General features: G+C 51.3%; 1 protein-coding gene and 1 pseudogene across 1 annotated transcript; one reads left to right on the plus strand and one right to left on the minus strand.

Moving 5' to 3' along the window:
• Positions 1 to 8,690: 8,690 nt before the first annotated feature.
• Positions 8,691 to 101,163, plus strand: CPNE5 (copine 5). Its single transcript, XM_061195116.1, has 22 exons — positions 8,691 to 8,847; positions 22,362 to 22,402; positions 24,194 to 24,240; positions 50,751 to 50,854; positions 52,326 to 52,365; positions 52,580 to 52,656; positions 54,430 to 54,489; positions 56,620 to 56,670; positions 56,956 to 57,019; positions 68,441 to 68,544; positions 73,328 to 73,432; positions 81,053 to 81,094; positions 83,145 to 83,220; positions 86,824 to 86,877; positions 90,146 to 90,207; positions 93,699 to 93,745; positions 95,368 to 95,549; positions 96,459 to 96,586; positions 96,828 to 96,930; positions 97,695 to 97,752; positions 98,182 to 98,255; positions 99,474 to 101,163. Exons 1-22 carry the CDS (start codon positions 8,753 to 8,755, stop codon positions 99,690 to 99,692), a joined length of 1,833 nt encoding a protein of 610 aa, XP_061051099.1. The 5' UTR covers positions 8,691 to 8,752; the 3' UTR covers positions 99,693 to 101,163.
• Positions 101,164 to 103,047: 1,884 nt separating this feature from the next.
• Positions 103,048 to 104,936, minus strand: LOC133095710 (pyroglutamylated RF-amide peptide receptor-like; annotated as a pseudogene).
• Positions 104,937 to 108,540: the final 3,604 nt, after the last annotated feature.

A 108,540-nucleotide genomic window follows, 5' to 3' on the forward strand; every position in this document is an offset into this window, starting at 1 on the left:
CCTCCCCTTTTTGTAAGCATTTGTGATACTTTAAGAGAAAACAAGAGAAGGGAAGAAACTCATGTTTGGGGAACATACCACATGCCAGGTGCTTTACATGTATTATTCCATTTAATCCTCTGAAGGCCCGTAAACAAGACATCATAATATCCGTTTCATAGATGAATCCATTTCATGGATGAAGCTCCATGTCAGATGGCTGGGTCTTGGCAGAGCTGAGCTTCAGGCTTGGGGTCTGCTGTCTCCCTTGGTCATACCCGAAACTCCCACAGGAATGGTTTCCATACCATTCTCTGCCGCCTCCTCCCTCCAGCTCAGAAAATATGGAAGCTGGTTTTCGAGCCAGGTCATTGTGTAACCTTGGCAACTTCCTTGAGCCATAGTTCTTCCATCTATGGAATGAGAGGGCCAGACTTGGTTTCTCTGGTCTAAACCTGGGCAATTTTATGATGGTATTTTCTTGCAGCACATTCTCATCTAATTGGACTCTCATACTAATTTGGAGGGGATGGGCGTATGGGTATCATCATCCCCATTTTTTAAGCTAGGGGAACCTGAGAAGCAGAGATAGAATGAGGGGTTCAAGGTCATAACATGAATGGTTGGGATGGAGACAACCCAGCACTGCCTCTTGCCCCCAGGCAGGCGGGCAGGCGGCCTCTGAGAGGCTGTCAGCAGCAGCTCCCAAAGCCTGACACCTGAGCCTCACCCTGGCTCCTGATAGAATTATCAGAGAACTGGGGAACACATACTTCCTGTAATCAGGGCAACTTTTCTTAGCCAGGGGTGGACGAGGCAAGATGTGAAGTGTGTCTGATGAGCTCCTCTCTCAGTGCAGGGCCCAGAGTTAATAAAACTCAGGGAAATCACATCAGGCAGCTGGAGATGCAAGCAGACGGGTTCCAGGGGCAGGGCCACTGGGACTTCAGCTTCCACACAAAGCCAGGCTCGTGGCATTTTGTGCACGTTTCAGTTTTCTTCAGCAGCCAGGCAGGCAGATAGAAGCAGCTTGGCATGAAAATGAATTTAGAGCTTGGGAAAAAAAAAAAAGAATGTTTCACCCTTGGTGGCTTTTCAGACTGCCCAGTGCAGGTACAGCCAGGGGACATGCTAAGGAGCAGCAGTGTAGGGAAAATCTGAGGGCGGGGCGGGGTGAAATAGCCCCCCTCCCGACCCCATCAGCCTGAGGTGGGGAGGGGCACAGAGTCCTGAGGCCTAGGCAGACCCTCAAGCAACTGTGGCAGGGGAGCAATGGGAGGGATTTGGGGGAATAGACTCGATCAAGCCTTTCCAGTTGAAAGTCCAGCTGTTTCATCCCTCACCCAGGCCAATCAGGAAATCATCAAGTGTGTTGGTGGGAGGCTGGGACTTCAGGGAGGGACATAGGCTGCTTTTAAGCTTCTGAAGATTCAAATGCGAGGATTCATTCTCTAGTTCCCAAGATGCGCAAATAAGAGGAAATGGACTGATATCAAGTGGAGAGAGAGTTCAGGAGGCCCAAGAGCAGACTGGCTGACTGGGGGGTAATATATTCAAATGTAATTAAATCCAGCAAAAAGGAAGAGAGGGAGGCTGAGGCCTGGGAAAGGCTAGGCTGTGGAGGACCAAGATCCAAGACCAAGGCCTTCAGGGCACACCCCCTGCTAGGCAGGAGAAGAGAGAGGTATCTACCCAAGAGAAGTGTTTTGGAGGTTCAATGGAAGGAGAAACCTGGTGACCTTGGGTGAATCCAGGCCAGCTTCCTGGAAGAGATTGTACCTGAAAGAAGGGTAGAATGTGGGCCTGGTGGAGAGGAGATGGCAGGAAGAAGGCCGGGGCAACCATGTGGCTGGTCCTAGTTGGGTGTAAAAGGCTGATGGTGGGGGTGGGGAGATGGAGGTTCACATTGGCCCTTATCGCAAAAGGCCCAGAGATGGCACACTTGCATTTATAAATGAAGTCAAGGGGACCCATCCCTTCTTGAAGGAGCTGAGGTGAGAAAAGAAAAGATCTAGGAGTTGATTCTAATCTGAACTCCTGTTAGTTTTTACCTCCAGTTGCTTCTTATTGGCAAAACAACCTTGGGCCAATTTCTTTCTCTCTCTAGGACTCAGTCTTCAGATTTGTAAAATCGAAGGGAGTTGCATTATCTTAAAAGTCCTTTGTAGCACTAAGGTTTCCAATACCGCAACTAACAATACTGAGCTAAATACTGGGTTAAATGTGTGTGTGTGGCGGGGGGAGGGCGCATAGTGACACGCTGTGATGTCTATGCTGGACAGGGTAAAAAGTGGAAGGGACAAGGCTCTGAGCACAGATCACATGGTGCTGGACTAGGCCCCATGGACATGCGAGGGGCTGTGTTGCACTGAGTCACCTAGACAAGCCCTGAGTGAAGACTGGAACAAGAGAGCCTGGTGTCAAGCGAAGACAGGGGCTTTGGTCTCACACAGTCCTGGGTTTGCATCCTGTCTCTGCCACTTATCCGTGTGAGCTTGGGCAAGTTAAGGCCCATATTCTACAGATTCCTACAGCGTAACTCAAAACGAGTGCTCCAACTCCACTGGACAGAGCTTCTGAGGAGACTGGGTCTCCCTCATCTCTCTGCCCCTGGCAGTGAACTAGCCCAGCTCACTGCACAGAGGAGTAAAGTTTCATCAAACGAGACAATAGCATCATAGAGTTATTGTGAGGATTCAGTGTGTGATGGATGTTAAATTCTTATTGCTAAGCTTATTACATGGTAGGTTCTCAGTAAACAAAATAAATAGATAAGAATCCCTTCCCTTCTCCGTGCTACTGGTCAGGGATCGCAGAGATTCTCAATCTGATAGTTGTCAATTCAACAACTGAATTCGTAATAGATGCTCAATAAATGCTTGCTCAATAAATGGAAGGCTAGATGTGAGATGTATGTGGTAGTGAAGACTTGGGCCATGTTTGGGACTGCTAGGTGGAAGCCAGGGGTCCTCATGAAGGAGTCAGTGTTTCAGAGGGGAGAGATGAACTTTTCATGTAGTCATATGATCAGCTGAGCACCTATTATGTGCTAGGCACTGTCTTTGGAGCTGGGAGTGTAACCATGAACAAGGCAAAGTTCTTGCTTGCATAAAACTTGTATTCTAGTGGGGGAAACAGACAAGGATACTGCTCTGAGGAAAAAGAAAGGAGGGTCAGGGGGCTGAGAGTAACAAGGTACTGTGTTAGGCAGTGTGGCCAAGGAAAGCCCCCTGCAGGGGGGGCATTTGGGCAGAGACCTGGGGGACCCGGGACAAGTGTTCTAGGCTGAAGGAACAGCAGGTACAAAGGCCCTGAGACAGGGGCCTGCAGGGCCAATAAGGAGGCCAGTGTGGCTGGAGTGAGGGCTGTGAGTGGGAGAGAAAGATGAGATGAAGTCAGAGAGGTCACAGGCCTTTATGGTCACAGAGCCCATGGCCCATCAAGTCCTTTTACCACAGAGAGAGATGGAAGCCAGGGCAGGGTCTGAAGCAGAGGAGTGACACAACCCGACTCTGGTTTCAAGTGGATCCCCTGTATGGTGTGAAGATTCTAGTAGCTAGACTGTAAAGGCAGGGAGGCCTCCCTCACTTGGAAAAGCAGGAGAGGCTGGAAGGAGGAGCACAAGAGAAGTGAGAGAGGAAGCCCAGGGGTGGGAGTGGGGGGTGCAGGTGGGATCCTAGGGGCAGGAAAGGCTGCTGCACCAGCAGCTGGAAGGCCCTGGGGCTTCCCTTTGCCCAGATGACTGATCTAGCCATGCTGTGATGTGGGGAGAGGCAGAAAGGAGGGGCAGGATGGGGTTCCAGTTGGGATGGTGGGACATCTCCAGGAGGAATGGGGGCTGGAGGCGTGGAGAGCCCTGTGGCCAGCTGGTGCCTCTTCCTCCACCCCAACAGAACATGGCTGCTCCCCAGACCTTCTCAGGCAGGTCCGCACTGCACTTGGGTGCCTGACCTTGCTGTTATTAGTGGAGTTTCTTATCGAGGGAAGAGTCAGGTGACCTTGAGTCCTTTACTCCCCCTCTCTAAACTTTTTAGTGAAAGAAGGGGTTTAACCTAGATGGTCTCCAACCAAGCCCCTTCTAGCATTTCTATTAATGGATGGAATCAGACACTGCATCTCCCCTACCTCTCTACTGCCATGGTGGTTTCAGGTTCCTGTCATGCCCTCTGTCTTTCCATCTCCCCAGGGCTCCCACGTACAGTGGTGCAGGGCATTCACCTCACAAGGGCACCCAGCCAAGGGAGTAAGTGGAGGCTCAAATCAAGCCCATAGTCTGCTCCACAAGCCATGTGCCCTGGCTGGCTCAGGGTTGCATTTACCCAAAGTAAAGAAGGTCTTTTCCCAGCTTGTTCTGAGGTGCAGTATGGACAGCCCCCACTCCCCGGTCCCATGCTCACTCCATCTTCTGCTCCTCTGTGTTCCTTTTGTCTTACCATCCCCAGCCTCAAACAGGGCAGATCTGAGGGGAGCATTTACACGACAGGCCTGGGGGAGGGCGGAAGGCAGCAGCTGCCTCATCTGTGAGCTCTGCCTCCCAAGCCCTGTGGTGCTTTTCCTCTCCTTATCAATGCTGCGGGTTGCCTCTCGAAATTGCTCTGCCGTCATTAACACCGCGGATTAGGTCAGATGAGAGTGTGTTTGCAGTCTTGGATGGCAAAGGCAAAACGCTGATGCTGATTATTCCAGATCTTCTGGACATGGCCCATTCTGTGCTCACAGTTTGTAATCAGAGGGACAAGCATTGGTTACATGGTGCGGTGGGCAGAGCTGTGGTTGGCTCTAATCTGGCTGCCAGGCCCAGACAACACGTCTGCAGCACCTGATGGCCTGCTGGCTGGCTTGCCTGAATATCACAGGTGACCTCAGTTACTTGACACTATCATATCCCTCAAAGAAGAAATGACCTCTCCAGTGTCAACACCCATAGACTGCTTTTGAACCATCAGCAATTCATTTGCGCGAGGACTGTGAGCATTTTGCTCTGGGCCTGATCAGCAAGTTTTGTGTTCTGCGGTCACTGGTTAGCTATGTAGCTATGGGGTGTCTTTCAGACCACCCCTCCTTCAGTGTCCCCTTCTGAAAAGCCTCTGTGCCCAGAGGAGGCCAAGGCCCATGGCCCCTCACCTTCTGGCCTCATATTCTATCTCTGCCACTTTCATCCTGTGCTCCAGCCACACTAGGGTCCCCAAACACAGCTCTCTGGCCCTTAATCATGCTGGTCCCCTGCCAGGAGCACCTGTTCAGCCTTGTCTTCCAGGCAGAAGTTAGTTCATCATCCGTAGCAGCCACTGTCCTGTCTGTACCCTCACCTTTACCACTTCAGTGCACTCCAGCCCCACATCCAACTGTCAGCACCTGTACTTCTTTGCCTGATGCTTTCTCTGGCTTCTGGAACCTGCATTGCCACTTTGTGCTGGTCAGGCCAGAAGTGCCAGGGAATTAAAGCCCTCCAGAAGCGGCCCTCAGCCACTGAGCCAGTGACTGATGAAAGTTGGTGTATACATACCCCTGCTCCCTCACCCCTCTGGTGGGCTAAGTGTGAGGTGTGTTTTGTACGATCTCGTAGAGATCCTCAGTGGGAATGAGCCTTAGTTGCCCACAGTGATAACTGGTTTGATAAACCACCCTTATAGGCTGCCTTCCTTACCTCACCTCCACACTCCCCGCATAGCATTTCCTTAATCTCCCAAATAAACTGCTCACATTTAAATCTTTCTCTCGGGGTCTGCTTCTGAGGGAACCAAACAGACATCATCCATGTCCATCTCAGTGTCACCTCCTTTTTGCAGTTGCTCCTGACCCTCCCTTGTGCCCATTCCTGGGGTAGAGCTGTTGGTCACTCTTCTCTACTCTCTGGGCCCTTTATACCTACCTCAACAGCACTCCTCATGCTGCACTGTCATTTATTTTCTGCGTGTCCTGGGGTCCCCACTGGCCTGGAACTCTTTGGGGACAGATACTATGTCCTTTTCACCTCTTTATTCTCTGAGCCTAACACAGCACCTGGCACAGAGACGGTGCCCAATATAATTTTTTTTCCCCAAAGAGCCAGCAATGGAAATGCAATGACTAAGAGGGAATGGAGAGAAACAGACAAGTTCCAGAATTTTTCTAGAAAGAGAATCAGGGGCTGCTATGCCAGATGCTGTCACATTACAAGGTTACGTGGTAGAACTTCAGTCTCACCACTCACCTGCTTAATAACCTACAATGGTTCCCACTTGTTGTCCTCCTCAACTGGGCCTAATTTCATGGATGACTTTAAAGACCCTCCATCATCTGGCCCCATCCTAAGAGGCAGTCAAGACTTGTTCAGTCAGGCTTTGGTCTCAATGGCTGGGGTTCAAATTCTTACTCTGCCAGTTCCCAGCTGGGTGATCATGGGCAAGTTACTTAGCTTCCCTGGGATAATAATACCTCATGCCTGTACTTATTTGGAGAATTTATAATCATGCATAGTCCTTGTGAATATATTTGAAACCACTGAATTGTATACAAAGTGGTGGAATTTTGTAGTACGCAGATAATATCTTAACAAAAAAAAAATTAAGCATGGTGTCTGGCCCAGGATAGTCTCTTTGAAAACAGAATGGTGGTTATCACTGTTACCAAGGAAGTTTTCCAAGGGGCCCTAGCACCTGGCCAGGCACAGGCAGGTACTCTGTAAATACTGGTAGAATGAATGGATAACATATTCCACAAGTATGTCTGGAACATGTCTAGGACAGGTATGGGGTGGGGGGAGGGAACAGAGTCCAAGCCCAGTTTTGCATCCCTCAGAAAAGGAGGCCCAACTTATTATCCTGCAGAGAGGGTCTTAAGCCCAAACCAGAGAGTGGAGCCTTCCGACCCAGCAGGCCCCCACTCCGCTGGGCATCCAGTGCCTTTGTTCTTGTTGTCAGGTCCCAGGTTTTAGAACACAGTGCAGTCAATCCTGAGCCATGGGTAAAAGGAAAACACTTAACCCAGGCCGATGAATGTGTTCTTATTTATCTTTGACTCTGGCTGTATCTGATGTTCTGGGAATTGACTTCAAACAGAATCTCGAGGCGCCTGTTAAGGTCCAGCTGCCAGAGCCAGCCCCGCGGGGCGTGGCTTTTCCGGGGCCAGCCTCAGGCTCTAGGCCTCGCCAGGACCCCTCCCCGGGGCACAGAGGCGCGTCGCGTCCAAACGCCGGGCGGTGGGCGCGGAAGAGGTTTCAGCTCCGCAAGGGTGAGACTGAGGCTGAGGAGGGGTCGTGGGAGATTTCCTGGAGACGACCCTCTGTGCCAAGCCCTGGAGAGACGCCACAGTGCAGCAAACCCAGAAGGGCGAAACTGGGGCAGGGTGGGGCTGCAACGGGCCTGGCTGGGAGGGGGCCGCCTGAGAGGTGCCTCAACTCTCTCCTCGCTCCCACGGCTGGGATCAGAGCCCTGCACACAGCAGGCGCCTACTTGGTGCAGGTTGCAGAGAACCCCGGGGATCTCGGGCCACCCTCTATCTGGCTGGAGGAAGCTTCTAGACCTGGGGGCTGGTTAAGCCGTGTGGTCACGACGGGCCGGGGATGGGGAGGGCGCTGTCGCGTGGCTTAGGTGGCTGACTCCGCGTGGCCAGGCCCGGCGGGAACCAGAGGCGGTTGGGGGAGCGCCCATGCACCTACTCTGCCTAGGCCTAAGGACCCTCACTGGGAAACCGAGGCGGCCCCTCTGGGCACTGGGGTCGGCCCCACACGCTTCCCCAGGAGATGTGTAAGCTGTTTCTGGACTGAGACCTGCCCTCCGTTGGGGCGCACCCTCAGCAGAGATCCCCCCCCACCAAACCTCTGGTGGGGGGTTGCTGTCTCTTTTGCACAGGTCCCTCCCCACCCCCGCTCCGCATAGACCCTTCTCATACAGATGCCCCTTGGTTCACACATCCCTTTCCCTCCCCGGAGATGGAGACCCCTCAGGGAGGTGGGGAGCGGAGGGCGGGCGCAGACGGAGACGCGCACGGCCGAGACCATCTCTAGCTGTCACTCCCCAGGCTCCCAGCATCTGGAGCCGCGTCTCCACGCCCGCCACACGCACAGAGACTCACAGGCTCGCAAGGACACGCTCACACTAGCGCGCAGACCCCGCCCGCGGCCCCGCCCCGGCCCCTGCGGGCGCCCCCTCCGGCGCTCGCGGACCCGGCGCGCAGCCCGCCCCGGGTGGCGGGAGGCGGCGGCTTCGGGCAGATTTGATTTTCCCGCAGCCCGGGAGCCCCGGAGCCAGAGCCCGAGCCGAGGAGGTGGCGCTCGCAGCCGCGTCCCCAACCCCGCCGCGGAGACCCAGCGAGAGGCGCCGCAGCCCCTGCGCTCCGCGCTGCCTGAGTCCGGCCACCCCCGCAGCTCGCGCCCCATCCGGCCCCCCACACCCCTCTCCCTCTCCTGCACCCTTTCTGTCCCCGCCCCAAGCTCCCCACCCCTCTCCCGGTGCCCCCTCCACGACTCCGCGCGTCCCTCCCGGTGCCCTCTCCCCGCGCCCCTCCGCCTCTCCCGGCTGCGCCTCAGCTCCCTGTGCCCTTTGCGCCTCTCCGCTGGGCCCCCAGCCTCCTCGTCGCGTCACCCGCGCCCCCTCCTGTATCCTCGGCCCCCGCTCCCTCCGCCCCGCTTCCCTCTCTCACTTCCCACGCCCCCTCTTCGCTCTCCTCTCTCCTCCCTTTGCCGCCCAGCCCCGGCTCCGGAGTTGGGGGAGAGCCCAGGGTTTCGGTTGCTCCGGAGGAGGCGTGAATCGCGCAGGGATTTACTAATTTGGGGTGGGGGGCGCGGTGGGCTATGGAGCAGCCCGAGGACATGGCGTCGCTGAGCGAGTTCGACTCCTTGGCGGGCAGCATCCCGGCCACCAAGGTGGAGATCACCGTGTCCTGCAGGTGAGCCGCCCGCTGGTACCGGCCCCCCGCCCCGCCCCTGGCCCCGGAGCCCCTGCGCCCCTTTGGCTCCGACCGTCCACCTCCGTGCGCCCCCTTCCAGAGTGTCCTCTTCTCCAGGACGCCCCTTTGCCTGTCCGGCAAAAGCCCCTGCCCAGCCACGGGTGGCGACCGCGGATTGGGAAGCCAGGCTTAGGGTCGTATCCCAGAAAGTTTGCACTCTGGGCCGTTGTTGCGAGGAGAGAAGAAGACACAGGAACGGGGGTCCAGACGCCCGTGTGGGGAGAGGGATGTAGTGAAAGGACATAGCAGGGTCTTCACAGCAGTCTATTTCTGATCATCCCCTCCCCAAATCCAGAAGAGAGTGATTTGCCTCATCCCTCTCAGGCGTGCCCAACCTCTGCCTTCTGTGCCCTCCTTCCCTCTCTTCTCCCCCCTCCTTTGCCCCAACCAACACCCTCATCCTCTCCTCCCTTACCCACCCACCATTCTAGACCCCAGGATTTGAAAGCCTTTCTTCACCTCCAACGACAAAACTGACTCTCAGGAAAGGATCAGATTGACTCATTCATACTGAGATGTGGATAATTGATAACAACTTAAAGTTGCACCATTAAAAAAACAATAACTGGGGTACAAAATCTTAAGCCAAAGGACTAGAACAATGAGTGTGGAATTTTAAAGTCCAGCAGGGGAGGGGGAGGAGAGTTTTTGTGGGCTACCACCCCCAAATCCTCAGTCGTGTCACACAGGCTTTGGGAGTCACTTCTCCATCTAAGCTGGGTCTCCCCCAGGTTCTCCTATCTGAGAGGAAGGCTGCCCCAGGCAGTAAGGGATACAAGTGGGGAAGGGGGAATTTATCCCTAGTGCAGTCACCCTGTGGCTGGCCTAGGGTCACTGCCTTGCTGGGATTGTGAGGGGGCACTGTGGCCTACGCAGAGCCCACCTCTTGAGTTTCTGCTGGAAATGCCATTCCCCTGCCCCAAGTGACCAACAGCATTTCCGGGGTCCCGGGTGTGCACTTGTTCCAAATCGCCCAGGCCTCTCTTTGGTCAGACCTTTCACCCACCCTCATGGCACCCCAACCCTGTGTTCCCAAGTTGTGGCATTGGGGAGGTGTAGATGGAGCCAGGGGAACTGGGCTGGGATGTGAAAGAGGGAAGGACTTGGGGGGGGGGGCTGCGGTTTAGGGTGAGTGGGAGTGAGGGCTGATGAAGTTGAACATAGCTGGCCCCTGCATCAGGCCCTTCTGGGGGCTCCTGTGATAACCCCACATGTCTCCCCTATGGTCCAACACACGGTTTTGTCAGAATTATCTCCCAAGGCCATTTGCATCTTGCCATTACTCTGCTGGGAGATTCCTGACTGCCCATTAGCTCCGATCTCACCTCCTCAGCCATCCACAGCTGCCCCAGCCTGTCCTCCCTTCCCTGCTGGTGCACAGCCCTGCGCCTGATGCTGCTTCCCAGCCTTCAATCATGTCTGTGTCGGAGCTGTCTCGGGAGGCTTTTCACCTCAGAGCCTCTGAACAGCACATTCTCCATCCATATCTCACTCTGCCTTCATCTCTGCTAGTTCGTGTCACCCCATCCTGAAAAGCCTGGCCTCGTGCTCCCCACTTCCAGCCATCCTTCTCACCCTTGAGACACACGCAGCCCAAATCACTGCCTTCTGTGTTCCCCGGGTCCTGAGCACTCAGCCTGGGCCACCGGGTCTCTCACATACTGAGCACAAAACCTCTGAAGACATCTCAGGTGTGTAGACTTCATTCCCCTTCCCCCAAAGCAACTTTGTAAGCATTTGAGGGCAGGGATCCCCACCCTGACTCAGACCCACGAACCCAGAGGAGGCAGAGGGCACAGGGCATTGTGGCTTTGGAATCAGACACTTTAAAATGGAATCTGCTCCACCACTTGGGGCAAACTTTTAGCCTCGCTTTCCCCCATTTGTCAAGTGTAAACAGCAAACTTGTTATTCATGGAGAAACCTTATTCACAGAGGTAGCCCTCATGCTTGGAAGCATGGCTGGCATGTAGCAGGTCCTCACGGAATACTGTTGGAGGAATTAATTTACAGGAGTAGAGGATCATGAAGCATCCAGCACGCTGCTTTGCACTTGCTTTGCACACAGTAGGTGCTCAATAAATAACTACAATGATTACTGTAAGGCAGTAGCACTTGGCCCCTCCTGTTTGCTCTCTGGAAGCAGAGGTGTCCAAAGACTCAAACCTTTTGCCTAGGGGTGCAGTTGAGTTCCTGGGGGATGTGGTTCTGGAATCAACCCTAGTGTTTATTCCCTTTCATGGGACATCAACCTGAGGAGGGCATGACCCAGGCTCTGCTCCTGCCCTCCCAAAAGCCAGAGGGTGGGGAATAATGAGTTTTGGTAGGAAGGGGTGAGGAGGGAGGAGTCACCTGGAACAGAAGGGAGGCAAGAAAACAATGTGGGTAAACTTGAAATTGTAAATCCATCTCTTTGCCTCAACCAGGTCTAACTATCCAGTTTCTAGAACAGATCGAGAGAGGGAGAGAGAGAAAAGGAAAAGGAGGCAAGGAGGAGGAGGATGGGGAGGAGGGAGAGCTGCACAGAATGGCTTTCTCCAGCATATTCTATACTCCATGGCCACCAGTTAATGAGAGCCAAGGCCTCCTCCCCTGCATCTCATGGTCAGCATTGACTGAGCCCAGGGGAGGAGGCTACAGGGTGCCCCTGCCCTGAGCATCTAGGTGACACCTGCTGGTGGGCAGGGAATAGTAGGGCAGGCAGAGGGGTTGGTGGACTGAGAGCTCCAGGGGGCTTCAGAATGGGCAGCTGGGGATGAGGGGGCCAGTGTTTCAAAGAAACTGGAAACTAGCATTCCTGGGAGCTAGTTCCCTTCCCTTCTGCTCCTTAGGAAGGTCCCTGCTATCCCCTGCAGCCCTAGGAGGTCTCTGCTTTTGCCTAGGGGAGGACCTGACCCCCACCATGCCTATCCTAGGACACTCCTAGCTGAGTAAAGCTGCCTGGCACAGGGGCATGTCTGAGCCCCAGCACAGGACCACAGCAGAGGCCCATCCAAGCCTCTGCTGAAGGCAGGTGACACTGTGGGATGGACATGTTTGGGCCCCTGCTTCTTTGTGTTGGGTATCTCCTGGGCTAATCTATAGTCTACTCCCAAACAATTGTTTTCACTGATTTTGGTAAACTCGGGCCAAAGATTTTAAAGCCTCTGGTTGTCTGGCTCAATGCTTGTAAGAACATGAGTCTATGGGGTCTGTCTACCTGGGTTCAGATCCCTGTGATTTTGGGTAAAGCACTTGACTTGGGCCGTGGTTTCCTCACCTGTAAAGTAAGTGTAATAATCCTTATCACAGTAGAAGGATTAAATGAATTAAGCCATGAATAGTAATTTATGTTGCCTATTATTTGACACCTGAAAGTAAATAAAAATCTGTCTCTATAGCTGGTTTGTGTGGGTCCTGGAGATCTGATCCATCTAGAAAGTTCTATTTCCCCCCACCCCCAGCTTTATTGACATATATTTGACATACTGTGTACATTTAGAGATTCTGAGGGGTTGTTTTGGGAGTAAGGTAGATGGTTTGTGAAACCAGATTCCAGCAGACATCGTAGAAAGTGTGAGCCACGAGCTTCTCTTTCCTCTGATGGTCTGTTCCAGACCTTTCCTGACTTTATTAGCCTCCCTGCAGACCCAGTCAAAACTCACCTGTCCAGTGTCCCGTTCCCAAGGGCCCCACTATTTCTCTATGCCTCATCTGATGCAGGGATCCAGACCAGCGTGTTGGTTAGAAAGAGCAATTTGCATTTTTTACGTAACAAGAAACCTGTGCACTTCCGCGGGGTCTTGCTGGCAGAACCACTACACGGTTCTACATGGCGGGGCTCCCGAAACCCACAGGGAAGGCAAGGAAGGGAGAGTCCAGAGACAGGTGGTGGCTTAGCCCTGCTGGGATCTCTCAAGCAGCTGCCCTCTCCCCTCCAGCTGACATGGGGCTGGTGGGCAGCTGTGCCTCTGCCCCAGAGATGTTGTTTTCTGCTGTCTGTTCAGGTTGGCATTTTGGAGAGGCAGCCTAGCTCAAGAGCTGTGCCCTCAGCCTCTCAGAAGGGTTGTGAATGGGCTCAGGACACTGTCTTCTGACAGGCAGGGGGAGGGTGGCTTTGGGGGAAGGAGGAGCCTGGGGGCAGTGTGGCAGCTGTTAGAGCCATTGCTAGGAAAAAGAGGTCCATTCAGCCACTGACTACATTAAGGTACTGTTTAGTGGAGCCAGAGGAATAAAAACAGTGGGATTTATTGAGTGCTTACTACATGCCAGGCACTTAACATCTGTACTAGGCTGAACCATATGCAATTGCCTGTACTCAGCTGTTTTTAACCTACTCAAATAGCAATTTGGTACAAACTCAGACTATTATATTAGTTTTCAATTGCTGCATAACAAATCACCACAGTCCTAGAGCTTAAAACAACAGCCATTTATTATCTCACAGTTTCTGTAGGTCAGAAGCCCAGGCACAGCGCAGCTGACTTGTCTGCTCTGGGTCTCTCCAGGCTGAAATCAAGGTGCCTGCAGGGGCTATGATCTCATCTGAGGCTTGGGGTCTAAGCCAAGCTCATTTAGGTTGCTGGCAGAGTTTAATTCCTTGCAGCTGTAAGATTAAAGTCCTGTGTTCTTTTTGGTTGTTAGTTTGGGGCTCTTAGCTCCTACAGGCCGCCCTCAGGTCCAGCCATGTGGGCCTCTCACAACATGGCAGCTTCCCTCTTCAAAGCCAGCGGGATAATCTTTCCAGAGTCTGCTACTTGATATAAAGTAACAGAAGTGAGTATCCTATCATATTCCCAGGTCCCACTCACACTCAAGGGGAAGGGATTGTGCAGGCTTGTACACCAGGGGGCGGGAATCTCAGGGACCATCTTAGATTTCTGCCTACCACAATTACTGCATCTTTTTTAACCTTACAACAATCCTATGAACTAGAAAAATACGAGTAGTATTTTTCCCTTTTTGCTGATTAGGAAATCAGGACTCAGGTTAAGGAACCGGCCCAAGGCTGTACAGTTAGTGTGTTTTGGAGAGGGGGATCCAAATCCAGTTTCCTCAGACTTCAAAACCTTGAGAGCCTCTTGAGTTTGAGGATTGGGGTCTCCAAGGATGAGAATCACGGTAGCGCCTGGGTACCAAACATGGTAGATGTAGCCAAGAAGTAGGTACTCTATCTCCAGGGATGAGAGAGGCCTTCCTTGCTCAGGGATGCCAGGCAAACCCAGAACCAGAGGAATCCCTAGGGAGCAGAGACCAGAGAGGGTCATGGGATGGCAGCTGGCCTTCCCTGGCATCTAGACCATATGGTAGTAGCTTACCATCTGTCCTGTCCCAGCCCACAGGTCTCCCTGCTCAGACCTAAGGCCATTGCTGGAGATGACCTACCATTGGGAAGAGAGGGTGGGGAGGAGGTGAGGGGAATAAGGCTGGAACAAGCTTTGGGGCACAGAGGAATCAGATTCAGTTAGGAATGCTTTGGCTGTAGGTAACAGAAAATCTGATAGTAGGTCAAACCCAAAATACATTTATTTTTCTCAGATCACAGTGAGTCTGTACGTAGGTTATCTCAGTTCTGGTTTGTCAGCTCACTTTGCCATCAAGGATGCAGCTATCTTTCTATTCTGCCATCATCCAAATGGTGGGCCTCATTGTTACAAAATGACTGCCTCTTTTCTAGGGATCACGACCACATCCAAAGACAGGAAGCAAGACATTGGACCAAAGGCCTCTCTCTGAAAATTTCTTTTTATCTAGAAAGCACAGTCCCTCCCAAAGTCTCTCAGCAGACTTCCCCTTCTATTTCAGGCCAAAGGCAGGTCTCATGTCCACCCCAGGCCAGTATATTAGTCAGTTTGGCTGGCAAAACAAAATACCATAGACTGGGTGACTTAAACAAGAGAAAGAAGAATTTATTTCTCAGTTTTCAAGGATGGAAGTCCAAGATGAGGGTGTCACATTCTGGTGAGCACTCTTTCCTGGCCTCAGATGGCCACCTTCTCACTGTTCTCGCATGGCAGAGAGAGAAGGTGAGAGCAGAGAGCAAGCTCTTCTTATAAGGGCACTAATTCCATCGTGAAGGACCCACCCTCATGACCTCAAATAACCCTAGTTACCTCCCACAGACCTCATCTCCAATACCAGCACATTGGGGGTTAGTGTTTCAATGTATAAATTTGGGGGGTTACACAATCAGTCAACAGCAACAGAGGACAGGAGCCTACCTTCTCTGACTTCAGGCCATCTGCATCAGATACCTGAACCAGCGTGGATTCTATTAGGAAGGGAGTGAGGAATGCTTGCTGGGTGGACAGCCATGGCCTCCGCCACAAGGAGGCTTTCCAGGTGACCCACAGACTACCTGAGATCCCTGGGGCTACAAGGGGCCTCGAGTTTGGTGTCTTTGAGGACTGACTCCTCAGATTTTCCTGCAGTCAGTGGACAGCCAGTGTTAAGTGACTGGGGACTGATTTTCCAAGCACAGCTTGGCTGGACCCCTGACAACCTCTTTTCCTGCTAGTTTCCTGGTCAAGAAAAAAAGACTTAGTGTGATTCCAAAACATTGCAAGGTGCCTCTGTCTCCTAATGTCACTCGCCTCTGCTGGCCTAGCATAGTGCCTGAAGGTCCCAGTAGGAGAAATTTTAAGACTTGATGAATGGGATGAGGGGGTGGGCATGAGGGAGAGAAAAATCGAGCACACTTCCTACATTTCTGTTGTAAGCTATTGGCTTCACAACTGTACAAGGTAGGTATGTGACTACGTGCACAGATGAGGAAACTGAGGTTAAGTAGCTGGTGCAGGGTCACAGAATTACCATGTGGCTGTGTGGAGATTCCAGTTTGAATGGATCTGAGGCCAGAGCTCAGGTTCTTTTCCCTCGGTCACGTAGCTTAAGAGGGACAGTTATTACAATAATTAATAATAACAAAAATGCAAATAGCTCCAGGAAGGAGAGCTCTTTAAGCCACGTGAAAATTGCCTTTTAGACCTTGGTGAGGTTGACTGGCAGGGAGACAGTGCACGGGGGTGAGGAACAGGATTTGAAAGGGGAAATGGGCGAGTGCCAGGGGCTGGATGCCAAGGTCCCTCTCCTCCCTGGCTCCCTCCTCACCTTTCCTGGGATTACTTCTGCCTGTTAGGACAGGGAGCAGGGCAGGGAGAGATGGGAAGTCCGCCAGTCCTCTTCAGCTGTTCCTTTGCGAGCACCCTGATGAAGCTGGGGGTAGGAAACGGGGGAGTGAGGATGTGAGGGGCACTGCTGGTGGGGATTTGGGAGACCCTGGATTTTGGTAATGCAGGCGCCTCTGAATGGTCTCCGGCTTCAGAGTTCAGTCTCGGTGCTCCTGGCAAACTGGGTGACACTGGCACACGTCAGCCCCAGCTGTCTTGCCTGTACAATGAGGCAATGTCTACCTCCCAGCATTGATACGTAGGGTGAACAGGGTGTCATAGGTTAAGTACACAACAAAGGATTTGGTGCCAATTATATCCACGGTTAATGTGGCCCCCTCCCACCCTCTTTGCCTGCTTGGGGTTAACCAGATGTTTGGTGTTGAATTGCTCCATGGAGAAATAGGGTGCATCTGGAGGGCCCCTCAAGCTCTGGGGTCTCTCCAGCCTCTTCAGGATTCCTGTTTCTCCCTGATAGTGGCTCACCTGTCCCCAGTCTGCTCTCCTCAATGAAGGCTGTACAACAGCCAGGTGGACCCTGATGGGCGAGGACCTGCAGGTGCTCCAGGTCCTGATCAAGCCCAGCAGTAGGGAGCAGGGAGAGGAGAACATGGGGATTCCCTAGAAGCCACCTTATTCTCCACAGGGCTTTTGTGAGCATTTATTGTATGCCAGGCACTTAAATGCAAGTTAGTATGTGCCAGACACTGTTCTGTTTTGCATATATGAACTCCATTAATTCTCAGAAAACCTGTAGGAGAGAAGGACTATTATTACTCCCACTTTACAGATGGGGATACTGATGCATAGAGAGGCTAAGTGAGGTCATACAGCTAAGGGATAGAGCTGGGTTTTGGACCCAGCATTGAAGATCCAAGCTATGTGCTCATCACCACCAACTTTTTGCCAGAGGTTGGAGGGATGCTTAGGGAGGCTTGTTGGAAAGAAGTTAAACCATATTTTCAGGGACTTCCCTGGTGGTCCAGTGGTTGAGAATCCACCTTCCAATGCAGGGGACGCGGGTTCCATCCCTGGTCAGAGAACTAAGATCCCACGTGCCGCGGGGCAACTAATCCTTTGCGCCACAACTACTGAGCCCGCACACCACAACTAGAGAGCCCGCGCATCGCAACAAAGAGCCCTCACGCTCTGAGTCTGTGCACCACAACTAGAGAGAAGCCCATGCGCTGCAACTAAGACCCGACGCAGACAAAAATAAATAAATTAATTAAATACATTAAAAAAAAAAACCCAAAACAAACAAAAAAACCTCCCATATTTCCTTAGCCTTTGAACCTCAAGAACCTCTTTGGGAATATGATGAAAATTCTGCAAAAAAGTATGCATCCATATGGACCAATATGCCACATTTTGCTTATAGTTTCAGGGGGGTCCGTGGACCTCTATTAGGGACCGCCAGTCCAGGAAAAGCTGAGATTGAGTGTTCTTGGTGTGTTTCCTTTTATTCTATAGCCAGAGTCATTTGCTAGTAAATCCACGGAGCATGTATGGGCCTCGCTTAGAGACAACCTGAATGTGTGATAATCAGTTCACTGAGCAATTTAGCACAGGAGGGACTGTGTCTCCCCCCTCGGACTTCCTGAGGCACAGCTGTGTCTCTTCTCAGACTGGGGCTCCCTGAGGGCAGGGCCGTGTCTCCCCTCAGACCAGGGCACCCCGAGGGCGGGGCTTTGCCTCCCCTCAGACTGGGGCTTCCTGAGGGCGGGGCTGTGTCTCCTCTCAGACTTTTGCTCCCTGAAGTGAGGGCTGTTATTTCCCCTCAGAGTAGGCCTCCTAAAGGCAAAGCTGTTTTCTCCCTCTCAGACTGAGGCTCCCTGAGGGTAGGATTGTTTCCACAGGCTGGGGCTCCGTAAGGGTCTGGCTGTGTCTCCCCTCAAAGTGGGGCTCCCTGAGGCAGGACTGTGTCTCCCCTCAGACCGGGACTCCCTGAGGACAAGGCTGGGTCTCCCCTCAGGCTGCAGCTCCCTGATGGCATTGCTGTTTTTCCTCCGACAAGACTCCCTGAGCGGAGGGCTGCATCTCTTCCTCTTTCTGACTGGAGAGCCCCAGCTTCTATTATGACTCTTTTAAGCTTCTCATTGCGAAGGTGTCACCCTCAGGCCCTGTCCTTTAGCACCAGGCAGGAGTTCTCATGTCAGCCTTTCCAGTGCTTTCTGTCTTTGCTGGGGTCTTCTCAACGCCCAGTGCGTGGTCATTCTTCCTGCAACTGTTTTTGAAATGATTTTTGGGGGGAGAGCAGTGAGGAAAAGAGCATTTTGCTCTGCTCCCTGATCTTGATTTAAGGAACAAAAGAAGCCAAGCTTTAGGCTGTCACTTGGACATCTGAAGAACTTTATGCTTTTTTTGGGGGAAAAGTACATTTGCCTGTTGGAAAAAAAGTCTCTTTGAGCTCTCCAAAGAAAGATAGTGGAGAAAAGCACTTATGGGCTGGTCTCTCTGTGTCCTTGCGGTTTGAGCCCTGCTTCGCGTTGGAAGACCTGGTTTTTTACCCCTTGGTTTCTTACTGGCTCTGTGCCTGTGGGCAAGTCACTCACCATCTCTGAGCCTTGGAGTCCTCAGTGGATCAACCCCAACAGGGCACTGGGAGTGTATGTGATGGGATGGGCTTCCTGGGACCTGTAAGTAGAAGTGGCTTGTGTCGCCCATCCCGTCTCTCCTTTGTCACCAAGAGAGCCTGAGCACCCACCAGGAGAATGACTGCTCCGCTCAGCACCAGGCCGATGATGATGACTAACCTGTCTGATGAGCCTCACTCTGTCCAAATGCTCCACAGCAGTCCTAAGGGAGGAACTGTTTTTTAACTCCACTTTACAGGTGGGGAAACTGAGGCACAAGGAAGGCAAGTAACTTGTCCAGAGGTGGGATGTGAACCCAGCCTGTCTGACTGCAGTCCATATACTTAACCATTAGGCTCTACAGCTGAGAGGAAGTATAGGGGCCGGCCCTGAGCATGCCCATGTTGGGAGACAAGAGCCTTGCTCACCCATTGGCCATTCCTTTTGGTTTTCCTTCATCCATCCAATTTGCCAGGACCCTGCTCTGAGTCAGGTGCTGGGCCGGCCTGGAGCAGAGTTGGGGTCCCTGCCCCGTGTGAGAGACAGAGGCACCCCTGATTTTGCAGTCCAGGGTGTGCTGAGTATGGTAATGGGTCCCATAAGTCAGAGGATGGCCCAGTACAGGCCAGAGAGAGCTCAGAGGAAATGGTTGTTGGTCAGTGTCTGTCCAAGGAAGGCAGAATTGAGGAGAATGACAGGAATGGTTCTGGAAGGATGGTAAGGATAATCTCAGCAGGGTAGGGGGAAGAGGGTTTGCATTATCTTCAGGTGCCATGGCCAGGATGACCCATGCCACAGGGCTCAGTGAGAGTCCCGAGGTCACTGGGCAGGGAGCCACCGAAGCTAGGTGGCTGGGTTCTATTTCTTAGTCCAGCTGTGTACCTCTCACCCAGGCAGGTCCCATCTGCTTCTCTTTGAAGATAAGACCCCATATCTGTATCTCTCTTTCTGTCAATCTCTCCCTCTCTCTTTCCCTTTCTCTCTCTCTCTCTCACACACACACACACACACACACACGGTCTCACTCTCTTTCTCACTAGCTTCGACATGACTGAACCTGAGTTCCAGAACTAAACTTGGAGGAGGCACAGACCTTGGAGAAGTCAATTGCCTTCTCTCTGAGTCTCACATTCCTGATTTATAAAGGAATTAGAAAAGGTGACCTCTGAGGTCCCTTCCAGATTGAACATTCTAGAATTTTATGTAATTATAGAATTTCATTACAGAATTCAAAGATAAACCTCAGCACTTGCTTTAGTAGGAGTCCCCCTCACCCCACCCCCTCTTCCCCCATCCCCCAACCCTCTTTATTACTTTCCAGCTCCTCACCGCATCTCAGGTTCCACCACTGTACAGTCATCTTTGGAATTTAGGCATTTTGTCCTTTGTTTAAATCAAGACAGACACTCCTGCCCCGAATCCTAGCACACTACAGGAGGGGAGGGTCAGCCCAGGTCCAGGTCAGCCCACCTCGGTGTGGATGAGCATATATCAAATTGGTATCTTACCTGTAGCTCCTGCTGCCTACTTTTCAGAGCTGCCTGTGTATCATTTCATCTGATGCTCACTGCAGTGGGCTGGGAGGTTTATCAGATGGTTTCCAAAGGGACAGCTGCTGGGAGCAGGTCTGGGAGAGGGGTGATGGAGGCCAGCAGAAGGGTCCTGTGCCTTTGGTCATGGAGGGCTAGCAGGGTAGCTGCCTTTGGGGAGTGGGCCCTGAATGAAGAGACTGGAGCAGAGGACGGGAATCTGGTCGGGGACCAGAGCTGGTATGATTGATGAGCACCATCTGGGACCTCCCCGGGTAGCAGAGGATGCCGTATCCTGGCACCAGGCTGCTGTTGCATCTGTCTGTCTGTTGGTTGGTCTTTGGCTCCCACCTCAGAGTGGGGAGCATGGGTGGTGGGGTTGACTGTGGGTCAAGTTGTCCAGACAGGCTGTCACTGCTGATGGCTTCAGTGATGGTGACTTAGGGTGAGGTCTCCTTCTAGACCTTTCTGGCTCTGCCACTGCTTGTGCAGCATGGCCATTCCCTGCCCCTCCCTGGGCCTCAGTCTCCCCCTCCTCAAGGAGAAGGTGGAACAGATGATCCTGAGGGGCCCATCCAGCTCTGATATTTGGAGTTGGCTGGCAGGAAGCCACATAGCCTAGTGTTTCTCCTCTCTGGGGAAAGGGTGCAAGTGACATCGGGGCCCGTGGGAGAGTAGAGGAGTGGAGGCGGGGATGAGAAGACCCCCGGGGACATCTGGGAGGGAAGTGGGACATGGGTAAGATGGTTGGCAAGGGCAGAGCTTGACTTTAGGGCAGTGTAGGAAGGAGTCAGTAGCTCCAACAGGTGGGAGGGCTCACAGGACGCCCCTTCAGCAATAAAGCCCTTGCCCGAGTCAACAAGGGTCTTCAATGAGCAGGTCTCCCGGTGGGCGCCTCTGGGAGGCTGTGTGAAGCACAGCTCAGAGCTGTCCCGGGGGGAGTCAGGAGGCCGGGCATTTATCCTCCAACTCCTGCCCATCATTGGTTGCCGTGGGGAGTGTAAACTTCCTGGTATTTGCAGCCCTGCCTCCCCGAGAAAGCCCTCAGAAGAGAAGTAGGAGGAAACTGGGGGTGTGTACAGGAACTAGGAGGGCTGAAGGGGTAGGGCCGCGCATCAGCAACCTTCAGAGCTGGCACTCTTCTCTCTATTGTACAGATGAGGAAACAGACTCAGAGAGGTTGAGTCACTTCCCAGCCAGAGACCAAGTTTTCTTCGAGCCATGTTGCTTCCTGACAGCAGCGGGTCACTGTGGAGTGAGGGACACCAGATGTGCAGGACATGCCCTTGCCTGATCTCCCTGTGATCTCCCATCTGTAAGATGGGATAATGCCTACCCAATACTGATCTTGCAGGACAGCGTGAGAGTTGGGAGCTAATATTTGCAGAACGCTTAGCGCAGTGCCTGGGGTTCAGTGAGTAGGAGCCGTGATTGCACAGAGGCAGGGGAGGAGGGGCTCCGCTCCTGTTGTGAGACCTCTCTGCCCCCAAACATTGTGTCCATCATTTTTTGTTGGTTTGTTTTTTTTGGCCACGCTGTGCGGCTTGCGAAATCTTAGTTCCTCAACCAGGGATTGAACCTGGGACCCTGGGAATGAGAGCGCGGAGCCCTAACCACTGGACCACCAGGGAATTCCCAGTCATCTTGCTGCATGAGTTCAAGTCTAATTGTTAGGACCATGTGTTAGCTCTGGCCTTGACCACAGAAGGACCCTGTTCAAATGAGTCTGCATCCCCTGGGAGGTATCGTTAATTAATCCACCGGCACAGGTGAGATGATTGAATAAACCGGCTGTAAGTAGAGCCCTGAGAGAATGGGACATTGATGGCTTGATTTCACTTTATTTTTTCAGAGACAGAGAAGTGGTAAAAGGAGAATTTCTAGAACAATTTCTACAACATTGGGCAGATTGGGTTTCGGCCCAAGAGCAAGGGGCTGTGGGATCCAGGGCATCAGGGTCCACAGGAGTGTGTGTTGGTGGCGGGGGTGAGAGGCAGGAAGCACCACACACCCTAGGAGCTGAGCTGAGGAACCTCTGGGGCCCAGCCAGCTCCAATGAGCCCTAATAAACTGTGTGAAGGAGCCTCCTGCTTCCCGTTTGCCTGAAGCCAGGCCCGAGGCAGCCTCCGGGTCTCAGTAACAGCCTGAATCCCCTGAGATCCTTGGGCTGTGCTAACTCCTGCTCTCTCCCCCTCTTTCAGGAACCTTTTGGACAAAGACATGTTCTCCAAGTCTGACCCATGTAAGTCCTGCACTGACAGTAATAACAGTAACAACAACAGCAATGGCATTATGTTTTATTTTTGTCTTTTCCATGATAGTTTATTCCAAGATATTGAATATACTTCCCTGCTATACAGTAGGACCTTGTTGTTTAACTATTCTATATATAGTATTAATCCCAAACTTCTAATTTTTCCCTCCCCCCTACCTTTCCCCTTTGGTAACCATAAGTTTTTTTTCTATATCTGTGAGTCTATTTCTGCTTTGTAAATAAGTTCATTTGTATCACTTTTTAGATTCCACACATAAATGATATCATATGATAGTTTTCTTTCTCTGTCTGACTTACTTCACTTAGTATGATAATCTCTAGGTCCATCCATGTTGCTGCAAATGGCATTATTTCATTCTTTTTGTGGCTGAGTAATATTCTACCATATATATGTACCACATCTTCTTTATCCATTCATCTGTCCCTGGACATTTAGGTTGCTTCCATGTCTTGGCTATTGTAACTAGTGCTGCAGTGAACATTGGGGTGCATATATCTTTTCAAATTAGAGTTTTCTCCAGATATATGCCCAGGAGTGGGATTGCTGGATCATATGGTAGCTCTATTTTTAGTTTTTTAAGGAACCTCCATACTGTTTTCCATATCGGCTGCACCAATTTACATTCCCACTAACAGTGTAGGAGGATTCCCTTTCCTCCACACCCTCTCCAGCATTTCTTCTTTGTAGACTTTTTGATGATGGCCATTCTGACTGGTGTGAGGTGATACCTCATTGTAGTTTTTCATTTGCATTTCTCTAATAATTAGCGATGTTGAGCATCTTTTCATGTGTCTATTGGCCATCTCTATGTCTTCTCTGGAGAAATGTCTATTTAGGTCTTCTGCCCATTTTTTGATTGGGTTGTTTGCTTTTTCTGTTATTGAGCTGTATGAGCTGTTTGTATATTTGGAAATTAAGCCCTGTTGGTCACATCATCTGCAAATATTTTCTCCCAGTCTGTACGTAGGCTGTCTTTTTGTTTTGTTTATTGTTTCCTTTGCTACAACGGCATTATGACTACTACAGTAGCCAACACAGGAGCCTGTACTGAGTGCTCACTATGTACTAGGCATCGTTCCCAGTACATCAAGGCTGTCTAATGTTTCACCGATACTGTCTGGAGAAAGAGAACTTGGAGGTCTGACCCTTCCCAGCCCCCGTACTTGTGAAGCCTCAACACAACCAAGTGGGTAGGGAGGGCTCAGAAGACCTCAGTCCCAGGGAAACCAGTGCATTTAAGAGCCCCAAATGTCTGTGGCCTAGGGGGATGAGCACTGATTTTGGAGCCCAGGGTTCTAGCCCTAAGCAATGCCGCTCAAGTATATGACCTCAGACAACTCATTGGCCTCCTCTGATCCTCAGTTTCCCCATCAGGGAAGTGGGGCTGATGATAGTAATAGGCCCCATGAGGCCACCTTGGGCTCTAAAGGGACAAGCGGGTTTCAGATGCTCTCTCCTGCCACACCTCTGCCACTCAGTCCTCCATCATGCACACCTGTCTACCTGCCTCACACTTTACACTTGCTCTAGCCTAGATGTGAGTGACCCCGACCCTCCTCCCAAAGGATGCCCCTCCCAGACACACCTATGTTCTGGACCCCCTCCTCCAAGCCGACCCCACCCCCACCCAGACCCAACACTGCTACCCAGGCCGTAGTGTCCTGAGGCGCCTGACCCTCCAGGGCCCTCCGCATCTGGGACCCACACCTTCCTCTTGGCCTGGGGTGTTAACCCTTTTTTCTCTCCTCTCCTCACAGTATGCGTCATGTATACTCAAGGGATGGAGAACAAGCAGTGGCGGGAGGTAGGTACAGCCCTTCTCCCCCCGTGGAAACATCAGCCTATTCCTGATTGTCTGTCTGTCTGTTCATCTAACTCTGCCGTCATCCCACCTGATGTGTTTCCAACTTCAGCATCTAAACCCCCGTGAAGGATAGTGAGGCGTGCAGAGTCTTGTCCTTGCTGATGCAAGAAGAGACTGAAGGTGGAGAGAAAGTTCCTGTCCTCAGGGAGCCCCAGTCTGAGGGGGGAGACAGGGAGTCCAGGCCCACCAAGATCATGTCCTGAGACATGGGTACAGCATCTAGCACCATGTCTCAGCCAGAGCAGCCTTCCCATGGTTTTTGACTAATGTGAGTGAGTGTGGCTTTAGTTAAGTGATTCCCCTGCTCAGAAACCTTTCGTGACTCCCTTCTTCTTTGAATCAAGTCTCAGCTGCTTAGTCTGACTTCCAAGCTCTGCCATAACTCAGGATGGCCCGCTTTTCCAGCCTTGTCTCAATTCCATTGTCCCCACCCGAGGCCTTTTGCCCCTTGTGATAGGGTGTTTAAGGAGAGGGCAGACTTGAAGGGCTCGCTCTTAAGAATCACAGACACTTTTAGTGGGTGGCTGCTAGATACCTTCAGTCTATTCCCCACCCAGAAGCCAGAGGAATCCTATTAAAACCCAAGTCAAATTCTGTCCCTCCTCTGTTCAGAACTGTCTGGTAGCTCCCATCTTGCAAAACTAAAGTCTCTGTGGTGGCCCAACAGTCCCTACAGGGTCTAACTTCCTTTACCTGACTGAGCCATTCCCTACTGCTCATCCCCTCCATCACTCCACTCCAGCCACACCTGCCTCTTCCTGCCTCAGGACCTTTGTACTTGCTGTTCCTTCTTCCTGGAATGCTCTTTCCCCAGATGTTCACGTGGCCCCTCCACAGTTCCCTCAGGTCTTGACTCAGACATCACCCTATCAAGGCCTTCCCTTGGCTACCCCATCTAACATTTCAGCCTCTCCACCCTTTCCTGCTTAATTTTGCCTCCTTATCACTTTTCACCATAAGCCATAAACGATACTCTGGTTTACTTATTTATCTTGTTTGTCATGTGTCAGCTCCATGAGGGCAAGGATTTTCATCTGTTTCATTAACTCTTACATTTTGAGCACCTGGAATCATGCCCAGCACACAGTAGGTGTTAATAAATGGCTGTTGAAGGAATGACTGGATTAGGAAAAGGAGCCAGGTGACAGAGGCTGGCAAGGATGTGGCAGCTGTTGTCTCGTTCCTGTCTCTGCTTCCTTTTTCCCTTAGACCTTCTGTGCCAGCTGGTTTTCAGGTGCAGAGAATAAAAGGGGGAGCTGGTCAAGGGGGAGGGTCCTTGCAGCCCCTGGCTCCTGTCTGAACAAAGAAGGAGCAGACCTCCTTACTCTTGGAGAAGAAGATCTGGCCAAGCAAGGATGAGGTCAAAGTCTGGGAGGTGAAGAACGTTTTCTTCCAGGGTTGAGGAGGTGGGGGTGAATTTACTGGACTCAGAGCTGAAGGGGGTTTCCCGTGACCTTCATAGCTGTGCTCACTCATTCTGGTGATCAGAAGAGGCCCAAGGATGGGACGAGAGGGAATTTGACCTTGGCAGCCCGACCCATGCCCTTCTCTACCCAGACCTGGGAGGGAGGCCCAGGGGCTCCGGATAGAGACTCAGCTTGGTGTCTCCACTGAGAGAGGGAAGTACCAATGGCTAATGGAACAGAGGCAGCTCCAAAGAGCAGAAGGACGCAGGTCCAGACCCCAGGGCCTGCGGAAAGGGAAGGAAGAGGAGTGGTGCACGAGATGACCAAAGCCAAGAGCCCACAGGGGCGGTGGTCCCAGGTGACTTGATGAGAATGAGAACGGCCAGTAAAGCTTCAGTAATTCAGACTTCAGAAACGAACCTCCCCTTCCTCGTTGGTGGACTGACTGGAGCGTCACCTGCCCTGCTCCCTGATCTGCCCTCCCTCAGGCTTGGCAGAAGCAAGCGGCCAAAGGGAATGAATTTTATCCATAAAATGTGTGGGAAATATTTCCGCAGGGGCTGGGCTAAAGTTGACTTTTTCTCCCTCTCCAGTACTCTAAGCCAATTAAAGCGTAAACCAGATTGCTGGGGAAATGTTTAGCTTAAAGGAACTAATTACTTTTGAGACCTTTTGGCCGAGCTTCATAGAGAACAGTAGTGTCCTAACGTCTCGGTGATTCATTCAGGAAAGTCTGGAAGGGCCTCTTCAGAAGGGTGCTGCTCCATGAACCCTTAATTACATCCTGTAATGAGACTTGTCTCATTTGGGTCAGGGCCCACCTTGCATCTTTTTTTTTTTTTTGGCTGCGCCTTGCGGCATGCGGGATCTAAGTTCCCCAACCAGAGATTGAACCCATGCCCACTGCAGTGGAAGTGCAGAGTCTTAACCCGTGGACCGCCAGGGAAGTCCCCATGTTGCATCTGGTTATCACACACACTGCAGGGTGGAGCAGAGGAATGGTGACAGGCCTTGGAATCAGATACACCTGTGCTTTCACTTCTGGCTCCAGCCCTTTCTGGAACAAGTTGCTATTTTTTAAAATTAATTTATTTTTTTCCCATTAATTTATTTATTTTTGGCTGTGTTGGGTCTTCACTGCTGCGCGCGGGCTTTCTCTAGTTGCGGTGAGCGGGGGCTGCTCTTTGTTGCGGTGCGTGGGCTTCTCATTGCGGTGGCTTCTCTTGTTGTGGAGCATGGGCTCTAGGCACGTGGGCTTCAGTAGTTGTGGCACGCGGGCTCAGTAGTTGTGGTGCGTGGGCTTAGTTGCTCCACATCATGTGGGATCTTCCTGGACCAGGGCTTGAACTGGTGTCCCCTGCATTGGCAGGCGGATTCTTAACCACTGCGCCACCAGGGGAATCCCTTTTTTTTTTTTTTTAATCACAGTGTTTATTTATTTTTCTTTATTTCTTTAATTTTTGGCTGCATAGGGTCTTAGTTGTGGCACGCGGGATCTTCGTTGAGACATGCAGGATCTTTTGTTGCGGTGCGTGGGTTCCTCGCTGTGGCGTGTGGGCTCCAGAGCAAGTGGGCTCTGTAGTTTGCGGCACGTGGGCTCTCTCGTTGAGGTGCGCGAGCTCAGTAGTTGTGGTGTGCGGGCTTAGTTGCCCTGGGGCATGTGGGAGCTTCCTTCCCAGACCAGGGCTCGAACCCGCGTCCTCTGCATTGGAAGGCGGATTCTTTATCACTGGACCACTGGGGAAGTCCCCTGGAACAAGTTGCTTTTAACCTCTGTGTTTCCACATATGTAATACAGGGATAACACCTACCTTGTAGGCCTGTAGTGAGGGCAAAACAAGATGATGGATATAACATACCTGCTGTGTAGTCATTGTCTGGTAAATATCATTGTACAGCATCATCCAGAGTGTTCGGGCCTTACTGGTCCCTCCCCCATTTCAGTCAATATTTACAACAGTAAGCATTCTTTTTTTTTTTTTTTTTTTTTTTAAACATCTTTATTGAAGTATAATTGCTTTACAATGGTGTGCTAGCTTCTGCTTTACAACAAAGTGAATCAGTTACACATATACATATGTTGCCATATCTCTTCCCTCTTGCATCTCCCTCCCTCCCACCCTCCCTATCCCACCCCTCTAGGTGGTCACAAAGCACCGAGCTGATCTCCCTGTGCTATGCGGCTGCTTCCCACTAGTTATCTATTTTACATTTGGTAGTGTATATATGTCCATGACACTCTCTCACCCTGTCACATCTCACCCCTCCCCCTCCTCATATCCTCAAGTCCATTCTCTAGTAGGTCTGTGTCTTTATTCCCATCTTGCCACTAGGTTCTTCATGACCTCTTTTTTTTTTTTTTTTTCCTTAGATTCCATATATATGTGTTAGCATACTGTATTTGTTTTTCTCTTTCTGACTTACTTCACTCTGTATGACAGACTCTAACTCCATCCACCTCATTACAAACACCTCCATTTCATTTCTTTTTATGGCTGAGTAATATTCCATTGTATATATGTGCCACATCTTCTTTATCCATTCATCCGATGATGGACACCTAGGTTGCTTCCATGTCCTGGCTATTGTAAACAGAGCTGCAATGAATATTTTGGTACATGACTCTTTCTGAATTATGGTTTTCTCAGGGTATATGCCCAGTAGTGGGATTGCTGGGTCATATGGTAGTTCTATTTTTAGTTTTTTAAGGAACCTCCATACTATTCTCCATAGTGGCTGTATCAATTTACATTCCCACCAACAGTGCAAGAGTGTTCCCTTTTCTCCACACCCTCTCCAGCATTTATTGTTTCTAGATTTTTTGATGATGGCCATTCTGACCGGTGTGAGATGATACCTCATTGTAGTTTTGATTTGCATTTCTCTAATGATTAATGATGTTGAGCATTCTTTCATGTGTCTGTTGGCAATCTGTATCTCTTCTTTGGAGAAATGTCTATTTAGGTCTTCTGCCCATTTTTGGATTGGGTTGTTTGTTTTTTTGTTATTGAGCTGCATGAGCTGCTTGTAAATCTTGGAGATTAATCCTTTGTCCGTTGCTTCATTTGCAAATATTTTCTCCCATTCTGAGGGTTGTCTTTTGGTCTTGTTTATGGTTTCCTTTGCTGTGCAAAAGCTTTTAAGTTTCATTAGGTCCCATTTGTTTATTTGTGTTTTTATTTCCATTTCTCTAGGACCTGGGTCAAAAAGGATCTTGCTGTGACTTATGTCATACAGTGTTCTGCCTATGTTTTCCTCTAAGAGTTTGATAGTGTCTGGCCTTACACTTAGGTCTTTAATCCATTTTGAGTTTATTTTTGTGTATGGTGTTAGGGAGTGTTCTAATTTCATACTTTTACATGTACCTGTCCAATTTTCCCAGCACCACTTATTGAAGAGGCTGTCTTTTCTCCACTGTATATGCTTGCCTCCTTTATCAAAGATAAGGTGACCATATGTGCGTGGGCTTATCTCTGGGCTTTCTATCCTGTTCCATTGATCTATATTTCTGTTTTTGTGCCAGTACCAAACTGTCTTGATTACTGTAGCTTTGTAATATAGTCTGAAGTCAGGGAGCCTGATTCCTCCAGCTCCATTTTTCGTTCTCAAGATTGCTTTGGCTATTCGGGGTCTTTTGTGTTTCCATACAAATTGTGAAATTTTTTGTTCTAGTTCTGTGAAAAATGCCAGTGGTAGTTTGATAGGGATTGCATTGAATCTGTAGATTGCTTTGGGTAGCAGAGTCATTTTCACAATGTTTATTCTTCCAATCCAAGAACATGGTATATCTCTCCATCTATTTGTATCATCTTTAATTTCTTTCATCAGTGTCCTATAATTTTCTGCATACAGGTCTTTTGTCTCCTTAGGTAGGTTTATTCCTAGGTATTTTATTCTTTTTGTTGCAATGGTAAACGGGAGTGTTTTCTTAATTTCACTTTCAGATTTTTCATCATTAGTATACAGGAATGCAAGAGATTTCTGTGCATTAATTTTGTATCCTGCTACTTTACCAAATTCATTGATTAGCTCTAGTAGTTTTCTGGTAGCATCTTTTGGATTCTCTATGTATAGTATCATGTCATCTGCAAACAGTGACAGCTTTACTTCTTCTTTTCCGATTTGGATTCCTTTTATTTCTTTTTCGTCTCTGATTGCTGTGGCTAACACTTCCAAAACTATGTTGAATAATAGTGGTGAGAGTAAGCATTCTTGAGATTGGGGGTGGGGGGGAAGAGGGAGATAGGCCGAAAGAAAAGTGTTTCACCGAAAGCGCAAGATGGAACTAGGGAGTTTGCAGCCTAGAAGGGGAGATTCCCATGCATGAATAATGCTAACAGAGGATGTGATGAGAGGTATTGATGAGAATAGAATGGGAGTTCAGAGGAGAGAAAATTACAGCCAGAATGTCATTTGGATTTTTCAGTGGAATTTGAACCTCAACACCAGCCATCTGGCTAAGGGCTGCATGATGTGGAGCAGAGGAGAATGTGGGTTGGAAGGAACTTCAGGGCTCAGCTGGTTCACCCTCCTCATCCTATAGAGGAGCAGGATTGGCCTCAGGTGTTGGCATCAGGGTGCTTGACCCCAGTGCAGTGGCAGCGTCCACTTGGAAGAGCTGAGTCGATCTGGGTTTCAGTGAAGCCGGGGGGCATACACAAGGGCCCAGCATCAAAGATGGTGGTGAGGGCTTCCCTGGTGGTGCAGTGGTTAAGAATCCACCTGCCAATGCAGGGGACATGGGTTCGAGCCCTGGTCCAGGAAGATTCCCACATGCCGTGAAGCAACTAAGCCCGTGTGCCACAACTACTGAGCTTGCGCTCTAGAGCCCGCAAGCCACAACTACTGAGCCCACGTGCCATAACTACTGAAGCCCGTGTGCCTAGAACCTGTGCTCCGCAACAAGAGAAGCCACCGCAATGCGAAGCCTGCGCACCGCAGCGAAGAGTAGCCCCCGCTCGCCACAACTAGAGAAAGCCCGCACACAGCAACGAAGACCCAACGCAGCCTAAAAAAATAAATAAATAAATTTGTAAAAAAAAAAGATGGTGGTGAAAGCAAAGGCATGGAGGTGGCTGGAGTAAGCAGGCCAGTCCAGGTCCTGCAGAGTTGGGAGATATAATAAAGGGCTAATTATAAAGGAGTGGGCGGGGTTCAGGGAAACCAATGTGGGCTGGTGAATCACAGGGGCTGGGGACAGTGGGACTACTCCAGGCCTGAGGAGGTAAGGGGCAGGGGTGGTTCCTGGAACCCTAAGGGAGCTTGTCTACAGGAGCAGGGGCCCTCAGTGGAGGGACATGGTCAGCCTGGGCAACCTCACTCTCTCCCCACCCTCTGCTCTCCTGGCTTCACCTCCCATTGGTGGAACCCCACTGGAAGACTTAGAGCGGGGGGCGGCTGTTGATCCAGTCCACACAGGTCGGCCTCCCGGGCACAGAGCAGGGTGGGGAAGGGCTGGAAGTAGATCCAGAGGGCAAACGGAGACCATCCAAAACAGAGGGTGAGCAGATGAGTGAGGCTGGTGTTCAGGGTGTGAGGCTGGTAAGATACAGGGAGAGGCAGCTGAAGGGAGCTCATGACTCTCAGGCTGAGGACTGCTGGGGTCATAGGGTCAGAATGTCAGAGAGGAGACTGAACCCATTTACAAGAGACCATCAGCACCATGCCCAGCCTTCAGGGGTGACGGTGGCAGAGCTCTGTTGCATGGGCTACCCCTGGGACACAGGCTTCAAGCTATTTCTGTAGAAGGAAAGATACCCTCAAACATATCAAGGCCCTACTTCTTTGCCTGATTCTTTGTGTGACCTGCAGAGGAAAGTATCAGGAAGGGAGAGTTTAAAGAATAATCCAGATCCATCTCTATGGAACTGTCCCTGGGATGGAAGCCTGTTTTTCCCAGTAAACATGAACCCATTCCCATGGCTCCACCTGCTAGTTCATTGCAAAAAGTCTCTCTGTTAGTGGAATCTTGGCCAAGAGATACTCATTCCATGGCCAGAGGGAGTCAAGTGCAAGCACAGCAGTTTCTCCAGGTAGGGTCTCCCATGTTTGCATAAGGCCACAGAAGGATAAAAGCTGCTCTCACAGCCCCTGGCTGCCAGGTTTCAGCTGATTTTAACTGTTTGGGTCATTTTAATGCCTTCAGAGAAAGCTCCGTCTTCCCATCACCTAAATCTGTCACTGCACTTTGTGAAAATTGACTCAAGATGTAATTTTAGCCCAGGAAATCGACCACTATTTGCATCAAGGCTTACTAAGCCCTTCTGCATGTCCTGGGAAAGGCAGGATGGCCAGGTAGGAGGAGTCCCAGAAACTCTCTCACTAGGAAGAGGGAGCTGTGCTTGGTTCCCCATTTGAAAAGTGTAGGGGTGCAGCCAAAATAATAATAATAATAATAATAATGAATTTCACATTGGGAATTCCATGGCAGTCCAGTGGTTAGGACTCCATGATTTCACTGCCGAGGGTGAGGGTTCAATCCCCGGTCGGGGAAATAAGATCCCGCAAGCCCCACAGCCAAAAAAAAGAAAAAAAAAAAGAAAAGTGTAGGGGTGATCCCTGCCCCTCCCTTGCCAGGTGGCTATCCAGGCTGAGGGCCCTTCAGAAAGGAGGAGAGGGGTATCATGGAATCTTAGGGTGTCCCACTGATCAACCCACACCACCTGCAGAGCATGTGGCCCCAGCCGCCACGCCCACGTGTCTCTGCCTAAGCGCTCAGTCATTTTTGAGCAACCTCAGCCCGCTGAACATCTTAACACCAGCTGGGAATGACAGTTCATCTCTGAATATTCGGGATGATCTTCCTCGGAGCATCTTGACATGAGCCTCCACATAACTTTGACTCAACTTACTGTGTGCTGGGAGATGAATGCTGGGGACACAAAGGGTGACCAGACACTGTCTACAGCCAGAGCTCACTTTCAATTCAGGGAGGTAACAAAAACAACAATAACTGCAATAGTAATGCTAATAGCAAACACATATCTAACAGTGATGTACCAGGCACTGTTCTAAAAAGCATTTACTGTAGTAACTCATTTAATCCTCACAACAACCCTGTGAAGGAGGTGGCAGCAGCATTATTATTGTTATTATTATTATTATTATTGACCCCATTTAGCAAAACAGGAAACTGAAGCACAGAGTGGTTAATGTGAAAGTAGTTTCTAGAACATGACATCAGAACTATAATAGAGTTATACATAAAGGGCAAAATTCCACTTGTTCCTAATTCCACACTCTTTAGATGTGCAAGTAAGTTGATTTTCTCTTCCACATATTCTTTATTTTTTTTTTGAATTTATTTATTTAATTTATTTATTTTTGGCTGTGTTGGGTCTTTGTTGCTGTGCGTGGGCTTTCTCTAATTGCAGCAAGCGGGGGCTACTCTTCATTGCAGTGCACGGGCTTCTCATTGCAGCAGTTTCTCTTGTTGTGGAGCACAGGCTCTAGGTGCGCGGGCTTCAGTAGTTGTGGCATGCGGGCTCAGTAGTTGTGGCTCGCGGGCTCTAGAGCGCAGGCTCAGTAGTTGTGGCGCACGGGCTTAGTTGCTCTGCGACATGTGGGATCTTCCCAAACCAGGGCCAGACCAGGGCTCGAACCCATGTCCCCTGCATTGGCAGGCAGATTCTTAACCACTGTGCCACCAGGGAAGTCCCCCACATATTCTTTCAATGTTTGAGGACAGCTCACATGGCCCTGTTAGTACGCTTCGGGGCAGACCTAGAATGTGACCATTTCTATCAAGAGTTCCTCTTTATATAATTGTCTCTTGTCCCTTTGCCAATCTGGGCACACTCCTTGGAACACACGTCCATTTGTCAATGTTCTTCCCAAAGTGTGTGTCCTGCACCATTCCCTTCTCCAGCTCAGAGCAGCATGGGCTGTCTCCCTCCTCACAGGGGCTTGGACTAGACAATCATGCATTCTGTGTGTTTGTTTCCAAGGGTTATATATCTATCGACATTACCTAGAATTCCACTGGCCTTTTTGGCAGGTGTCTTCGACTTACTTCATATTGCATTTGGGGGCTCCTGTATCCTCCTCAAACAAGCTGCTATCCAAACAGAATTCCTCCAGCTCAGATTTGGCAATTGAGTTTTTGAATCTAGCTGTGAAATTTTACATTTATCTCTGTTACATGTCATTTGGCAGATTCAGTCTGTTGTTATGGTCTGTGAAGATCATGTTGAATTATGACTGTGCATTCAGCATCTTGGTTCTGCCTCCTGGTCCTGGGTCAGCTGCAGTCATTGTCCGCACGAGTGATAGGGTTTGAATGGGATGGAGTGCTGTGGTCCTCCACTAGAGACCTTTTCCCAGACTGATCTCAGTTATCTAGTTGACCTTTGGGGAGTGCTGTTCAGCCACCTAGGATCTACATAACTTTGTTATAACCCATCTCGTATTTCTGCATCTGGTCCCTAAGGACGTCATGAATAACAGTCAAATACCTTGTCAGATGATGCCCTGAACTTGATGCCCATCCCAGCTCTGAGATTTACCACGTGACCTGGGTGAGGTATTTATCTTCTCCAAGTCTCATCTTACTCATCTGTAAAATGGGGTTAGGAGAGCTTCTTGGAAGGACTAACTAAGATAATGCTTGTGAAATGCCTGGAAATATCAACTGCAGTGTGCCATTGCCCAGCTCGGGCACCCTCCTCAGCCTGGGGCTGTAGGACCTGATTCGCTCCAAGGAGTGAGGGCTTCCAGGGGGAGAGGGGCTTGAAGGGAAGCATCCCAACCCTGTGTGTGAGGAGTCCCTCATCAGGAGGGGCTCTTTCAGGAAAGGCCGGACACAGGGATGTCATCCCTGTGTCGTGCCCAGAGCATTGTAGCATGGCATACCAGCCACCAGGATGGTGGCCGCGGATGGTGCAGGAGCCCCGCTTCCAGCCTCTGTGGCGCCTTTGTCCCCTGCTGGTGTTTATCCTGGGTATCTCCTCTCAGTCTGCCCACGAAACCCTGCCTCTCTGGTGGTGGCCTGTCTGCCTCCTGCCCCCTATCAGACCCCGACCATCCTCCCTGGCTCTGGCCCCAAAGGTCACCCCCAGGCTCATCCCCAAAGTCGCCTTTTTAGCTCCTCCTGAACAGAACAGGGCTTTTTCCTGTGGCTCTCCAAATCACAGCTCAGGAATTCACCCATTTCCCAAGGCTCTAAGACAAAACATCAACTTCTTAGCCTGGTGTTAGAGCCTCTCCCACTTGGACTACCCTAAACACGGCCATAAGACAGGAACTACCATGGATTCAGCACTTGCTCTGTGCTCTGCTGGTGCATCCCTAATGCTGCAGCCAACTGTGAGGAGATGTGATTGGCCCAGATCAGAGGTAGCAACTGAGACAGGGAAAGCTGAAGCGGCTTGTGCAAGGCCGTGCAGTTCATCAGTGTGGGGCTGGGACTCAATCTGTTATGAAGCCACCTAACCCTGGTTGGCTGTCCACAGCTGCCAGGCCTTTGGGACAGAGACCTGCAGCCTCCCACAGTCAGGAGTGGGTGCAGGCACATCTCTGCTTCCGTTCAACCTCGACGCCAGGGCCTACACAACCGTGAAAGCAGGTCTCAGGCTGATTTCTGCCGCACGCACCTGTGAGTTAGATTGAACCGTATGAATCTGCAAATTGAAAACTTTGGCAATTTCATATGGTCTAACAGTTAAGGTTAGACTCTAACCTAATATTAGTAAGTGGCCCCTAGTCACACACCTGTCCTTACAAGCTCAGAGAGGTCCCTGGGCCTGCCTCTTGCCTGAAAGGCTTCTGGAAGCCGGCCGAGGGATGATGTTCCAGGGTTGGTAAGGATCAGGCCACAGCAGCCTCCATCTGTGGGAGAAGCCAGGGGTATCAGAAGCCCAGGCCCACTCCCAAGGCGTGAGGTCACTGGTCTCTGCAGATTCTCACTCCCTGCTTGTGCAAGTGCTTAAGTGCTTGTACAGCACTCCTAACCATCCAGATGTCTCTCTACACCTTCCTGTTGGTTGTGAAAAATCATTGCTAACATCCCTCTGTTAATAGGGCTCTCCAGTACCCAGGAGATAACGTATTAAAGGTGAGGCCTCCTAATTAGGGTCTTTCAAATGTAACTCCCACTCATAAGATGGATGAAACTCATTAAAAAATAATTTAAAATAATGTGTTACAGACAGTAGAACAAAACCCAAGCTGTTTGACTCCAGGCTTTTGCCTCCCTACCTCAGGGCCTGTTACCTGCTATCTTAGGGAAGAAGCTCTTCTTAGCTCTGTCCCTCTCCCTGCATCCAAACACTCATAGCCCCCAGTCTGGCGTACTGCCCACCCTCACTCTATTCCTCCAGAGGAAATTCTCCACCATGCCCTTTCCTTTATCCAGCTCTGATCCACCTTAAGCTCTCTCTGAGCTCCCCAGACACCTCTGTCCCAGCAGCCAAGATTGCTCCCTGATAACTCTGATTATTTAAGTTACTCAAAGAATCAACCAAGATGTATGGAAAATCTGTGTAACAACAGGCATCCTTTACTGAGTGCCTTCCATGTGTCCAGCATCTCATACTCATCATCCCTAATCCTTATAACAACTTTGCAGGCAGGTACAGATTATGCCCAGACCATGGAGGAGGGGTGGGGTCCTGGGCAGTTTTAAGAGTCAGACAAACCTGGGTTTGTTTCAGGACCCTGGTACTTAGAGCTGTGTGGCCTAGACACTTATCCCCTCTGAGCCTCAGATTCCTCACATGTAATATGGACAACTAACAATACTTACCTTCTGGATTGTCTAAGGATTTGAGATAACATAGGATAAGTTGGAGGAGCCAAGTAGGCACTTGGTAAAAGATAGCTCTTGTTAATAGATCACTGTTGGTGCTGGGCAATGTACCAGGCAGTTTATATACTTTATCCCAGGTAGCCCATTCTATAAATAGCAGTGTGGAGGCCAAGAGAAGGGAAGTAACTTAGGTAAGACACTGTGGTATCCTCCAGGGTGCAAAGCTGTAGCAGGGAGGTCCCTGCCCTCAGAGACCTTACAGGGAGCTGGGGAGAACAGACACATATATAGAAGGATTCATTTATTTATTTTTTAAAATTTGTTTTATTTATTTTTATTTTTTGGCTGTGTTGAGTCTTCGTTGCTGCACGCAGGCTTTCTCTAGTTGTGGTGAGTGGTGGCTTCTCTTGTTGCGGACCATGGGCTCTAGGCACGCGGGCTTCAGTAGTTGCAGTGTGTGGGCTCGGTAGCTGTGGCTCATGGGCTCTAGAGCGCAGGCTCAGTAGTTGTGGCGCATGGGATTAGTTGCTCCGCGGCATGTGGGATCTTCCTGGACCAGGGCTCGAACCCGTGTCCCCTGCATTGGCAGGCAGATTCTTAACCACTGCGCCACAAGGGAAGCCCTATAGAAGGATTTAAAAGCCTCATTTATTCATCTTGTTGAGGGTGTTGGAACAGATCCTCTCTGAGACCCCAAGTTCCAGACCACAACTAGTCCAAGAGCCTCCCAAGTAGTTTAGACATGAATTCTCAGCACTTCACAGCAGGGAGAAATCAAGAGGGCTAAGGAGGCTTCCAGGGGGAGACAGCACCATACTTGGGACTTGAAGGATGGTGGGAGGAGGAAAAGGCATTCCAGGAATGGGACCCGACATGAGCAAAACTTGGGGGTGGGAATGGCCTGCGTGTCCATGAGCTAGCTGGCTGTGACTCAGTCCAACTGCAGCCCAGGGTGTGCTGGAGGGAGGTTAGAGATCAGCTCCAGAGGGGAGGGCGGCACCCCCCTGAGAGCCCTGTTGGGAGTATGTGGTCTTAGATTTTATCACAGTTTCCAGAATCAGGAGTCAAGGAACAGGCATTTATTGAGCACTTACTATATGCCATACGCTGATCCAGGCATACAGTGGAGAACAAGACAGGCAGAGTCCCTGCTCCAGAGAGGCTTAGTGTAGTCAGCAAAGAAATTGGATAATTTCAGGTACTGTTTGATCAGTGCCGTGAAAAAGATAAGACAGTGTGATGAAATAGAGACTGACCTGGGAGAAGGGAGCTGCTTTAGTTAAAGGGGCATCAGGGGAGGCCCTGCTGAGGGGCTGGTGATGCGAGTTGAGCCCCAAGTGGTGCCATGCATTAGTCTGGGGGTGGGGAGGTTCCAGGCAGAGGGAACAGCAAGTGCAGAAGCCCCAAGGTGGGAACAAGCTCTTTTTGTCAAAGGACCAAAAGAAAGACTGGTACAGTTTGAGTGGTGTGAATAATAAAGACAGTGGGCCGTATGGTCACAGAGGTTGCACGGGCAGATCCTGCAGGGCTTTGTAGGCCACGTAGGAGTTCAGACACTGCTCTAAGTGTGATGAGAAGCTATTTGAGGGTTTTGAGCAGGGGAGTGATGTAGCCTTGTTTATGTTTCAGAAAGATAACTCTGTCCCCTGTGTGCAGAGCAGATTGCAGGGGAAAGGGCAGACGCAGGAAGACAATTTGCAGTGTTTGTGGAGCTCCTGGGATGAGATGGGGTGGGTAAGGGCAGTGGGGATCCGCTTGATCCAATGGCCGAGAGTTTAAATGTGAAATGAAATGACCTTCCGCCCACTAGGCTGTGAGCCCAATTGGGATCCCTGATGACCAGCACAGGACCTGGCCCCCGTCATAAAATGTAGACCTTTATCAAAAGATTTAAAGTAATGAATGGACTGTTATTGTTGCTAAAGCCCAAAGCAGGAGGCAAGCCTCACTAGCAGGTGGATTCCCAGGCCAGCATGGGGTTGGCTTTCCAGACTCTCCCCTTTTTGCAGAGAGGAGTCTGCCTCTGCAAAGAAAGGTCCCTCTTGAGCCTTGGGTCCCTTGGGCAGCCTTTAGTGGTTTTTGCTCTTGTCATACAGCTGAATTTCCAGGGCCTTGACTCCCTGTCATCAGGAGCAGGCAGTCTAGGACCAAGGCCTTACTTCAGGGACCAGGTGAGTCCACAGGTACCTGTTCCCAGTTTTAAGGTTAGGGCTTTAGAACCTGCTTACAATGTCCCTTCAAATCCTGACTTTTCCACTTCCCTTAACCTCTCTCAGTCCTAGTTTTTTTCATCAGCAAAATGGGACCCTGGGACCCTGATGCCTGCTCATTGGGCTGTGATGGGACGTAATGACAGAATCACCTCAGTGCCTTGTTGTGCTCAATACTTTAAATATTATTATTATGCAATACAGTCAGACAAAGCTATGAGGCGGCTCTGTCCCCGGTCCTGCTGATCCTCAATAGGAGGATGACTGACATTCCTACTACCCATGCAGTCTCCACATCAGCAGCACCGTGTGATCTGCCTTGGCCCTCACCACATCCCAGATGAGGAAGCAGTTGGATGGAGGGGTCCTCGCTTCGCCCAGCGACTGCTAGCAAGTGGCAGAGCTGGGGTGTGATGTGGTCTTCTGAGTCTGAGTCCGGGCTCCTCTCATCTGCCCAGGCCACTGACTTTCAAAATGGGCTTTTCTAGCTCCAGGGTTTGGAGTGGTGCCTCAGGGGCCAACTGTGAATTTGTGTGTGGCTCCTGCCACCCCTTCCCCCATTCAGCCAGAGGTGTTTGTTAGTTCTGTGTGATACATTGGACAGGAGCCTAAGATTCCCTTTAAAGAAAGGAGTCTGCCTTTCTAGTAAACCCCGAGGATCTAGGCCAGGTCCCTTGGTAGCTGATAAATCTATTTACTCTTTGGCGTTAGTGTCCAGGCACACTTCATAGCTGCAGCTGAACTGTTGAGAGTGTGGGCTCTGAAGTCAAGGTAACTGGGTCCAAATCCAGGCCACCACCTTCCCAGCTGGGGCGCTTAGGCAAATGCTTAGGCTCACAAGCCTGCTGTGAGGATTAAAGGAGTTAATTCATGTAAAGGGCCTGGCACATAGAGAATGCTCAATAATGGCTCTTCCTATAAGAAGCCCTTAAGTGAGAAACCACCGATGCTATCATTTCACTGATGGTGTATAAGGAAGAAACCACTGATGCTATCATTTCAGACGTCTTGATGCCATTTGATAGGAACCATAGACATTTTGGGGTGTGCTGGGGGACAGGTGCTATTGTGGCAGGCTTTCTCAGGCTCCCCCATTCCCCCAGAAGTGCTGCAGCCAGACCCAAGGCTCAGCCGCTCAGGCAGGACAAGAAGGACAAGCCAGTGGAGAGTGTTTTGCCAGCAGGTTGGCAGCCAGGCTTATTGGTAAAAGGGCCACTCCCCCAGGAGCTGGGACAATTTAACAGATTATCTGGAACAATGGCTAATTAGGAACTAAGCTTTTTGGCAGGAAGTTTTTTATTATAAAGCTTGATAAAATTTCACAGGCCACTGCTGGTGTCTGGGGCCAGAACTGGAACCTTCTCTGTCCAGGCCTGAGCACTGCGAAGGCCGTTGGAGCCTCAGGTCCCCCATCTCCACCTCTGCCCTTCCTCACCTAGAGGCCTGGACAAAACAGGAAATGGTCTGGGAGGCCACCAGGCCACAGAAGTCATGGTTCGCTCTGTGTGCCTTTAGGTAAGCCCCATGCTTTCTCTGGGCCTCGTTTTCTTTACTCTCCAAGGAAGAGATGACCACAGAATCCTGGACCCCTCCCATGAGAGAACCTGAGAGAAATTTCCAGACTCAAGATGGTGGTGGACCTGGCATGGGACTTCTGTGCCCCTCCCCACAACCCATGCCCTCCTGCCTGAAGCCCAGACCTCTGGCCATTCTCCCCAGCCCTGGACACCCACCCAGTCCCCTATTCCCAGAGCCAAGCAGATTCCCTTGTCCTATTTGTATTTGAGTCAGATAGATTTCTGGCCTCTAATTTTAATCCCGGTGAACATGATTCATGAGGGTTCAGGGGCTGGGCTCTGCAGCGAGACGTTAGAATCTGCCATTAAGGAGCCATCAGTAATATATGAAAATTATAGGGGAGCTCCCGCTGGGGAAAGGTGGGCAGCTTGGAGGTAGAGAGCTGTCTGTCAGCTCTGGCCTCCTTCTGTCCTGGCCAGCACAGTCACTGGGGGCTTCGCAGCTTGGGGGGAGTTCTCTGAAGCTTCATCTAGCTGTAATTTGTAAAAAGGCAAGAGCTGCTTAAATCAGGGGCCGTTAAGATCGTTCAGGCTTGCAGAGCCACCCACTAACTACTGAGGCAGGGGATCGCGGTGAACACCGCGATCCTGTCACTCCTGGGAGCCCTGGCCCTCCCTCCCAGCCTCCTGGAGCTGTTTCTTCATCTGTAAAATGGGGATGATAATAAAATCATCTCCTTGGGGGTCAGTGGGGGGTTAAACGAGATCATGAATGTGTGGAAGTGTTGTGAAGATGAGAAGTCACGATACAAAGCGGAAGGAGGAGGAGGATTTGATGGAAGGGAGAAACCTGGAAGAGGGGGGCATAGACAGGCTTCTGGGACAAGAGGGCACTGCTCAGAGCCAGAGCCCCGCCTGGCCTGGGCTCTTGTCACCGCCCGTTTCCTAATCAGCTATGTGACCTCTGTCAGAGCACCCCATCCCTGCTTCCCTGCCTCTCTTTTCTCATTGGTTGAGAGGATCTGGTTCCTTCTGGCCCTAAAACCTTCAGTTCTGAGTCAACTTGTTAATCAATGAATGTTTACGGAAATCATAGGAAGGACCAGGACTGTGGGGTGTGTGTGTGTGTGTGTGTGTGTGTGTGTGTGTGTGTGTGTGTAGGGGTTAGAGGTGGGGTGGGGGTTGAGCAGAGGAATAGATCAGGGGCGCTCACCTGTGCCACCTGACCTGTAGAACCACCCAGCCCCACAGGAAGAATTAACCAGGTGGAAGGGACAGTCAGCACTGAAGAAGTTCAGAGGTTGGGCTGGGGTAAAGACTGATAGGACACAGTCCCAGCCTCATTCACAGTATTAACCTCTTATTGGTGAGTGACTCGATCAACTCCTAATTGATTAGGAGCCAGAATGCCTGAGTTTGAATCCTGTTCCTTCCACCCATTAGCTGTGTGACCTTGGGCAAGTCACTCAGTCTCTCTGAGCCTTATCTTAGTTTACTTTTCTGTAAAATGAAGATGATAATAGTACTGCCTCATAAGGTTATTATGAATATTAAATGAGTTAATATATGGAAAACACTTAGCACCTGGCACCTGGTAGGGCTTGGTGACAGTTGTTATCACTGTATTGAGGACCAACTGTGCAGCAGATGCTCGGTGCAGCCTTTCATGCACATTTCCCTCTAGCTTTCCCCTGAAGAAGGAAGGATGTTCTGTTTTAGCGATGGGGAAATGCACCTTCCGAGGGGTTGCCCAGGTGGTCTCACATAGATAATAAGTAACAGAACCCTGGCCAGTGGGTCTCCTGGGCCACTGGCCTGGCTACCTCTCTGCACCTCCCTGGCTCCAGCCCCCAGTGCCTACCCCACCAGCCATGGGCATCTGTGGGGAGTTGACCGACATGTTGGGAGACATCCCTGAGCTGCTTTCTGTCACTGCCCCCAGCAAGTGGATTGTGAGGAAGAAGAAGAGGACCAGATTTTAGAAATCTGGAAGCAACAGAGAGAGCCTCTTCCCAGGCTGCCTTTGTTCTGCATCTCTAGTGTCTTGAGCTGGGGATGAGTGGGCCAAGGGCACCCCTCCCCCCATTCTCACTAGCAGCCTCCTTGCCCAAGGGCTCCTCCTACCTTCCCTTTCCTGCAGTGGCCAGAGTGAATTTTCTTCTCTAGGCCTGGGTGGCTAAGCAAAATTTACACATTCTACTGCCTTTTTTCTAACTGAGGCCTGGGGCATTGCTAGGTGTTGCGGGGAGCCCACAGGGAGGGCAGAGCCTTGATCTTAATGGAGCAGCTGGTTTGTAAGAGCAAAGGGCCAGCCCTGAATTTTCCCCTCAGCCTCACCCTGTATGTGGAAGTTATGTGGAGAGAAACCACACAGAACTGGGACCTCCAGGGGACTTAAGCACAGAGGACCCCTTTAGATGGAGCATAGAAACCTTCTCAGGCATGGAAGGTGGGTAGGAAATGTTAGCGGTTAGGGCCAGGAGCATCTCAGAGTTCAGAGACTTGGGAGATATATACTTCCTGGGTGGCTGGGCCAGGATTTGGGATTTATAAAGAACCAGAGTGTGGAATCACAAATTTACAGAGCATGTTTTATGTCCCAGGCTCTCTTCTAAGTATATTACATACACTAAATCAATTAAGCCTCCAACAACTCTATAAAGTATGGATAAATGGTCATTTCCATTTTATGGAAGAGGAAATTAAGGCAGAGAGGTGAAGGTGTTGCAGGAAGGGGGACCCCTTCCAAGGCCCAAGGGTGGGCTCTTGTCTAACACTCGGAAATTAATTTTCTGAGGAGACACACACGCTGACAAAGCAAAAAACTTTATTGGGAAGGGGCGCCCGGGTGGAGAGCAGCAGGGTAAGGGAACCCAGGAGAACTGCTCTGCCACGTGGAGCACAGTCTCAGGTTTTATGGTAATGGGGTTAGTTTCCGGGTTGTCTCTGGCCAATCATCTTGCTTGGCCCATATTTGGTCTGACTCAGGATCCTTCCTAATGGTGCGTGCATCTCTCAGCCAAGATGGATTCCAGCGAAAGGATTCTGGGAGGTTAGTAGGACATATTATGGGCTGGCGTCTCCTCCTTCCTTTTGGCCCCTCCCAAATTCTTCCAGTTAGTTTTCAGCAGCAGCACCATGTTCCTTATCAGGACCTCCTGTTGTGAGAAACTTATGCAAGTGGTTATCATGGTGCCTGGCCAAGGTGGGCAGTTTCGGTCAACGGTTCCCTAACAAAGGGATTTAGCCAAGGTCACACAGCCAGTGAATAGCAGAGCCAGGATTTGAAACCAGGAAGCCTGGCCTCAGACTGCTCTATTAACTACTTCACTTTACTACCTTATGTGGGAACCCCTAAGATCTGCCTTCCAAAGCTAGAATTAGTGGTTCTTAAAGCTTTCTGAAGACATGCTTCCCTTTGAGAAATTGATGAAAACCATGGCTTCTCTCCCCAGAAAATGAGGATGTGTACAGATATTTGCATTCAATTTCAGGGTGTCACAGCCCACTCAGAGCTGGTTCTAATCTAGCAGTTGCCCTTCCCTGCTGGGCTCTCTGGCATCTGTGTGGGTGGGGCTGGGATGACTACTTTCTACAAAGCAGAGGCTGTGGTGAGAGTCCCCACCAAGGCCCACAGGTAGGATGGCTGGGCTGGGACCCTGCATCCCAGAGGGCTGTCACAGACCTTGGGTACCTAGGCTGCATGGGCAGGAGTCACACACTTTACTGGTGACATGAATGTTACCGTGTCTAAGAAGAATGGGGTAGGGGTGGGGACCGTTCTTGGTTTGTGTTCAGGTGAGTTGGAAATGGTATGAGTGTGTGAATGTGTTTGTGAGAGAGAAAATATATCAGTCAGGGTCCCAGCAGGAAAGAGAATTCTACTCAGTTGTTTTCACTGAAGAGATTTAATGGATTTCTTTCAAAGGTACAGGTGAGGTTGAGGACACCCACAAGGGACAGTGCAGCACCCAGGGCCTGGCAACAACAGGGAGCTGTTTCCACCCAGGCTTGCAGGGGCAGTGGGAGGAGACAATGTTATTGTGTGTGAGTGAGAGGTGAGCGTGGTGGTGGGTGTGGGGGGAGCAGCCCCTCCCAGAACCATGGTGCTGAGACTGGGCCAGAGACGGAGGAAATAGCCCACATTCTCTCATCTCCCGTCTCCCATCTGCCATCTGCCATCTGCCAGTGCCTCCCACTGGCCAAACCCAACTGGAACCCACAGAGCAGGGGAACCAGGTGATGGAGTTTGACGGGAAACAATCTCCTGGAATGTAGAGCAGGACGGAGAAGGAGCTGGACAGGGTGGGGCGGCAGCAGGAGACTCTCCGGCATGGAGAACAAGCCTCCAAATCAGTCTAGGACTAACTGCCAGCCCAGTGCCCCCTGCAGGTCAGGAGGCCCATGTCTTGACACAGGCTTGCCCCTTCCCGGCCTTGTAGTTGGATGTGGGAAGGGAAGACCTTACTGCCTGACCTGGGTTCTCAATCCCAGCCCTGCACTGGCCCTTGTCCCAGGGCAGTTTGGCGGGACAGCTGCCCACCTGCCCCCATAAATCTCGACTTCTATGTGTAGCACAGCCCCTGGGAGCCACTTAATTTAGTCCTCAAAGAAGTTTCAAGTCTGCCTCCCCTTTGAGGGTCTCGCTCAAACTGATGATATGTAATTAATGCTGCTTAACTGATATTCTTGGGACTTAGTCATAGGGGTTTTAGGAACCCTTGGGAGCATCTTTTGTGACATGTCAGGAGCTTTTCCCACTGGGTTTTGTTGCCAGGGACAAGAAGTAAGCTTTTCAGATGGTAAATACCCTAATTTCCAGGCTTATTTCTCATGTGTACTTTCTCCTCTCTGGGAGGCTGTCCCAGCCCCTGGGGTCAAAGTTCCCTCACCTCCCCGACTGCTCAGCCCCTTCCCCAATTTCACACCACAGCCTCCCCAGTCCACACTTGCCACCTACCTAACAATTCTCTAGGGTTCTCTGTATCAGAATCACTTGGTAAAACAAAGCAGATTTGGGGCTTCCCTGCAGCTTTGTTAATCAGAGAACTCCTGTGCCTACCAGTGTTTGGTGGTCTGTGCCCCAGACTTGAGCAGTGTCAGGCCCCCTCCCATCCTTAGAGACCAAGTGTGGACAAAGGGCTTCAGAATGGAATGGAGGGAGGGACAGGCCCTTCCCGGGACCTAGAAGGGCGTTCAGGGCTGGCTTGGCTCAGGATTGCGAGTGGTGAGGGGTTAACCTACCTTCCCCTCCTCCCCAAGCCCCCTTAGCAGAGTCAGATCTCGTGCCTTTGCGTGCCTCCCACTGCTAAAACCTCATCTCTCCAAGTCCCTTCTGGCTTGAAATCTCTAATTCTCTATGTAGAACGAAATACAACCAAATTAATTTTTTTTTTTTTTTTTTTTTAAAACATCAGTTCAGCTGTGTTCTGACCGTCATTAATAGGGGTATAAGTTGGGTCTGACACGGACCCAGTGGCTTCTTGGATTTTTAAAATCCAAGTTTTCACGTTTTGTTTCCTTTGTTATTAGCCCAAGTAATGAAGGCTATAAAACATCTTTAGTAAGTCCCTGGGTTTAAGATTTCATTCGCAGTAGTTTAGGATGTGCATATATGTTGATTACCCCTGGTCCTGGTAATTTATCACCGCCCAGCCAGGCTCACTTGTCCCCTTTCCTGCTCTAGGAGATATTGGGTGCCCTTGGAGTCCCCCTCCGTGTCCTGTTTCCAGGGGAACTCCATTTTCTTCTCCAGCAGAGATCGATCTCTAGGGAATTCCCCCCTACTGAGCTTCAAGTGCCATTTTAAAAGCAGCGCTGTCATCTTCCCTAATGGGTGTTTTCCTTGGAGTCTCTGCCGGGAGTGGAGGGAGATGGAAGGCTGCACAAAGGAATACTTGCCCCTTCTGGGCTGGAGTTTATATAAAATCCTGCCGGAGGGATTTTTTTATTGTGTTTGAGAGAGGAAGGCAGTGCATTGAGGAGGAGGTAGGTCCCTTTCTTAAGAGAGGATTCTCTCGAACCTGGGTGTTTTCCTGGAATAGTCTACATTCTAGAAAGCTATTAGGAGAAATTTTCTTAGCATCTGAAGACACGTGGTATTAAGAATTAGAAAGGGCAGGAGAGGAAAATGCAGGAACTCTTTTGCAACCAGGGTTATAAGATCGTTATGGAATTTGTGGGGTGGGGCAGGAACCCAGTCTTATTCAACTCAATGTCCTTCCCATGGCCTTGCACACAGGGAGGCTTCTATAAATGCTTGTGAAGTAAACCTCATCTTTATTTGGCTTTCATAATGCTTGAGGACTCTTGGCAGTTAGATGTAGTAAAAATATAATGAGCCTTGGGGAGTATCTCTGTGCTTCCTAGATGAGATGCTGCCTGATTCGTGAATCATTTAATAAAGCCAATTAGATCTTCAAATTATATATATATATATATATATATATATATATATATATATATATATATATATATATATATATATAAAATATAAAATGAGCTTTGGAGTTAGACATTCTTAGGTTTAGATCCCAGCTGTGCCTAGCTGTGTGAGCTTGGGCAAGTCACTTAACCTCTCTGGTTTTCAGTTTCCTCACTTGTAAAATGGGTAAATGGTCACAGGGTTTTTGTGAGAATTGAATGAGATAATTCAATGATCCACTTGACCTACTAAGCATTCAGTAAGGGGCTCAGTAAATGTTAGTTTTCTTCCTTCCTCCTACCGTGTTCCTACTGAGAATCTGTGGTTCTCAACTCCATCTGCATCTTAGAATCATGTAGGAAACTTTTTAAAAATACAGTTGTTCAGGCCCCACCCATTGAGATTTGGATTTAATTGGCCTGTGGTAGGGCTTGAGCATGGATGGGGTTTTTTTTTGTTTTTTTTTTTTTGCCGCGCCTCATGGCTCGTGGGATTTTAGTTCCCCTACCAGGGATTGAACCCTCACCCTCGGCAGTGAAAGCGCGGAGTCCTAACCACTGGACCTCCAGGGAATTCTAAGCATGGATATTTTAAAAAATCTCCTGTTAAAGGATACTTTTTTTAAAGGTAAAATCACGATTCCCATAGAAATATAAAATGAACACACGGTAAAGATTTATTCAACTTATTAATCAATGAGGGACCCAGAAAGATGTTATAACTGGTTCAAATAATTCCAACAACACACACATATATGAAATCAGGAATGCTGAAATGAATTTACAAATAGCTGCAAAATTGGTCTGTATCCACAGGGTAATAATCAAATAATCAATTGCATTCCACTGAGGAAAATCCATTTGCATTTCTATGGATAAAACCATCTGCATTACTCTATGCTTTCTGTAATTTACCGAGTTGTAAAGTAGCTCAGAGATGATGAACGATGCAGACCTCTATGAAATCAGATACCTGGACTAGTATGCGAAACAGGACGCCCAGTGATCTGCTTTTCTGTACATTTTAGTAACTTTCACACTTCCCCAGCCAGGGGGGAGCACCCTGCCTTAGACCTTTGTATATAGTTCTGTTAACAGTGTTATCACACTGTATCGTAGTTATTTGTGTTTGAGTTGTCCCACCTATGATAGAGAAGTCCTTAAGTACAGGATTCGTGTTCTATTTATGTTTGTAACCCAGCACCCACCACATTGCCTGGCCTACTTTATAAGTGCTTAAAAACTGTTGACTTCATAATTGAATTGAATTGGATAACTCTAAGAAGCAAGCAGAACGAGTATTATTCTCCATCTTCTGATGAGGAAACTGAGGCTTTGAAAGTCTCCGATCAAGTCACACAATCAGCTTGTGATGAAGTTGGGACTCAAACCCTCTCATCGATTTCCTCATTCAACCTTACTTCATTCAACAATGAGTACCTACTGTATACCAGTCACTGGGAGCAGTGGGCTTCTGCTATCCTTGCCCTCAGAACCTTATATGTAGGGCAACATGGCTTAGAGAACGTGAGCCAGAATGCCTGGGTTGTGCCTTGAAGTCAGCAATTATTAGCCATGTGACCCTGGACAAATTACTTGGCTTTTTGGTGCTTTCATTTTCTCATCCATAAAATAGGGAAGCCTACCAAAAAAGGATTAAATAAGGTAATACGGTGTGAAGTGTTTACTGCAGCTGCTGGTGCTATAATCATGTGGGACTGTGAGCCTGTGACTCTGTTAAACACTGTGTCAGGTCCTGAGCTGCAAAGATGAGGAAAACTTGGATCCCGCCATTGCTTGAGAAGCTCAGTCTAGTGGGATGGAAAGAGTAGATCATTATTAGGTCTTGTGATGAGTGCAGCCATAGGGATATGAGGAGGATTATGGGAGTGCAAGGGAAGGGGTGGGAGTTAGAGAGCTGGACTTTCGGGGAACTGAGTCCTTAAGCATTAGCGATTGGCCTACCTGGGGTACCTGCCAGGAGGTGGCTATTGCAGTGACTGAGGTGAGAAAATGAAGAGTCCTGACCAAGGCCACGGCAGAGGAGGCAGGGAGAGGGGAGAGATTTAGCTGATGGAATTGACAGGAATGAGAGATTGATTCGTTGTGGGCCTGAGGGCAGGAAGGTGCCAAATCTAGTGCTCCCAGGATGACCCCACACTGCCTTGGGTAGGAGGTTCTCTTTGCAGGTTTATAACTTACTTCAGGGGAGAAGGGGACACCTAGCTATGTCCCAGATAACTGGAGACATGTTAAGAATGATTGACAACCTATTTAAAATATTTTTATTTTGTCTGCCTATCTTGTTTACTTTGGGGAATATCATGCCCTACCATCATGGAGTGTACAGTGCTTTTACACTTTATCTTTTAGACCCATGTCCTTTTTTAAAAATAAAATCTCACCAAAAATATCTAGTGGATTGAAGACGTAAAAGAGCTGCTTTGATGGAACTGGTAGCCCGGAACGGTGCCCACACTGCCCCCCCCTCCATGACATGGGAAGGCTCCTGGGAGCTCCCAGCCCTGTGGACCACAGTCTAGCCCAGTGGTTCTCCAAGGGAGGTCCCTGCACCAGCAGCATCAGTGTCACCTGAATTTTTAGAAGTACAGATTCTTAGCCCTCATCCTAAACCCACTGAATCAGAACCTACAATCTATGTTTTAACAAACCCTTTAAGTAATTCTCATGCCCAGAAATGGGGAGTGACTTGCTTTAAGTCATTCAGGGAATTTAATGGGATTTAATTATTGAGTGTCCAGTGTGTGCCAAACTCTAGTGTATATGTTGCAGGGGTTACCAAGAAAGTTAAGTCTCTGAATTAGTTATGCATTGCTGAGTAACAGATTAGCCCACAGCTTAGCCACTTAAACAACAGGGTCATGGATCTGGGTGTAGCTCTGTGGAATCCTTTACATCAGGGTCTCTCACAAGGCTGTAGTCAAGGTGTTGGCCAGGGCCTCAGTCTTCTCAAGGTTCAGCTGGGGCAGGATCCACTTCTAAGTTCACTCAGTGGTCTTTGGTAAGATTTAGATTCTCAGGGGTGGGTTGGCTGATAGCCTTGGTTCTTTGCCACATGGGCCTCTCCATAAGGCAGATCACATCATGGCATGTGGCTTCATCAAAGTGAGCAAGCGGGCTTCCCTGGTGGCGCAGTGGTAAAGAATCTGCCTGCCAATGCAGGGGACACGGGTTCGAGCCCTGGTCTGGGAAGATCCCACATGCCACGGAGCAACTAAGCCCCTGAGCCACAACAACTGAGCCTGCGCGTCTGGAGCCTGTGCTCTGCAGCAAGAGAGGCCGCGACGGTGAGAGGCCTGCGCACCGCGATGAAGAGTGGCCCCCGCTCGCCGCAACTGGAGAAAGCCCTTGCATAGAAACCAAGACCCAACACAGCCAAAAATAAATAAATAAATTAATTAATTAATTAAAAAAAAAAAAAAGTGAGCACGCAAGAGAGAGAGGGCGCCCAAGACGGAAGCCATAGTCGTTTATAACATAACCTTGGAAGTGACTTGTCACTAGCTCCAGCCCACATTCAAGGGGAGGGGATTACACAAGGGCATGAATACCAAGAGATGGGACCTTAAAAGATCCCACAGTCCCTGTCTCTGCCTTGCATTTACAATTGGGGCATCAAATCAATACACACCTAATGCGGAATCAGTCAGAGAAGGAAGGTGGTCATAGAGGTGGCACAAGTTCAGTGGTGGCTCAGAGAGAAGTAATTCTCTGGTTGGAGGAATCAGGAAGGTTTCCTGGAGGAGGCGGCATTAACAACGGACCTTGAAGGAGTGGAGGATGTGCCATTGGCTGAGAAGGGGAGGCCAGGTGGAGGACACAGCCTAGGTAAAGGCAGTGAGGTGAGCAAGTGAAGGGCCTGCTCAGGTATCCAGGTATCAAAACCATCTCACTTGAGTGGAGCCTATATAGAGAAAGGGAAAATAAAGTGACACTGGAGATTGGAGCCATAGGTGGACGGCTTCCACTGTTAGATGTGGGAGCTCTCCCCTTGATGGGGGGTGGGGGCAGGAGCTAGGAGAGGCGTGGCTTCCATCATTACGGGGTTCAGGACTGAGGGGCTCCAAGCCCAGTGCTCCCCTGTTCCACCAGCCTGGCCGTGCGATCCATGCCCCATCTCCTCTTGTAGTTCGGACGCACTGAAGTCATCGACAACACACTCAATCCCGACTTTGTGCGCAAATTCATCGTGGATTACTTCTTCGAGGAGAAGCAGAACCTCCGTTTTGACCTGTAAGTAGAAGATCGTGCTGAGGATGGAGCTGGGGAAGGAACCATGGATGGGAGGTGGGGCTACCGGACCTGTGGTGGGGCGGGAGTTTCCTCACTAGGGAAGGTAGGGGGGAGCTGCGATAGTAGAGGAACCCAGGGTTGGCCTGGGATAAAAGTGACAATTAGCTGAATCCAGCCCCACCTTCATCAGGAGGTGGAAAGGAGGTGGGGAGGGGGAACAAAGGCACCCCCCCCCATTTATCTCAGTGTGGGAGGGTGCTGGGAAAGCTACCTGATTCGGGGGGGTGTTGAGGAAAGATCTTGGGGGCAACCCAGCTCTAATTCTGGGGAGCCCTTTTCCCCCCAGCTCCCCATTGACCTCTCCCTCTGTCAAAGTTTGTTCTGGGAGAGGGTCCCCTCCAGTTTCTCCTCCTGCAGAGGTAACTTGGCTGATGGGGCTCAAAGCATCTGTGTGTTTATCACAAAGATGCAGAGTGCCCCTCTCCTGAGGTTAAGGATGATGGTGGGATTTTAGTCTGATGAGCAGGTGGAGGAGTGGTGTTTTGTTGTTTTTTCGGGGTCTAGGGTGATTAGAAAGGACTGTGCCCTAGAGAATTGTGGACTGAGTGGGGAAGAAAAGAGGGGTTGGCACCTGAGAGAGCAAAGGAAAAAAATGCAGTGAAAGGAAATGACTTTGGAGGCAGCAATAGGAGGACTTGAGGCCCAGAGCAGTCAATGCAGCCCATTGTAGGGAAGTCACCTGGTGACACTTTGGAGAGAGGAAGTGCTCAGGGAAGGGGACTGGCACAATGACGACTGCCCCTCAGCAGGAGTTGTCTGTACCTAGAATGACTGTTTGGCTACACAGATGGCCAGTGTGAGTAGAGGCGGGATGCGGGAGGGAAGGGCTGCAGGTGAGGCTGTGGGTGAGCCGGCCCCAGGTGAAGGGAGGTGCCCAGCTGCAGGATCAGCTGCCTGTGGCAGGCTGAGGTACAGGTATTCATGCCTCCCTCTTTCTTGAGTGCCCAGGCCTGAGGGCAGGTTGGGCAGGCCTGGGCAAAAGGAACAATCAGGGAAGGTCAAAGGCAAGGTACTGAAGTCCAAGGGCAGCTGAGCCTTAGCTGGGAAGATGGGAGAACAGTCAGTGAAGGGCAGGGTGGCTCGGGTACCTGTGAACCAGCCAGGGTGGCAGAGCAAGTTTATTTTATTTTTTCAATTTTTAACAAGGTATAACTTATATATAGTGAAGTGCCCAAATCTTAATAGCGCTACCCCAATGATGCATTTTGATATCCATTTACCACCCAGATCAAGAGACAGACTAGCACCTTAGAAGGTTCCCATTTGCATCTCCCTGCTATTACTCCCAGAAATATCCACTGTGTTGGTGCCTGGTTTTGGGGGAGCAGGGGTCCTGGCTCAGCTCAAGAAGCCAGGCAATTTGGGGCAGGATGCCCCAGCTGCCTTCACCATCTCTCTGTGTTCCCTGCAGATATGACGTTGACTCCAAGAGTCCTGATTTATCCAAACACGTGAGTTCTGCCAGTGCCTGCCCAGCAATTCTGAAAGTCTCTTAAATGCCAAACTCTGAGTTGGCCTTGGGCTTCACTGTGACACAGAGTGTGTCTGATGCTGCATCCTGTCATTTCAGAGCCCTCATACTTCCAGGGGTGGGGTGATGGGGGAGGTGGGATGGCTGTGAGCAGAGTGGGTGACAGTGGTCTTTTCTGTACCCTGGATGTGCAGGATTTTCTGGGCCAGGCCTTCTGCACCCTTGGAGAGATTGTGGGGTCCCCTGGGAGCCGCCTGGAGAAGTCCCTCACGTAAGTGTTTAGGGGAGTGGGACGTGTCTGGTTTGCTTCCTCAGTGACGGGCCAACTTCCTGTTCATCCTTGCTGAGGGCTGGCTCAGGGGAGGGGCAAAGCAGTCAGCCAGTCATAACAGACAGTCAGAAATAAGGAGACCTCGTGGGCCTTGCCCTTGCAGGGCTTTTAACCCAGTTATCTTCAAGGGACCCTGGCTCAGTTATTAGAACCCCATGTTCCTTAGCATGGCCCGAGATACTATCTACCCCACTCCCACACCCCACCCCATCATTGTACAGGGGAAGAAACTGAAGCCCAGAGAGGGAAATTGATTTGCCCAAGGCCACACAGCTAGGAAGTAGAAGAGCTGGGATTTGAACCCAGGGATCTACTCACAAAGAGTATTCCTCAGGTTGTTCATACCTTGTTGAGGCCAGAGCTGGGCATGGTGAGGCCCTCCCTATCCCACCCTGCCCCTGCATCATAGGGTTTTAAGTGCTTTTAGGGGAAGACTATTACACTGAGCAGGCTCTGGGATGTGGAGTCCCAAGGCTTCTCACAGTGGAGCCTGAGGGTGGCTGCGGGGACCAGCCAGGTTGGCCAGGTGATGGGGTGACCTCTCTTGTCCCTGTTTCAGGAAGCCCCAGGAGTAGGGCCCAGGCAAGAGAGGCCTGCACACTAGGACAAGTGTCCAGGTCATAAGGCAGGGTGGGCAGAAAAGCCCCCCACTTGCTTCTGCCAAGTTCACACTGGATGCTGTCCCCTCACCGTGATCAATAACTGCAGAATGTGTTATTGTGTGTGTGGGGGGGTGGTCTCTCTCCCAGGCCCTTGTCTCTGACCCCCAGTAACTGTGTGGTAACTTCAGGGTCCCCAGAAAGGCCTCACTGTCCCCCCAAAGGTCTCCTCCTCTGGGTTCACAGAAAATAGTGATAAATAGCTATCATTTATTGAGAACAGGGAGTAAACTTATGTTTGGGGGCTCTGAAGTTTATAGAGTTTGGGGTCCCAGGAGTGAGTTTGTGTCTGCCCCTCTCAGCTCCCCACTGCCTGGATCAAATGCACATGAGTTATTTGGGTCTGTGCTGTCCCCTGGCCCACCTTTGGTGGAGGGACACACCTTCAGGAGGGATCAAGGAAGACTTGGGGTAGGGGATGGCTAGTGGCAAGAGCCTTAAAGGGTAAGCAGAATCTAAAATGTCGAGATGCTGGGTGTTGGTGAAGGAGGGGGATCTACTCTCCCCACTGAAGACACATGAAGTTTTCATGTGTCTAAGTCTAGTTGTCTCCCAGGCTAGACCTGTGGATGGCTCCCTTTCATTGGGCATCTATTCTGAACCTGACAGTCTTTTGTCTCCATGGCCTCATGTGATTAGCTCAGCAATCTCCCCATTTCACAGCCCGAACACTGAGGCTCAAAGAGGTAGAGCAGAGGTTCTCAAACTGTAGCAGGCATCAGCATCACCTGGAGGGCTTGTTTAGTACAGACTACTGGGCTCCAACCCCAGGTCTGGGCAAGGGCCTGAGAATTTACATTTCTAACACATTTCTAGGGGCTGTGATGTTGCTTGCCTGGGGACCACACTTTGAGAACCCGTGGGGTGGAGCTGCCCAGGGCTTCACAACAAGGTTTGGGAAGAAGACCTCTCCTTCCTCTGGCCTGTGGCTCTTGGTCCTGTTTTGATGTTTGACCCAGAACAGAAACCCGTCTCCAAGAATCTAGATGCCAAGTGCTCTGGCCTCTCAGGATGGGGATACTCAGCTCGTGACCTGCTCTCTCTCTCTCCACAGAATAGGAGCATTCAGCCTGAATTCCAGGACAGGCAAACCCATGCCAGCTGTATCCAACGGGTAGGCCACCAGACATCTCTGGCCCTGGAGTCCTCAGACATTCAGCCAGCTCTGCAGAGAGGGCCTCAGAGCCCTGGCCCAGTCCCTGCTCCTACCACTGTGCCTTCAACCCTGGTCAGGGACACAGAGAGGGTCCTGGGTCCCTCCTAAAGTGGCACTTTGGGCCACTCCGCAGCTGGACCTCCCCCCGTCCAGGCTAGAGCTCCAGCATCCCCAACCCCAGTGGCTCATAGGACTTCAGGGAGCAGGGTGGGGCTTAGAGGTAGGGGCTGTTTCTGGGAATCAGCAGGGGCTGGGCACTCTTCCTTCCCTTCCTCTCCCCCGGCCAGTTTTCTTCCACCTCCCACCTCCTCTAACCCTTCCCCTCTCTTCTCTTCATCTCCTCCCTGTCTTCTCCGTTGCTTCCACTGCTGGATGTCAGCCTGCTCACAGAGTAGGTTCCGCTAAATCCTTACTCTCTGCATTTGCTTACCAGCTGCGGTGGGCTGGCCTTGTTCCCCCACCCCCCACCCTGAACATCTGCTTTTGGCTGGCCTCACGCAGATATGGCAACGAAGACCCTCCCACTCTTTCCCTTTCCTCTCCTGGTTGGAGAAAGGGTCCTCACCTGGCAGGGGTGGGGGAGCCAGGATAGGGAGCATCTGCTTGGGGGACCAGCCTGGAGGTGCCTCTGGAGACGAGCATTTTGGCTGAGTAAGCAAAGCTCCACTGGCCTTTGCAGAGGGCTCCTAGAAGTTGGGGTCCCAGCAGCTGGATTGGCCACCAGACTAGCGGGATGTGGGAAAGAGGCCTTCAGGGGACCCAGGGATGCTCACAGCCCAGGAAGTATATGGATGCTAATTTATAAGAAGAGTAGAGAAGCAGCAATTGGAGAGGAAGCAGGAGTCAGAGAGAGAAACAGAAAGGGAGAGCAAGAAAGACCAGAGGGAGGGAGGGAGAGAGAGAGAGAGAGAGAGGCCGAGCGAGCGGGTGGGAGCAGATTGGGGCTTGAGAGCGTGGAAGGAAAGATTGGAAATAGAAGAGGGGCTAAGAGGCAAAGAGAGGAGCAGATGGAGAACCATTGGACAGAGGAGGCTGGTGTGAGGATTCTATCTCCCTGGTCAAACAAATCAATCTTTACTAGCAAGGAGGGCCAGATTGGGGGGCGGGGGAGGTAAGGAGGGGCTTTGGGTTACTCAGCTCAGCTGCCCAAGTCTAGGGGGACAAGCTGTCAGGCACCGCCACCTGCCTATGGCAGGGGAACCTCGAGATGCAGCCCCTGCTCTGCTCACCTGATTTGGAGAGATTTGGGCTGTCTCATCAGCCCTCAGGGCCGGCTCCCATGCCTCCCCTGTTTGAGAACCTCTCCCTTTAAGAGCTGGCACGGGGGAGAGCTCCATCAGTGGTTCTCAAAATGTGATCCACAGTCAACATGCTGGTGGCCCTGAGCCTGGCCCAAGTGTGGGGCTGGATTTTATCAGCTTTGCACAATTGTAAAGGAAACTGGGCAGGGAGAGAAATGGTGCTCTTGAGGGCCTTCTCTGTGCCAGGCACTGTGTGTGTGCATACTAGTTAGTAAAATGGATGCTACAATTACACCCATTTTATGGGCCAGGAAACTGAGACTCAAGAGAGGTGTAGTAGTGAGCCCAAAGTCACACAGCTACTGGACAACATGCCGTTTTCTTCTCCCTCCCAGTGGCCCCTGGCTGCACTGGGACCCCCCTGGGTTAGTCCTGAACATCGGAGTGGGATGGGCTGGTGCCTGGGGGAGGGGTCCCTCCTGATCAAAGGAAGAGGTAGTGCAGATCCCCTGGGTAGAGCCCCACCCTGGGAATTGCCCTCCTAGAGGGGATTCTCTGGGTGGGCTGACTTCATGTCCTGGTTGCCTCCCTCACAGAGGACGCACATGGTTGGCCGGGATCTCTCTCCCCCAGAGAGACCCCAGCCAAGAAGTTTAAGGGGAGGGAGCCATGGGAGAGGGCCCGGCAAGCTGCCACCAAGAGTATACCAGTCCTCCTGCTTTACCCCCTCTTATTGCTCTCCCACCTATGATGAATCAGAGTGGCTCAGAGCTGGAATGTTCCGGGACTCTGGGGATCAGCTGGGTGCAGGGTGGGGTGGCTAGCCCACGAGGTCTTTTGCCCACAGAAGTGGTCTTTGGATGGAAAGTTTGAGGACCACTGGTCTGGAAGCCTCCGGGTGAGTCTGGATGCTTTTCCAATTCTAGGACTTTCACTGCAGACCGTACCCTTCTTGGCGGGCTCTTGGGGAGCAGGGGGTGGGGCAGCTCCAGGCCTGGGGGCCTGGCCCAGGAAGCAGTGCCCTAAGCCACAGGAGACTCTGTCTTCTTAGGGGCTTTGGGGCAGATTTGTTGGATGGTTGGGGGGAGCGGGAGGAGGATGAAGAGGGCTGATTCAGGGAGAGTTCAGGCTTGTGTCTCCGTCTTTGTCTGACTTTCCATTCTTTCATCTTCTCCTCTCCCAGTGGTGTCCCAGGGAAGAAATGTGGCACCATCATCCTGTCTGCTGAGGAGCTCAGCAACTGCAGGGTGAGTGGCAGAGGGACTCCAGGACAGGACCTGGTGGGGGTGGGGATGAAGCAGTGACAGAGAGCAAGCTGGCCTCTCTGTGACCCTGGGATCACAGGGTCGTTGTGTGTCGTTGGAGGGACTGGGGGAAGACAGGGCTCCTCAGTCTGACCTGGCTGTCGTAGAAGTCCACAACATCGGAGCTAGAAGGTGTCTTCCCTTTTTACAGCTGAGCTGAGGCCCAGAGACAGGAAGAAACTCGCCCACAGTCAGCAGCAGAGCTGGGCTGGGAGCCCTGGTCCACTCCCCATCACGGCCACCGCTCACTTGTCCTTGAGCCAAGACTGCCTTGGCACTGACACTGGCAACAGAGGGGCCTTTTCAGTCTTGGAGCCTGGGCGCTTGGCATTTAGTCGTCATTTTTCACTTTTAGCTCTGGAGTAGGGTGACACCCCTGCATGGGGCTGAGGGAGTGAGAGCATGTGAGGTGTGTGTGTGTGTGTGTGTGTGTGTGTGTGTGTGTGTGTTGGGAAGCCAGAGTCTGCAATCCTAGGCAGCCCTTGGTTTTGCTTCTTCTGTGGGACTGTGGAAAAGAAGGAGATGGGGACAGCTGGCAGGTAGCCGAGCACCCAAGAAGGGGCTCAGGGGACGCAATAGCTAATAATGCTGATAAAATGCAGTAATGATGATAGTTTCTGTCTGTCAATGTCTGGGCATTTTACATGTTATCACTACTTCTGACAACAATCCTAAGAGGTAGGGTAACCATTGTTATTCCCATTTTATGGATGAGGAAAGTGAGGTTCAGAGAGGCTAATCACCTGTTCAAGGACAATAAGTGGTAGAGCCAGGGTTCTAATCCAGGTCAGCCTGATTCTGAAACCCAGGCTTATTCCCCCAAACTACCCAGGCTTGCATGCCCCTTGGGTTAATTAGGAGCCACAGGTGAGAACATAGAAGGTCATAAGGAGCAAAGGAGGAGACAGCGACAGTGTGAGCACAAGACCAATTCTGGGGTAACCTGGGAACTCAGCTTCCTATGGGGCTGGATCCAGCTCAGGGTAGAGGGCCTGGGAGGGATGAGGAGAAACAGCATTTTCTGACCTTCCTGGGAAGGCAGTATAACTACTGTATCCATTAGCTATCAGTATTTACCATATTAGAAGTTAAAATTGAGGGACTTCCCTGGCAGTCCAGTGGTTAAGACTCCGCGCTTCCACTGTAGGGGGCGCAGGTTCAATCCCTGGTTGGGGAACTGAGATCCCACATGCGGCAGCACAGTACGACCAAAAAAAAAAAAAAAAAAAAGAAATTTAAATTATGTATTAATTCATTTAAAAATAACAATAGTTTAACCCATTATAGGTTAACAGAAGTAACATCTTTTTTGAAAAATAACTATATTTTCCAAAATAAAAGTCATTTAGTGAGAAGGGTGCTTTGCTTTATATTAAAAAAAATCGCTTTAACGTCTCGCTTAACAGAAGAGCTAGGTTCTCATATCAGCTTCTGCAGTCAATCTGTTATGATATCACTGTTGGATAACTTCTAGAAAACTCCATGTCTTATCAGCATTATTATGAAAATAGCTTTGGCCTCGTGGACTCCCTTGGGGGTTCCTGGTCCATACTTTGAGAACTACTGGTATGTATGGAGGTATAAATTGTTAGCCAATATTAATTGAGCAATTATTCTGAGACACACACTGTGCTAAGTGGTGTATAGTATCAGTTTATTTATCTGATGTATGTATCCGTAGAATGATGTATTATAATATCTGATGTATTATGGTCCTCATTTTACAGAGAGGTTAAGGGACCTGCCCAAGGTCACACAGCCACTGAGTAGAAGAGATGTGAACCCAGGCAGTCTGGTCCTAGAGCCAGGGTCTTTAATGACTAGGCTGTAGTGTCCCAAACTCTGCTTTCAGGGGCGTCCAGTTGGAGAATAAGACACAGAATCGTTAGGACAGGGCAGTATAACAATGACCAAATCATCTCAAACACAATTGCTCAATCTGGTTTCTCTACTTGTCTGTTTACCTTAGTGGGTCTGGAGGAAATTGACCGCAGGACTAAACCTCCCCCTCGTATACACCCAGCAGAGGGCGTGGCGTGCAGTAGGTGATCACAGGGCTTCTTTCGTGAATCTGTGATTGAATGAATAGGAAGCACAAACCAAATGTTTAGTAGCAGGTGATGATGAAAACTCCTATGCCTATACATGCTGGCGACCTCAACGCTGCTAGAGTCCCAACAAGGGAGAGAATGCAGCTGATGTGTAGACTAGAGCTTCTGTTCAAGCTTCCTGAGCCTCAGTTTCCCCACATGTATGCTGGGGCTGATAGGCTGGCTGTGAGGATTAAAAGAGATCGTGAAGGTGACTGTGCCTAGCAGGGGCTGGGCTCCTAGTGGGTGTCTGGGAAAGGTTGAATCTGAATTCCCTGAAGCCTAGATTCAGTTTGCCCCCATGCTTATAACTCAGTCGGTGACTTCCTCCCTCGTTTATAATTAAATAAAGTAATGTAAGTGAAAGTGCTTTGGAAATTCTAAAGCTGTAGACAATGCTGGGTGCTGTTATTGGTCTAGTTTTCCGGGATTGGTAAACAGTCTGAGTTTAATACCCATTAGGCTCTGCCTCCTCCTCCTCCTTCTCCACTCCTCCCTTCCCCTCCTTCATCCAGGGATGACAGCAGTTTCTTTGATTTAAGCTGTTTCAGAGCAAGTGGGGTTTGGGGGGGCTCCCTCCCTTCCTCTTGATATTGTCAGCTCCTTTTCTTTTGGGGCATCTTTGGCTGAGTCCTGTCTTTCCCTAGAATACTTGCAAGGAAAAGAGACTAATTCCCAGCATCTGGCTGAATTAAAATAATTACATCTGAACGGCTTTGCTTCTGTCGTTCCAGCATTCAGTAGGAGGATCAAAGGAAGAGGGTGGAGTCTGAGAGATGGTTTTTCACCAGAGCAGGGCTTCCTGCTCAAATGAATATATTCTGCCAAAGCAGACAAACCCTCCCTTCATCCATGGGGATGGTGTGGGCGGGCAGGGACCAGCAAAGGATTAGAGTAGACTCCAGCGGGTCACCAGCATGCTTTGATGGTTATAGAAAAACCCTTCTCATCTGGAATTTAAATACCAAGAAAGTTCCAACAATCCGAATTTGATCCAAAATATTATTCAGTGATGCTTGATGTTGACAACGACGAGTTAATTTCCTGAAGGGGCTCTGAATGACCAAAGAATTCATTATGCTCATCAGTAAAACAATGATTTTTCTGTGTAATACTGAGCAATATTTGCATAGTCCTCAGAGTTGACCAAGACTCTCATGTTAACAGTCTATTTGATTGTCACCATGGGGCTCAGGCCTGGGTAGGTGTGAGTAACCCAGTGTACACATGCAGAGAGGTTGAAGTGACCTGCCTAAGATTGCAGGATTCTAGCCCAAGCCTTGGTTCAGGGAGTCTTTCCCTCACCCAGGGAAGTCCCGAGTCTTCATGGTACATGGAACAGCTGTGGGCTTTGTGGTCTTTGTCAGGCCAGTAGCCTTTAGCAGGCATGGTGAGTGGCTGGGCTTCTGGAGAGAGGCAGGGAGGTGTTGCGGGTGCAGGGAGCAGATAGCTCCTTGCCTTCTCCTCCCCAGACCCTTAGCTACGCTTAGGGCTGCCAGCCACCCAGACCAGCCTTGCTCTGGAGCCAGGAGATCCTGGCCGGATGCACATTCTCACTGCCTCCCAGTCAGGTCCCTGCACACACTGGCCAAAGTGTGGCTCACCTCTCACAAGCCAAGGGAGTCAAAGCTTCACACTGCAGCTGCCCCTCCCCCGCCCCTTTTCGGTATCACCAGCCTGCTCGTGTATTCATTCATTTCATTTCATCAGATACGCTTTGGCTCAGTTCATGCCCTCCCAGAGTTTCCAGTTTAGTATGAGAGACAGAAATTGCCAACCAGCAATCACAGTACAGCAGTGGTCCTCAACCCTGCCTCTTCATTATAACAAATATTTTATAGCACTCTTTAGTATCCTGAAGGAAAATTCACGGATATACTATACGCTATTCCAAAATACATACAGGTGAGGCAATGAGCCCTTGCAGCTACCTGGGGGAAGATGAATCCAGGCAAAGAGATTAGCTTTTGCAAAGGCCCAGGAGCAGGAGAAGAGTGATGAGTGACATCAGAGAGGCAAGGGTGTGGGTGAGTGTGGGGGCCAGGTTGTGTGGGACCTTGTGGCCGGGGAGCTTAGCTTTGAATCCTGTTAAAGTCAGAACTCTCATTGTTCTAAAGACAAACTTCAGAGAGAGCCCAGTGTCTCTATATGGGAGGCTCAGGAAGAGTCCTGGGAGGGAGGGAGAAAGATAGGAAGAAAGAGGTAAGGCGAAGTGGGGGGAAGTGGTGAAGGTTTTCTGAGTGCCAGAATATGCAGGTTGATGTTTGGGAAAAATGTGTGTGTGGCCAGCACGGGTGTTAAGTGTCCTGCATGATAAATGATCAGGATTCAGACATCACTTTTTAAAAAAGTTAATTTGTAATGTTTTGGTCTTAGAAATTATCTTTCTGGTTAAAAAAAAACAGAATGAAAGAAAACAAAACAAAAACATTTTTCCTGATGCTAGAAAAATAACATGTTTCTAACAGACAGTTGGAAAATACAAAGAATAGAAACATCAACAAGAGATAATCACTGTTGACATTTTGATGCATTTCTTCTAAGGCTTTTTTTTCTGGGCGTACAAATATATAGTTTTTTCTTATAATTAGCAGAATATGGTAACCAGATTTATTTTCCCATGTCACTAGATATTCTTGGAAGACATTTTTAATAGCTGTATATCATTTTTCTGTTTATGGATGGGCCATAATTTATTAAAGCTATTCTCTTAAAGGAAACAGTATAATTAATACTGCAGTGAACATCCTCATAGCTGAATTGTTCCATTTTTCTTTGAACTTTAGTTGATGGATTTTGGTTAGTATCCCAGACACACAGGCTCAGTGAGCAGGAGGAAAAACGGTCAATCTGGAGTATTCAGCCTCTGAATGACCAAATCAACAGTTCCACAACTGATTGGATTGCTTGAGAAGTCAGTCATTAAGACAGCAAAGAGGGCTTCCCTGGTGGTGCAGTGGTTGAGAATCTGCCTGCCAACGCAGGGGACACGGGTTCGAGCCCTGGTCTGGGAAGATCCCACATGCTGCGGAGCAACTGGGCCCGTAAGCCACAACTACTGAGCTTGTGATTCTGGAGCCTGTGCTCCGCAACAAGAGAGGCCGCGATAGTGAGAGGCCCGCGCACCACGATGAAGAGTGGCCCCCACTCGCTGCAACTAGAGAAAGCCCTTGCACAGAAATGAAGACCCAACACAGCCAAAAATAAATAAATAAATGAATAAATTTATTAAAAAAAAAAAGACAGCAGAGAAAAACCAGCTTGACCTCAAGGAGGTTATTCCCGTCAATGTGTAGCGACAGGCCTAGTCTCCTAGACCAACTTTAATACTCACCATCTGCATTAGAATAAACTCTAGCCTATGGGGTCTTTGCTTCTATCCCTGAATGCCTACACCCCAGGTCTCCTGCTTCTGCAGTCTTATCCAGGCAGGCTGGGGCTCTGGGCCCCTCTGTGAATGCAGAAGCCCTTCTGAAGGTCACTGGTCACAGAATCACCCCCAGCTCTGAGTTGTGTTTCTCCCTACTGGAATGCTAAATTTCAGAGTTGTGGCTAATGATTCTTTTTATTTTTATTTTTTAATTTAATTTTTATTTTATATTGGGGTATAGTTGATTTACAACATTGTGTTAGTTTCAGGTGTACGACAAAGTGATTCAGTGATACATATACATAGATCCATTCTTTTTCCGATCCTTTTCCCATATAGGTTTTTTCTTTTTAATCAATGTCTTCTTTTTTCAGACTGAAAAAGACAATGTACTAATTCCAGGAAATTTGGAAAATGCAGCAAATATTAAAGAGAAGACAGTAAATGTCACCATGGTTCCACCATCTATTTAAAAGTGCTTCTTAGGGTACAGCATGTGAGCAGTGGGGCAAAGTGGTTAAGAACTTGGGCTCTGGATCCAGACCAAATGCCATTGCTTACGAGCTATGTGACCCTGGGCAGGTTACCTGACCTCTCTGTGCCTCAGTTTCTTCATTTGTAAAATGGCTTTATTTAGATTTTTGATATTTTATGTATCATGGATTTTTGCATTGATTTTGATTTTTAAAAATATCGCATTAGGGACTTCCCTGGCAGTCCAGTGTTTAAGACTTCGCCTTCCAATGCAGGGGGTGCGAGTTCGATCCCTGGTCGGGGAGCTAAGATCCCACATGGCTCGTCGCCAAAAAACCAAAACATAAAACAGAAGCAATATTGTAACAAATTCAATAAAGACTTTAAAAATGGTCCACATCAAAAAAATCTTTTTAAAAAAATATCTCATTAAAATCTTTGATTATTGAGATTTTTGGAGTCCCTTAAATTTTGCACTTGCCTTATCCTTGCTCTGATCCGGGGGGCTGCCAGCAAGACCCAAGCCAGAGCAGCCTTCCATTCTCCCCCCGCCGGGGTGTTGCTACCCTCTCCCAGCCTTCAGCCCACTTGCTGACCTCCTGGGTCAGGGAGGCCTAACATGCTAGAGTGGGCCAGGCCCCCATCCCAGAGAGAAAGGCTGTTTGCTGTGGTCTCCCAAGCAGCCTGATTAACATGCGAAAAGATGCGAATTGAGGCAATTCTGCTGTTTTAGGAGAACTTAATATGTTTTTTTAAAAGATAGGGTGAAAAGGCAGAAATTGCAGAAAATTATATATTGCAGGAGCTGTTTTATCATCTCTGCAGTTGTTTCCAGAGATGCTTCTGGTTTGGGAAAGGCATATCATGTGTTCAGAGAGCCCCACTCTCAGGCTGAGAATGTCAAACAACAGGACCTCTGACCCTCAGCCAGAATTTGCTGCTCCCTGATCCTGCTGGCCCAGTGCATTTTATTGCTGCTTCCCTAGCCTCTTCCTGGGGTCACATGTATATCAAGGGTTGATTCATTCATTAACCCTTATTTAAGGGGAACAGTTGAAGCATAGTAAATAGGACTATTGACATAACCCAGAGGCACCTTCAAAAGCAAGTCCCCAAGCAGCTCCATGCTCCTTGTCTCACGGGCTCCCCATGGGCCACACACCCATTAGGGAGGAAGCTAGCCTTGGTTATAGCCTAGAAAGCTCTCTGAAGTTCTGTCTTATGCCCATGGATTTGACAATGGCCCCATACAGTTTATCATAATGGGCTTTTGGCGAATGTTTCTGGGTCTGGGTGGCGTTAGGGAAGGCAGATCAGGTTGAAGAACAAAATAAGCCCCCAGCAATGCCTCACACATATTTGCCATGGGGGTGGTGTGGGGGAATGAGATGTGGCTCACTGGCGGATGTTTCCAGTTAGATGAATTTCAGAGTCAGTCTTTTTTTTTTTTTAACTAGCTTGCATAGAGGAGACTTTTCTGAAATGGATTTCACACTTCTCTGACTTCTCAAACTGAGGCTACAGAACATAATTAAACTTATCTTGATGATTCAGGGTCATCATTTGGAATCTCAGTTATTAATCTTTGGAGCCAGACTGTCTTGTTTCAATCCAAGCTTCTCCTCTTACTAAGCTTTGTAGCTTCAGGAAAGGGTATTAACTTCTCTGTGCCTCAGTCTCCTCAGCTTTAAAATGGGAATAACGATTGTAGTTATCGTAGATAAACACGAGTTGAACATTGGCAATTCCATATGGGTCAGCCCAGGAGTAGATGGCACTCGGCGAGTGTTGGCTTCTATTCTTTTAGCTGTTCTATGCTGGGCACTGTGGACTGGTACTTAACATATATCATCTCCCTTGGTCTTCCCAACAGTCTCACAGGGGGCATTATTACTCCATTTTTCCAGAGGAGAATACCAAGACTTAGGTTAAATTGCTTGCCCCAGGCTGCTCAGCTAGTAGATGGCAGAGCTGGGGTTCCAACCAGGTGTCTGTGGCTCCTTTGTACTGTTCTCTCTGTCAGGTGCTGTGCTGGGACCGTGGCCCTCCCAGTGGAGCACTAAATAGTCCTGGAAGTTAAGGTCTATTAAGTTCTTCATTAATATTTTTCTGATATTCCTACTCCCCTCCCTGATCTTGCAGGGCCCGCAGGGGTTCTCCTAGGAAGGAAAAATAAGAGATTTGCCTCTGGATTTTGTGGCATCTGTTTTGGTTGTTTCAAATATATGTGTGTATTTCGTAGTCAACCAGTATAGGTGTCATATGCGGCTTGCCTGTGTTCATTCAGGAGAAGGTGTCACACAGGTGACCTCCAGACATGGGAGAGGTCACTGTGATAATCACCAAGCTATGCCTGGGGAGGCTGGAGGGATCCTGGATTCCCAGACTGTCCCCTGAGCGCCAGCCTTCCCCAGATGCCGCCCCTTTCCCAGTATGCTCCCTGTGGCATCAGCACCAAAACCTAAACCGCCCAGCTGAAAAGGACAGTGGTGATCATCCTGTACAGTGCATCACTTTATAGATGAAACAGGCTCAGAGGGCTTGAAGGACTGCTGGGACAAACTAGAACTCAGAGCTTTGCATTCCTTGCTGGGGCTCCTACTCAGCAAAGTAGGAAAACAGAAAAGTCTGTTTTCTGATGCCGCTGATGGTTCCATCCATGGGGAGGAGCCAGGGCCCACTTTATGGGCATGTGATCTGTTCAGTCACACAGGACCTGCTCTTGGTTTAATGCTCTGCTGTTACAGTCTTGAAATCTCTTAATACTCTTTGAACAAAGGACCTCACATTTTCCCTTTTTACTGGGTCCCACAAATTATATAGCCAGTTCCAGGAGGAGCCTACCAGGTCCTAGGCTTCCTCCTCTTTCTAGGCCTTGGGATGGAACTCCCCAGGGAGGCATTTAAAGTGCTCCCTCCATCCAGCATGAGATGGGATTGGAACTTTCTCCCGGGGAAAGATAGTGACTGCTGGGGATGGACTTAGAAGGCTAGAGATCTTTCTGGGAGGGTGTGAGGGAAAGCCCTGAAGTCTAACTGCCTTTGTTACCACCACTGTGTGATCTTGGACGACCTCTAAGAGCCTCAGTTTCCTCATCTGTAAACTGGGGAGACTAGAGGAGTTACTTCATACTGTTATAATGAGGATTCAGTGAAATAATGTATGTAAACAGAAGGCTTAACACAGCACCTGGCATCGAGTAAGTGCTCAATAAGTCAGCCATTCTCTATTCCAGGTCTGAAGTCCTAGATTTCTCAGGAGGCTCTCAGATTCCTGGGGCTTCTAGGCCTTGGAAGCCCCCAATCCGGCCTCCTTGTCCCTCTCAGGTGGGCGATGCTGAGGGACATGATAAAAGCCATCATTACCTGGGCGCCTCCGTGTGCTGGCCACTGTGCCCCAGCACTGCCCCTCAGAGCCTCCCTTCAGGAGACCCTCTCAGCCCAGGCTAACCCGAGTCCAGCCCTGACCCGAGTCAGAAGAAATCAGCGACTCTAAAGATACAGGGAAGCGGGCCATGTGAACTATAGTGTGTTCTGTGCTGGAAGAGGCATGACTTTGAAATCATGTTGAGTTCATACATGTTGAATTTCTGCTCCCCTAGTTGCCAGCTGGTGATCTTGGGCAGGTTACCTAGCTTCTCCAACCCCCAGCATCCTCATTTGTAAAAACCAACAAAGGATTATTCTGAGGGCTAAATATGATAAGGCTGTAAAGCACTGAGTTCAGTGACAGGCCCACATAGATGGTATCTAATAAATGTTTGTTGAATGAATGAATGAGCAAGTGAATGGAGGGATGCTCTGTTTGCTGTTGTCAGATGTCCTTGAGGGAAGGCATATGAGGTGGTAGAGGTGGGAGTGGGGCAGGGACAGAGACCACACACAGTGCGCGGGGGGAGGGGAGAAATATCCAAATCATCATAACTTATACACACACAGTACTTAGTGTGTGCAATATACTGTTCTCAGCGCTGTACTCAATTAACTCATTTCATCCTCACAAGCCTATGAGGTAGGCCTTGCCTGTACCCCCATTTTACAGATGAGGAAACTGAGCACAGAGAGGGTGAGTAACTTGCCCTAGGTCACACAGCTAGTAAGGGGATGGAACGGAAGCAGGCAGCCTGGCTCCAGAGACCATATTCTTAACCATTATATCATACCCACTGCCCCAACCTTTGACCATGTCCTTCAAGCTGTGAGAGGTTGCATCTTCATCCCTGCCACCATTTTGGTCCTCACTGGGCTGTAGGACACTGATCTCCAGAGACCCTCTTCCCCACTGAGAGGAAGCGGGCAGCGTGAGAGAGCTGGGTGGCTTGCTTCCTGACAGGCCTGGCCCTTGAGGGCAGGCCAGGCCCCAGGGACTATTGACAGAGCCTTGAGCTCTGGCCAGTTGGCAGCTGATTTGTCGGGATGCAGAGCTTTCAGGTTGAAGAGATCACACGGGGATGGGCAAAGAGGAGGACACAGGGGCATCTCTGCCCAGTGCCCTGTTGGCTGCAGCGAGCTGAGGGGCTAGGAGCCGTGTGAGAGGAGAGGTCAACCGATTCTCACTAGGCCTGGTACCTTCCTTATGCTCTTGGGCTGAGTGTTGGGTCTGGGTCAGCCAAAGCCGTGAACTAGTCAGGGGAGTCAGAAACCCAGGGCTCTGTTTGATAAACTTGTAGGGGTTGCTCCCTGCTCTGAGCTTTAGGCTCCTCAGCTGTAAAATGGGGGGGGGGGTCATGGTCCAGCTATAGTTACCTCAGAGTTAGATGAGCCTCTTGTGAGTCAGTGCATGTGAAAGTGATACTTAAACGTGAATGTCCTCTAGGAACCATACAGTCATGTAAGGGAATGAGGCAATGTGGCCAGCAAGGGCTTGGGGTTAGGGCTTAGGGTTAGGTGACCAAGCTCAGAGTGGCTTGAGTTAGTCATTGCACCTCTCTCTGAGCCACTCAGTACAATAGTGATGATACCTCTTGCATGAACCTTGACCGAGTGGGTGACGTGCCTGCGCTCTGCTCCAGACTTCGCACACTTGATCTCATTCAGCCCTCACCACAGCCCTTTGAAGTGTGTACTGCAATCAGCCCCATGTTACAGAGGGGAAACTGAGGCTCTGAGAGGTTACCTCCCTTGCCTGGTCACACAGCTACAAAGTGGTAGAGCCAGGATTCAAACTGGGGCAGCCGGCTCCAGAATCCACCTGCTTCACTGCCCGGCTGCTCTGCCAGACCTGCCGGGTGGGGTTGTTTGAAGATGAAATGAGACCCTCCGAAGTGTTAGCTCAGGGCCTGGCACGTGGTGCGGGGCAGTGTGAGCTGCTGTCCTTTCTAACTGGCTTGGGGCCCAGAATCCCCAGGCCCTGGGGCTGTGTTCCCATAGGGACGGGGCCCCCCTCCAGCCTTCTGTGCCTCACACCCCTCTTCTCCCTCCTTCCCACCAGGATGTCGCCACAATGCAGTTCTGTGCCAACAAGCTGGACAAGAAGGATTTCTTTGGGAAGTCTGACCCCTTCTTGGTGTTCTACAGAAGCAACGAGGATGGAACGTGAGTTCTCCAGCAACGCTTCACCCCCACTTCTGGGGGCATGGGCTTGTGGGGGAGGGATGGACCGTGGTGACTTGCCGGGCGGGGTGGTTTGGGCCATCTCCTCCTGCTGCTGTCCTGAGGCCCCTGCTCTAGAGAGGGCAGGGGCTCTGGGTGGAAGTCAGGGGCTCCAAGGTAGTACCCTGGCCTCACAGATGGGGCTGGTGGGGAATTAGGGGCAGACTGCAAGCCCACAGTGCCATTCTGAGGGTCATTACTAAATGGCTGGCGCTGGGCATGTCAAAGATGGAGGGAGCGGGCAAAAACAGGGCTAGGGCAGGAATGAGGGGCCCCTCTGATAGTCCATTCCTTCTTCCACATGCATCAGTCCACATCTCTAAGCCTTGTCCTCGCTCACCCACAGCCTTCCTAACACCCCACTACATGTATTCCCCCCACTACTTCCTACTCAGCATGGCAAATCTGGACCCCTTTCCCCCCTTGGCCCCAGGCTTCATTCAAAATCCCTCCCATCTTTGAAGCCCCCATTTCCTTCTCTCCTCTCCCTAATCTGGAAGCCACCCACAATATGATGGAAAGACACACAACTCGTTGGGCAATGTAGGAGGTCAGTGATGTACACAGAGGGACAGATTCTAGGTTGAGGGTCTTGGGACCTAAGTCCTCTTCTCCAACCCGCTCTGTGACCCTAGACAAGTATGCCCCCTCTCTGGGCCTGTTTTCTCATCAGTAAAATGATCTAGTTAGATTAGGTGGTCTCCATGGTCTCTAAGCACCACAGCTCTGGAAGGCTGCGGCTGTTTAGCTGGGATTCTGCAGAATGAGGAAGCGATGGGGCCAGGGAGGTTAATTAGAGAAACGCTGCTGGAGAAGGGAACTAGGAAGAAGGTTTTGAAGGAGAGGGAAAAAATGGGTCCACGGGGTTTGGGGGTTGGGGGTGGGGGGAGGAACAGGGAAGAATAACAGGCTAGAGAAACAGTGTGTGCAAAGCAAGTGTGCCCTGAACAGAGGGCAAGGAGGCCTCACTAAGTCCCCTAGAATCTGAAACTCTGGGTGTGTGTGTGTGTGTGTGTGTGAGTGCATGTGCGTGTGTGTGTGTGTTGGGGGGCAGGGCAGCAGCAGGGAGGAGGTATGTTTCAGTCGAAGGGAAAACTGATTTTTAAACGAATGTACAAAACAAGGGAAATTAGGTACGATCATTTGCATAACAAAAGGATTCTTTGTCTCACCGTAGGACTCTTAGCAGGATTTCTTTAAATAATTCTTGTTGACTTTGACTTGACTTGAGGGAGGGAGGAAAAGGTCTGAGTGATGTTCTGGGCGCCCATGGAAATGTCCATGTAAGTCCCCTCCAGGAAGGAGGGCAGGGGCCGCCCCAGGGCTTGTCTCAGCGGCGAGGGCTGACTGGCCAGCAGGAGGGAGGGATTTGGGTTGTGGAACAGGAGATGGACATGTTGCAGAGTGTTTGCCAATGATTATTCTAGCAGAGCGGTGTGTAGGTTGGGTGGGGAGGGGGCGGGGGAGAGGGAGAGACTCGTGACTGACGTGGTGAACAGGTGGGAGGTGCCGCGCCAGGCGAGCTGTGGAAATGCAGGGGAGGAGGCAGGGAGGGGAGGACATGGGCAAAAGGGCAGGGCAAGACCTGGCTCTGCAGAACCTGGGTGGGGACCACCGTCACCGCCCCCTCCCTGGCAGACGAGCTGCAGGGAACCCAGACTGTTGAAAATGGCAAAGGAGCTGGTCAGATGGGGCAGGCGATGAGAGTTTATTTGGGGGCGAGTTTCACTTAAAGCATGGGCTGGATCTGTCTGGGGTGAGGGGACACCAAGGGCAGCTGGAGAAACCGATCCAGAGGGACCAAAGGGAGTGAAATGTCATGCCTGCCACGCCAGGAGGGAAAAGGGCAGGAAGCATCCACAGAGCACCCGTGCTCCTGGCACTGCACATACCTTGTCTTCTTCAGTCAGAATCACTGGTCTGGGAGCAAGAATGTGGTGATGGAGAGCGGGCTCGGCCAGTCGCTGCCAATCATTAACTCTGTAATTTTATGCAAGTGTCTAACCGAATGGAACTTTATGTGATGGTGGAGATGTTTTGTATCTCACTGTCCCTTATGGTCGCCATCAGCCACGTACAGCTGCCGAGCCCTTGAAAGGGGCTAGTGCGACAGAGGAACTGAATTTTTTATTTCATTTCATTTCAGTTAATTTAAATGTAAATAGCCACGTGAGGCTAGTGGCTACCATTCTGGACAGTGGGGCCCTACCCTCTGCGGTTCAGTTTCTTGGTGTGTGTGATGGGGAGAATCATAACACCTCCCTCCCAGGGAAGCCGTGAGGATTAAATGAGTTAATTCGGGTTATTAGAACAGGGTCTGGCAGCGTTAGTTACGGTTCTTTGGGAAGCTCAGTCACTTGCCCAGGGCTGCACAGCTGGAGGTACTGGTCTTGGGACCGGAGCCCACATCTGACTGACCCTGTTGGTTCACACCCTCACCCCACAGCCACGTCCCGAGTGTGTGTTGAAATGAATTGAGTTGAGCTGGGAGATGACTGCAGGGACCATTTCCACACTAGGGTCTCGTCCCCCACGGCAAGTACATCAGGGGATCGAGGGGCCTGTGAATTTAGTGATGGCAAAGGGGGGTGGGGGTGGGGGAGTTTAAAGAAAGTGGTTTCAGGCAAGAGTCTGAAGCAGAAAACAGACCACACAGGGCTCAGGAAGAAAGACCTAGGGAGGAAATGAGGCTAATAGCTTAGAAGACTTGGTCAGGCAGTTTGGCTGGCAAGCGAGAGGAGCTAGAGAAGGCAGTGGTTCCAAAGAGGTGCGGAGACGGGGAGGGTCCACAGCAGGTCTGTGCGACTGTTCCAGGTGGGAGGTTAGGGCTTCTGCAGGGTGCGAACCTCCCTCCCTTCACCACCAGTTGCTGCGCCTGATTCTCCCTCCTGCCCCCTCCCCCAGTCCAGGCTCCTCTTCCTGCCCGACCTACTGCCCCAGCCATGGGCAGCTGTGGCCCCTCCTTTCCCCGTCCCCATTCCTGTCCCCATCACCAGCTCTGGAGTGTGTGGGGAGGTCTCCCACATGTACCTCACACTCCAGTGGGTGGGCGAGAAGGAGCACAGAAGAGAAACGCTGAGCCATGGTGACAGGAATGACATTTTGACTTGAAAATTGCCAGAGAAGAAATGGCACAGGCTGTGTGGGTACGGGCGGGGCCCAGGCACCTTCCTGGGTGACCTTTCCAAGCCAGGAGGTAGCTGGGGTGGATGCTGGGAAATCTCATGGGGACAGCCCCTGCCCTGAGCTCCACTCTGGCTTCTGGCTGCCCCTCCACGTGGCAGGGCAGGCTTCCAGGGCGGGGCCAGTCAGGCACGGCATGGGGAGTGGGCAGGGGCGCTGGACTGTGGTCCAGCTGGGATTAAGCCAATTCTGCACTTTTAGTTTGCAAAGCAAGCTCATGGATTCAGACTACAAGAGCTGAAAGGGTCTTAGAGATCATCTAAGCCAGGGGCTTTAATTTCACTGGCTTGAAATGCCAGTGAGAGCTATGGAAACTCTCCTCTGAGAAATACATTTATTCATTAGTTCATTGTGAAAAAAATATTACATGAACACCTTACTAAGTGCCAGGTGCTATTCTGGGCACTAGAAATATACCAGTGAACAAGGAAGACAAACCCTTGCCCTTATGGAGCTTACATTTTAGTGACAGACTGTGAAAGAAATAAGGAGAAAGATAGACCATGTCAAATGTCAAATGGTGACAGATGGGATGGAAAAAGCAGTATGGAAGGGGACTAGGAGATCTCTGAGTCAGGGGACCAGGGGGCTGTAAATTTTAGATAATGGTTCTCAGGGCAGGTGCTCATGTCAAAGAGATGACAGTGGAGCAAAACCTGAAGGAAGTGAGGAGGTGAGCCGTTAACATGGAAATTTGGGAGAGAGTCCTTCAGGCAGGGGAACAGCAAGCACATGAAACTCAGGCACCCAGTTCCACTGACGACTTCAAGGGTTCACAGACCCCTAAAGCCCGTCCCCAGATCCTTCCATGCATCTCAGATGAAAAAAGTCTAATAGTGGCCAACTCCCTGGGTTTAGAGGCGAGGAAATAGAGGCCGAGAGGGGGACAACCTTGCTCAAGGTCACACAGAGAACAGGGGCCAGAACCACATCTCCTGACACTCCTACCTGGTGCAGGAATCCTTTCTGTAGTGTTATCAAGAAATGGCTGTCTAGGAATAAAGACGCAGATGTAGAGAATGGACTTGAGGACACGGGGAGGGGGAAGGGTAAGCTGGGAAGAAGTGAGAGAGTGGCATGGACATATATATACCACCAAACGTAAAATAGATAGCTAGTGGGAAGCAGCCGCATGGCACAGGGAGATCAGCTCAGTGCTTTGTGACCACCTAGAGGGGTGGGATAGGGAGGGTGGGAAGGAGATGCCAAAGGGAGGAGATATGGGGATATATGTATATGTATAGCTGATTCACTTTGTTATACAGCAGAAACTAACACACCATTGTAAAGCAATTATACTCCAATAAAAATGTTAAAAAAAATAAAATAAAATAAACTGAAGTTTATACAAAGATAAAAAAAAAAAGAAATGGCTGTCTAGCTTCTGCCTGGATGCTGCTAGTGACAGGCAGCTCATCACCTCACGAAGCCATTGTTTCTACTGTCTGGCAACTGCAGAGATTAACAAGCCAGCCCCTCTGGTGATCTGAATTCTGCCTCCCTTGGAGTCAGGACTGACAGCCTTCCCTCTCTTCTTTGCCAGGTTCACTATCTGCCACAAGACTGAGGTCATGAAGAACACCCTAAACCCAGTCTGGCAAACTTTCTCCATTCCTGTGAGAGCCCTCTGCAACGGGGACTATGATCGGTGAGATGAGAAAATGTCCCCTGTCCCCAAGCACAGGTGCGGGGGGCACGGTCACGTTGATGAGGGCCATCCCATCAGTACGAGCGAGCAGAGCCTCCTGGAGCTGCGTGCTGCTGGCCCTGCACAGGGTGGAACTGGGGATCCCTCTGGCTCCCTGACCTTCCCTCACCACACCCCGCCTTTTTTCCTCCCAGTCTGATGTTCCCATTGGTGGAAGCCCTCCCAGGTTGGGGGCATGGGAGGTACCAAGGATTTCAGAGAAGCCCTGGTGGGTGTTGGGCGCCCTGCCCAGAGCTCAGTAGTTGGTCTTTTCACTGTGCCCAGTGAGGGGCAGGTGGGGGCCAGACGGCGGCTCTAGATGCAGGTAGAGGTGACCTGGTCCCCGGCAGCCCCAACTCCTGGCTGAGGGACTCTGGGGAGTCAGGATCCCAGGATATGCGCTGCCAGATGAGTTGCCATAAATGGGGGTGAGGGATGCAGTGCAAACAGCTCATGGAATTTTTTGATGCTACAAAGCCTACTCATAATACACGTCATCATTGTTTGAGTGTAGACTGTTGAGTATAGATACCAGATACCTAGTTTCCAATCCTGGCTCTGTGACGAAAAAAGCACTCTCAACCTGGGCAAACTTTGACCTGTCTGAGCCTCAGTTTCCTTATCTGTAAACTGGGTACTTAAACATCCACCTACCTTGTAGGGCTGCTTTGAAGCTCACAACCTACATGCTAAGGCTCTGGTATGCATAAAATACCGTTCAGCATTTCATCCACAAACGTTTATTGATGCCCTACCATGTGACAGGCACTGCACTAGATGCTGGGAAGTCAGGAGGAAACAAAACACAGTCTTCACCCTTCACCCAACCTCTTGGAGTTTACATGCTAGTGGGGGAGGCAGACATTAATCCAATAATTGCCCAAAGAAACATAATTACAAATTGTGGCAAGTGCAGGGGGGAGAGGGGACACGTAGGACGGGAGCTGTAACACGGTATTGGTCTGTGTTAAGTCACAAGAACCCAGCCTGGTTTCCTGGTGGTTGCTATAGCAGGGGGGGCGAGCTGGCAGGGGCTTGTTGGGCAGGGCTGTCCAGGCAGGCCTGAGGAAGCTGGGCCTCTGCTGGCCACTCCGACAGGAGCCCTAGGGTGTCAGAACAGATACCTCAGGGCATCCTGGCTGGTGGCCTTGGCGTGGGCTCCCTGGCACTCTGTTCACAGTGGCTACTGACAGGGTATGTGCGGTGGGGTGAGGGGACAGGAATGAGCAGACGGATGGCCTCCAGGCACCCCTGTCTCCCTCCCTATTAGGCTGCTGACCCAGGAGATGAAGTGGCTTCTTTTCCTGCCTCTCGGCTGGGACAGAAAAGCCAGTCTGTTCCATAGGTGGTCATTGAGCACCTACGATGTGCTCAGCACTGCGCCTCCAGCTGTGCGGCATTCAAGGGAATGTAGCCGCATTTCCGTCTTCAGGGGGCTTACAGGGAGCTCAGATGTGCACACGTATATTTTAGATAGCTAAATAGTTGTGCAAAATGAGACTGGAAACAAAAATAGGCACTTCAGCCAAACAAACCGCTGTTCCGTGTCTGGCCAGGTCCTGGGGCTTCTGGAGTGGTGGGGAATGGGAGGGGTTGAAGCAATAGGGTCTAAAGGAGGCTCAGGGCAGGGTGGAAGGTTGGGGGGGGCGGCGTCAGTTCCTGGGGACAAGGGATGTAGGAAAAATGGTTGGGATAGAGAGGAAGGGAGGGGAAATTCAAGGTTGGGGGATGGGAGAACATGGCAGCTCCAGTCTCATAGGGGTGGAAGGAATTGGGATTTCCGACCGCACTGCCTAGAGGTTTCGGGGGGTGTACAGCTGACCCCCCACAACCCGCATCCCAGGGAAGGCCTCCTAGGGCCTCAGAATCCAGCCTTGTCAGAGGCAGTAAGGAGGGCAGCCCAGCTCAGAGGCCTGGGCTCTCCGTTCAGCCATCGGAGGAGGTGTGGGTGCGGGGGGAAGGTGCAGGCTTTGCGGAAAGCCCAGGTGGGCTCCCATCCCCCTCCCAGGCTGAGCCCTGGACTGGCTTCCCTCCAGGATGGCTGGGCAGTTTGGGCCCTCCTCCAAAGCCAGGGACAGATTAACTGTGATGTGACTGACAGTGGTGCTAATGGAGGTGTCAGGTGTGTCACACTGGCCTGGTGAGTGAGCAGGCCTGCCCCCTGCTGAGCCCTAGGGTCACCCACATACCCAACAGCCACTCAGGAGGTGCAGGCATTTGGGAGGCCCCCGTAGGGCAGGAGAGGGTGGGCCTTGTTCAGGAAAACAAGGCCGCTTTCCTCTACTTCTGAGGCACCTCTTGAAGCCTCACAGTACACATTGGGTTTAATCCAGCAGCCCTGTCTTCCAAGCCAGCCAGGCACCAGACACCGTGTTGGGTGCTGTGGACACAGTGAGCTCTCAGACCCAAGTCTTCTGAGGTTGCTCCCAGGCCAAGGTGGGAGACATGGGTCATAATTATAACAGCAAAGGCTCCTGTGGCACTTCTGAGGTAATTGATGTATGTGAACTAATTTAATCCTCCCAACAATTAGTACCTCTTCTGAAAAAGGTACAAATACTATCCACATCTCGTAGGTAAGGAAACTGAGGCCCAGAGAGGTTAAGTAACTCACCCAGGGTTTTACTGCCAGTAGCACCAGAATCTGGACCCAAGCAGGCTGGCTCTAGGATCTGTGTTCTTAAACTCCAGCGCTCTGCTGATGAATGGTCAAGGCGTGGGGTGAGTGGGGTGGGACACTTGGAGGACAGCTCTAGGAGAGTTTGCTCAGGGGCTTGAGCAGGTCTGCTTCGAGATAGGAGGTAGAAGGAAGACTCAAAAGGCCTTGACAGCTGCCTGGATGTGGGAGTGAAAGAGACGTAGAGATTATTAGGGTTTGGAGTTTGGAGGATGAGAGACGATTGTACCACTGGTGGAAATGGAAAGTGTGACGGGGAGCCAGAGTGTGTGGCTATGGGACAGGTACAGTGGTGTTCTTCCCAGGAGAGAGGAGAACAGAGGTCTGGGAGTCCCCGGGAGGGGGGCTGGCAGAGGTCAGGAGTAGGGGGATGTCAGAGAGATAAGAGGGGACCAGGGGGAGGGCAGCCATAGTCAGGGAGCTGAGAGAAGAGAGTTCAAACAGAAATATCAACTACTATTGTGAAAAAGAGGGCCAGGGGATGAGAACCAGGGATCTGCTGAGAAAGGGCAGTTTTCTTGGAATGATGGGGGTGGAAATGAATTAATCTTATTAAGCTTTACTGAGTCTTTAGGACATGGGCCAAATTGTGTCCTAATTGGTTTAAATACAGTATCTTATTTTGTGAGTTTAAATTTCACAGTAACCCTAGAAGGTGGGTACTAGTGACATGCCCATTTCACAGATGGGGAAACAGAGGACCACAGATTATATCACTTGCCAGGGCAAGGAGAAGGTGCATGTTGCTTCTCCAGAAGTCACTTCTGGGCTGGCCCTCTAATTTGGGGTTCCCCTGGTTTGGGGTCCCCCTGCCTTTACTGTGTTTCCAGTCCACACAAGAACAAACCCCAGCGACCCAGCTGAGCAGAACCTGAGTCAGAGGAAGTGTACTCAGGGTCAGAATTAGTCTAGCCCTCCAGTGGGGTGAAGTGGGGTGAAGGGTGATGAAGGCACTTCTCCTGCCTTCCCTGAAGTCCCCCTGCTCTGTCCTTGAATATTCTGCGACTTGAGGATTTGTCCCTGTTAAACCAAATTCCTCTGGGTCGGGCTGCTATCACTCACTCACACCTTCATGGTGAATAAGTAGGTTTTAAAAGGGTGTTAAGGGTACTGGGTCTTCACGTGGAGAGGGGAAAGGGTTCCCAGGAGCTGGGGGGCTGTCACATCACCCAAACTTCGGCCCCCTGGATTGAACCAGTTGCTTCTCCTTTGAACCCCACCACACACTGAGCACTGGGAGGGGCTGGGCCCAATACCATGGCCTCAGTTAGGAGTGTCTTATCCCTGGTTCACACGTGCACAAGCTGAACTCAGACACAGGAACCACAGTCAGTGCAGTACAGCTGGGGGTGCACAGCACCTCTGCCATCAAGCTTCACTGCCTGGGCCTGTGAGGCTCGACGCTCTTCTTCCTCCCAGCAGCTTCTCAGAGTAATGGACTGACTCAGTTAGTTTAGGGCGAACCCCTCAAGGCCTGTCAGCCCTCGGGACTTGTAAGCATCAGGGAAACATACCTTTTCCTGCCTGGGAGAGGGAGAGGCTCATTAGGAGCAGACCTGCAGCTCGGCTCAGAGGAGGCTATGGACAGAGCTGCTTGGTGTGCTGGGGGGGAAGCCTGGCGTCTTTGCCAGCGTCCCCCATCCTTGCTGGCCTGCTGAGGCTCACACACCCCGCTCTGTCACTCCTGCCCCACGCATTCAGAGACCCACAGGACACTGGCTCCCTGCCAAGAGGCCTGGTGCTGCTACTGACCAGCTGTGTCTGGCTTCTGCCACTGCCTTCCCCTGCCTCTGGGCACCTCCTTCTTCCCCAGTTCTGGAGATTTCGGTCTCCGAGCTAATTTGACCCCCTGCAGCCATCCCTGAAGCCTTGGCTGTGATTGCTACTGGGGTGAGTTGGCACAGGAATCTCATACTCAGTGGTCTCAACCTCAGCTGCAAGTTCAAATCCCCTGAGGAGCTTTTAACAATTCCCCTGCACAGGCTGCACCCCCAGACCAAATGATTCTGAATCTCTGGGGTGAGGCATCAGCATCAGGATTGCTAAAGCTCCCCGGGGGATCCGATGTGTAACCAAGTTTGAAAACCAGTAATTTCATCTAGAGAGGTTAGTGGCTCTGGAAGCACATTAGAATCAGCCAGGGGACTTTTAAAAACTACGTGTGCCTGAGCCCTATCCAGACCAATTAAATCACGGCTTCTGGCAGTGAGATTTAAAGAAAATTCTCCCCAGTGATTTTTTTGGGTATCCAAGGCCGTGGCTATGACTGGGGTCCTCCTATAGCCTCTGAGCATGTGGCTGTCACTGATCTAGTCACCTGAGGGACTGGTGTTGGTGGTCCGAGGAGAGGCACTCTTTGCTGGGGTCCCTGAAGGTCCCCTGCAGAGCTGGGAGGCTCTGGGGAAAGACTGGGAGACTTCAGCATTGGGGGGCAGAGTCCTGGCTCAGACCCGCACCAGCTGTGTGACCCTGGGCAAGTCACTGGGTGCCCTTAAGGCTCAGTTTCCCCATCTGAAAATGAGGGGCTGGAGGTCATCCCTCCAGAACATGCACAGCAGAACCACTTGGGAAGCCTTTCAACCTAGATTCCTGGGCGCTGTCCAGAGCTGCCAAGAACTGGACCTGGGGGTCTGTGTGTCTGAAAAGCTCCCTGGTGATCTGCCAGGTGGCCAGGCTAGGATGCCACCAAGGTCACTTTCAGCCTTGTCATTCCAGGAATTGGAAGTTGCAGAGCCCAGGTACCCAGGCTTGGTGTCCCTGATTTAAGTAAATTCTATGTGAAAAACTATGCCAGGGCTTCCCTGGTGGTGCAGTGGTTGAGAATCCACCTGCCAGTGCAGGGGACACGGGTTCGATCCCTGGTCTGGGAAGGTCCCGCATGCCGCGGAGCACCTAAGCCTGTGTGCCACAACTACTGAGCCTGCGCTCTAGAGCCCGCGAGCCACAACTACTGAGCCCACGTGCCACAACTACTGAAGCCCACGTGCCTAGAGCCCGTGCTCCGCAACAGGAGAAACCACTGCAATGAGAAGCCCGCGCACCGCAATGAAGACCCAACTCAGCCAGAAACAATAAATAAATAAAATAAAATAATAAAATAAATAAATTTATTTAAAAAAACAAAAAAAGACAAAAAACAAACAAAAAAAACTATCCCAGGTGTGGCCCAAATGCTAAAGTGGAGAGGAGGCTTTTTAAAAAATTTTTTTTTATTTTTGTCTGTGTTGTGTCTCCCTTGCGGTGCTCGGGCTTCTCATTGTGGTGGCTTCTCTTGTTGTAGAGCACGGGCTCTAGGCACGCGGGCTTCAGTAGTTGTGGCTTGCGGGCTCTAGAGCGCAGGCTCAGCAGTTGGGGCACACGGGCTTAGTTGCTCCGCGGCATGTGGGATCTTCCCAGACCAGGGATCGAACCCATGTCCCCTGCATTGGCAGATGGATTTCCAGCCACTGCGCCACCAGGGAAGCCCAGGAGGCATTTTTATAGAGATCCAACGCATGCCAGGCAGTTTTACCAACTTGTCTCCACAGCTATTCTGTAGGGCCGTTATTATCCCTACTTTAAAATGATTTTGTGGCTCAGAGAGGTTAAGTGACATCTCCAGGTCCCAGTGCAAAGGGCCCAGCATCCAAGTCCACATCCCAGCCACTTTCCACTCTTTCCAGATCACCAGCCTACCTTTAGAGGCCTAGATTTTATTTTCTTTCCATAATAATTCTCCTCAGAGAGACATAGTTTTTTGTTTTTCACAAAAATTTAAAGGATTTCTCTAAATGGTGGGCTTCTATGCCTGCCCCATTTTACATTTTGGTAACAAAAATCCAGTTGCTGCACAACGTACTGGGCATCCCTTCATTTCCTGAACAGTTTCTACCCTGATGCAGGAGAATCCGCATCCCACCCCCATGCCCCATGGAGGCTCATCTGAAGGGAGACAGCGCCTCCTTCTGGGGATTCTGGAACTCCAAGGCAGACTCCCTGCAGACTTGAGGAGATGGGCCGCGGCCATGGGCCAAATGATGAGATATTCATAGAACACAGGCCTGGGCAGCCGCCTCTGTGTGCCCCATTTAGAACTGAAGGCTGGAGACCCAGCTCCCCCATGCCTCTTCCACCTCCCCAGACCCTGACCCTGCAGAGGGACCCTGGCATCTGCCCCATCCCTGGGCATCCCTGGAGGACTGCTGGTACCAAGGGTTAACCTGCAACCCTCCACCTCCCTCTTCTGCCTCTGGTCTGCTAGCCTGTTGCCATAGAAACAGGCTAAAAATAAAATGGGCTCCCAAAGCCCAGCCCCAAGCTCAGAAGTCAAAACAAACTAATTAAAGCAGCCAGGCTAAAATGTGAAGATAATTACACCCTCACTCAGGAGCCAGTCTGGCATGGAAAAGCTCAGCAGGCCATCCTGAGTCAGGACCCCTGGGTCCATCCCTGACATGCGGGGTAGCTCCCCACCACTCAGGCTCCTCGGACCCCAGGGTCCCACCAGGAGAGCCCACCCTGCTTAGGCCTTGGATCTAGGGAGCACCACCCTCACACTCTAATGACCCCACCCCTGATAAACTGCAGTATGGCTTCATGCTGGGATCTGTGCCCCATCTGGGGTGGCCAAGGAGAAGGTGGGGTGAACTGAAGTCTGAGGCTGCTTTTCTACATCTTCCCTGAAATTCAGGGAAGTCCCAATGCAGCTTTGGAGCTGCCTCTGTCCCTAAGACCTTTAAAGGCTTCAAGATAGTTCCTTTGTCTCCTGGGCTGCTGCCTCTTCACCGAGGGCCCTCGGAGCCTGGTGGGGGTTCCTCCGTCCCCTTTTGGCCCAGGAGCGTGAGAAGGCCACGCAGGTGGCCCCATTCTCAGGCCACGCAGGCGCTGGGTCAAGTCCATCCCACCATGGGCCCTTTGCCTTACAGGACCATCAAGGTGGAGGTATACGACTGGGATCGAGATGGCAGGTAAGCTGGCAGAAGGACAGAGGTGAGCAGGGATGGGGACAGCCCCTGGGAGGAAGGTGGGTCTCGCCCTCTCATGGAGAGAGCTGTGCCCAGGTCCCCACCCATGGCAACTCGGGGGGTAAGGGGCCTGGGTTTTCCTGTGGAGGAACCACTGCCTCAGTGGCTCGGCTGTGCCCAGCTCCACTGAGGCACCAGAGGGCCTGTGTCCTGCAGGACCTGGTGCAAGGGATGTGAGAGGCCTCTTGTCCTCAAATAGCTGCCTAGCAGCCAGCCAGTGTCTAAAATCTCCCCACATTTGGAAGAATGTAGGATTTTCTGAAATGTGCATGTTCTAAGGTACAGGCAGATATTAGTGACCTCCTGAGCATTCAGGACCGCATTCTCTGTGTGAGGCTAAGCATCGTGTGGTGACTGAAGATGAGCTTGGCTCTCAGAGACTCCCTGAAATCTAGCAGGAGGCCCTTGACTCCTCAGAGGAGTTGTTTGTGGGGAGCAGGGCTGACGGAGTGGGATATGGGAAAGGTGAGCATATGAATGGACCCCGGAGCGGTAAGGCAGAGCCTGAGTAGGGCTGAGCCTAACCTTGGAGAGGCCAGGGGCTTCCTCTTCTGTGGATCTAAGTGCCCCCAAGGAGCCAGTTATCACTGGGAATTCATAGACGAGGACCAGAACAGGCCTCTCACAACTTTAGTAGATCCCTCACCAGCTCCTGCTTGTCTGTTGAACCAAATCCAACCAAATCCAAGTATGTCATCCTTCCTGACTTTTGTGAGCCCTCCATCCCGTGGTGCTACCAGGGGTGTCATAGAGGGGCTTTAAGCCCTCTAATCTCCACTGGTGCCTATCAAGTCTGTGCCATGGATGGGGGATGCCGTGAAGGGCTGTGCAAGTACAGCTCTAAATTAGGCCGGAGCTCCTTCCAAGGAGCTCACCTGTCCAACACCTTCCTATAGAGAAACTCTAGTGCCAGCACTACTCTGACAGCTCACTCTGTCCCGTCCTCTCTTTGCTTTAACCACATCACAGGCAAGTCAGCTTCAGGCTTCCACCCATGATTCACCTCATCATCTTACCCTGGAGTTCCCCATAACTTTCCTTTACCAGGGAAGCTGGAGACAGCTACCAGATGCCATTGGGTCCCACCATCAGGGAGCTCATAGTCTGAATGCTGAGAGCTGTAAATATGTAGACAAAAGACAGTGTGGACTCAAGGTGGGGCAAGGCCCCAGGGGCACCTCTTGGGCATCACACTCCAGCAGGCATTCCCAGCCAGCACGTTAACCACTGCCCTCTATCAGGGAGAGTGGTGTCGAAAGGCAGCCAACCGCAGGGGAGATGGGAGTTCTGCTTTGTACAAGGTTTTGCTGCACTTACCATCAACACACGCTTGTGGGGCAGAGATGCAGAAGGTGTAAACACTGCAGAAAACACCTCAAGCTGCCTGGACGGACCTAGAGCTAATTGTCTTTTCAAAAAATGTTATTGGAAAAATGTCAAGTACACAGAAAAGTAGAGAGAAGAGTTTAATGAACACTTTAAGCCTATCACCTGAATCTAACAAGTGTTACATGTTGCCATAGTTGCCTTATCTATGTTTTGATGTAGTTTAAGTTACAGTTCATGGCATTTTTACCTCTAAATATCTCATTGGGAATGTCTAAAAAATAAGGGCATTTTTCTACATAACTACAAATGTCATTATTGCACCTGACACATTGAACAATAATTCTTGAATACCATCTAATATTCATTTCATGTTCAAATTTCCCCAGTTGTCCCGAAAATACATTCTATTGCTCGTTCGTTCAAATAAGAATCCAAGTCCTATTCTCCAGGACCCTGCTCTTTGCTGGGTGGCTGTTGGGTTTCTTGCTCCATGGGTGACACTGGACTCTTCCCAGGGGCCCACCCTCTCTGCTGGTGTGTACCCCTGGAGCAGAGGCCCCGGGCAGAACTGGGAGCCAGGGGAAGGGACATGAGAGGCGGGGGGATGAGCAGAGGCAGCGCACAGCCTGGGCCTCGTGGTCTCAGCAGCAACTTTCCCTTGCAGCCATGACTTCATTGGGGAGTTCACCACCAGCTACCGGGAGTTGGCCCGCGGGCAGAGCCAATTCAACATCTATGAGGTGAGGCAGACACCTGAAGGCTGGGGTTTGCTCTGACTATATGTAGCTCCCAGTTGCTGAGGACTAACAGTGAGCCATGGCTGGGGTTTTTGCATGTTCTCCTGTGAGGTGGGTGTTATTGTCCCATTTCACATTTAAGGAGACTGAATCTCAGACAAGTGAGGGGACTTGGCCAAAGCCCAGTAAGTGGCAGAATCAAGAGGCAAACAACCTAAGCTTATCTGACTCCAAATCATTGAGGTATAATGTCCCCCCCCGAGAGAGCTCTTCCAACAAGGTGGGGGAATAGAAGTGCAGGTGGGGCAGAAGGTGGGGAACAGTATCGGAAGGTTACAGGCCCAAGACCTGAGGTCCTGAGTTCAAGTAGCCTTCTGCCTTTAATCAGAGCAGTCTCAGGGCCTGCAGAATATCTTCTCTCTTCTGGAAGGAAAGAGAGGAACAGGAATCAGGATACCTCCATCTAGACCAGAGAACCTTGGACAAGACACCCGATCTCTCTGGAGATAATATCGTCTGCCCTCCAAGGACACTTTCTACTGCTGAGCCTTTGCCTGTGTGTGTGCTCCCTCTCAGGATACCCTCCCACCTTCCACATCTAGCTCAGGTCCTACTCCTCTGGTGGCCTATTTTCTCCCACTTATGAACTTCATGGACAGCATAGTTCATGCCAGACCTACTGAACTGCAGATACTTATAACCCTAATTTACAGCCCAGGGTTCATATCCTGACTCCACCATGTATTAGCCTTGCGACCCTGGCTGAGTTCTTGCCCCACTCTGTGCCATGCACACTGAGAATTAAATAAGTTACTAGAACAATGTCTGGCCACTAGTGAGCATTACGTCAGTGCTATCTCCTAGTTTCATCTGTTGAGAGCTTGGGTGCCAGGAGATTTACATTTCACAACCATCCTACAAACTGGCTCTATCCTTACACCACTCAGCTAGAGCTGGCTTTGACTCCCATCTCTGAACCCTAATCCCTCCATGCATCCACTCCCTCAACATGTATCTCTGTTCTGAGTGGGCAGGTCTTGTGTTCCAACTAGACTGAAGCTCCCCAAGGGCAGACAAAGTGACAGCCCTTTCTGTTGCCCTGGTCACATTGGCCTGGGCCCTCCTGGGCACACAGTAGGTGCTTATTATACATTCACACTGAATTCAATTGAACAAGGCTATTTGTGAGAATGGAATGTGGATGGATTTCTTTGAAAGAGCTCTGATCCTCACAGTTAATTGCTTTGCTTTTTGTAAGGACAAAGGACGGAGCTGTCTCTGTCCCCTCACCCAGGCAGAGAGAAGCAGGCTCCGTCTTTGGACTCTTTTAAGGAGATTTTTAGGGAAGTGAAGGGAAGGGGTCAGGTCTCTTGGAGTTTGATTCTAAGGATGCTTGACAGACTCGGATGAGGTCACGATCTCTCAGGCTTCAGTGACTTGTTTTCTCAGTCATTGATCCCTGCCCCCTTGCAATCAATGAGAGAAACTGCAGCGCTGGCGAAAAGAAGTGCTGTCTTTTACACATCGGAAACGCCATCAGGTATAAAAGGAATTAAACTCTGGCAGCCCCGGGGCAGGCCTTGCACCATGGAGGGCATCCCTGGGAGGCCGGTTTGGGCTCAGGAAGGCCTTTCTAGAGTCAAAAGTGCCTGAAGAGAGAACAGGCTTCTGCCAGGAAAGACCCTCATCTCAGGTCCTGGCATCAGCCTGGGTGTCCAACGCATATGCCCAGCTGTCTTCTGGCTACTCCTTAGACTCAGCCTTCCCAAACTGAATGCACTGGCTAAAGTCCCTGCAGCCCTCCTCTCCCCCTGGCCAGCCAGCTCCTCCTCCTGTGTTGTCATCACAGTGGCCATGGCACCTGGGGAGTCATCCTTGACACCTCCTGCTCCTCATCCCACACCCAGTCCATGACTGAATCCTACTCCTCCTGCCACCTAAATATTCTGACATTTGTCCCCTTCATTCCCGGTGACCCCCACTGTCACCGTCTCCGCTGTGTAGGGGCTTTGTGACAGCCCCATAATGGCCTTTCCGCCTTCTTCCGTCGTCCACTCAGTAACCCAAATACTCCTCCAAAATTGTAATTGACCACATTGCTGCCCTGCTTAACACCCGACTGTGCATGTCACCCACTGCCTCTGCCTGGTTCGCACAGGGGAGGGGGGAGCCTCCACACCAGCTGAGATCCTAAAGGGCCCTTTACCTACAAGGTGAGTCCAAGCTGCTTCACACGGGTGCCATGCCCCAGTGACCCGCAGTCTATGTGCAACCGGGGGCGTGTGTAAGCAGCCATATACATCACAGCTCTAGGAGCCCCTAGGGTCTAGCCCTGTCTGCTTCCCTCTACCCATCCCCACTTGCAGCCCCATCACGCCATCTGAGGCTCTCTGAACCTCTATGCTGGCTCAGTCTCTGTGGCTTCATTTGTGCTGGTGCCTCCTTTGGGGCTCCCTTTGCTCTTCTTCACCTGGTAGGGCCTGCTGGGCCTTGGAGACTCCCTTTGATGTTCTTCCCTCAGGAAGCCTCCCCCTGCACACCCACTCTACCCCAAGGTCTGAAGTGGATGCCTCTCCTTGGTGCTCCTGCTCCAACCCCCCCACCCCACTCCCATACCTATTACCTGTTTATCATACTTCCTACCCCCTCAAAGACCACGATGTCCTCAGGAATGGAGGCAATGTCTTACCACTGTATCCAGAGCCAGCACAGCTGCTGGTCCTGGGAGCCACTCAGTGTCCCCTTGCACAGGAGGGCAGACCCCACACCTGCCCTGGAGACCCTGGGGATGTGAGGAGAGGGAGAGGAGAAGGCTTGGAACTCCAGCTCAGGAGTTGGGAGGTTGCTAGGCTGGCCCCTAGGGGGTGCTGGTCCCCCACAAGGAGTTCGGGTGCAGCCGCTTAGGGCTGGAGAGGCTGGTACGGGGGGAGGAGCTGTGTGCCGGGTTATGCATGAAACCTCAGAACAAACAGGATGCTTTCTCAGTGCCCACTTCACAGGAAGATCTGAGAACAAAACAGTGCTTTAATATTAAAACAGTTATAATTAGAGAGTGGAAATGTGGAATACAGGCAAATTTAAAGATAACAGAGAAGACTTCAAAGAAATGTGCTTGTGGCCAGAGTTTTCGGCGACGCCCAGGCCCCCAGGAGTCCATGTTCATTCTCCTCCACTGGGAGGGCTACTTTGGAGTAAAAGTTTGAGGTCCGGTAAATTCTAAAAGTTCCACACCCTCATAGAACAGGTTGGGAAACTGAGGCGCAGTGTAGTCTTGGGGCTGCAGTGTGCCCTCATCTCAACAGGCTGCCTAGCAAGCTGTCGTCCCATGAATATGTCAGTGAGCACCACGTCATCTGGGTGACTTTCATGCCTGTGGTGGCTCCAAGGTTGTTCTGGGCTTCTCTCCCCAGGCTCTCAGTTTCCACCTGCACAGCCTGCTAGCCTCCCACCTGCACTTCCCACCTGTGCCCGAAATCCAGTTCTTTCTTCCTCCTGTGTCTACCTAGTCACCCATGACTCCTCCCTCTCTCCTGCCTTCAGGGCCACGCACAGCCCTGACTGCTTGGAAACGCTCCTTCTTACCTGGTAACCGTTTTTTTTCTGCAGGTGGTAAACCCGAAGAAGAAAATGAAGAAAAAGAAATATGTGAATTCTGGCACAGTGAGTAGCCACCCCCTTTCTGCCATGGGTGTAGACATCCTGAGCCCCGAGCTAGGTCTGGTGGCAGGAGTCATGTGTGTCTGTGTGTGCTCCTGCGGGGTGTGGGAACCAGACCTGGAGGGTTAGGGGTGGGGAGGGATGGGGCTGATGGAGGTAGACGTGTAGGAGACACATCAGGCCCTGTGATACAGAATGAGAAATGCCAGAGAGAAACTACCATGGGGACTTCCTGTGGAAGGAAGAGGAAAAGGAGTCGCATTTATTGGGCCCTTACTCTGGGAAATTCCCCATTTGGGTGCTTTTCACAGGTTGTTTCCTTAAGAGGCAGACATTATCATCACCTCGTCATGAAAGCGGAAACCAAGGCTGCAGGCAGGGAAGTGACTCAACCAAGGTCACAGGGCTAGAAGGTGGTAGACATGGCAGTGAGCACAACAATTAAATTCAGAGCTTGCAGCTGCTGTGGGCTGTACCCCTGCTTAACCATGACTATGCTGGGATTATACCGGCCCAGTGGCTTCTGGGGGCTGATCTTCAGGACATTCGTGCCTTTCTTCAACAAATATTTACTGTGTGCTACCATGTGCCAGGTGCCTTTACAGGCACGAGGGATACAGCTGGGAACAAGACAGACCCAAATCCCTGCCCTCCTGGTGCTTATCGTCTAGTGGGGGGGAGACAGAACACGAATATACACACAAATACCTGTGTGTGTCAGGTGGTTGTGATTGCTGTGGGAAGAAGTAGGGTGAGGTAAATGGATAGGGAATGCGAGAGATGAAACTAGTATTTTATTTATAGTAGTCAAGGAAAGCTTCTCTGAGAAGGTGACATTTGAGCAGAGATTTAAAGAAGGTGAAGGAGCAAGTATTGAGGATATTGAGGAAAAAGAATTCTAGCTGTAGGGATCAGCATGTGCAAAGGCCCTGAGGTGGAGCCCACCAGTGCATTTATAGAACAAACCAATGTCTTTGCAGTGCAAATGTACCCAAGTCCGTACCCTTCGTGTCCCTCCCACTCTAAAGGGCCACAGCCCCATCACCGAATACAGCCAAATGTAGCCATTTGAGTCAGGCCAACTGCAACTCCAGACTAGAAGAGGTCACAGACAGGGAACTCCAGCGTTCCTCCAAGGAACCTTATTTTCTCCATCTGTAAAATGGGGCTAATACATCATCCCTCCCCTGCTTAATGCACAGGGTGGCTGTGGCAGACACATGGGAGATGCAGGACTGTAAACTGTAAAGTACTCTGCTTATTCAGAGGGGGCTGACCACTGCTTCTCTGATTGTAATTGTTTCACACGCAGGAGTAATAGTTCCTTTGTCTGAAGCTGCAGTGTTTCTCAGCGGGGATGCTATTGGTATTTGGGGAAGAATAATTCTTTGTCTCACAGGACTTCCCCATACATGGTGGGATGCTTAGCACCCCTGGCCTCAGCCCATAGCTAGCAATAGAGCCCCAGTCATCATGAGACCCCAAAGCTCTCCCTCACATTCCCAAATGCCCCTAGGAGAGGCAACACGTTCCCCAGCTAAGAAATATTAGATGTACAGCTAAAAAAAAAAAAGGTTGAAAACCACTGATCTCATCCAGCTTTCTTACTTTAGAAATAAAGAGATTGAGGCCCAGAGAGGAGATGTGATTTGTCTCACGTCACACAGTGAGTTAGGGACAGAGCAGGACTGGGCTGAGTTCTCCTGACTTTCCCTTGCTCCAGTATTTCCCAATCTTTACCATAAAAAAATCACTCAGGGTCCAGGATGCTTGTTAAAATACAGATGCCCAGGCCAGTTCCCTGGGGTTCCATTTTAGGAAAGCCAGGCTGGAGCCCAGGAATCTGTATTTGGTGCTTCTCATACCTTACTTACTATGTGCAGAGTCTCCTGGGGATCTTGTTAAAATGCCAAGAATCTGCATTTCTACTCAGCATCAAGGTGATTCTGATGCTGCTGTTCGGGGACCATACTTTGAGTACCAAGTCCCTGGGTCAATCCATATGGCCAGGCAAGTTAGGCAATTACTTCATGCCAGGGCCTGGAGCAGGGTTCAACCCTGGCTGCAGGTTAGACTCATGTGAGGAGCTAAAAAAAAAAAAAAATCCAGGGCCAGAGCCCTGTCCCAGAAACCTTCATATTATTGGTTTGGGGTCCTCACTCCAGCTGCAAGATGTTTTAAAAGCTTCCCAGGGAGTCTAATGACCACAGTCAGAGTAGAGGCCACTGTCCTAGTCCATTCCTAGAGAAAGGAGGCTTTGTCCATCCAGGTGCCTAACACTGTAACCACAGCGAGTGGGGGTCTCCCAGGCCCAGCTCAGTACTCTCAGACCCTCCCATTATTCGGGCTAATGGCTCGTCCCCTTTGTCAAGCAGAGGCACTACCTGGCCTCCCACTGAGTTGATAAAGATGACTGAATCTGTACCAGTAGGGGCCGCCCCAAATCCTAGAGTGGAGTTGTCTGACACAGGTAAAAGGTTCCCTGCCCCAATCTTCCCTCCTTTAATTGATTTTAGCTGCCAACCTTTTCACTTGTCTCCACCATCCTAAATCATTTTCATAACGAGCTGCCAGGTAGCTACCTGTCTTTGGAAAGCTGATGCCAGAGAGCTGCCAGGGGCATAGATCAAGAGACCTCTGCTTGGGAGAGGGGGCCCCAGGTGCTCAGTTACCTCCAGGGAAAGGACAGGCTGCTTAGCAGGAGGGTCTTGTATCTGAGAGGGTAGAGATCAAGATGCTAGAGGGATGAGGTGGGACAAGTAAGATTTAAAACCATTGCAGACCAAAGAGACACATTTCAGGATTAACAGTTAGCGGAACATGGAAGCATGGAGCTTGTCAGCATTGGCAGATCGTAGTCCTATGTCAGGAAGACCCCCCTCTCCCTCCACACTCCACACCCGTGTCCACTTAGGGGAAACTCGATTCCTTGGCTTGAGCCCCGGTACTCCAGTGACAGAGACAGGGCCCTTCTAAAGATGCAGTTTGGCATCAAGGTCAAGAGCACAGGGTCTGGTTCCAGACAGACCTGGGTTCCCATCTCACTTGGCCATGTCCTGGTAGTGTCCTTGGACACACTGCATCACCTCTTTGAGCCTCAGTTTCCTTGGTTGTAGAATGGAGATAATAATAGTACCTCATAGAGTTGTTGTGGGCACTGTTTGCAGTGAAGTAGGCAAATGCTGGCACGTGCTGGGTGCTCCATAACTGTCAGCAATGCTCTCCTTCTGCCTAGTGCTCCCCGCTGACCAAGCTTCTTTTTGTTTTCAAGGTCACACTGCTTTCTTTTGCTGTGGAGTCAGAGTGCACATTTCTTGACTACATCAAAGGAGGGTGAGAAGAGATGCAGCCTCGTTTCTTCGGCCTCAGGGAGAGGGAAGGGGCCCCGCACATCGACATGAGCAGCTCTGGCCCCACCTGGCCTCTTCAAGGCCCTGGCCAAAGCTCGCGGTCATGGGCTCTGAGCAGACCCTCAGACAACTCACCCAGAGCCCTGCATGCCCCTGATCCTGAGTGGCTGCAGAGGGCACTACTGAGCCACGGAGGCCAGCCTGGGTCCCGTGAGGTCCCTGTGCGGAGAAGGGACCGCAGGTGGTAGGGACTCCATGACAAAGAGAAATGGGCTTAGGGAGGTGGAAAGAGCCCTGGTCTAGAAGGCAGGAGGCCCAGGCCCTAGGCCCCTCTTTGCCTTGAATTTGCTGGGTTACTTTGGGCACGTCACTCTCCCTCCCTGGGCATCAGTCTCCTCTGCACAGAGAGCTGGAATTAAGTGAATTCTAAGGTTCCTTCCTGCTCTGAGCTTCTGATACCGATGGTCTCTCTGGTGGGGGGCCGGCAGTGATTAACCTTCCCAGTGTCATTAGAGACCTACAAAGGGCAGGAGGAACTGGGAAATGAGCCAGGGGATGGTCAAACACAAGGTTAAGGAGCAGAAAGAACCAGAAGGGTCGGCATCCAGGCAGGCAGAGAAGCCTGGTGGCTCCAGCCAACAGCTCATGGAAAGAGAGCCTGAGTCCAAGGTGAGGTCCTACCCAGCACGCTCCCTGCCAGGACAGGTGCCAGGGCCGGGTGTGGGTAGCCGAGCGCACAGGTGCAGGCAGGTGAGTGACTACACCTGTCTGGAAAGGAGACAGGCAGGGCGGTTGCCAAAGGCTCATCCCAGCCAAGCGGGCGCTTGGCCGCCTGGTTCTCCGGGGCAGAGGGAAAAGTCAGGCCCTGGGAAGCCACACTTACTTTCTCATGACAAGGCTCCCTGCTGCCTTGAGCCTGCAGTGCCCAGGTTTCGAGCTCTCCTCCTACCCTCTGAGCACATGCCCTTCCTGCAGTCACCTACAGGCTTTCCTGCCCCTCCTCCGTGCCTTCTCCAGGCCCTGCCCTGGCTCACTTCCCCCATCCAAACTGCTCTGCTCTCTATCCTATTAAGCAACCACCCCCTTATATTCCGTGGTAATTTTCAAACAATCCTCATCCTGTTTATCCTTCTCATTTGCATAGTGTCCTCAATTTACAGAACACAATGGGCTGGGTGAAGATGATTATCTCCATTTTACATAACGTGTCCAAGGCCCCAGAACTTAAGTCGGTGGCAGGGTCCTTTCCGTCACCACATGCTGCATTTCTTCCATAGTAATGAACCCACCTCACAGCTCCCAGGTGAGGTGTGACAGAGATGGATGAGTTGAAGGGCTGGGTGCTGTCTCATTGAGAAGGAGCTCACAGAGGCAAGCCCTGGCCCTCCTCCTCCGCTGTCTTCACACTCTGGAGAACCTGAGTGAGAGGTCGACGTGTGTGTCCAGGCAGGCAGCTGATGGAGGCCTCTGTCTAGGGATTCTCTCCTCCCTGGCCTCCCTGCCCCACCCCCCTGGACCAGGAGGAAGGCTATGGGCGCCTCTGCTGCCACGTCAGAGTCCGAGATGGAGCTGGTTGCTGAGCAGCCTGTGTTTTGCCGTTAGGCAGGAGGGGCGAGCCTGCAGGGAGTAACTGTTCCATAAAAGTAGCTGCTTTCCAGTCCCTTCCTTCTCTGAGCTGTTTCAGAACCCAGAGCAGGGTTTTTACTTAAGGAGTAAAAAAAAAGCCTGGGGCTTCCCTGGTGGCGCAGTGGTTGAGAATCTGCCTGCTAATGCAGGGGACACGGGTTCGAGCCCTGGTCTGGGAAGATCCCACATGCCGCGGAGCAACTAGGCCCGTGAGCCACAACTACTGAGCCTGCGCGTCTGGAGCCTGTGCTCCGCAACAAGAGAGGCCGCGATAGTGAGAGGCCCGCGCACTGCGATGAAGAGTGGCCCCCGCTTGCCGCAGCTAGAGAAAGCCCTCGCACAGAAACGAAGACCCAACACAGCCAAAAATAAATATAAAAAATAAATAAATAAATAAAAGATTACTATTTAAAAAAAAAAAAAAAGCCTGACTCTCCCCTCACCCTTTATTTGGAAGAGCCAGGCCAACAATGTCCCTCAGCTGTAGTCCTGCAGGCCAGAACCACCTCTTGCTGCCCTGTGGCTCCTTCTCCCTCAGAGCTTGGAGTCTACTGAATGCTCTGCCCCCAGGCAGCAGACGAGGGGGAAAGAGTGTGGGGAGGACTGTCTCTGGCCAGCAGACCCTGGGTGGGGTCTCCTGCTAACCATGTCCTTCACCTTTCCTGGAGATTGAAGGGTCCCTGAGCAGCAGCTCAGCTGTGATGAAGTGGAAAGAGGGCTGTGGTTTCTGATAGGGACCATCTGCTAAATGCAGGTGAGGTGAGCCCGGCCTCATCTTTTTTTTTTTTTAAATAAATTTATTTATTTTTGGCTGTACTGGGTCTCCGGTGCTGCCCACGGGCTTTCTCTAGTTGCGGCGAGCGGGGCTAGTCTTTGTTGCAGTGCTCAGGCTTCTCACTATGGTGGCTTCCCTTTGCTGCAGAGCACGGCTCTAGGCGCATGGGCTTCAGTAGTTGTGGCACGTGGGCTCAGTAGTTGTGGCTCACGGGCTCTAGAGCACAGGCTCAGTAGTTGTGGCGCATGGGATCAGTTGCCACGGCAGTAAAAGTGCCCAGTCCTAATCACTGGACTGCCAGGGAATTCCTAATTATCTTTTCATCTAGTGATTCCCCCAAGCACGTGAAGGATTTGCTAAAACAGATTCCTGCACCGCACCAAGGGATCCTGATTCAGTAGGTCCAGGGGGGGCCTGAGACTCCTCACAGATTCCCAGGTGATCCTGATTCTGCTGGTCCGTGGGTGCTCTTCCAGGAGCACTCCTACAGAATTTCCCACAGACCCACAGGCTGGCTTTTACTGGCCGCATCCCCCATGGTGTCATTTAACATATTCCTCTATCCCCTGTGTTTCCTGTAAACAACTAGTAGATAGTTCTGGAAGCTCAGTTAGATTCCAGTTCAATTTTTTGGCAAGACGACTTCATTAGTTCTTCCCTCAGGAGGTGCACAATGCCTGTTTGTCTTTCTTTTTTGCCAAATAAGTTTTAACCCTGAATCTGACTCCAAATTTGCGCCAGGAACACAGGGAAACCCTACTTCACTGGCCTCAGGTGGACCCAGGGGCAGGGTTTGGAGAGGAAATAAGAAATCACAGCCATGCGCCCAGCAGAACATAATCATCTTCAGAGAGCTGTCACACTGCCTAACTCTTGATGCTCACAACAGTTCTTTGGGGGAGGGTGTAGCTGATGATACTATCCCGGTTTTCCAGAACTGGAGATGAGTGATTTCACAAAGGCTACATACCTGACAAGCAGTGGGGCTGGGGTGGAAGCCAGGTTTCTCACTCCCTGTCCAGTACAGGCCTGCCTTTGTCCAGGTTACTCCCCTGCTGTTCTTCCTTTTCTAGGACCCAGATCAACTTCACGGTGGCCATCGATTTCACAGCCTCCAATGGTGAGTGGGCACATGGGCAGAGGAGCTGGATGGGGGCTGGGGGCCTGGAAAGGGGAGGGCTTTTCAGGGCTGTGGTAGTTGGCCCTAGCTGGGAGCAGATCTCCCATACTCTCTGGCCTCATCCTCACGAAGAGGAGGAACTTAGGCCTAGAGAACCAAAGGTGCAACCAAGGTGGCGAAGGTACCCCCAGATTGGATCATGGTCACTAACAAATCCGGCCTCTGGGCCTACATACCGTGAGCCACAGCCTTGCCCTTGAGGATACCCACTCTCCCTAGGGGAATAGGACAGCTTCTCTGGGCCCATGGAGAGCCCTGGAGCAGAGGTATTTCCTCACAGGATCAGATTGCACAGCCCCTGTGCAGTCCGCCCCACAAGCTGGAGGGGAGAGCCAGAGGCAAGACTGAGCCTTGTGGTCCTCAGGGAGGCAGGAACGCCCAGGAGCTCTGGTCCTCACCCTTGCTCGGGCTTCCTTCCTCCTCTGACCTTCTCCAGTGTCGGGCTGTGACCAAGTGGCCGGGAGCAATCAATGCCAAACTTTACACTGTTAGAAACATCACAACCTTCCTTGGATTCTGGACCCCCATTAGCAGTGCTCAATGCTCATTTTTGTGCCAATCAGAAGATGCCCAGGTCTCGTACTCCACAGGTGTGTCAGAAACCCCCCTCATGGCTGCGGGCCCTCCCATCACAGAGTGGTGGGATGTCAGAGCTGGGAGGGGCCTTAATATTCATAAGAGTGAGGAGGGTTATAATAACATCTGTTTAATCCTCACAACAGTTCTGTGAGGTGGAGACTGTTATTACCCCCATTCTACAGATGAGGAGACTGAGGCTGAGTGGTTAAGAAACTTATGCAGGATCACACAGCTAGTAGGAAGTAGAACGGATTAATACTTGGCAGTCTGTGCTGTACTGCCTCTTATTAATAAACGAGTAACTAAAATATGGACAATATTAGTGGTGACAAGGGCTGTGGAGAAAAACAAGTCAGGAAGAGGGATAGGGAGTATGGAGGAGGCTGTAACTTTCAATAGGCTGCTCGGGGAAGACCACAGCAGACCTCAAGAGGTGAGGGAGCAAGCCATGTGCACATCTGTGGAAAAGCGTCCCAGAGCAGAGGGAACAGCCTTTGCCGAGGCCCTGAGGTGGGAATGGTGAGAGGCCAGAGCTGAGTGAGTGACAGGATGGTAAGAGATGAGGAGAGAGGTAACCGCAGGCCAGATCAAGTGGGCTTTTGTGGGCCCTTGTAAGGACTTCAGATTTAATTCCTGGTGAAACGGGAGCACTGGGGCATTTTGAGCAGAGAAGAGGTGTGATTAGCTGCCTGAGTTTTGACATAGACTCGCTCTGGCTGGTGTGCTGAGTATGGACACAAGGGTGGAAAGACGGAGATCAGGCTGCTGCAGTCCTGTGAGCAAGAGGATGGTATCATGGAGGAGGGGAGAAGTAGGTGGGATTCTGGATGTATTCTGAGGGTTTAGCAGCCATGATTTGCTAAAGGATTGAATGTGCGGTAAGAGAGAAAGAAAGGGGTTCCCTTGGACACCCCCTTCTGCATTCTGAGCCTGGTGGCTTGGAGTGTCCAGGCCGGCAAATGTCCCCATGCCCTGTCTTGCAGGGAACCCCTCGCAGTCCACGTCCCTGCACTACATGAGCCCCTACCAGCTGAATGCCTACGCGCTCGCACTGACCGCCGTTGGGGAGATCATCCAGCACTACGACAGCGACAAGATGTTCCCCGCCCTTGGCTTCGGGGCCAAACTACCCCCTGACGGCAGGGTATCCCATGAGTTCCCGCTGGTAGGAGGTCCTGGGAGAAAGGGCTGAGGGCTGACCAGGCTGGGGGTGTGGTGACAGGCCTGGGGTGGGGGGCATTCCCATCCTGCCCGCCTAGGGACTTGAGGTGCAGTCTTTGCAGAGGTAGGCTGCCTGCTGGATGTAGAGGAGCTTGTATCAGAGCTTCCAGAAACCCACTCCCCACCTCAGTCACGAGCACCTTCCCTCCATATCTGAAGCCGTCCACAGTGGGCTCTGCCATCCTTTTCCTAACAAGACCCAGGTGGAGGTGGAGTGGGGCTGTGGCTGAACTATTCCCCAAGGCCCCAGAAATGAGGCTAAAAGGGTGTGGGTTGGGTATGGACAACTGTGGGTAGTTCCAGGAGTTCCCTGGGTTGGTCTGAAATGGGGGCCCTGTGGAGATGGCTCCTCAGGCCACCTCCTTTCCCTCCCTCCCATGAGCTGGGGACACTCAGTCGGTTGCTGGATCACTCACAGCAAATGTCCCTCCCATGCCCGTAGGGTGCCAGGCACCATGCTGGGCACAGGACACAGGGGGATGGAGCAGCCGCTGGCCCTTCCAGAGCAGCTCAGACTCTGTAGTCATTTTAGGGGGTGGTGGGTTTGCCCAAGGTTCCCTAAGCAGCCAGGGCTCTGGGGGTCGGGGGGATGCTGTCTGAGCAGGTACAGGGCATAGGGCAAGGAGCAGGTCTGGACCCTGCTCACCTGGAGCATGTGCTGCCCTTCACGGTGGGCCCTGAGGGCTCCCTCCGCTGCCCCGAACCCCCGAAGCCCCACCAGAGAAGAGTCTAGGAGAGCCCAGGCCTGTCGGCCTCCCCAACCCTGGCTCTACCGCCACAGACCACCCAGCTGCCCTCCTTCCCATCCCTCCTTCCTTCCTGGGCTCAGCCTCCTCGCCTTCTGTGCCCCCAGAATGGCAACCAGGAGAACCCCTCGTGCTGTGGCATCGATGGCATCCTGGAGGCCTACCACCACAGCCTGCGCACGGTGCAGCTCTACGGCCCCACCAACTTTGCCCCCGTGGTCACCCATGTGGCCAGGTGAGTGTGGCGGTCACTGGACCATCCCCACAGCTCGCAAGCTGCTTCCTTCTACCACTGTCCTCCCAGGAAGGTGGGAGGGAGTGTCCCTTCCCACTGGTTTGCTTTTCAGGGAGGCCTGACCCTAAAGAGACCCCCTCCCACCGAAGAGCTGTCCCCACCAGTGTTAAGGGTCCTTATGTTGGGGGGACGACATGCCCAGAGTCCCACCAGACAGACCTCTGCCCCCACCCTGCCCCAGGAATGCGGCCGAGGTGCAGGACGGCTCCCAGTACTCGGTGCTGCTCATCATCACGGATGGGGTCATTTCGGACATGGCACAAACCAAGGAGGCTATCGTCAATGTGAGCAGGGTTGGGGATGGAGCATGGGGGAACCTGGGGGTGCACCTCCCCACCTCCTTTAGGGAAACCCTTGGGGCATGGCTTCTCCTCTCCCTGCCCTCTTTGGGACCACTCCTGGCTTCTTGCTGTATAGCCTAGAGGGCCAGCAGTAGAGTTTGGGGGGTGGAGGGGGTTCCGGCTGATGAAGGATCTGGCTGGCGAGCTCTCTACCTACCTCTTCATCACACTGGATGGTCCACTCCCTCCAGACTCCTATGGTGCCCTCATTAACCCATCTCTAGGGCTGCTGCCCCAAACCCCAGCCTGGCTTGACCAGGTAGAAGAGGAGGGAGGTCCAAAGAGGGGGAGGCCCAGGAACATGGCTCCCCCACCGGGTCGTCTCCTTATATAGGGGCCCCAGCCACAGCGGGCCCTCCCTCAGGGCCCACGTAAAAGCTGTCCCACATGACGGAGGTCCAGAGGCAGAAGAGGGGACAGGAGTGTCTTGCAGAAGCAAACCTATGACCCATTTCCCCCTCTGCCTCCTGCCCTCTCCACCCCTTCTTCCTCTCTGGTGTCCCTGTGTCCTTGGCTATCCTCTCTCCCTCCTCCTCCCCCTGTTCTGTGTTTTGCTGTGTGTCTCTATCCTTCTCTCCTCCATTTCCTCCCTGTCCTCCTGCCTTTCTTCTTTTGACCCCTTCCTGTCCTTACCTGTGATCTCCCGTTTCTTTTAACTGGCCCCTCGGCTGGGTACCACCCCGCCCACCTCCCATGTTGTCTCCCAGGCTGCCAAACTCCCCATGTCCATCATCATCATCGGCGTGGGCCAGGCAGAGTTCGATGGTGAGTCCCCACCCCCCTAGATGTTCCCCCAGAGGCTTCAGGCCCTTGGGAATGTCCCCTCCCAAAAGAGTGAGAGCTCACACCAGGGTGTGTGCAACTATCTGGATGAGCAGGCAGGGTGTGAGTGTGCGTTTGTTTGCACAGGGAGGGATGTGTCAAGGTGTGTACCACACACCCACACACCAAGGCTGTGGGGAGGAGGCCCCAAGTCACTCCTCCCTCCTCCACCCTGGGAGCCTGTGGAGGGTGGGGGAGTGGCACCATGGGCTGGAAGTCAGAGACTCACGTGGTTGGGCTCCTCCTGTCTCCTGGCCTCAGTTTTCTCATCTCTAATGTGGGGGTCTGGGCTGGCGGTCTCTGTCCTGCCAGGCCCAGGTGCCCACCAATTAGTCCCCCCACCCCATGCCTTTGCCCCTCCCCCCCCCACAGCCATGGTGGAGCTGGATGGTGATGACGTGCGGATCTCCTCCAGGGGAAAGCTGGCCGAGCGGGACATTGTCCAGGTGAAGCCCAGACCCTGCCCACCCCACGGAAAATGCAAGAGCCCCTCTAGGCAGGCTGACCTAACTCCCCCTTCTAGGGGCTTCTCTGGAAAGGGGCCCTGGAAGGAGGCACTGGGAGCCCTGGAATGGCTTGGCCTCACAGAAGGAAACAGGAGTCAGTCTTAGGGCTGGACCCACCTCTACCATGGCTGAGACTCACCTCTAACATTGTGTTGCCCTGACTGGAATGCTCTGCCATGCCCTCCCTAAGCCCCAGGCCTCCAGGGTCTCCTGTAGAACACAGAGGCCTAATTACTTGCACCTTCTGTTATTTTCTGCTGGGCTGCCTTCCTAAGTGAGATGGCAAACCCCATGAAGGGGTGGGGAGGTGTCTTTAGTGTTGCTGCAGCCCTTTCCAGGAATGAGTGTTGCTTGGTTGATTGAATCAATATCAACGTCTCCATGTAGGATGGCAAATATAACGAGCAGACAGGTCTTTGTCCTCAGGGAATCCCTGTCCAGTCAAGCCTCAGAATGCACCTCAGTAAGCACATCCGTCTGTGAATCTCTTGCGCACTGAGTCCCTAGTGCTTAGGAGATTCAGAATAAGAAAACCGACATTCTCCATACCACCCCCTCCCCCATTAAAAAAATTAAGGGGGGAGGGGTCATTCCAGGCGTAGAGATGAAAGACAGGGAGCTAGAAACTGGAGCAAGGGCAGTCTGAGAGGTGGGACCTGTGTATGCAAAGGCCTGGAGGCAGGAGTGAGGCTGAGGCACTGGGAAGGGGGCCAGACATCTCTTGGCATGAAGCCAGAGGGGCCTGACTGTAGGTGTTGGCCCAGAAAGGGGAGAGCAGAAGCAGAGACAGAGAGCGCCCTGCAGGGGAGGTGGGAGGAGACCCGCAGGGCCCATTTTCCAGAAGCCAGGGGATTCCTTCAACATTTCCTGAGTGCCTGCTAAATGCCTGTGCTTGGTGCCGAGACTTCAGAGATGAAGGGATCTTGTTCAGTGGTGTATTGTATCCTGGCATGAATAGGTATGCAGTAAGTAATTTGTTGAGTGAATGACAGAACAGGGACTATGATACAGTCCCTCAGAGAATTCACCATGACGGGGAGGGCTTGAGTGAAGTGGGCAGAGGCTGGGGAGGAGTGGGACAGGATCCCAGACCTGGAGATTTGGGGGACTGGTGTCCAGAGGGAGACCTCGCCTGACCTTGCCTCCCGCACTGGACAGTTTGTGCCCTTCAGGGACTATGTGGACCGCACGGGCAACCACGTGCTCAGCATGGCGCGCCTGGCCCGCGATGTGCTGGCTGAGATTCCCGACCAGCTGGTGTCCTACATGAAGGCGCAGGGCATCCGCCCTCGCTCCCCGCCCGCGGCCCCAGTGCGCTCGCCCCCGCAGTCCCCCGCCCGCACGCCCCCTGCTTCCCCCCTGCACACGCACATCTGAGCCTGATCTGCTCAGATGGCTGGGGCTTAGGCCAGTAGAAAGGGAGGCGGGGTACCCAGACCCAGCTACAGACCATCCTGCCCAGCCTTTGGAACACGTGTGCCTGGGAGGCCCACAGCGGGTAGGGCTTCTGGAGACTCCTTCCCATACTGCCCAAGCCCCTAGAGTTTGGGGGTACAGGTGGTGGAGGTGGGGCTCTGCGCCCCTGCTCTTCTCTCCTTTCATTGACACCTGGTTCTGGACCAGCCAGGAAGATGTTAATCAGGACGACTGGGGTCCCGCTCAGCCCACCTGAGCTATTACCTGGGTAATCCCATCTGCTCCTATATCACCCTGAAGCCTGGGCTAAGCCTCCCACCTCCAGGCCCCCTTCTCCCTCCCCTCCTCCTGTGGTGTCTACTCCTATACCTGGCCCCTGACCCCCACCTGGTATCTATCCTGTCCCATTTCCAGTGAACCCTGTGAGGCTGCTGGGTTTGCAGGAGTGCCTGAACATGTGACCCCTCCCTGGGACCCTTGCATGCAGTGGGAGTCCTACAGACCCATGAAGGGGATGCTGTGATAGTGGATGGAGGCCACATGGTGGGCAAGGAATGGAGGCTTTTCAGGCACAGAGTTGCTTCTGGTGCCTCTCAAGCCCAGTATGACGCTGGTTCTAGACACACAGATGCACAGGCCTCTCCCTGGTCTGGGCCCGTAGGTACCTCCGCAGTTGGCTCCTAGCTCCAGGAATCCCCTTTTCTCCCCAGAGACTGCCCAGTGTCCTTGGGGCACCATCCTCTGCTGCCTACCTGGAGGCTTGGGCAAGAAGCAGCCCAGCACCAGCACTCCCACACTGCCCTTCTATCCTATGGGGATAGGGGATGGGAGTCCTGGGTTCAAGTCCTGCCTCCAGCCCTTGCTGGCTGTGGGAACCTGAGCAAGGCCTTTCTACCTTCTGGGTCTTAGTTTCCACATCTGTAAGGCAAGAGGGTTGACCAGATGGCCCTGGGTTTACCTTCAGCTCTGATACCCTGAGAGTCCACATTCATCCCACGCCCAGCTTCCCCCATCCCACTCCTCACCAGTGCAACCCCTTAAGGCCGTCTTGGCTTTTAGGGTCACCCTGTTCCATCCCATCACCCCAAATCCACCCTAGTCCTTCAGCCTTGGGCTCTGGCATCTGAACCTGAGCCCTTGCCCCTGCTGTGGGAAAGGTGAGAAAGATGATCTCACCCCTGGGCCCACCCAGCTGCCCAGCCTTTACCCACATGGTCATGCATGCCAGTCCCTCCTGCCGCATGGGGCTCCTCAGCCCACTGAACCTCCCGTTCCTGGGTGGAGACCAGGCCCCACTCCGTCTGTTGCCAGACACTGCTTCCCTTCCTGTCATGCATGATGGTGGTGTTTCTATGCTGTCTGGTCCTGTGCCTGTCTCTAAGACAGTCTCTGTGTGAAATTTGCCTTAAGTAAATTTGGTTCTTTTACTAAAGTTCCTTGTTTTCCTTTCTCCTGTGAAAAATAGCACAGACATTGCTGTGTGACAGAGTCCAGGTTCTCCTCTCTCTTTCTTCCATTCTTTTGTTCAAAAAAATGTACTGAGCAACTACTATGTGCCAGGGTCTATGCTAGGCGCTGAGGATGCAGCAATGAACAAAACATAGGCCCTGTCTCCACATGGAACTTACAACAGACACACAAATAGGACAGGGGAAACACAGTAAGCACATAATAGGTAAATAATATAATTTCTGGTGGTGATAAGAGTCACAAAGAAAAATAAGAGAATCAGAGGACAGAGAATGACAGGGTGATATTTTAAATGAGGTGGTCAGGGAAGGAGGGCCTTTCTGAGGAGATGACAGTTAGATGAGCCCTGAGGCAAAGAGAGGGAGGCATGCTGATATCTGAGGCAAGAGGGCTCCAAGGAGACAGAGCAGCAAGTGCAAAGGCCCTGAGGTGTGTTTGAAGAACATTAAGGAGGCCAGTGTGGTTGAAGCTGCATTAAGGAGGGGAGAATGCAGGAGATGGGGTTGAGGGTAAAGAATCTGGAATGTTCAGGGCCTTGTAGGCCACAGTAAGGCCTTCAGCATTACTCTGAGTGAATCAGGGAGCCACTGAGGAGGTGAGAGAGGTAACATGATCAGATTATTCCGTGGGTGACTTTACTGCATTTGATCACTCATCTCTCAACAAGTATTTAGTGAGCATTAGTGCCAGGCCCTGCTCAGGTTGGAGGCACTGCCCCACACACAGTTGCACCCTCATGGGCCTAACCCCTGCTCTGGAGCAATAAGCAAGGAAATCCTACCACCCTGGGGTATCGACGCCAAACCAATGAGAGGGACCAGGATCTGTGGCCACCAAAGCGGGGCTCTTGGGGCAGCCTAAACGCCTCACAGGTCATGTGCCCAGGATGACTTACTGCTCCTCTGTGTGATGGGACTGTCACTCCTCCCTTGCAGGATTGTTGTGTGGTCAGAGTGACGTGTAGATGTGCACGCATGAAGCGTGTGACATTCACAGGGCCTGCTGCACTAGGTGCACGGTAAACACCACTTTCCTCCTTGTCCCTCTTCACATATAAGTCCCTGTGGCTGTGAGGGACCAGGATCACAGGGAAAGGGGATTTCTCCCTCCTCTGGGTGAGTTTGCTCTCAGATTAGCCCTCCAGGCAGCCATTCCCAACCAGCACATCACAAGAAATTGGTACTAATTATACCAAAGTTTGGGACTTGCTTGCTTCTTAGACGATTTTATGGTAAATTAGAGCTGATTCACCGCGGTCCTTATAATTAGATGCCCCTCTGACTTGCGTTCCGATCCACTTTGAGTGGGTACCGGCTGGAGTCACAGCTCGAGAAGAAGAAAGTTCCCATAACCAGCAGCCCGTTTTTCCCTCACCTTGGGCTCCCGTGGGAAAGCATCGGGAGGAGAAGGCCGCCTGGCAGGGCAGTCGAGGCTCAGAGCCGCTGCCACTGGTGCACCGAGAGTGTCTTTACTGTGCTCAACACGGTAGCTGGGTTCTTTCCCAAGGTGTGTTCCAAGGAACACTGGTTCCCTGGCATGGGTTTTGGGAAACTGCCCACTCTGAGCCCCTCTCAGAGAGTCCCCATGGCCTTCAGGGTATTCGAGGCTTTGATTAGTCCTGTGGCAAAGAGACTATTTTGACTTGGTTCATCCCAATGTTTTCTAAGCTTTTTGACCATGGGGTCGGGGTGTGTGTGTGTGTGTGTGTGTGTGTGTGTGTGTGTGTTTAGCTGTAGCACTATCACCAAGCACAACATGTTGTCTTGGGAATTTCAGTAGAGACAATCTCCCTGGTTCCCAGGCCAACACAAAAGCCTGAGGCTTTTTCCCAGGAGGCCAAAGGAGGTCATGGAGTTGGGGAACTTCTCAGAGGGGATGGGGTAGGAGAGGTGAAGACCTCCAGTTGGCTCTGGAGAGAAGGAAGGGGCCTCAAAAGGGGCCCCTGCCCCTGCCACATCAGGAAGAGAAACCACAGAGAAGAAAGGAGGGCGTTCAGAAATTCACAGGCCCAGACTCACGGCTCCATTTTGACTTTACTTCGTGATATTCCTTTATTGGGCTGAGAGGTGTGTGTGTGACAGAGCTGGGGGAGGACAGGCAGAGAAGGGAGAGGCAACTGAAGGGTCCGCCTGGGCTATGAGCCCCTACCCAGGCAGCCCATTCAATCCCCAGGCCTTACCCCAGGATTGAGGACCCCAGGAATGATCAGCCCCCAGATCATTCCTCTACCCACTTCTCTGCCTTTAGAAGTCCCTTTACCACTCTCACTTCAAATGCCCCGGAATTAATAAAAATAAGATTATAATAATAATAGTAATGACCAACACTCATATGTACTTACTAAGTACCAAGCATTCTTCTAAGCACTTTATATGTGTTAAGAAACTTTATCTTCATAACAACACCACCAAGAAGGTACTATCATGATCCTATTTTCCAGGTGAGAAAACTGAGGCATAGAGAGGTTAAGGGACTTGTTCAAGTCATACTACTAGAAAGTAATGGAGCCTATAGTTATCCATCTGAGCCCCAAGGTGGAATGGGAGCAGCGACCTAGTTGTCATTTAATTGCTGTGTCACCTTTGCTGGGCTACCTGCCCTCTCTGGATCTTAGTCTCCCAACTGGTAAAATGGAGGGGATGGGATCTAATGTCATAGGGGTCTTCCCATCTCTCTTGAATCTCAGCTCTCCCATCAGCCTAACCTCTCAGACCCCCGCCAGACCCCATAGGCTTCCTGGGGCCCTGTCATGTCCAGGCTGGATGCTCTCTATTGCCACACCAGCCCCTCCCACATCCCTGGGATGCCTGGCTGCCATTGGCCTGCAGAAGAGGTCCCTGAGCCTTGCCGGGAAGGGGCGAGAGAGGTAGAAGCAGAGGATGGGACTGACAGCACAGTTGGAGTAGGCCAGGATGGTGCAGAAGCTGGATGCCACAAAAGCCACCGGCATGGCAGGCAGGTCACCCACAGCTGCCACATAGCCTAGCACAGAGCAGGGCCCCCACATCAGCATGAAGACCACCAGCACTACAAGGATGAGCCCTGTGTTCTCCCGGTGCTCCCAGATGTTCTACCCCCTGGGGCTACGGGTATGTCTCCACAGGAGCCAGCCCAGGTGGCTGAAAGAGCAGCCCAGCCTCATCATGCAAGGCAGGAAGGCCAGGGCTCCCAGCAGGGTGAAGTAGCAGGAGGTCTGAGCAGGGTTCAGGAGCAAGAGGCAAGCCTGGGCCTCCTCCTCCACGACCACTCGCTGGAACAGCCAGCTGGGTAACGATACAGTGAGGCCCAGGACCCACGTGGCCCCACAGAGCAGCAGGCGGGCACCCAGGCCAGACGGGAGGGCCACATCAGGCCAGGCCACTGCCACGTGGCACAGAAGAGCCATGGCCACCATGCCATAGAAGGTGCAGAACATGGTGGCATTGTTGGCAGCCTGGCTGATGGTGCAGATGGTGGGGCCCAGCCACCAGTCCTGCAGCAGGAAGCTCAGCAGGAGCACGGGCACCACCCAGGCCAGGAAGAGCAGGTCAGACAGCGTGATGCTCGCCATGAGGCTGTTGGTCAAGGTGAGGAGTGGTGGGGGGCGCCCGGACCCCAGCCCACCACCAGCAGCATCGGCCCATTGGCCAGCAGCCCCACCAGCAGGACGAGGCCACAGACTCCGGCAAAGACGAGTCGGAGCCGTCGCTCAGGTGTAGCTGTGAGCCCGGTGGTGGATGTGGCGTTGGCCTCCATTCTCCTGCTCTGGACACAGAAGGACAGTATAGAAACCTGCCCGAGGGCTGCCTCCCTCTTTCCCTGTTGAGCCCCCTCCTTTCACAGACCCCTACATACAGTGGGTGCCCTTGGCGTGCACCAGCCCCTTTAGACCTCACAACAACCTGATGGGATGGGCTCCATCAATTCCCTGGGCTCAAATCCTGACTCTGCTCCTTGGGAGCTCCATGATCTCGGGAAAGTTACCTCACGTTTCTCTACCTCAGTTTCCTCAACTGTAAGGAAACGAGGAAATAAAGGAAATAAAACAGGTGTCAACAGTAACTGTCACTAAAGGATGAGATTCAGGTAATTTTCATTTTCTTCTTTTTAATTTCTGTATTTCTCAAATTTCTGCAGGGAGTACAAATTGAATCTGATAAACATTATTTATATATTTAGCATATATATTTATTATAGTATATATATTTAGTATATATATTTATTTATTGTGTGTATATATATATATTTTTTTTAACAAAACCTTGCCCTGCCTGTGAAATGAGCAAGATTTTTTTTATATCTTTATTGAAGTATAATTGCTTTACAAAAATGAGCAAGTTTTAATTTGAAGTTCAAGTGGGAAAATGAATGTGCAAGTGCTTTGAGAAGGTATAAAGCCCCAACCAGTGGTTCCCAAGCATGTCTACATGCTGGGATCAGTTGAGGAGTTTCAAAAATAGTAATACATGGGTCACACCCCCAAAGACCGGATTTGATTGGTTTGGGCTTTGGCAGTTTTGAAAGACCAGCCTGGGAACCACTGCCCTCTGCAGTCATGCTATGCGGGTTACCTGGCGGTGGGGGGGGGGGATGTGCTGCACCCCAGCTGTCAGATCTTCCTCCTCACCCCCACTCCATCTTACATGTTGAGGACATGGGGAGCCCCCAAATGAGAGAACTCAGGCTGGGAGATGGGGTCAAGGCATCCCAGAGTTGGCTCAGGGGCTGATGTCGCCATCCCCTTTTCTCCTACACCAGGGGGTGGAGGCTGGAAAGCACCTCTGGTAGTTGGCTCAGAGCCAGGGCTGGGGGTCCCCTAGGTCCCTCCTGCAGAACCCTGCTTGGAGGACTTGTTTGGTCTCCAGGACCCAACGGTAGCCACTTGCCTGAAAACAGCTGAGAAGAGACCGGAGGGTGGGGGTCTCTATAAATTCTGCCGCCAATGCCCCAGATCTCAGACTCTGGTTCCAGGGGCTGCAGGGGAAGGACACTGTTACTGAGCCACTCTCTTTATGTCTTCTACATGGCACAGGCTTGCCTGCTAATAATATGAAATATGATTGTAGAGGAGGGGAGGGAAAGGGAGAAGGGAAAAGAGAAGGCTCAAAGGACCTTGCCCCTGCTCTATCTAAGCATCCATACCTTCCTATAAGAAGCTCTATAACTTCAGGGTTAAGCTTATGTGGCACTGGAGCCTGGAATTAAAGGCTTGCTCAACCACTTGCTTAGCTATGTAACTGTGGGCAATCTACTCAATCTTCTATGCCTAACTTTCCTTATCTGTAAAATGGGGATAATAAAAGGCCCCATCTCAAAGGGTTGATGTGAGGATTAAACGAGGTAATACAAGCTAAGTGCTCAGAACAGTGCCTGGCACATAGTAGGTGCTTGGTAAATGATGGTTATTGTTCTGATCCTGCCCACCCTCAGTTCCAAAAAGCTCTCTTCTCTGACACCCCTGCCCAGGCTCCATCTTATCCCCCTGCTCTCCCCTTCTCACTCCACACCCTGAAACCCATCAACCTAGTCCCACCCTCCATTTCTTAATCAGCCTCAAGCTAAGTTATGACCAGAGCCCCCTTGGCTGACATGCCCTGAGAACTCACCACTTGCCTGGAAGTTCACTCTGAAGTCTACCTTGAGTCCCTCCTGCTGCTCTCCTCACATTCCTTGTGTTACTCTGAGGTTCCCGGGCCCTGCTTGGTGACTTGGAGCCCTTTGACACCAGGAAAGTCTAGCGCCCTCTCTGCAGCTGTACTCTGCACAGAAGCTGGATCTAGCCAGAGAAAGCCAGGAGAGGCTTCTGGGCAGGTGTGCAGTCCCTTCTAGCACCCCACCTCCAAGGAACTTGAGCTAGCTGCCTGAGGTGGGATCAGAGCTGAGATGGGGGGGCAGGCAGAGAGGCCATTCCTATACTGGATCCCCCAAAGAATAAGGGCTCTATCCACTCTACTGGCTCGGCCAGGAATCACACCCTGCCTACCTGCCTCATTAACTCACTGGCCCATAGGACAGAGATGTTGGTGCCTGCCAGATCCCCAGACCCCTGAGAGAGAGCCATTAGCAACAGTAGGACCTGCCCCCCACTCTCAGCCAGGGCCAGGCATCATTTACCCCAGCTCACCTCTCCCTGTCTCTCTGTCTGTCTCTGTCTTTCTCTGAGCCTGCTACAGCCTAGAACCTGCTCAGAACAGGAGGAGGCTTGTGGGCTGACAGGATCCAGGAAGGGAGAAGACATTGGAGCTAAGAAAGAATCAGTGAGCAGGACCAGTAAGAGAAATGGCTGTATCACAGGAATCATTCTGCATTTACTAGTCTAGAGATTGAATGGGATGCATTAAGGGCATCTGATCTAACCCTCTGGTGGCTTCTGACACCTGAATCTTCCCCACCTCACCTCTTTGCCAAGTGTTACCTGGCTTTGGCTTGGATGCCTTTAGTGACAGAGAGCTCAAAGTCTTTTAGAACTGAGCAGAGGGATAGGAGCCAAGAGCGGAGACTCTGATTAAACTGATTGGAGGTCTCTTTCCTCTATCTCATGCCCTCCTCTTTCTCCTTCATGCTCTCTCTCTGTACCTCTGCCTCCGGAACTGTATTTGCTTGTCTCTGTATGCAACTGAGGTTTCCTCTGATTCAGCTGAGGAAGTCACCAGTACCTGAATGATTACAAAGTACCAAACTCAGCACCCTGCCCACACTGGACTGCAGTACCTGGTGAGCATAACTTTGGTTAACGGTAAGATGAGACAGTCGACATTTACAGCAAACACAGATGACAGGAGATAGTCCAACACCAAGAGGCTGTCTAAGACTCTCAAAGCAAGCTCCCTAAGGGCACTGAAATTCCCAGCCCCAGGCTGTAATGTGCAGCCACCTTTCAGGAGGCAAATGTTGTGCAATTCTGGGAACTCTCACAAAAGCTCCAAAGAGGAACCCTTGAGTAATCTGAATCCAGTTTCCCCTGCTGCTCCCCAGGCTCCACAAGCCACACCCCAGCTGCGCCTCAAGTGTATCCAGAGATTGACACCTCAAGGCAGAGGGCTGCACCAGGGGCACCATGGCATGGGGGCAGGAGTGGGATCCCCAAATGTGGCCCCTTAGAGGCACATCTTGGGGAAAGAGAGTGGGGTTGGGGCTCAGGGAGACAGGGGGGGATGGAGCATATCAGGGGCCATCAGAACATCGCTCTTCCCCAGGAATCGGATTCTGCTCGAAAGAACCCCATGCTTGCAAACAGATACAGTGAGTGTGACAAGGTTCACCGGCTTTACCAGGCATGGAACAGTGGGGCTGCTTTAATAAACAGTGTACTTTGCGCTTAACAGGCCATATCAATTTGTAATCAGCACCAAAGCAAGCT

Source organism: Eubalaena glacialis, chromosome 7, assembly GCF_028564815.1.
Source record: "Eubalaena glacialis isolate mEubGla1 chromosome 7, mEubGla1.1.hap2.+ XY, whole genome shotgun sequence".
NCBI classification, from domain to species: Eukaryota; Metazoa; Chordata; class Mammalia; order Artiodactyla; family Balaenidae; genus Eubalaena; species Eubalaena glacialis.

Excerpts from the sequence above, each read along its gene's own strand:
- CPNE5 (XM_061195116.1), top strand. The coding sequence starts at position 8,753 with ATGGAGCAGCCCGAGGACATGGCGTCGCTGAGCGAGTTCGACTCCTTG. Across the intron at positions 54,490-56,619 it reads ATGCCAGCTGTATCCAACGG|AAGTGGTCTTTGGATGGAAA; the intron begins GTAGGCCACCAG and ends TTTTGCCCACAG. Across the intron at positions 93,746-95,367 it reads CGATTTCACAGCCTCCAATG|GGAACCCCTCGCAGTCCACG; the intron begins GTGAGTGGGCAC and ends CCTGTCTTGCAG.